The sequence below is a fragment of the Myotis yumanensis genome, unplaced genomic scaffold (assembly GCF_028538775.1).
Source record: "Myotis yumanensis isolate MYYU_CA2020_CCGP unplaced genomic scaffold, mMyoYum1.0.hap1 SCAF_12, whole genome shotgun sequence".
Classification (NCBI taxonomy): Eukaryota; Metazoa; Chordata; class Mammalia; order Chiroptera; family Vespertilionidae; genus Myotis; species Myotis yumanensis.
The window spans coordinates 16,156,230-16,300,408 of NW_027223763.1; the positions used below are offsets into that span (position 1 = coordinate 16,156,230).

At 40.9% G+C, this 144,179-nt stretch overlaps 14 protein-coding genes and 2 pseudogenes across 14 annotated transcripts; 14 read left to right on the forward strand and 2 right to left on the reverse strand.

Moving 5' to 3' along the window:
- The first annotated feature begins 250 nt into the window (after positions 1 to 250).
- On the forward strand, positions 251 to 1,228 carry LOC139020418 (olfactory receptor 1J4-like). The gene has a single exon (XM_070430057.1). It carries the CDS (start codon positions 251 to 253, stop codon positions 1,226 to 1,228), a length of 978 nt encoding a protein of 325 aa, XP_070286158.1.
- Positions 1,229 to 2,528: 1,300 nt separating this feature from the next.
- Positions 2,529 to 3,414, reverse strand: LOC139021006 (ADP-ribosylation factor 1 pseudogene; annotated as a pseudogene).
- Positions 3,415 to 16,871: 13,457 nt separating this feature from the next.
- Positions 16,872 to 17,858, forward strand: LOC139020419 (olfactory receptor 1J4-like). The gene has a single exon (XM_070430058.1). It carries the CDS (start codon positions 16,872 to 16,874, stop codon positions 17,856 to 17,858), a length of 987 nt encoding a protein of 328 aa, XP_070286159.1.
- Positions 17,859 to 24,567: 6,709 nt separating this feature from the next.
- LOC139020420 (olfactory receptor 1J4-like) lies at positions 24,568 to 25,545 on the forward strand. Its single transcript, XM_070430059.1, has one exon. The coding sequence runs from the start codon at positions 24,568 to 24,570 to the stop codon at positions 25,543 to 25,545; it is 978 nt and encodes a 325-aa protein (XP_070286160.1).
- Positions 25,546 to 26,830: 1,285 nt separating this feature from the next.
- On the reverse strand, positions 26,831 to 29,485 carry LOC139021009 (ADP-ribosylation factor 1 pseudogene; annotated as a pseudogene).
- A 6,809-nt stretch (positions 29,486 to 36,294) lies between these two features.
- On the forward strand, positions 36,295 to 37,281 carry LOC139021011 (olfactory receptor 1J4-like). The gene has a single exon (XM_070431147.1). It carries the CDS (start codon positions 36,295 to 36,297, stop codon positions 37,279 to 37,281), a length of 987 nt encoding a protein of 328 aa, XP_070287248.1.
- A 7,689-nt stretch (positions 37,282 to 44,970) lies between these two features.
- On the forward strand, positions 44,971 to 45,948 carry LOC139020421 (olfactory receptor 1J4-like). Its single transcript, XM_070430060.1, has one exon. It carries the CDS (start codon positions 44,971 to 44,973, stop codon positions 45,946 to 45,948), a length of 978 nt encoding a protein of 325 aa, XP_070286161.1.
- Positions 45,949 to 58,468: 12,520 nt separating this feature from the next.
- Positions 58,469 to 59,404, forward strand: LOC139020422 (olfactory receptor 1J4-like). The gene has a single exon (XM_070430061.1). The coding sequence runs from the start codon at positions 58,469 to 58,471 to the stop codon at positions 59,402 to 59,404; it is 936 nt and encodes a 311-aa protein (XP_070286162.1).
- Positions 59,405 to 67,541: 8,137 nt separating this feature from the next.
- Positions 67,542 to 68,477, forward strand: LOC139020423 (olfactory receptor 1J4-like). The gene has a single exon (XM_070430062.1). It carries the CDS (start codon positions 67,542 to 67,544, stop codon positions 68,475 to 68,477), a length of 936 nt encoding a protein of 311 aa, XP_070286163.1.
- Positions 68,478 to 76,734: 8,257 nt separating this feature from the next.
- LOC139020424 (olfactory receptor 1J4-like) lies at positions 76,735 to 79,370 on the forward strand. The gene is made up of 2 exons (XM_070430063.1): positions 76,735 to 76,790; positions 78,385 to 79,370. Exon 2 carries the CDS (start codon positions 78,435 to 78,437, stop codon positions 79,368 to 79,370), a length of 936 nt encoding a protein of 311 aa, XP_070286164.1. The 5' UTR covers positions 76,735 to 76,790; positions 78,385 to 78,434.
- A 9,036-nt stretch (positions 79,371 to 88,406) lies between these two features.
- LOC139020425 (olfactory receptor 1J4-like) lies at positions 88,407 to 89,339 on the forward strand. Its single transcript, XM_070430065.1, has one exon. It carries the CDS (start codon positions 88,407 to 88,409, stop codon positions 89,337 to 89,339), a length of 933 nt encoding a protein of 310 aa, XP_070286166.1.
- An 8,014-nt stretch (positions 89,340 to 97,353) lies between these two features.
- On the forward strand, positions 97,354 to 98,325 carry LOC139021014 (olfactory receptor 1J4-like). Its single transcript, XM_070431156.1, has one exon. The coding sequence runs from the start codon at positions 97,354 to 97,356 to the stop codon at positions 98,323 to 98,325; it is 972 nt and encodes a 323-aa protein (XP_070287257.1).
- An 11,014-nt stretch (positions 98,326 to 109,339) lies between these two features.
- On the forward strand, positions 109,340 to 110,272 carry LOC139020426 (olfactory receptor 1J4-like). The gene has a single exon (XM_070430066.1). The coding sequence runs from the start codon at positions 109,340 to 109,342 to the stop codon at positions 110,270 to 110,272; it is 933 nt and encodes a 310-aa protein (XP_070286167.1).
- An 8,154-nt stretch (positions 110,273 to 118,426) lies between these two features.
- Positions 118,427 to 119,362, forward strand: LOC139020427 (olfactory receptor 1J4-like). The gene has a single exon (XM_070430067.1). It carries the CDS (start codon positions 118,427 to 118,429, stop codon positions 119,360 to 119,362), a length of 936 nt encoding a protein of 311 aa, XP_070286168.1.
- A 7,605-nt stretch (positions 119,363 to 126,967) lies between these two features.
- On the forward strand, positions 126,968 to 127,945 carry LOC139020428 (olfactory receptor 1J4-like). Its single transcript, XM_070430068.1, has one exon. The coding sequence runs from the start codon at positions 126,968 to 126,970 to the stop codon at positions 127,943 to 127,945; it is 978 nt and encodes a 325-aa protein (XP_070286169.1).
- Positions 127,946 to 140,056: 12,111 nt separating this feature from the next.
- Positions 140,057 to 140,980, forward strand: LOC139020429 (olfactory receptor 1J4-like). The gene has a single exon (XM_070430069.1). The coding sequence runs from the start codon at positions 140,153 to 140,155 to the stop codon at positions 140,978 to 140,980; it is 828 nt and encodes a 275-aa protein (XP_070286170.1). The 5' UTR covers positions 140,057 to 140,152.
- Positions 140,981 to 144,179: the final 3,199 nt, after the last annotated feature.

Here is a 144,179-nt window from a genome sequence, read left to right on the forward strand (position 1 = left end):
TAAAACAGTGAACCCTCTCTTGCTTCTGTATGATGATGTCTGTTTACTACTTTGGGGTTCAATGTTTTCCTGGAGCCAGACTACAATGGAGGGAAGTTGTATACATTCACCGATATGAAAAATTAATATGAAAGTATTTAAAAATGGTTTTCCCACAGAATGACAGTATGGGATGTGATGGTCCTGGTCATCATGTTTAATTTTCTGAGATTCCCACATTTTCTTCATCCCCAGCAGACAGAAGAGCAGCATGAGACCTGAGAACCAGAGCAGCGTGTCCCAGTTCCTCCTCCTGGGGCTCCCCATCCCGCCAGGGCAGCAGGGCGTGTTCTTCACCCTGTTCCTGGGCATGTACCTGACCACGGTGCTGGGCAACCTGCTCATCATCCTGCTCATCAGGCTGGACTCTCGCCTGCACACGCCCATGTACTTCTTCCTCAGCCACTTGGCCTTCTCTGACATTTCTCTCTCCTCTGTTATTGTCCCTAAGATGCTCATGAACATGCAGACTCGGCAACAATCCATCTCCTATGTGGGATGCATTTCTCAGTTGTATTTTTTCATACTTTTTGCTGGTCTTGACAATTTTCTCCTGGCTGTGATGGCATATGACAGGTACGTGGCCATCTGTCACCCCCTGCACTACACCACCATCATGAGGGAGGGGCTGTGTATGCTACTTGTGATGGGCTCCTGGATTACTGCCTGTGGCAATTCCATGTTGAACACCCTCCTCTTGGGTCGACTATCCTTCTTTGCCAACAATACCATTCCCCACTTCTACTGTGACCTCGCTGCGCTCCTGAAGCTGAGCTGCTCTGATGTCTCCCTCAATAAGCTGATGATTTTCACTGAGGCAGGAATGCTTTTCTTTTTGTGTTTCGGTATTATTTTGGGCTCCTATATCCGTATAGGGACTATCATGCTGAGGGTCCCCTCCACTAAGAGACTCTTTAAAGCCTTTTCTACCTGTGGCTCCCATCTCTCCGTGGTGTCTTTATACTATGGTACATCTGCAGGTGTTTACTTTTCCTCCTCTTCATGGGGTTCCAAAGACATAATTGCTTCGGTCATGTATACGGTAGTTACTCCCATGCTGAACCCCTTCATCTACAGCCTGAGGAACAGAGATATAAAACAGGCCTTAGACATGTGTGTCAATAGGGTTAAGTTCTTTAAGCAGCAATCACTAAATCCTCCTGTTGCAGTCAGGAGCACAGTGAGATAGATCTCCTAAAATTATTGTATGGTTGACACCTCCATATAACTTTCCTAGAATATGCATTCTCTTGTCATGTATAACCATTGTTATATGTGCACTAGCTCATGTTTGCTAATTGTGTTAATAATTTTTTATTCCCAATTGATAATTTTTGCTTATTCATCATCTCTTATAAGATAATGCAAAATCCTATGCAAAACAAGTTACACAATCATAATTGCAGGTTTGTCTATTTCTGTTTTGAGATATGTCATTTTTTCGCTTATGCATTTTTAACATTTTTTATTACTAATCGTTTATTGAAAGCAGTAAGAGATTCCACGACACCAGATAAACCAGTTCTGAGGTTTTACCCGAGATAAATTTTAACAGCTCTAGTTTCTTCAGTGTTTATCAAAATACAAAAGAAATAAGTAGAGGTTGTTGTTTTTGATGTCAATCTGACCCTTGCAGGCTGAGAGAGTGAAAGCACATGTGGACGGGGGCTCTGAGGAGCTGGCTCTAAGATGACTGGTCACCTGTCTGCGTTCCTACTGGTGAGACCCAGATAATGTGGAGCAAGTGAGTGTGTGTGTAGGGACCAGGGGGGTCTCCTGTTCTGGCCAGAGTGGTCCCACCAAAGCACCTACACTGACCCACGCTGACTGAAGGGAAGGCTGGGGTCCTTCCAAGGGGTCTGTGTGGTGGCCGCACCCCCCCATCCCACCCCCATAGGCAGTGGGGTAAGCACAGGTAGAAGCATGAATTCTATGGGATGCCGATGACCGAGTGAGACAAAGCCAATCAGGGACCATAAGTGACCTTGCAGAATGTATTGTGGCTGGTTCTGCCCACTGCACATGCTCCAGATGGGAGACGGACCAAGGCAGATTGGACTCAAGCCGTTACTGCAGAACCTACACTAGGCACATTTCTCCCTTCTCCGTGTTAAAGTGTCTCCTTACCTTGTATTTATATTATAAAAAATGCACTGAGTTTGGGTTAAAAACCAACCACCAAAATGGATCTCAACACAGACTTAAAGCCCAGAGGAGGAGCGTTGAGGTGATCTCACAGCAACTCCTAGAGTCCCCACTTTGGGTGCCTAAAATCCCTTCTCAGTACTAAACAGTGGGTTGATTCTGTTGTTTTTATTTTATTTTTTTACAATAAGAAAAACTGAGTAATATTGCTTAGGAGTACAGAAACTGCCTCATTGGAAACAAGAACTATTTACATTAAATAAAAACCCGGTTGCAGGCTGCGTCTGCACATGTACAGCACGATGAAGCACAGTGGGACCGACCATGGAGACAGCTTCTGGCACTCACACCACAGGGGCACGTCTGCCACGTGAGAAGAAAGCAGGGTGAAGGAGCGAGTGCAGGGGAAGAGAGGAGTTCGGTTCACTCTGGTTTCGGAGCTGATTGGACAGCCAGTCCAGTCCCTCATAGAGCCCATCCCCACTGGTGGCACAGGTAGCCTGAATGGACCAGTTCCTGTAGCACAGAGAGTGGAGGCCCAGCTTGTCTGTGATCTCAGCTGCGTTCATGGCATTGGGGAGGTCCTGCTTGTTGAGCAGGACAGCAGCCCTGAGCTCATCCTCTGCCAGCATCCACATAAGCTTCTCTCGAACCTCGTACACATGCTCTTGGTCATTGCTGTCAACCACAAACATGAGACCTTGTGTGTTCTGGAGGTAGTGGTGCCACAGAGGCCGGATCTTGTCCTGGCCACCCACATCCCACACAGTGAAGCTGATGTTCTTCTTTTTTTTTTTTTTAAAGGGGAGAATGATGATTTTTTTATTTTTTAAAATATATTTTATTGATTTTTTACAGAGAGGAAGGGAGAGGGATAGAGAGTTAGAAACATCGATGAGAGAAACATCGATCAGCTGCCTCCTGCACACTCCTTACTGGGAACGTGCCCACAACCAAAGTACATGCCCTTGACTGGAATCCAACCTGAGATCCTTGAGTCCTCAGGCTGACGCTCTATCCACTGAGCCAAACCGGTTAGGGTGAAGCTGATGTTCTTATACTACACAGTCTCCACCTTGAATCCAATGATAAGGATGGTGGTCACGATCACACCCAGCTTCAGTTTGTACAGGGTGGTAGTCTTCCCCACAGAGTACAGCCCACCACGAGAATGCGCATTTCGTTTTTGCCAAAAAAGCCCTTGAAGAGGTTCACAAAGATATTCCTCATGCTGTAGACTGGAGGGAGAGACACTGGCCAGAGAAACCCTCGGCAGCCGTGGTGACGCTGCTACCCCAAGCCAGTCGTTGGTTTCGCTCCCACCCATTTTTAATGTTTTTATGTTATAGAACACTCACTTATTTAGCATTATGATCTGTGCCTGGTGATCTTTCTTTTTTTTTTGAACTGATTGTTTTTATGCTGGCTTTTGTTGGCTTCTGGCTAATTATGTTGGCCGACTGCAACCAGCCATGATAAGAATAATTACACTATGAAAATTGGTATGTGCTACAAAGCAAGGCTGTTAGAAAAAAGAGACTTTTTAGGAATGCATTTAAGAGCACACCACTAGTTTTATAATTAGGAAGAGTTTGTTGTAATGGGTCCCTACCTTAACACCTTATCTACTTCTGATATTAATATAAATACTTTATATCAATACTAGAGCCCGATGCATGAAATTCCTGCATGGGTAAGGTCCCTAGGCCTGGCCAGCAATCAGGGCCTATCAGGGCCTACCGGATGCTGGCCGGGGCCTTCCTTCATTCCGCGCCGCCCCCTAGTGGTCAGTGCACATCATAGTGAGTGATCAAACTCCAGGTCACCTGGTTGAATTCCCAAGGGGACACTTTGCAGATTAGCCATTTATATAGATAGATACATATACAGATATAGATAAGATAGAGCTATAGATACTAGTATAGAACAGTATAGTATAGTCAAGATGCAGCTTTCTTGTGGTTATTGTTTAAATGGTATTTCTTTTCCATCATTTTAAACTTTTCTTTGTCCTTATGGCTGTCAGGTGTGCATTGTTAAAAATGTAATGCTGGATATTGTTCATTTATGTAAAGCAATAATTATTATATTTCTGGATAATATTGTCTATGTACATCTGATTTAATCAGAATACATTTGCATTTATTGTTTCCTTATTACTATATTTGCTATTTGATTCATCTGTTTGAACTATATTCCTCTTGTCTTTCTCTGTTTCAAATAAATATATATATTCAATTCCATTTTCCCTCTATTAACTTAGTAATCTTACATTATTATTATTTTATAATTCTTTTCTCAGCTGTATGTAGGCATCACTTCTTACTTTCTATTTAGCCATTTGAGGTATACAATTTAGTGGCATTTAGGACACATATCACCAATATCTCATTTTATGACCATTAAAGAAAACTCTATAAAACATCAACTGAGTATTTTCAAATTGGAAAACTGAACAAAGATATCTATGAATAAATGTGGAGAAATATTAGAATACTAGAGGCTCAGTGGAGAAATATTAGAATACTAGAGGCCCAGTGCTCGAATTTATGCACAGATGGGGTCCCTTGGCCTGACTGGCTATCGGGGCTCATTGGGGCTATCACAACCAGTCCAGATTGGGACCAGCGGGGGCAGGGGCGAGGGACCATGGGAGGTTAGCAGGCCAGCCTAATTGGGGCTGATCAGGGCTGGCTGGCTTGGGGGAGGGACCATGGGATATTGGCCAGCCGGGACCGTGGGAGGTTGGCCGGCCACTGGACGTTGGCTGTGAGAGCGCACTGACCACAAGGGCGCAGCTCCTGCATTGAGCATCTGCCCCCTGGTGGTCAGTGCATGCCATAGCGACTGGTTGACTCGTTCTGGCCATAACGGTCGCTTAGGCTTTTATATATATAGATATTGCTAAATGAAAAAAAAACAATGTGTAAGAGTATTTATAGCATGTTACTTCTTATGTAAAAATGAAGGGGAATAAAATATACATGTGTTTTTCATTTGAGCAGAAAGATGCACAGGAATAATAAATTAGAAGCCCTAGCCAGTTTGGCTCAGTGAATAGAGCGTTGGCCTGAAGATTGAAGGGTCCCAGGTTCGATTCTGGTCAAGGGCACATGCCTGCATTGGGGGCTCGAACCCCAGTAGGAGGCGTGCAGGAGACAGCCAATCGATAATTCCCTCTCATCATTGATGTTTCTATCTCTCTCTCTCCCTCTCCTTTTTTCTCTAAAATCAAGCCAAGAGGTAATTCAAATCCAGAGGAAGGAATATGAAACACTAAAAATGTGAATATATAGATATAGGAATATGTGGTATGTATGTAATTATACATGTGTATGTATATACAAATACTTATATTTGTACTCTTACACAATTTCATTTTTCCTTTCTGAAGTTCCTTAAAATCCATATAACTTCTTAAAGCAAAATAAAAAATTGTATTATTGGCTTTAAAATAAATAGAAACTAATGAAATTGTTAGCCTACAGGAGATGGGACAGAAGAGATGAGAAGATGAGTAGAATTATTTGTGTAGTTTTGACTATGTTGTCTTTTGCAAAGAAAACATAAATATTAAAAGTGGTTAATAAAGCAAAATTGAATAAAACAAATCAAATGACCCTAACTACATTTCAAATTAACTCCAAAATTTGACTAAAATGGAAAATAAAGTAGGTACCCGAAGTCAGTATTGAACCCAGTATTTTGTCTATATGTCTCAATTAAAAATAAAATACTGAAGCCTGTGGGTGTGGCTTAGTGGTTGAGCATTGACCTATGAACCTGGAAGTCAAAGTTTAATTCACAGTCAGGGCACATACCTGGGTTGCAGGTTTGATCCCCAGTGTGGGGTGTGCAGGAAGTAGCTGGTTAATGATTCTCTCTCATCACTGATATTTCTATCTCTCTCTCACTCTTGCTTTCTCTCTGAAATCAATGATATATGTATCTATGTGTGTATATAAAAGAAAAAAGTTATCTTCATATAATATCAAATTATTTACAAATGATAACTCTTAATTACAAGATTAACATGGAGGCTTTTCTGTAGAGAACCTGGCAGACCACCTTAGCTCACCGATCAAGAATAAAAACACTAGAGATTTCATGATGGCTGCTGAGAAGTTGGAATCTGTGCTCACTTGCTACCAGCCCCCAACCAGATTTGCAGTTAAATTGCAGGGGAATCAACTTGAAAGACCAATTGAAGGATACTTGATGTGAAAAATTATAACTAAGGAGTATAGAAGAGGCCACATAGAGATTGTGAGAAGGGTAAAGACCTCTAAAGAGAGAACCCCTCACACAGGTGGGACTGTGGCTGAGAAGGTGAGGGATATGGCAGTTGTGAAGCTCACTCTCTCTAGGAGCAAGGGGGGTCAACCCCACACAGAGATCCCCAACCCTGGGCAACAGAGTCGGGAAGAGGAGCTCAAGTAGCATCTGGTGGGGGGTATTCTGTCCACCTGGGAGATTTGGACCGTATCAACCCAGGGAAATTGAACTCTTATTGTTATCAGACTGGCGTTCACACCAAATTCTGACTGCTAGAGAGGCCACACAGCCATACTCAGGTCATGTGGAGGGGTCTGCTCGCTACACCCAGAAGACAAAGGAGCCATTTATTTTCTTGAAAGCCTTTGGGTGAAGACCCAGACAGTGACTAAACTGTGGAGTGGGAAAGAGGAATAGGCTCCTCTACCTCCAGCACACAGTCTCTACCCCTCCGCCCACCTGTTGAGCTGATTGGCCTGCCTTATCTTGTTGCATTCAGCAGGACAGAGGAGTGGCCCCCTGGAATTTTCATCCTGTCCAGCTAGGTTTGAAGCTCAGTGGAGCTGGATTTTGGCCTGATTTGCAAGGTTAAGAGCCTAAATGGAGCTGAGAACAGCAATGCGGAGAGATCAGACGGCCACACAGGGCTGCTTTTCAGCTTTGTCCTGATTGGTTGGGCAGCATGGTGGTGCCAGGGATATGTTCAGACCTGGAATTTTCGACTGTGTCTCTTGGGGAGGCTTCTGTTTGGGAGACAGACAAGCAAATACTGGGCTCTGTGGCTACATTGTAGGCAGGCAAATCCAAGCTCCCCTGCAAGTTTAGCTTGCTTTTCCCTGAGAAGGAGAAGTGCCCATCACCCTCCTAAAGGTTGCAGGCACCACTCCCAACTGGACAGTGTTTGAATCATCCCTGCCCAGTCACAGACATTCCCGCTGGGAGGGGTTGGGGAGAGGGGACTGGTTCAAGTGAGCACGTTCAAAGTGTGAGACCCTTGGAGACTATTGTCTGGAATGGGGAGAAAGTGCTTAGCCTCCTCCTGATGGCTGGGCCAGCATCATCCTCAAGAAGAGACTCTTGATCTATCCCCCTGAGCCTAGGTTTGATGGCTAAGCTCCTGTAGAGGGGTTGGCTGTCTGTATGCAACCTGAACCTGCATTGAGTCCCTCTAGAGCAGCAGTTCTCAACCTGTGGGTCGCGACCCCTTTGGCGGTCGAATGACCGTTTCACAGGGTTCGCCTCAGACCATCCTGCATATCAGATATTAACATTACGATTCATAACAGTAGCAACATTGCAGTTATGAAGTAGCAACGGAAATAATTTTATGGTTGGGTCACAACATGAGGAACTGTATTTAAAGGGCCAGAAGGTTGAGAACCACTGCACTAGAGGGAGCTAGAGTTGAAGTCTCTGGGTTTGAAGCAGAGAATACAGTACTTTCCCCTCACATGATTGATCCCAAAGTAGGGTCCACACAAGCCCTATCTTGGCTAGCCTGAGTATACCCTACAGTCCCTCTTGAAAAGGCTCTGGAGGAAGACCAGGCAACCTCAGGGGGTAGTTGGAGTAGCTGACAGATGGAGGCAGACCATAGGGAGCCTTGGTCCTATCACAGAATGGTCCCCAGCTCTAACCAGAAAGAAGCTCACCCTTTACACAGATTGGCCACCCACCCACACACAGGTCCAGTATATGCAGACACAAACAGTGATCAGTTTGGTAGCTACAGAACGTTAGCCCCAGACTTGTTACACGCAATGTCTGACAGTGATCTGCACCTGAATGGCTCCCAAGTGGACCCAGAACTAACACAACCAGGGGTGGGCCTCAGACCACACAGAAGCTCGACCCTACTAGCAATACAAACTGCACACCCAAAGGGGGATCCTGATGCAACAGACCTTGCTGGGAACACACCACCTCTGGGGGTAGACCCTGCACTGTGTCTCATACAAGGTGATGGAAGTTAATCCTTATAGTCACTGAGCCTGAAGGGTTAACTGTACTAACCAACAGCAAACAAACCTCACCTACAACAGGGTGTGCACATAGCCCACAAGAGACATTACTTAGAGCACTCAGCTCAGGAAATCAAGCAATTGCACCACTGGGTCCCAAGATACACCTACAACGTAAGGCCACACCATGAAGAGGGCATCATCACAGTTCTATCTAATACACAGAAACAAGCACAAATAGACAACCAAAAAGGGGAGACAAAGAAACAGGGCTCAAATGAAAAAACAAAAACAAACAAACAAACAAACAAAAAAAAAACCATACACACACAGGAGGAATCTCCAGAAAAAGACCTAAATGAAATGGAGGCAATCAATTTATCAGATATAGAATTCAAAGTAAGGTTTCAATGGTTCTCAACTTAAAGAATTAAAAAGAGAACAAGAAAAGCCCAGAGTAAGTAGAAGGAAGGAAATAATAAACACCAGAGTAGAAATAAATGACAGAGCAACAAAAACAACAGCAACATAAAAACAAACAATACAAAAGATCGATAAAACAAGAGCTAGTTCTTTGAAAGGATAAACAAGATTGATAAACCTTTACCCAGACTCATCAAGAAACAAAGAGAGAGGACTCAAATAAACATAATCAGAAATGAAACAGGTGAAGTAACAACTGACCCCACAGAAATATAAAGGATTGTAAAAAAAAAAAAAATACTATGAACAATTCTATTCCAACAAACTGGGCAACCTTGATGAAATGGACATATTGCTAGTCTTTATTCCTTGTGTTTCTTTTATATGTAATCCCAGTTGGCTTCTCTGAGATAATTTAGAATCCTTGCAGGCAATAAACACACCCAAGGCTTCAAAATGAATGACTACAGTAATGGATTTGAACTTAGAAAATAAGAATACACAAGTCTATAATGATATAAATAAATACATAAATAAATATGGAATATGAGCAAGTTCTTTCTTATAGGAGAATACAACTAATAAATATATAAAAGATGATAGAATTGGAACAATCACTATTTGGCCACTACCTTTGTAATAATTTTCTCATATGAAAATCACCAATGGATGTTAAGTATAGGAGGTGAAATTTTAATAAGCAAAAATTTCATGGTTATGTAGTATCAAAATATGCACCTAAATGATACCTATTAATTATAAGGTTAAAATAGTAACTAAAAAAATGTCAACTTTATAGCAGAGAACCTGGCACATACTACCTTAGCTAACTATTCAAGGATAACTTTTTATGAGGCCAGCATTATCCTAATTTCAAAACCAGATAAAGACACAATAAAAAAAACAAAATTACAGGCCAATATCCCTGGTGAACACAGATGCTAAAATCCTCAACAAAATACTAGCAAATTGGATCCAGGAACATATTAAAAAATCATACACCATGATCAAGTGGGATTTATTCCAGGGATGCAAGGCTGGTATAATATTCGCAAATCAATAAATATTAGCACATAAACAAATTGAAAGACAAAAATCACATGATCATATCAATAGATGCAGAAAAAGCATTTGACAAACTCCAATACCCATTTTTTAATAAAAACTCAGCATGGTGAAGGCCTGGGGCAGAGAGCGGGGGGCAAACTAGAAGGGGCTCTTGGGGAAAAAAGTGGATATCTGTAATACTTTCAACAATAAAGATTAAAAAGAACTCAGCAAAGTGCGAATAGAGGGATCACACCTCAACATAATAAAGGCCATATGTGATCAACTTATAGCCAAAATTATACTCAATGGGCAAAAACTAAAACCATTTCCCCTAAGAACAGGAACAAGAGAGGGATGTCCACTTTCACCACTCTTATTCAACATAGTATTCGCATTTTAATAGCCACAGCAATCAGACAAGAAAAAAAAAATAAAAGGCATCCAACTTGGAAAGGAGGAAGAAATAAAAGGAAGCAAGAGCATACAATGGAGTAAAGACAGTCGTTTACATAAATGGTGCTAGAAAAATAGACAGATTCCTGCAAGATAAAAAATAAAAAATAAAGAACCACTAACTTACACCATACACAAGTAAACTCAAAATGGATAGAATCTACACTAATAAAAGAAAAACATGAAAATGGACCATACCTTTGCTATGCCTTAAGCCATGCCCACCAGCCAATCAGAGCGACTATATGCAAATTAACCCAACCAAGATGGCGGCCGGCAGCCACGGAGCTGTCGCAAGCAGGAGGCTTGGTTGCCCCAATGATGGAGGAAGCCAAGCTTCCTGCCTGCTGTGGCCGGCTCTGAGCTCCACTGAAGGGAACAAAGTTTCAATTATAGAAGCTAAATAAACCCCAGATACCTGCTTTCAGCCGGCTGTGGCCACAGAGATGGAGCGAGCAGGAGGTGTGGGTTGCCTTTGGCGATGGAGGAAGCCAAGCTTCCCTCCTGCCTGCCCTGGCCGACTCTGAGCTCCTCTCAAGGCTACAAAGTTTCAATTATAGAAGGTAAATAAATCCCAGAATAAAAAAAGAAAAAGAAAAAAAGGAGATGCTGGGAGCTTCCGTCGCCGGAGGGACTTGGCCAGCCTGAAAACGGCCCTGAGCCCCTCACTCAGACTGGCCAGGCACCCCAGTGGGGACCCCCCACCATAAAGGGGGTGTGACTAGCCTGAAAACAGCCAGAAGCCCCTCACCCAGGCTGGCCAAACCTTCATGGGGTGAGGGTCCCCACTGGGGGTGGGGGGGGGTTGACCAGCCTGCAAACAGCCATCAGCTTCTCATCCAGGCTAGCCAGGCACCCCAGTGGGGACCCCCACCCTGAAGGGGGTGTGACCAGCTGCAAACAGCCATCAGCCCCTCACCCAGGCTGGTCAGGCACCCCAGTGGGTACCCCCACACTGAAGGGGGTGTGACCAGCCTGCAAACACCCATCATCCTGTCACCCAGGCTGGCCAGGCACCCAAGCGGGACCCCACCCTTATCCGGGACACCCTTCAGGGCAAACCAGCCAGCCCCCACCAGTGCACCAGGCCTCTATCCTATATAATAAAAGAGTATTATGCAAATTGACCATAACAGGAGAACGACTGGGAATGACTGGTCACTATGACACACACTGACCACTGGGGGGCAGATGCTCAATGCAGGAGCTGTCCCCTGGTGGTCAGTAAACTCCCACAGGGGGAGCTCTGCTCAGCCACAAGCCAGGCTCAGCCTCTCCCACCTCCTTGGCAGCACTAGGGATGTCCGACTGCAGCTTAGGTCTGCTCCCTGCTAGTAAGTGGTCATCCCCCCAGGGCTGCTGGGCTGCCAGAGGGATGTCTAACTGCCAGCTTGGGCCCGATCCTCCAGGGAGCAGGCCTAAGCCAGCAGGTGGACATCCTCAGAGGGGTCCCAGACTGCAAGAGGGCATAGGCAGGGCTGAGGGACCCCCTAAGTGCACAAATTTTTGTGCACCAGGCCTCTAGTACTTAAATATAAGTCGTGAAACCATAAAAAACTAGAAGAAACCATAGGCAGCAAAATCTCAGATATCACTTGCAGCATTATGTTTGTAGAGACATCTACTAGGGCAAGAAAACAAAAGAGAAAAACAAATTAGACTACATCAAAATAAAAAGCTTTTAAAGAGCAAAAGAAACCATAAACATAATGAAAAGGCAGTCTACTGTATGGGAGAACATATTTGCCAATGATACATCTGATAAAGGATTAATATCCAAAAAATATAAGGAACTCATACAATTAAACAAAAGGAAGACAAACAATTCCATTAAAAATGGGTAAAGGACCTAAATAGACACTTTTCCAAAGGGGACACACAGATAGCCAAGAGACATATGAAGAAATGATCAAAGTCACTGATTATCAGAGAGATGAGATTCAAATTCAAACTACAATGAGGTATATCACCTTATACCTATCAGAATGGCTACCATCAACATATCAACAAGTGGCAAGTGCTGGTGAGGCTGTGGAGAATAGGAAACCCTAATACACTGCTGGTGGGAACGCAGATTGGTGTAGCCGTTATGGAAAACAACATGAAGTTTGCTCAAAAAATTAAATATGGAACTGCCATTTGACCCCGTGATTCCACTTCTAGGAATATATCCTAAGAAACCCAAAACACCAATCAGAAAGAATATATGCACCCCTATGTTCATAGCAGCGCATTTCACAATAGCTAAGATCCAGAAATAGCCCAAGTGCCCACCAGTAGATGAGTGGATAAAAAAACTGTGGTACATTACACCATGGAATACTATGCAGCAGTAAAATAGAAGGATCTTTTACTCTTTGAGACAGCATGAAGGGACCTGCAGAGTATTACACTAAGCAAAAAGCCAGTCAGAGAAAGACGAGTATCACATGATCTCACTTAAATATGGAATCTAATGAACAAAATAAGCTGATGCACAAAATAGATCCAGAGACATAGAAGCATGGAACATACTGTTGAATCTCAGATGGAAGGTAGGCATGGGTGGGTGGGTGGGAAGAGATCAATCAAAGAAATTGTATGCATATATGCATAATCAATGGACCCAGATATTAGTATGGTGACGTCTGGGGTAGGGAGTGGGGGCGGGCTAGAAGGGTTAATCGGGAAAAAGAGGGGACATATGTAATACTTTCAACAATAAAATTTTTATGAAAATTTGTTTAAAAACACTAGCCGTGGAAACTTTATCATATGCCTTCTGATAATATGCACTGTGGTATTTCAGCTATAAATCTAAGCCTGATATATACACACAAACATACATACATATATACATATAGACACAGAGAAGGTAAACATAGTAGAATGTTAACCATTGAGGAATTAGCTGAAGATTGACCAGGAATTCTTAATATCATTATTACAACTTTTCCATATATTTAAAATCATTTCAAAATAAAAAGTTGAAAAATCTTTTTTCCCAGCTGGAGCAATGCCCAAGAACAAAGCAGTCCAGGGCATGACTGGAATCAGGGACACTGTCCCCTAGGACTCCAGTCCCTCTGGCTCTTGGACACACAGCTCCCAAAGGGCAGTCAGAAATCAGCCACAAGCTTGGGGACTTGGTTGCAGCTTATCATTAGCAGTTAAGTGTCATCTGTGGACTCATTTCTCTGGAGCCAGATAAAGAAAATGAAAGTCTGTAGAAGTGCCAAGGCCCCAGATATTGCCTTTGTGTGTCTAGATGTTAGGTCTCCTGAAGAAAAGCTGAGGAGATGGGCGACAGTCTGGAGCAGAAGGTGTCTGAACTCACCAATGAGGAGCCCAGGTGAGAGGAACTGGAAATCTGCCCTTGGCTATGGACCTGCCTGTGTGCAACTGGGTTCATGTATGAGACTCTGAGTCCATGACCCTGTGTGTGCAAGTTTGTATATGCTTGTATATGTGCTGTTTGATAGTTGTGTGTGTATGTGCTATGAATCTGACTCACAGTCTCATTTTAGCATATGTAGATCAAGGTATCAGCCTCCTGGCGTGTGGTTAGGGACTCCTGATTCATGTCTGTGATAGTAAACACTGGCATCACAGCTGAGCATCGGGAGTGAGACTGTGGTCTCTGCTGCTGGACAAGGAGATGCCGAGCTCATAAGGAACCAAGGTCAGCTCAGACCTCTGCTCAGCAGTGTGTTGTGCACATGTGAGCTAAGCTGTGCCTGTGGGTGACGCTCTCGTGTATGAGAGCTGAAAGTTATGTTATTGTATTTTCTCTGTGTGCATGTGACCATGTGTGTGTGACCATATGCATGGGTGTTGGTGGTGGTTTAATGACTGTGCCTGTGACTGAATAGACTTAACTGCCCCATGCTGACTGCCCTCCCCCAGCAAGGGGAAGGTCAGATGGAGGGAAGCTCGTTAATATACACTCATTAATAGGAGAGTGTATACTCTTTGTTGTAGTGAGTGTGCATAAGTGTTGTGGTGTGTGTTTCTTGAAGGTTTTTGAATTGTTTGTGGTATTGTGTGATTTTGCTGAGTGTGTGTAGTGTTTGAGTTATGTATATGTGGTGAGTTGAGTGTTCACCAGGTGCATCATGAAGCAGGTGTGTTGATGTGCATTGTGAGTGTGTTTTATTGTATGTTGTGTATGTTCAACTGTGTGTTATTTATGACTTGTATGTATGCATATGAGTGTTTATGAGATGAACCATATATTGGCTATTCTTCTTTTAGGATGGAAATTTGGTCAGGGTGACTTACAATCTCAAAGCAGCAGTATTTGTGTGTGTGTGTGTGTGTGTGTGTGTGTGTGTGTGTGTGATCTGTATCCATGAGTCAAGTATTTGCTAAAGTGTCCACCTTCTGCGGCACCATTACCTAAGATACTCAAATTCTAAGCAACACCCTGTTTCTTGAAATAGATCTGCTATCATTTTTATGTACCTGAGTGTGACTGAGTTGCTCAGAAGTTTCCAACCTTTTCTTTATTTTTACTAAACATCCCAGGGAAACAAACAAACAAACAAACAAACCATAAACTCCAGGCATCATAATGTGTGAAGGTATTGGGCAGAATTACCATTAAATAGTGATGAGACCTTGGAGAAGTTATATAAACCACTGGTCTCACTTTCATGTCTATAAAATGGAGAATGACACTGCTGGGGTCCAACCCCAGCGGGTCCAGGGATCCCCAAAGGTGTGGACGGAGTCGGCGAAGAAGGAATGACACGGAGACGGCGTTCAGTTGATCAGCAGCCTAGCCAGGACCTCTAGCCAAGTTCTGGTCTGGATCTCCAACCAAGTTCTGGTGCCATGTTCTCTCGATAGGTTCTGTCTCTAGGTTCTGTCGTCAGGTTCTGTTGCAAGGTTCTCTGGCTAGGAACTGATCAGGATCTGATGTTTATTGTCTTGTTACATCCATATTTATACCAGCCGATTTTAATCCTGTCAATTTCTATTACAAAGGTTAGGGCGTTTTTTATCTCCATTCCAGGGAGTAAAGATTATGTAGCTTAACTACCCGCCTGGCACTTAATAAAGGGGTTGTATCCCCTCCCTAATCTCAGGGAAAGATCCCCACCTGGGGAAACAACCTTTCTCGGAGAGGTGACCTTGGTTAAAACACATGGCGCTAAAGAGAGCAAACATATTAAGAACAATATGCTATATTTGCCAGGTCCCTTGAAACATATGCTGTGAAGATGTTTCTTTCCTGCAGCGACTGTGTCAAGCAGCAAGGATGGACCGGCTCCCGGCAGACACTAGTTTTGTGAATCTTGCAGACGCTCTCAGTAACTAGTTATTGCATAAATAGACCTAATGTATTTGAGAATTCTTTATCAGTTGGAAAGCACATAAATATAAAGGACTAAAATTATCTAGTAATGGGAAAAAAATTTTTTTGACAACTCTGGGTCCTCACAGCTCTAAAATAATATATTGTGTTTGGCTCCTAAGCAAGAAAAGGGAAGTTTCCCTGTGTAACAGTTAAGAGCATGGGTTCTGATCACACAGACATATTAGATTGAACCCCATGAAGTAGATAACACTTGGTGATTTTTAATTTATAGAAAATGGTAATACATATATATCAAGTTATAAACATTACATAACACATATGTAATAGATACTACTAATATACACATGCGTATTTGTGCACCATTCTGTCCCTGCTGTACTGCTGTGTGCCTACAGAATTTGTGTCATTTATGTTTCTATTTCTTTAAAACTAAAATTGGTCAAAGAATACAAATCCTTAGAGCAGCTGTGAAGAGGTTTTAAAATCTGGGAATGTAAGGCTGATGTGTGGATTTAATTAGGAATTGTAGGTAAAGTCCTTAGCCTGGTACCCAAATGTTCAACTTAATGTTCAGCATTATTATGAAAGATACTTTGTGGACTATTGTGGTTTTGAAGATATTCTGGCCTCAAGTGGGTTTCAATGGCCACCCATTTCCAGAGTGTCCCTGAGTTTACAGCTGAGGGTCAATGGGAGCCGGCAGGTTCACAGGAGGTCTGACAATGCTCCAACAACGCCCACTCAGTATTGGAGTCTCACGTTACTTTTAGGCAGAAACAACCCACACCACTTTGCAGGGGCTCACCTTCCATTCCTGCCACAGTGAATCATTATGGTTTGGCTCTGGCCTGGTGTAGAAATGATCCCTTCATGCTCATCAAGATGTAAACTCATAGAGGTCGGCACCTTGCTTTTCTTGTTCACTGCTGCATTTCAGTCCTTAGTAGATGTTCTGAAACAGACATGATGTTAAAAGTAGTATTTGAATAAACAGCGAACCCCTCTTCTATGTGATAAAGTCTTATGACTACTTTGGGGTTCAATGTTTTTTTCGAGTCAGGTTGGAATAGAAGGAATATGCACACATCCACAGGTGTGAGAAATTAATATGAAAGTATTTAAAAATGAATGGTTTTCCCAATAATGACAGTATGAGATGAGATATTCTATTTATCCTTTCTAGGTCCTGAGACTCCCAACCCTTCTTCATCCCCAGCAGACAGATGAGCAGCATGAGGCCTGAGAACCAGAGCAGCGTGTCCCAGTTCCTCCTCCTGGGGCTGCCCATCCCGCCAGGGCAGCAGGGCGTATTCTTCATCCTGTTCCTGGGCATGTACCTGACCACAGTGCTGGGCAACCTGCTCATCATCCTGCTCATCAGGCTGGACTCTCGCCTGCACACGCCCATGTACTTCTTCCTCAGCCACTTGGCTTTCTCTGATGTCTGCTTTTCCTCTGTCACTGTCCCTAAGATGCTCACGAACATGCAGACTCAGCATCAATCCATCCCCTATGTGGGATGCATTTCTCAGTTGTATTTTTTCCTGCTTTTTTGTGGTCTTGATAATTTTCTTCTGGCTGTGATGGCATATGACAGGTATGTGGCCATCTGTCACCCTCTGCACTACACCACCATCATGAGGGAGGGGCTCTGTCTTCTGCTGGTGGCTGGCTCCTGGGTTGTCTCCTGTGGCAATGCTCTTTTGCACACCCTCCTCTTGGTCCGACTGTCTTTCTGTGGTGACAATACCATCACCCACTACTTTTGTGATCTCGCTGCACTCATGAAGCTGAGCTGTTCAGACACCTTCCTCAATGAACTGGTCATATTCACTGAGGGAGGAATGATTTTCTTTTCGTGTTTTGGTATTATTTTGGGCTCCTATATCCGTATAGGGACCATAATGCTGAGGGTCCCCTCCACTCAGAGACTCCTTAAAGCCTTTTCTACCTGTGGCTCCCATCTCTCTGTGGTGTCTTTATACTATGGGACAGCTGCAGGTGTTTACTTTTTCTCCTCATCATGGGGTTCCAAAGACATAATTGCTTCAATCATGTATACAGTAGTTACCACCATGCTGAACCCCTTCATCTACAGCCTGAGGAACAGAGATATCAAACAGGCCTTAAAGATGTGTGTCAATAGGGTTAAGTTCTTTAAGCAGCAATCACTAAATCCTCTGGTTGCAGTCAGGAGCACAGTGAGATAGAACTGCTAAAATTATTGTATGGTTGACACCTCTATATTACTTTCATAGTATATCCATCATGTTGTCATGTATAAGTGTTGTTATATGGTCACATTTGCTTCTAGGATTGTTAATAATTTTTTATTCATAATTGATAGTTTTTGCTTGTTCATCATCTCACAATATATTAGAGCAGTAGTTGGCAAACTGCGGCTCACAAGCCATATGTGGCTGTTTGGCCCCTTGAGTGTGGCTCTTCCACAAAATACCACATGCGGGCGTGCACATACAGTGCGATTGAACCTTGTAGCCTATGCGCAGAAGTCAGTATTTTGTGGAAGAGCCACACTCAAGGGGCCAAAGAGCCGCATGTGGGTCTCGAGCCGCAGTTTGCCGACCACTGTACTAGAAGCCTGGTGCACGAAATTCGTATATTCAGGCGGTGGGGGTCCCTCAGGTTGGCCTGCACCCTCTCGCACTCAGGGAGCCCTTCGGGGATATCCGACTGATGGCTTAGGCCTGTGGACAGTGGCCCTAAGCTGTCAGTCGGATATCCTTCGTGCTGCCACGAAGGTGGGACAGGCTCCCGCTACCACTGCTATGCTCTCCAGCAGTGAGCCCAGCTCAGGTCTTCTGGCTGTGCAGCGTTCCCCCTGTGGGAGTGCACTGACCACCAGGGGGCAACTCCTGTGTTAAGTGTCTGCCCCCTGGTCGTCAGTGCACCTCATAGCAACCTATTGTTCCACTGTTCAGTAGATTTGCATATTAGCCTTTTATTATATAGGACTAGAGGCCTAGTGCACGAAATTCATGCACAGTGTGTGTGTGTGTGTGTGTGTGTGTGTGTGTCCCTCAGCCCAGCCTGCACCCCTCCAACCTGGGACCCCTCGAGGGATGTCCAACTGTCCGTTTAGGCCCGAGCAGTCGGATATTGCTCTCACAATCCAGGACTGCTGGCTCCCAACTACTCGCCTGCCTGCCTGCCTGATTGCCCCTAACCGCTTTTGCCTGCCAGCCTGATCATCCCCTAATGACTCCCCTGCCAGCCTTATCAACGTCTAACTGCTCCCCTGCCAGCCCGATTGCCCCTAACTGCCCTTCCCTGCCAGGCTGGTCAACCTATCTGTCCTCTCTGCAGGTCTGGTCGCCCCCAACTGTCCTTCCCTGCTGGCCCGGTCACCCCTAACTGCCCTCCCTTGCCAACCTGGTCGCCCCCAACTGCCCTCCCCTGCAGGCCTGGTCACCCCTGACTGTCCTCCTCTGCAGGCCTGGTCACCCCCAACTGTGCTCGTCTGCTGGCCTGGTCACCCTTAACTTCCCTCCCTTGCCAGCCTGGTTGCCCCTAACTGCCCTCCCCTGCCAGCCCGATTGCACCTAACTGCTCTCTCCTGCCAGGCTGGTCGCCCCCCCACTGTCCTCCCCTGAAGGCCTGGTCGCCTCCAACTGCTCTCCTCTGTCAGCCCAGTCACCCCTAACTGCCCTCCCCTGCCAGCCTTGTCCCCCGCAACATCCCTCCCCTGCCAGCCATCTTTTGGTGGCCATCTTGTGTCCACATGGGGGTGGCCATCTTTGACCATATGGGGGCAGTCATCTTGTGTATTGGAGTGATGGTCATTTTGCATATTACCTGTTTATTATATAGGATATGCAAAATACCATGCAAACCTGTTACACAATCATAATTGTGGTTTGTCTCCATCTCTTATGAGATAACTGATTTTTTGATTATGCAGTTTTAAAAATTTTATGCTATCGAAGACTCACTTATTTAGCATCATGATCTGCTCCTGGTGATCTTTCTTTCTTTGTGTTTGAACTGATTTTTATATCCTGGCTTAAAGCTGATTGTGCACATCTCTTCCTAATTCACCATCAATGACATCATGTTGTCTGACTGCAATAGCCATGGTAAGAATAATTACACTATGAAAATTATGATCTGCAAAGCCTAGTTGGTAGAAAAAGAGAGGAATAGACTTTTTAAAAATGCATTTAAGATCAAACCACTTTGTTTATAATTAGGAAAAGTCTCTAGTAGTGGGTCCTACCTTAACACCTCATCTACTTCTGATAACTGTATAGATACTTTATATCCATAGATATAGATACAGATATAGATATAGATACCAGTATAGTATAGCTGGTCAAGATTCAGCTTTCTCACGGTTAGTGTATAAATGATATTTATTTTTCGTCACTTTAAACGTTTCTTTGTACTTATGTCTGTCAGGTGTGCATTATTTAAAATGTAATGCTGGTTTTTGCTTATTTTATGTAAGGCAACAATTATTATATATCTGGAGAATATTGCCTATAAACATCTAATCATAATATATTTGAATTTATATTTTCCATATTACTTTGTTTTTTATTTGCTACATCTGTTTCACAGATATCCTCTCTTGCATTCCTCCACTTGAATTAAATACATACTTTAAAATTCAATTTTCCCTCAATTAACTTATTAATCATACATTATTATTTTTATTGTTTTATAATTATTTTCTGTGCTGTATGCAGATATCACTTCTTACTTTCTTTTTAGCCATTTGAGGTATACAATTCAGTGGCATTTAGGGCACTCATCACCAATATCTCATTTTATGACCACTAAAGAACACTCTAGAGAACACCCATTGAGTATTTTGCAACTGTGAATCAAATAAAAGCAAAGATATCTATGAAGCAATGTGGAGAAATATGCAGATATATTGCTAAATGAAAAACAGCCATGTGTAAAAGAGCATGATAGCATGTTCCTCTTTATGCAACAATGAAGGGGAATAAAATACACATGTGTGTGCCCAGCTGAGCAGAAAGAAGCACAGGAAGAATAAATCAGAAACCGAGATTGTTTACCCACAGGAGGTGGGCACAAGAGATGGAGAGATGAGTCGGATTTTTTATGTAGTTTTGACTATGCTGTATTTTGCCACTAAAAAATAAATAGGAGAGGTGGTGAATAAAGCAAAAATAGATTAAAACAATACAAATGAACTGAAATTATATTTCAAATTAACTCCAAAATTAAATTAAAGAGGAAAATAAAATAAATAACCGAAGCAATTCTTGAACCCAGAGTTTTGTCTATATACTCCCACAATTAAAAATAATTTAAACAATGTTATAAGCTGTTGAGTATCATTAGCAGTGGTGTGAGTTCAAGATTCTGAAACAAGTCACCATATATCCAAAGACTCAGCAACTAAATAAACACGGAGGAAAAGGGTTTCACTCTCACTCTTGAGAAAAGGTGCTCTGCACATGGAAAAGGAGAGGCTGGGAAGGACTCTATGGTGTCAAACCAGAATTGGAGCTATCAATCAGAAATCATGGGTTTTAAAATGTATAAATAGATTGTAATTTATAGGTTTATATGAACATCTATACTGTTCCCTTTCCCCATTCTTTCTGTGCCACTCCTGACCCATCTCCTGTGGTAAAAATTTCCTTTAGTTTCTTAATTTCTGATTTTTTCTTCTGGTGTCTCTTTTATACATATTTTTCCAGTTGGCTTCCTGTGATCATTTAGTATTTTTGTAAGTAATGAAGACACCAAAAGTTTCAAAATAAATAACACTGGTAATGTATTATAAGTCAGAGAATAATAATCCATGTATCCATAATGATATTAATGAATAAATAAAGAAATGAGTGCAGAATAAGGATAAGTTCCTTCTTACAAAGGAATATCAACTTACACCTGCCAGAATGGTTCATATCAATAAATCAACAAACTACAACTGCTGGCAAGTATGTGGAGACAAGGAAACTCTAGGGAACTGTTGCTGGGAATGCAAACTAGTGCAGCCACTGTGGACAACAGTGTGGAGTTTCCTCAAAAATTTAAAAATGGAACTGCCTTTCGACCCAATGATCCCTCTTCTGGAAACATATTCTACGAATCCCAAAACACCAATCAGAAAGAATACATGCACCCCTATATTCATAGCAACACTATTCACATTTGTTAAGATCTTTAAAAAGCCCACATGCCTATCAGCAGATGAGTGGATAAAAAAGCTGTGGTACATTTACACAATGGAATACTACATGGCTGTATAAAAGAAGGAACTCTTACCCTTTGCAACAGCATAGATGGACCTGGAGAGTATTATGGTAACAAAATAAGCAAGTCAGAGAAAGACACATACCTTATGATCTCACTAATATGTGGAGTCTAATGAACAAACTGATGAACAAAATGGAATCAGAAGCATGGATACATAGAACAGAAAGGCAGAAACCAGAGGGGAGAAGGCTTGGGGTGACCAGATAAAGAAGCTGAAAGTATTAGCTAAAGAACATATTTGCGTACCTCATGGACATAAACAATAGTGTAATGAAGGCAAAAAAGAGGAGGAGAAGTGACAAGGGGCAAGTCTGCAATAATGTCAACATTAACATTTTATTCATAAAAAGAAAAAAGTATAACTAAAAAGGAAGAAGAAATGATAGAATTAGAAAACTCACCGTTAGACCACCATATTTGCCATGTGGGCATCAGCAATGGATGTGAAATATAGTGGGTGAGATTTTAATAAGAAAAATGTTAATGTTATAGTATCACAATAACTACCCAAATGATACCTATTAATTACAAATTTAAAAGAGTAACTTAAAAAATGGTAACATTATAGTGCAGACACCACCTTAACCAATTGATCAAAGATAAAAACTCTAGTAATTGGAAAAATTAATATCACAAGCCTTCTAATTATATGCACTGTGGTATATGCTGAAAACAAATGCTAAAAACAAAGCCTGAAACATATATGTATATATGCATACACACATGAAGGTAAACATCATAAAATATTAACCATTAGGGAATCTGCCTGAAGACTGTCCAGGTTTTCTTGAAACCATTTTCTCAACTTTTCTATATCTTTGAAATCATTTCATAATAAAAAGTTGAATAAAACTTTGTCCCAGCTGGAGCAATGTCCAAGGACAAAGCAGTCCAGGGCATGACTAGACTCAGGGACACTGTCCTCTAGGACTCCAGTCCCTCTGGCACTTGGACACTCAGCTCCCCAAAGGGCAGCCAGAAAATAGCCACAAGCTTGGGGACTTGGCTGCAGTCTCTCATTAGCAGTTAAGTGTCATCTGTGGACTCATTTCTCTGGAGCTGGTTAAGGAAAATGAAAGTCAGTAGAAGTACCAAGGCCCCATTGCTTCTGTGTGTCTGGATGTTAGATCTCCTGAAGAAAAGCTGAGGAGATGGGCGATAAACTGAAGCAGAAGGTGTCTGAACTCACCAATGATGAGCCCAGGTGAGGGGAGCTGGAAATCTGCACTTGGTGATGGATCTGCCTGTGTGCTAGCGGGTTCATGTATGAAACCCTGTGTCCATGACTGTGTGTGTGTATGTATTGTGTATGCTTGGGTATGTGTTGTCTTATAGTTGTGTGTGTGCCTGTGTGTTTGCTAGGTATCTGATCCACAGTCTTGGGTGTGCAGACAAGCAGACAAGTCACCTCCTGGCGTGTGGTTGGGGACTCCTGATTCATGTCTGTGGTCGTAACCACTGTCATCACAGCTGAGCATCGGGAGTGAGAATGTTGTCTCTGCAACTGGACAGGAAGATGCCGACCTCACAAGGAACCAAGGTCAGGTTCGAGAGGGCTCACACCTCTGCTCAGCAGCATGTGCTGGTACATGTGTGAGCTCTATTTATAGGGGACACACTCACGTGTGAGAACAGGAAGGTGTGTTGTTGGGTTTTCTCTGTCTGTTATCATGTGTGTGGCCACGGGCATGGGGTGTTGTTGCTGGGTTAATGATGTGCCTATGACTGAATAGGCTTAACTGCCCCATGCTGACCGCTTCCCCAGGAAGGAGATGGTAAGGAGGGTGTGTGCTGCTTGTTGTACTGAGTGTGGCTGGGTGTGTATGTGTGTTGCTGGTGTGTGTTTCTTGTGGGATATTTTAAAAATATTTTTTTATTGATTTTTTTACAGAGAAGAAGGGAGAGGGATAGAGAGTTAGAAACATCAATGAGAGAGAAACATTGATCAGCCGCCTCCTGCACACCCCCTACTGGGGATGTGCCCGCAACCAACGTACATGCCCTTGGCTGGAATCGAACCTGGGAACTTTCAGTCCACAAGCCAACGCCTATCCACTGAGCCAAACCGGTTAGGGCTCTTGTGGTATTTTTGAATTGTTTGTGGCCTTGTGAGTTTTGGTGAGGTAGGTGTATAGTGCAGAGTTATGTATATGTGGTGAGTTGAGTGTTTTCCAGGTGTGTCAGGAGTCACCTGTGTTGATGTGGATTGAGAGTGTGTTTGTGGGTGAGTGGTGCATCATTGTGTGTTGTGTATGTCTCACTTTGTGTTTTACTTGTGACTTGTATGTATGTATATGAGTATTTATTAGCTGAACCCACATTAACCATCCTTCCATTAGGATGGGAAAGTGGTCACCGGTGACTAGAATCCTCAAATCAGGTGTGTGTGTGTGTGCGCGCATGTGTGTATGTGTGTGTATCCCCTCATGCTTCTTTGTGATAATGTCTGCTTACTACTTTGGGGTTCAATGTTTTCCTGGAGCCAGACTACAATGGGGGGAAGTTTTATACATTCACAAATATGAGAAATTAATATGAACGTATTTAAAAATGGTTTTCCCAAAAAAATGACAGTATGAGATGTGATGATCCTGGTCATTATGTATAATTTCCTGAGACTCCCAACCCTTCTTCATCCCCAGCAGACAGAAGAGCATCATGAGGCCTGAGAACCAGAGCAGCGTGTCCCAGTTCCTCCTCCTGGGGCTCCCCATCCCACCAGGGCAGCAGGGCGTGTTCTTCACCCTCTTCCTGGGCATGTACCTGACCACGGTGCTGGGCAACCTGCTCATCATCCTGCTCATCAGGCTGGACTCTCGCCTGCACACGCCCATGTACTTCTTCCTCAGCCACTTGGCCTTCTCTGACATCTCTCTCTCCTCTGTTATTGTCCCTAAGATGCTCATGAACATGCAGACTCGGCAACAATCCATCTCCTATGTGGGATGCATTTCTCAGTTGTATTTCTTCATACTTTTTGCTGGTCTTGACAATTTTCTTCTGGCTGTGATGGCATATGACAGGTATGTGGCCATCTGTCACCCTCTACATTACACCACCATCATGAGGGAGGGGCTGTGTGTGCTGCTGGTGGCCAGCTCCTGGATTCTCTCCTGCGTCCATGATTTGTTGCACACCCTCCTCTTGGTTCAACTGTCCTTCTCTGCCGACAATACCATCCCCCACTTCTACTGTGATCTTGCAGCGCTCCTGAAGCTGAGCTGCTCTGATGTCTCCCTCAATAAGCTGATGATTTTCACTGAGGCAGGAATGCTTTTCTTCCTGCCTTTTGGTGTTATTTTGGGCTCTTATATCCGTATCGGGACTATCATGCTGAGGGTCCCCTCTGCTAAGAGACTCTTTAAAACCTTTTCTACCTGTGGCTCCCATCTCTCTGTGGTGTTTTTATACTATGGGACAGCTGCCGGTGTTAACTTTTTCTCCTCATCATGGGGTTCCAAAGACATAATTGCTTCTGTCATGTATACAGTAGTTACCCCCATGCTGAACCCCTTCATCTACAGCCTGAGGAACAGAGATATAAAACAGGCCTTAGAGATGTGTGTCAATAGGGTTAAATTCTTTAAGCAGCAATCACTAAATCCTCTTGTTGCAGTCAGGAGCATAGGGAGATAGATCTCCTAATATTATTGTATAGTCGACACCTCTATATAACTTTCCTAGAATATGTATTCTCTTCTCATGTATAAGCATTGTTATAAGTGCACTAGCTCATATTTGCTACTTGAGTTGTTAATAATTTTTCATTCCCAATTGATAATTTTTGCTTGTTCATCATATCTTATAAGATAATGCAAATCCTATGCAAAACAAGTTGCACAATCATAATTGCAGGTTTGCCTCTTTCTGTTTTGAGATATGTCATTTTTTTTACGTATGCATTTTTAACTTTTTTTTCCATGTATTGAAAGCAGCAAGAGGTTCCAGGACACCAGATGAACCAGTTCTGAGATTTTCCCTAAGATAGATTTTAACAGCTCTAGGTTCTTCAGTGTTTATAAAAATACAAAAGAAAAAAGTAGAGGTGGTTGTTTTTTATGAAAATCTGACCCTTGCAGGCTGAGGGAGTGAAAGTACATGTGGACAGGGGCTCTGAGGAGCTGGCTCTATATGACTGGTCACCTGTCTGCACTCCTACTGGTGAGACCCAGACAACCTGGTGCAAGTGAGTGTGTGTAGGGACTATGGTGGCTTCCTGTTCTGGCCTGAGTGGTCCCACCAAAGCACCTACACTGATCTATACTGACTGAAGGGAAGGCTGGGGCCCTCTAAGGGGTCTGTGTGGTGGCCGCACCCCCCATCCCACCCCCATAGGCAGTGGGGTAAGCACAGGTAGAAGCATGAATTCTATGGGATGCCGATGACCGAGCGAGACAAAGCCAATCAGGGACCATAAGTGACCTTGCAGAATGTATTGTGGCTGGTTCTGCCCACTGCACATGCTCCAGATGGGAGACAGACCAAGGCAGATTAGACTCAAGCCGTTACTGCAGAACCTACACTAGGCACATTTCTCCCTTCTCCGTGTTAAAGTGTCTCCTTACCTTGTATTTATATTATAAAAAATGCACTGAGGTTGGGTTAAAAACCAACCACCAAAATGGATCTCAACACAGATTTAAAGCCCAGAGGAGGAGTGTTGAGGTGATCTCACAACAACTCCTAGAGGCCCTGCCCTAGGTGCCCAAAATCCCTTCTCAGTATAAACAGTGGGTTGATTCTGTTATTTTTATTTTTTACAATAAGAAAATCTAAGTAATATTGCTTAGGAGTGCCAGAAACTGCCTCATTGGAAACAGAAACTATTTACATTAAATAAAAACCCAGTTGCAGGCTGCGTCTGCACATGTACCGCACGATGAAGCACAGTGGGACCGACCATGGAGACAGCTTCTGGCACTCACACCACAGGGGCACGTCTGCCACGTGAGAAGAAAGCAGGGTGAAGGAGGGAGTGAGGGGGAAGAGAGGAGTTCGGCTCACTCTGGTTTCGGAGCTGATTGGATAGCCAGTCCAGTCCCTCATAGAGCCCGTCCCCACTGGTGGCACAGGTAGCCTGAATGGACCAGTTCCTGTGGAGCAGAGGGGAGGCCCAGCTTGTCTGTGATCTCAGCTGCGTTCATGGCATTGGGGAGGTCCTGCTTGTTTGCAAACATGACCAGGACAGCATCCCTGAGCTCATCCTCTGCCAGCATCCACATAAGCTTCTCTCGTGCCTTGTTCACATGCTATCGGTCATTGGTGTCAACCACAAAGATGAGACCTTGACCTTGTGTGTTCTGGAGGTAGTGGCACCACAGAGGCCAGATATTGTTCTGGCCACTCATGTCCCACACAGTGAAGCTGATGTTCTTATACTCCACCGTCTCCACTTTGAATCCTATGGTGGGGATGGTGGTCATAATCTTACCCAGTTTCAGTTTGTACAGGATGGTGGTTTTCCCCGCAGCGTCCAGGCCCACCATGAGAATGCGCATTTCTTTTTTGCCAAAAAGGCCCTTGAAGAGGTTTGCAAAGATATTCCTCACGCTGTAGACTAGAGGGAGAGACACTGGCCAGAGAAACCCTCGGCAGCCGCCGTGCTTCTGTTACTCTGAGCCAGGCTTTGGTTTCGCTCCCACCCATTTTTAATGTTTTTATGTTGTAGAACACTCACTTATTTAGCATCATGATCTGTGTCTGGTGATCTTTCTTTTTTTTTTTAACTGATTTTTTTATGCTGGCTTTTGTTGGCTTCTGGCTAATTATGTTGGCCGACTGCAATCAGCCATGATAAGAATAAGTACACTATGAAAATTGGTATGTGCTACAAAGCAAGGCTGTTAGAAAAAGAGACTTTTTAGGAATGCATTTAAGAGCACACCACTAGTTTTATAATTAGGAAGAGTTTGTTGTAATGGGTCCCTACCTTAACACCTCATCTACTTCTGATATTAATATAAATACTTTATATCAATACTAGGGGCCCGGTGCATGAAATTTGTGCATGGGTAAGTTCCCTAGGCCTGGCCAGCAATCAGGGCTGATCGGGGCCTTCTGGCTGCTAGCCGGGTCCTTCCTTCATTCCACGTCGTCCCCTAGTGGTCAGCGCACATCATAGCGAGCAATCAAACTCCCCGTCACTTGGTCGAACTCTCGAGGGGACACTTTGCATATTAGCCTTTTATATAGAGAGATAGGTATAGATACATATACAGATATAGATAAGATAGAGATATAGATAGAGATATAGATACTAGTATAGTATAGTATAGTACAGTACAGTACAGTACAGTATAGTATAGTCAAGATGCAGCTTTCTTGTGGTTACAGTAGGTCTTCAGGTTACATCTGAGATCCATTCCTATGGCGCGATGTAATGTGGTTTTCGCCTTAAGTCAGAACCCACATACATAAGCACCTATGTCACTCACATGGAGCAGATACACAGCAGTAATATAGTGAAACAGAAAAAAAATTAAAAGAAAGATAACAATTCTTGACCTTTTCTTCTGGTAAATAAATAATAAGAAACATAAAGCCTATTATGCTCAATTAATATCTGACCAAGGAGGCAAGAGCATACAATGGAGTGAAGATAGTCTCTTCAGTGAATGGTTTTAGGAATATTGGACAGATGCATGCAAAAAACAATGAAATTAGATCACCAACTTACACCATACACGAAAAATAAACTCAAAATGGATAAAAGACTTAAATGTAAGACGTGAAACCATAAAAATCTTAGAACAAACAATAGGCAGCAAAATCTCAGATATCTCTCATAGTAAGAATGTGTTTCCTGATACACCTCCTAGGATAATGGAAACTAAGGAGAAATAAACAAATGAGAATACATCAAAATAAAAAGTTTCTGCACAGCAAAAGAAGCCATCAACAAAATAACAAGAGAACCTATTGCATGGGAGAACATATTTGCCAATGATACATCCGATAAGGGGTTAATATGCAGAATTTATAGGGAACTCATACAATTTAACAAAAGGAAGATAAACACTTGAATTTAAAAATAGGCAAAGGACCTAAATAGACACTTCTCCAAAGAGGACATACAGAAAGCCCAAAGGCATATGAAAAAAATGCTCAAGGTCACTAATCATCCGAGAGATGCAAATCAAAATGACAATTAGATACTATCTCACAGCTGTCAGAATGGCTATCATCAACAAATCAACAAATGACAAATGTTGGTGAGGATGTGGAGAAAATGGATCCTTCATACATTGCTGGTGGAAATGCAGACTGGTGCAGCCACTGTGGAAAACTGTATGGAGTTTCCTCAAAAAAATAAAAAAGGAATTATCATTTGACCCAGTAATCCAACTTCTAGGAATATATCCCAAGAAATAAGAAACACCAGTCAGAAAGGGTATATGCACCCCTATGTTCATAGCGCACAATTTACAATAGCTAAGATTTGGAAACAGCCTAAGTGCCCATCAGCAGATGAGTGGATTAGAAAGCTATGGTCCATCTACACAATGGAATACTACACTGCTCTAAAAAAGAAAGAACTCTTACCATTTGCAACAGCATGGATGGACCTGGAGAGCATTATGCTAAGCGAAATAAGAGTTTGTTGTAATGGGTCCCAAATAAGAGTTTGTTGTAATGGGTCCCTTTCTCCACCCAGTCAGAGAAAGACTAATATCACATGATCTCACTCATTTGTGGAATATAATGAACAACATAAACTGATGAACAAAAATAGATCCAAGACACAAAAGCATCAAACAGACTGTCATACCTCAGAGGGAAGGCAGGAGAATTGGAGTGGGTGGAAAAAGATCAACCAATGAAATTGTATGCATAACCCATGGACACAGACATTAGAGTGGTGAAGGCCTGGGGGGAGGTGGTGCAGGCGGGCTAAGAGAGGTCAATGGGGAAAAAAGGGGCCATATGTAATATTTAAACAATAAAGTTTTTTTAAAAGAAAGGAAAAAAAGAAATTGAGGAAAATACATATACCTTGCTCACGGATCTGAAAAATTAACATCATTAAAATGTCCATAGTACTCAAACCAATCTAGGACAAATATTCCAAAGTTATATGGAACCAAAATGTCCCCAAGAACCTCAGCATTCTTAAGAAAAAAGAACAAAGTTGGATGGATGCATCACAATACTTGATATCAAACTATACTTCCAGGCCATTATAATCAAAACAGCCTGTCATTGGCATAAGAACAGGAATACAGAATATATGGAACAGAACAGAGAACCGAGAAGTCAACTCATGGCTTTCTAGTCATTAGTATTTGACAAAGGAGAGAAGAGCATAGAATGGAGTAAAGACAATCTCTTCATGATTGGTGTCGGGAAAATTGGATGGATACATGCAAAAAAATGAACTAGACCACCAACTTACACCATACACAAGAATAAACTCAAAATGGGTAAAAGACTTAAATATAAGTCGCAAAACCATAAAAAATCCTAGAAATAAACACAGGCAATAAAATTTGACACGTTTCTTGTAGCAGTATTTTTGCTAATATATGTCCTAGGGCAATGGAAAGAAAGGAAAAAATAAACAATGGGACTACATGAAAATATAATGATTCTACACAGCAAAAGAAACCATCAACATAATGGAAAGGGAACCACTGTATGAGAGAACATATTTGCCACTGATACATCTGATAAGGGGTTAATTTCCCAAATATGTAAATAACATCTACAACTCAACACCAGGAAAACAAACAATCCAGTTAAAAAATGGGCGAAGGACCTAAATAGACACTTCTCCAAAGAGGACACACAGATGGCCAATAGACATATGAAAAAATGTTCAATATCACTAATCATCTGAGATATGCAAATTAAAACCACTGAGATGTCACCTCACACCTGCCAGCATGACATCATCAATAAATCAATAAATCAACAAACAGCAAGTGCTGGCAAGGATGTGGAGAAAAAGGAACCCTAGTACACTGTTAGTGGGAATGTAGACTGGTACAACCACTATGGAAAAGAGTTAAAGTTTCCTCCAAAAATAAAGATGGAACTGTCATTTGACCCCATGATCCCACTTCTCAGAATATATCCTAAGAAGTCTGAAACACCAACCAGAAACAATATATGCACCCCCATGGTCATAGCAGCATTATTTACAATAGCTAAGATCTGGAAACAACTCAAATGGCCATCAGTATGTAAATTGATAAAAAGTACAGTGGTGCATTTGCAGAATGGAATACTATACAGTGTAAAAAGAAGGGTCTCTTAACCTTTGAGACAGTATGGAGGGACTTGGAGAGTGTTATGCCAGTCAGAGAAAGACAAGTAACACATGATCTCACTTATACCTGGAATCTAATGAACAAAATAAACTGATGAACAAAAGAGACCCAGCATGCAATGGACTGATGTATTTCAGAGAAAAGGGGGTGGGAGGGGGGACAGGGAGAGATTAACCAAAGAACTAATATGCATATATGCATAACCATGGACACAGACAATAGAGCAGTGAAGGCATGGGGAGGGGGTGGCAGCGGGGCAGAGGGGAGTCAATGGGGAAAAAGGGGACATCTGTAATACTTTCAACAATAAAGATAAATTTTAAAAAATAAAAAGAAGTTACAAAATACTCATGAAGATATAAATTACAGCATAAGGAACATAGTCAATAATATTGTAATAACTGTGTGTTGCCCAGTAGGTACTGGAAATATCAGGATGAACACTTTGGAAAGTACATGATTGTCTAACCACTATGCTGTACATGTGAAACTAATACAAAATAATATTGTACGTAAACTATAATTTAATTTTTTAATTTAAAAAACGAGAAAAAGGAAAGTAAGTATAACATGATCTCATTCATATGTTGAATCTAATGAACAAGAAAAACTGATGAACAAAATAGATCCAGAGACATAGAAGCATGGAACAGACTGACAAATCTTAGCGGGAAGGCGGGGGAGCGGGGGTGGGAAGTGATTAACCGGGGACCTTATATGCATATATGCATAGCCCATGGACACAGACAGTAGTGTGGTGAAGGCATGGAAGGAGGGTTGTGGGACGGAGGGGGTCAATGTGAAAAAATACAAAGGAGACACGTGTAATGCTTCCAACTAATAGATACATTGAAAAAATAAAAACACCAAGATGTTTTGAGGTTTAAGTGACATATAATAAGTTTAATATATTGAAAGTATACAATTTGGATAGTTTTGACATATGTATACACCCATTAAGCTATGACTACAAGCTGTCAGGACCAGGAAGTTTCCCCAAGCGTACCTCCTGCTGCCTTTTTGCTCCTCACCTCTGTCACCCAGGGCAACCACTGATCTGTTTCTGTCACATCAACTAGTTTGCACCTTCTAGAAGCTTATCTAAATGGTTCATACAGAATATATTCTTTTATTGCTGTCTTCTTTCACCCAGCATAAGCATTTTGAGATTCATCTATGTTTAATATGTATCAATACATGGTACATTCTTTGAGCTCATTAGATCATGCTTTTTATTGGCAAGTAGTATTCCATTGTTTAGATGTACCACAGCTTTTTTGCCCATTCATATGTTGATGGACATTTGAGATTGTTCATAGTTGCAACCCTGATTTTTGTTGTACCCCAGCACTTTTTGCCATTCACTGACCATATTTTTAATTAAAATTTGTTTTCTGCTCCCCCTGCTTGAATGTGTGCTCTCCAAGAGGAATTTCTGTTTGTTTTATTCACTGCTGTGTCTCCAGAGTATATATCTTACTTTTGTGAGAACCTTAGTAATTATTTAAGAGAACGTGTCAATGAATGAACAAATGAATTCACTCAACATTACCCAGTGCCTATTTCAGCCATAGCTGATACTTAGTGTTACACAGACATTGACAATAATTCTAAACATTTATTAACCTTCCATTATGTGCTCATTTAATCATCCCTCAAACTCACCTGAAGAGTATTCTTATTATTATTATTTCCACTTTGAAGGACCCAAGTCTCAGAGATCTTTGATAAATCTCTCAAACATGCTCTCTTAGTAAGGGGACGGAGCCCAGAGTCTTTCCCCTAGAGCCTACAGATGCAATCCCATTGTCCCTGAACAAGGCACAGACCCTACCCTATAGGACCCCACACAGGATGGGGACACCAGTACATTTGAATGGGCTTTGTGTTGGAACAGAGGTCTGTATAGTGTTTTGCCAGCTTGCTGAAGCTCCGTACACTGCCTGGGCCATTCACTGCTGTGCAGAGGAGCTAAAATTGTGATGCAGAGGCCACGGGCAACTGAGAACCTCCTGCTTCCCATCCAGAGACTTGACCAGAGGCCCGAGATATGACTGACATTAAGAACCCTTTCTCCTGGGACTCCAGGTACAGCTCAGCTCCTCTGGCCCCTAAACATGTTCCATCCCAAGGGGCCTGGAGGAAGTTGGGCAGTTATCTCAATTGACTGCTGCTCTACTCAGGGACTTGGGGCTGTCTCCCTCTGGGGTCTCTTTCTGCTACTAACAGGGGATATTCTGCCTGGTGTTTTGAAGCTGGTGAACAAACATGAGAGTCTGTAAAGGTCCTAGGGCCATAAAGGTTTATTCCCCTTTCCTTTAATCCTGGGTCTCCTGCACAGGAACTGAGGATTCGGGAGACAGCACAGAGCACAAGGTATCAGAACTCACAGCCCTGGTATAGCTTAGAAGGGAACCAGAAATCTCCATAGTCGTGTGTGTGTGTGTGTGTGTGTGTGTGTGTGTTGTATGACTTTGTGTATGTGTGTCACTTACTCACACACTGAATGCCTCCACCGAGGACATGTATAAGTCAGAGAAGGCGGAAAGTTTCCACAGCGATGTCTGCCTTATTTTCCTTGTGTTTGTTGCCTGTGTGCTGCATGGAAGACCTTGTGCATCACTTGTGATTCGAATGTGTGACTGCCTGTGACTGCAATGTGTGTGGTGGAGGATGCTTGATAGTTACGTGTGTGCAACTGTGTTGCACACGTGTGAGTGTGTTTTGTGTGAGTTTTGCATAGATTTGTGTGACACGGACTCACACTCTGGCTGTATTTACTTAGCTTGAGTGTAAGCCAGGGAAGTCTGTAAGTCTCCCTTTGGCAAGGCTGTAGCTGTGATAGTGTGTGAGTGCTCTTGTGTGTAACAAACCCACACCATGACTTCCTTCACACAGAAGATATGTAGGATGGAGACTTAAAACCAAGATACTGAAAAAGGCCAAATAAACAAACAAACAAAAAAACCCATCTTACTTTCATACATTTGGACTCACCATAGCTACAGATTAGAACCCACACAGGCAGCTTAAAAAAAAGCCCATTTTGAAGATCTGTTGGGGGCCATTTTTTAGTGATTTGAATAATGTAGGAGCATCCCCGAAGCCCAGTATTTTTGAACTTCTTCTTCAACTTTGTTACATAGTTTAGAAACTAAATGCTCATATCTGAGGTCATATATGGCTACACTTAATTCTTGTCTTTTTCCCACTTAATAGCTTTGTGGTTGTACATGCTCAGCAGCCTCCACTGTCAAATGGGAATAATTACAATCACTATGGAATCTTTTCTGCAAGGTGCTTAAGTTCTAGCACATTGTAAGCACTTAGTAAATTGTAGTCTGTAGAGGCCATGACACCTGAATCTCCATTTCCTGAATGCTAGGATACAATACTTGGTACCTGACAGGAAAATTTGGCCCATCCAAAGACTCCCCTGGACCTCCAGGCAGCCGCTTCTCCTCTCTATTACTAAGTGTCTCCCAGCCACCTCTTTCACTCATGGTGCTGACAGAATCAAGGTACTATTTCTATATTGTTCCCTTTCCTTGAAATGGGTCTCTTCTAGGAGATGTTTGAGATCCTAGTTACTTACTGGGATTACTTAACCTTGTTACGCACACACACAACCATATTAATGCCAAGTTCTTCTCCCAAAAGTATGGGTATTTTGACATTCAACTTTAGCTTAACCTTTCTACCTCCCACAGGAAGAAATGGGTGAATTCTCTTCTCAGTGAAAAGATGATCAGAAAGCCTACCTTTGAGACCAGGCCCTGCTGGGCAGTATCTATGTGAAATTGTGTAAGCCATTTCACAACTCCTGTTAGTAGTGAGTAATAGAACAAAAATCTCTGTCTTCCCTACTTCGCAGACACAGAACAAACATTGGTGGATGGAATGAAACCAGAAGTACATGAAAATCATTTGCAAACTACTGGGCTGTAGGAATATGACCACTGTCTGAGCAAAAGGACTCCCTCAAATCCTGAGACCATATTGCTTAAGGTCCTGGCTCTTTTGTCTAATTAAAGAAAGGGATAAACAGAAGCGTTATAGGAGCAGAGATTCCAATAAATCTAAGAAACATGAGAGAATTGAGACTACAGCAGTTACTAACTGTGTGATCATGATAGTTCACATGATGAAGTTTTATAACAGCTATCTTCTGGGCCTATTTAAAATTTAATGAGACAATAATGCAGAAATGTATTGGTTTGACAGAGTGTTCACTAACTGTCAATTATTATAAATGTGAAGATCGGTACTAGAAATAGTGATGGTTAGTCAGGTAACTGTGAATCCTAATAGATACTTCCTATCCTTCAGGGTCCCCAGTCTCACCTGCCAGATCTCAGGTCTCAGGTATTTCCTGCCTATGGATCCTCATTTCTGAGCCAGCATGAAGCACCCGGGATAGATGGAGATAGATGCACTGAGGTAAGTTTATTTCTCGGCAAATAGATGGATGTGCATTTAGACTTGTTTCACCGGAAGATTTACCCAATGACAGGATATGCACTCCGAAATGCCTCTGGAGAGGGTGAGAGCTCAGATAAAAATAATGGGTATAATTTTGTGTTTATTTTATACAAGACACTGTTCCTAGATATTAATGTGTCTCGAATTGGAATCCTCTAGGAATGTGTGACATTGGTATCACCACCTACTGTAGCACAACATGAGGCGAAGACAATCACCCCCTCAATCCACCCAGAAAGTGGTGGGGCCAGACTTGCAGCACAAGGAATCTGGCTGCAGAGCTTCACGTTCACTCAGTCCTCTGTCAGGGGTGCCCAGAGGGTCAGGGGGCTGAGGAAAGAGGTCCTGTGTGTCCCATTTATTCATGCATTTCCAATTAGTAGCATGGTGCCAGGAACCTGTCTAATTAAAAAATTAAGAAGAATGAATTTGCTCTAGTTTCATTGAAAAAAACAATGTTGGGCATTGAGGGTATGTTGCTTGCTATGGCAGCTCTAGCTGATTATGTGTATGCAAGGATAGTATTTTTCTCCAGGAGAAAGTAGAAGACCCTACAGTGGTGGCCATAATCACACTTTGGAAGTATTTTACCTTTTTACACCGTCCTTTCATCCCCAGCAGACCCAAGAGGAACATGAGGCCTGAGAACCAGAGCAGCGTGTCCCAGTTCCTCCTCCTGGGGCTCCCCATCCCGCCAGGGCTGCAAGGCATGTTCTTCACCCTGTTCCTGGGCATGTACCTGACCACAGTGCTGGGCAACCTGCTCATCATCCTGCTCATCAGGCTGGACTCTCGCCTGCACACGCCCATGTACTTCTTCCTCAGCCACTTGGCCTTCTCTGACATTTCTCTCTCCTCTGTCACTGTCCCTAAGATGCTCATGAACATGCAGACTCGGCAACAATCCATCTCCTATGTGGGATGCATTTCTCAGTTGTATTTTTTCATACATTTTGCAGGTATTGACAATTTTCTCCTGGCTGTGATGGCATATGACAGGTATGTGGCCATCTGTCACCCTCTGCACTACACCACCATCATGAGGGAGGGGCTGTGTGTACTGCTGGTGGCTGGCTCCTGGATTCTCTCCTGTGGCAGTTCCCTGTTACACACCCTCCTATTGGCTCAACTGTCCTTCTGTGCAGACCATACCATCACCCACTTCTTCTGTGACCTCACTGCACTTCTGAAGCTGAGCTGTCCAGACACCTCCCTGAATAAGCTGGTCATATTCACTGAGGGTGGAATGCTTTTCTTTCTGCCTTTTGGTATTATTGTGGGCTCATATATCCATATAGGGACCATCATGCTAAGGGTGCCCTCCACTAAGAGACTCTTTAAAGCCTTTTCTACCTGTGGCTCCCATCTCTCTGTGGTGTCTTTATACTACGGGACAGTGGCAGGTGTTTACTTTTCCTCCTCATCATGGGATTCCAAAGACATTATTGCTTCAGTCATGTATACGGTAGTTACCCCCATGCTGAACCCCTTCATCTACAGCCTGAGGAACAGAGATATAAAACAGGCCTTAGACATGTGTGTCAATAGGGTTAAGTTCTTTAAGATGCAATCACTAAATCCTCTGGTTGCAGTCAAGAGCACAGGGAGATATATCTCCTAAAATTACTGTATGGCCGACACCTCCATATAACTTTCATAGAATATCCAGTTCTTGTCATGTATAAGTGTTGTTATATGTGCACTAGGTCACATTTTCTTCTAGGACTGTTAGTAATTTTTTATTCCTAATTGATAGGTTTTGCTTGTTCATCATCTCTTATTATATACTAGAGGCCCAGTGCACGAATTCATGCATGGGTGGGGCCCCTCGGCCTGACCAGCGATCAGGGCCAATCGGGGCCGTCTTGCCCAATCCTGATGGGGGCTGGCTGGCTGGGGGCACGGACCGTGGGAGGTTGGCCAGCTGTGGGAGCGCAGTGACCACCAGTGGGCAGCTTGTGCAGTGAGCCTCTACCCCCTGGTGGTCAGTGCGCATCATAGCTACTGCAGGTTGTCTGGTCGTAATGGTCACTTAGGCTTTTATATATAGACTACAGGTCCCGTGTATGGATTCGTGCACTGGTGGGGGCGTGGCCTGCGGGGATTGGCCACTGTGGGAGTGCTGCTCATCCTGGTCAGCTGAGCGACTGTGGACCTGCCCTCTGAGCAGCTGCTCCCGCTGTGGAAGCGCCGCTCATCCCGGTCAGCCAAGCGGCGCTCCCACTGTGGGAGCACACTGACCACCAGGGGGCAGCGCCTGCATTGAGCATCTGCCCCCTGGTGGTCAGCGTGCATCATAGTGACTGGTCGACTGGTTGTTCTGGTCATTCTGCCATTCGGTTCCTGGGCTTTTATTATATAGAATATGCAAAATCCTCTGCAAAACATGTTGCACAATCATAATTGTGGTTTTTTCTCTTTCTGTTTTGTGATAATTCATTTTTTGCTTATGCATTTTTAAAAATTTCATGTTATCGAAGAACCACTTATTTAGCATCATGATTTTCTCCTGGTGATCTTTCTTTTTTTATAACCTGATTTTTTTATGCTGACTTTTGTTGGCTTCAAGCTGCTTGTGTGCATCTCTTCTTAATTCACAATCATTGACATCATTTTTGTCTGACTGCAATCAGCCATGATAAGAATAATTACAGTATGAAAATTGTTATGTGCTACAAAGCCAGGCTGTTAGAAAAAGAGAGAAAGAGACTTTTAAAAAATGCATTTAAGATCATACCACTTCCATTTATAATTAGGAAAACTTTTCTAATAATAGGTCCTACCTTAATACCTCATTTACTTCCGATATTAGTATTGATACTTTATATCTATAGATATAGAGAGATATACAGATATAGATATAGGTAGAGATATAGGTACTAGTATAGTATAGCTGGTCAAGATGCAGCTTTCTCGTGGTAAGTGATTAAATGGTATTTGTTTTCTATCATTTTAAACTTTTCTTTGTTCTTCTGTGAGGTGTGCATTGTTAAAATGTAATGCTGGCTTTTGCTCATTTTATGCAAAGCAACTATTCTTATATTTCTGGAGAATTTTGTCTATTTTCATCTAATGTAATCATAATACATTTGAATTTATATTTTCCATATTACTCTGTTCTTTATTTGATACATCTGTTTTACATATATTCTCTCTTGTCGTCTTCTACTTTAATTAAATACATATTTTAAAATTCAATTATCTCTCTATTACCTTATTAATCATACATCATTACTATTGTTTTATTATTCTTTTCTGTGCTGTATGCAGAGATCACTTCTTACTTTCCTTTTAGCCATTTGAGGTATGCAATTCAGTGGCATTTAGGACACATATCACCAATCTCATTTTATGACTTGTAAAAAAAATTCTATAAAATATCTACTGAATATTTTTCAACTGTGAGAAAAATAAGAACAAAGATATCTATGAACCAACATGGAGAAATATTAGAATATATTGCTAAATGAAAAAAAGCGACGTATAAAAGAACATTTATAGCATGCTTCCTTTTATGTAAAAATGAAGGGGAGTGAAACATACATATACATGTGTCTGCCCATCTGAACAGAAAGAAGCACAGGAAGAATTAATCATAAACTGATTTGTATTCTCCAGTTGGCTTCTCTGAGATCATTTAGAATCTTTGTTTACCTACAGGAGGTGGGGTAGAAGAGATGGGGAGATGAGTAGAATTATTTGTATAGTTTTGACTATGCTGTATTTTGCCACTAAGAAAATAAATAGGAGAGGTGGTGAATAAAGCAAAATAGATTAAAACAATACAAATGAACTGAAATTATATTCGAATTAACATCGTAATTAGTCTAAAGGGGAAAATAAAATAAGTAACCTAAGCAATTCTTGATACCAGAATTTTGTCTATATACTCTCACAACTAAAAAAACACAGCTCTAAACAAAGTTTTAAGCTTTGGAGTGCCATTAACTGTGGTATGTGTTCAAGATTCTGTAACAGCTCACCATATATCCAAAGACTCAACAATTAAATAAACACGGAGGAAAAGGGAGTGACTCTCACTCTTGGGGAAAGGAGCTCTGTACATGGAAAAGGAGAGGCTGGGAAGGTCTCTGTGGTGTCAAACTAGAATTGGAGCTATCAATTCAAACTCATGGGTTTTAAAACATATAAATAGATTACAATTTATAGGTTATATATGAACACCTATACGGTTCCCTTTCCCCATTCTTTTGACCCCACTCATGACCCACCACCTGTGAGTAAACTTTCCTTTTGTTTCTTAGTTTCTATGTTTTTTCCTGATGCTGCCTTTATACATATTCTCTAGTTGGCTTCTCTGACATCATTTAGAATCCTTGTAAGCAATGAAGACACCGAAAGCTTCAAAATAAATAAGATTAGTAATGGATAATAACTCAGAGAATAATAATCCATGTATCCATAATGATATAAATGAATACATAAGAAAATGAGTATGGAATAAGGATAAGTTCCTTCTTATAAATGAATATCAACATACAACTGCCAGAATGGTTCATATCAATAAATCAACAAACCACACTGCCGGCAAGGATGTGGAGACAAGCAAACCCTAGGGCACTGTTGCTGGGAATGCAAACTGGTGCAGCCACTACGAACAATAGTGTGGAGTTTCCTCAAAAAATTAAAAATGGCCCTAGCTGGTTTGGCTCAGCGGATAGAGTATCGGCCTGCGGACTGAAGGGTCCCAGGTTCGATTCCGGTCAAGGGCATGTACTTGGGTTGCGGGCACATCCCCAGTAAGGGGCGTGCAAGAGGCAGCTGAATCGATGTTTCTCTCTCATCGATGTTTCTAACTCTCTATCCCTCTTCCTCTCCCTTCCTCTCTGTAAAAAATCAATAAAATATATTTTAAAAAAATTAAAAATGGAATTGCCTTTCGACCCAGTGATCCCTCTTCTGGAAATATATCCTACGAATCCCAAAACACCAATCAGAAAGAATATATGCACCCCTATGTTCATAGCAACACTATTCACATTTGTTAAGATCTGAAAACAGCCCACGTGCCCATCAGCAGTTGAGTCTAGCTGTGGTGCATTTACACAATGGAATACTATACGGGTGTATAAAAGAAGGAATTCTTACCCTTTGCAACAGCATAGATGGACCTGGAGAGTATTGTGCTAACAAAATAAGCAAGTCAGAGAAAGACAAATACCATATGATCTCACTAATATGTAGAGTCTAATTAACAAATAAACTGATGAACAAGATGGAATCAGAAGCATGGATACATAGGACAGAAAGGCAGAAACCAGAGGGGAGAAGGCGTGGGATGACTAGATAAAGAATTTGATAGTATTAGCTAAAGAACATATTTGCATACCTCATGGACATGTACAATAGTGTAATGAAGGCAAAAAAGGAGGGAGGAGAGGATGGTAGAGGTGGACAAAGAGGAAGACAAGGGGAATCTGCTTTAATGTCAACATTAAAATTTTTTTTCATAAAGAAAAGAATACAACTAATAAAGAAAAAAACGATAGAATTAGAAAAATCACCAGTATGTCACCATATATGCCATATAAGCATCAGGAGTAGATGTGAAATATAGTGGGTGAGATTTTAATAAGAAAAATGTTATGTTTATAGTATCAAAATAACTATCAAAAGGTACCTATTAATTACAAACTTAAAAGAGTAATTTTAAAATTTGGTAATATTTTAGTACAGAACCTGGTAGACACCAACCTTAGCCAATTGATCAAGGATAAAAACACTAGTAATTGGAAAAATTAATATCATAAGCTTTTTATTATATGCACTGTTGTATATATGCTGAAAATCAAAGCCTGAATTATATATATGTGTACATATATATATATATATATATATATATTTATATACATATATAACACATATATAAAATGTTAACCATTAGGGAATCTGGCAGAAGCCTGCCAGGAATTCTTAATATCATTTTCACAACTTTTACATATCTTTGAAATCATTTCAAAATAAAGAGTTGAAAAATCTTTTTTCCCAGCTGGAGCAACGCCCGAGAAGAAAGGTGGCCAGGGCATGACTGGAATCAGGGACACTGTCCCCTAGGACTCCAGTCCCTCTGGCTCTTGGACACACAGCTCCCCAAAGGGCAGTCAGAAATCAGCCACAAGCTTGGGGACTTGGTTGCAGTCTCTCATTAGCAGTTAAGTGCTATCTGTGGACTCATTTCTCTGGAGCCGGATAAGGAAAAGGAAAGTCTGTAGAAGTGCCAAGGCCACAGATATTGCCTCTGTGTGTCTGGATGTTAGGTCTCCTGAAGAAAAGCTGAGGAGATAGGCAACAGTCTGGAGCAGAAAGTGTCTGAACCCACGAATGATGAGCCCAGGTGAGAGGAGCTGGAAATCTGCACTTGGAAATGGATCTGCCTGTATGCAACTGGGTTCATGTATGAGACTCTGTGTCCATGACTGTGTGTGTGTCTGCATGTATTGTATATGTGTGTACATGCTATTTAATAGTTGCATGTGTGCGATTGTGTGTGTGAGTGTGCTATATATCTGACTCACAGCCTGGTTTTAATGCATGTAGAACAAGTTATCAGCCTCCTGGCGTGTGATTAGGGACTCCTGATTCATGCCTGTCAGCATAAACACTGGCATCACAGCTGAGCATCAAGAGTGAGACTATTGTCTCTGCTGCTGGACAAGAAGATGCCCTACCTCACCAGGACCAAGGGCAGCTCAGAGAGGGCTCACATCTCTGCTCAGCAGCGTGTACTGGTGCACATGGGAGCTGTGCTGTGAGTGACACACTCGTGTATGAGCGCTGGAAGGTCTATTGTTTGGTTTTCTGTGTGTGTATGTGACCATGTGTATGTGACCAGGTGCATGGGATGCTGTTGCTGGTTTAATGACTGCCTGTGACTGAACAGGCTTAACTGCACCAGGTAGACACCCGTCCCTGGAAGGGGATGGTCAGAAGGGTGGGCCTGCCTCTCAGTAATAGGAGGGTGTGTGCTACTTGTTGTGGTGAGTGTGTGGCTGGGTGTGCATATGTGTTGTGATGAGTGTTTCTGGTGAGATTTTGTATATATATAATCGATTTCAGAGAGGAAGGGAGAGGGAGAGAGACATAGAGACATAAATGATGAGAAAGAATCATTGATCAGCTGTCTCCTGTATGCACCCCCCCCCCCCTCCGCGGGTATCAAGCCCAAAACACTAGCATGTGTCCTGACTGGGAATCAAGCCATGACCTTCTGGTTCATAGGTCGATGCTCAACCACTGAACTATACTGGCCAAGCTCTTGTGCGATTTTGTAATTGTTTGTGGTCTTGTGTGCTTTTGGTGATGTGTGTACAGTGCCAAGTTATGTATACGCATTGAGTTGAGTGTTTAGGAGATGAGTCATGAGTCAGATGGTGTTAGTATATGTTTTTGAGTGAGTGATCCATCATTCTGTGTTGTATATGTCTCACTTAGTGTGTTACTTATGATTAGTATGTATGTAGACAGTGTTTTTGAGCTGAACCAAATATTGGCTATTCTTCATTTAGGATGGGAACGTGGTTGCAGGTGACTAGAATCCTCAAATCAGCACTGTGTTTGTGTGTGTGTGTGCGCGCGCGCGCATTTATGGATGTCAGAAATCAAGTATGTCCTTACCTTTCCTCCTTCTGGGGTACCATTAGCTGAGATATCCACACTCTAAGCAACTCCCGGTTTCTTGAAACAAATCTGCTCTTATTTCCATGTATCTAACTGTGACTGAGTCCCTGAGTTTTTGCAACCTCTTCTTTACTTTTATGAAATATCCCAGGAAAAAAATATGTCAGGACATCAGGCTGTGTGAAGTGATTGGGCAGAATCACCATCAAATAGCAGAGAGACATTGGGAAAGTTACTTAAATTTTTGGTCTTAGTTTCCACATCTATAAAATGGAAAGAACTTCACTTGTTTTGTGAATGGTACAGTGGTTCTCAGTAAACAGTTATTGTGTATATAATGTTAATATATTTGAGCAGTGGTTCTCAACCTGGGCTGCACATTAGAATCACCTGGAATGAGGCCCAGAAATCAGGATTTTAAAAAGATTCCCAGGTGATTCTAATGTGCAGCCGAGGTTGAGAACCACTGTATTTGAGGATTTATTGTCAGTTGGAAGGTATTATAAATATAAAGAAATGAAATTATCTAGTAAGAGGTTTCAGAATTTTGGACAACTTTGAGTCCTCACAGCTCCAAAGTAATACATTGTGCTTGGCTTCCCCAAGCAAGAGAAGGGAAGTTTCCATGTGTAACGGTTAAAAGCATGGGTTCTGATCACACAGATGTATTATATAGAACCCCATGAAGTGGCTAATACTTGGTGACTTTTATTATATAGAAAAGAATAATACATATAGCAAGTTATATACTTACATATTATATACATTATACATACAGATACACACACATGTGCCCTTCTATTTCTTATACATTGATGTGTGCCTACAAAATCTGTATAATTTATGGTTTTAATCCTTAAAAACTAAAATAGGTGAAAGAACACCTTTTCTTAGTGCAGGTGTGAGGAGGTTTTAAAATCTGGGAATGTAAGGTTGATGGGTGCATTTAATTAGGAAACGTAGGTGAGGTCCTTAGGCAAGTACCCAAATGTTCTCCTTAATGTTCAACCATATTATGAAAGATATTTTGTGGACTATTTTGGTTTCAGAGCTATTCTGGCACCAATTGGTTTTAAATGGCCACCCATTTGAGAGTGTCTGAGTTTACAGCTGTAGGCCTAAGGGACCCGAGGACTCACAGGCGGAGTGTGAAAATGCTCTGAGAACCCCAACTCACCCCTGGAGTCTCACATTACTTCAATGCACCAACAACTGATACCAGTTTCTGGGGCTCATCTTCTGTTTCTGCCACAGTGAATTATTATAGTTTGGCTCTGGGCTGGTGTAGAAATTATCTCTCCATGCTCATCAGGATCTAATCTCATAGGGCTGGGCTTCTTGCTTTTCTTGTTCACTGCTGCATCTCAGTTCTTAGTAGAGGTCCCGGCATAGACGTGATGTTAAAAGTAATGGTTGAATAAAACAGAGAACCCCTTCTTGCTACTGTGTGATGAGGTCTTGTTCACTACTTTGAGGTTCAGTGTTTTCCTGGAGCCAGACTGGGAGAGAGGGAAGATGCACACATCCAGAGGTGTGAGAAATAAATATGAAAGTATTTAAAAATGAATGGTTTTCCCAATAATGACAGTATGAGATGTGATGGTTCTGGTCTTCCTTTCTAGGTTCCTGAGATTCCCACACCTTCTTCATCCCCAGCAGACAGAAGAGCAGCATGAGGCCTGAGAACCAGAGCAGCGTGTCCCAGTTCCTCCTCCTGGGGCTGCCCATCCCGCCAGGGCAGCAGGGTGTGTTCTTCACCCTCTTCCTGGGCATGTACCTGACCACGGTGCTGGGTAACCTCCTCATCATCCTGCTCATCAGGCTGGATTCTCGCCTGCACACGCCCATGTACTTCTTCCTCAGCCACTTGGCCTTCTCTGACATGTCCTTCTCATCTGTCACTGTCCCTAAGATGCTCTTGAACATGCAGACTCGGCAACAATCCATCTCCTATGTGGGATGCATGTCTCAGTTGTATATTTTTATACTTTTTGGTGGTCTTGACAATTTCCTTCTTGCACTGATGGCATATGACCGGTATGTGGCCATCTGTCACCCTCTACACTACACCACCATCATGAGGGAGGAGCTGTGTGTGCTGCTGGTGGCTGGCTCCTGGATGGTTTCCTGTGGCAGTGCCCTGTTGCACACCCTCCTCTTGGTCAGATTATCTTTCTGTGCCAACAATACCATCACCCACTTCTTCTGTGACCTCATTGTGCTCCTTAAGCTGAGCTGTTCCGACATCTACCTCAATGAGCTGGTAATATTCACTGTGGGAGGAATGCTTACCTTCCTGCCATTGAGCATTATTTTAGGCTCATATATCTGTATAGGGAACATCATCCTGAGGGTGCCCTCCACTAAGGGACTCTTTAAAACCTTTTCTACCTGTGGCTCCCATCTCTCTGTGGTGTCTTTATACTATGGGACAGCTACAGGTGTTTACTTTTTCTCCTCATCATGGGATTCCAAAGACATAATTGCTTCAGTCCTGTATACAGTAGTTACGCCCATGCTGAACCCCTTCATCTACAGCCTGAGGAACAGAGATATAAAACAGGCCTTAGACATGTGTGTCAATAGGGTTAAGTTCTTTAAGAGGCAATCACTAAATCCTTTTGTTGCAGTCAGGAGCACAGTGAGGTAGATCTCCTAAAATTATTGTATGGTCGACATCTTCATATAATCTTAATAGAATGCGCATTCTTTTGTCATGTACAAGTGCTGTTAATATTCAACTTGGTCAAATTTGCTATTAGGTTGTTAATAATTCTTTATTCCCTTATTCATAATCCCTTATAAGATCTATGCAAAATCTTTTGTAAAACATGTTACACAATTATAATTGCGAATTTGTATTTTTATATTATGTTATTGAGGACTCACTGATTTACCATCATGATCAATTCCTGGTGAACTTTCTATTTTTTTCTGTTCAAACTGATTATTGTTTGCTGGTTCACATTGGCTTCAAGCTGATTGTGCACATCTCTCCAAATCACATTCAATGACATCATGTTGGTAGACTCCAATCACCCATGACAAGATAATTACACTATGAAAATTAGCATGTGATACAAAGCAAAACTTGTAAATATTTCTAAAATGCATTTAAATATCAGATATCAAGCTATATTACAAAGCCACTGTTCTCAAAACAGCCTAGTACTGGCACAAGAACAGACATTTAGACCAATGGAACAGAACAGAGAACCCAGAAATAGACTCAACCCATTATGCTCAATTAATATTTGGCAATAGCATACAATGGAGTCAAGACAGTCTCTTCAATAGATGGTGTTGGGAAAATTGGACAGATACATGCAAAAAAATGAAACTAGACCACCAACTTACACCATACACAAAAAATAAATGCAAAATGGACAAAAGACTTAAATGTAAGATGGGTAACCATAAAAATCTTAGAAGAATCCATAGGCAGCAAAATATCAGACATATCTCATAACAATATGTTTACTAACACAGCTCCTAGGACAGGGGTGGGCAAGCCTTGGCACACGTGTCAAACATGGCACACCAGTAACTATTGCTGGCATGCGAAACCCTCTCTTATAATCTTCCATTTACAATTTTTTTTCTTAATATCGATGTTTTTATTTCTCAGATAAATTCAGTGTAGGTGCATCTTAGATAAATAAATAATTTTACATAACAAGTTATCTTAAAGACCATAGAAATGGATTGACAAGAGAGGGGAAGAGCAATTTCTATGCCTCTGCCTTAACTCTCCCTGCCTTCCTAGATCTGACCAGTGTTTTGTTTTCATCTACATACGCTTGGGAATCTTTGTTCTCAGTGATGAATTTTGTTAAGTCTCGTAATAGGAGTAGCCTGATGGATGAAAGTAGTAGCTCATGCATATCTCTGAAGGTCACGAAACATAGACCTGATGTAAAATCTCTGTCATCAGTGATACAGCAGCAAAAGTCCCACTAATAATATCATACAAAGTCATAAAGTTTTCTGTTGGACTATCAGTGTACATGTATACTTTAAAAAATAAATGTATTTTTCATCATCATATACTGTGTTTTTGTCGCTCGAATGAATTTTATTATTTCTTCAAGGTTCTTCACATACGTACACCTTAAGAGATATTAAGTAGGCATAACATGTCCTCAAAAAATTAGGGTTGGCACGCAGAAGAATTTTGAGTCAGAGATTTTGCTGGTTTTGGCACGCATTCACAAAAAGGGTGCCCACCCCTGTCCTAGGACAATGGAAACTGAGGAAAAAATAAACAAATGGGACTACATCAAAATAAAAAGTTTCTGCACAGCAGAAGAAACCATCAACAAAACAAGAAGAGAGTCCACTGCATGGGAGAACATATTTGCCAATGTTATCACCGATAAGGGTTTAATCTCCAACATTTATAGGGAACTCATACAACCTAAAAGGAAGATAAACAATCCAATAGAAAATGGGCAAAGAACCTAAATAGACACTTCCTGAAAGTGGACATACAGAAGGCCAAGAGACATATGAAAACATGCTAAAAGTCACTAATTATCCAAGAGATGCAAAGCAAAACAACAATGAGGTACCATCTCACACCTGTCAGAATGGCTATCATCAACAAATCAACAAATGACAAGTGCTGGTGAGAATGCAGAAAAAAAAGGAACCCTTGTGCACTGCTGGTGGGAATGCAGACTAGTGCAGCCACTGTGGAGAACAGTATGGAGTTTCCTCAAAAAACTAAAAATGGAATTCCCATTTGACTCAGTAATCCCACTTCTAGGAATACATCCCAAGAAATCAGAAACACCAATCAGAGAGGATATATGCATCTCTATGTTCATAGCAGCACAATTCACCATAGCTAAGATTTGGAAACAGCCTAAGTGCCCATCAGCAGATGAGTGTATAAAAAACTACGGTAAATCGACACAATTGAATACTATGCTGCTATACAAACAAGGAACTCTTACCATTTGCAGCAACATGGATGGACCTGGAGAGCATTATGCTAAGCAAAATAGGCCAGTCGGAGAAAGATAAATATCACATGATCTCACTCATTTGTGGAATATAATGAACAACATAAACTGATGAATAAAAATAGATCCAGAGACATAGAAGCATCAAACAGACTGTCCAACCTCAGAGGGAAGGCAGGGGATGGGGTGGGGTAAGAGATCAACCAAAGGAATTGTATGGATGTATATATGCATGCCCAATGGACACAGACAGTAGGGGAGTGAGGGCATGTGCTGGGGGGCAGAAGTGGCCGGAGAGAGGTCAATGGGTGGAAAAAGGAGACATATATAATATTTTCAACAATAAAGAATTTAAATTAAAAAAGAATGCATTTAACAGCATACAACTAGCAATGGGTCCTACCTTAACACCTCGTCTAGTTCTGATATTAGTATAGATATAGTATAGCTAAAGCTATTGATATAGATAGATATACAATATAGATATATAATTACAGATAAAGATACAGGTAAAGATATAGATACTAGTATAGCATTGGTAGTAAAGATTCCCCTTACTCGTGGTTAGTGTTTACATGGTATTATTTCCATCACTCTAAACTTTGCTATGTCTTTATATCTGTGAGGTGTCCATCACTAACAGTGTAAAGTTGGATTTGCTCTTTTTTATGTAAAGCAAAAGTTATATTTGTGCAGAATATTATCTATTAATATCCAATATAATAATATTTCTAAATTTATATTTTTCATATTACCGATTTTTATTTGATACACCTGCTTCACATTTCTTTTTTCATTTTTATTTTATTTAAATTCTTTATTGTTTAAAGTATTACATAAGTCTCCTTTATTCCACATTGACCTCTCCTTTACTTCCCCCACCCCCCAGCACATGCCCTCACCTCCCCCACCCCCCGTCTGTGTCCATTGGTTATGCTCATATACATGCATACAAGTCCTTTGGTTGATCTCTTACTCCTTCACCCCCTGCCCCCCCCCCCATAGGTTGGACAGTTTGTTTGATGCTTCTATGACTCTGGTTCTATTTTTTTTCATCACTTTATGTTGTTAATTATATTCCACAAATGAGTGAGACCATGTGATATTTATCTTTCTCCGACTCGCTTATTTTGCTTAGCACAATGCTCTCCAATTCCATCCATGCTGTTGCAAATGGTAAAAATTCCTTTTTTTACAGCAGCATAGTATTCCATTGTGTAGATGTACCATGGTTTTCTAATCAACTCATTTGCTAATGGGCACTTAGGCTGTTTCCAAATCTGAGCTATGTTGAATTGTGCTGCTATGAGTATAGGGATGCATATATCCTTTCTGATTGGAGTTTCTGTATTGTCTCTTATCTTCCTCCCTTTAGATTAATCAAATATATATTCTTATTTCATTCCCCTTTGTTTACTTATTGGTCATATATTATTATTATTATTTTATAATTCTTTTACATGCTGTATGTAGAGATTACCTCTTACTTTCTCTTTAATTTTTAATTGTAGTTTAATATACAAAACATAAAATGTATCATATTAGCCATAGGAGGTATACAATTAGGTGGTATTTAGGACACTCAACACCAATATCTCATACTAGGACCCATAAAGAAAACTCTGTAGAACATCAATGCAATATAGTATTTTGCAACAGGGAGAAATATAAGAACAGAGATATTTATGAATCAATATGGGGAAATAGGATATATTGTTAAATTTTAAAAAGCAATGTGTAAAAGAGCATTTATAGCATGCTATATGTCATGTAAAAATGAAAGGGAAGTAAAATATTCATATATCTGCCCATTTAAACATAGAGATACACAGGAAGTAGTTAAGATCCAAAAACAGCCCAAGTGCCCATCAGCAGACGAGTGAATAAAAAACCCATCGTACATTTACACAATGGAATACTACTCAACAGAAAAAAAGAAAAATCTTTCCTTTTGAGACAGCATGGATGGACCTGGAAATTATTATGCTAAGTGAAACAAGCTAGTCAGAGAAAGACAGATGCCATATGATCTCACTTATGTGTGTAATCTAATGTTCAAAGTAATAAAAAATACACAAAATGGAACCAAATGCATAGATACATAGAGTAGACTGACAGCTGTCAGAGGGAGGGGTTCAGGAGGTCTAATAAAAAAATGGTGAAGGAATAAAGCAAGAAAAAATACATATCATATATAGACACAGAAAACAGTATGGTGAGTGCCAGAGGAAAAGGGGTTTTGGGGAGGAGGTGGAAGTGAACAAAGTGGGGATCAAAGGAGAGGGAAAGAGATATGATTTTGGGTGGTGAGTGCACGATGCAGTATGCAGGTGTTGTTTTATTTAGCTGTACACTTGACACCTGTATGGTTTTATTAAACAATGTCACCCCAAGAAATTAAATAAAAAAGAAACTAATGAGATAGTTTACCTACAGGAGGTTGGGCAGAAGAGATGGGGTGATTTACTTTGTAGTTTTGACTATGTTGCCTTTTGCCACTAAAAATAAATAGATGAGTTGGTGAATAAAGCAAAATAGAATAAAAGAATACAAGTGAAACTAAATATCATCCTAATATACACTGTAATTATACCAAAGAGGAAAATAAAATAAGTACCCTTAGTAATTCTTGAACCTGCAATTTGACGATATATTCTCACAATAAAAAACCAAACCTGGGCCCAGCTGGCGTGGCTCAGTGGTTAGTGTTGACCAATGAAACAGGAGGTCATAGGTTTGATTCCCGGTCAGGGCACATGCCCAAGTTGCGGTCTCCATCCCCAGTGTGGGGTGTGCAGGAGGCAGCCAATCAATGATTCTCTCTCTCCCTCTCCTTTCCTTTCTGAAATCAATAAAAGCAAACAAAGAAAAAATACCTGGAAACAAAGTTTTAAGCTGTATGTAGTGTGTCATTGACAGTGGTGTGAGTCAAGATTCTGAAACAACTCACCATATATCCAAAGACTCAGCAAATAATAAACATTGAGGAAAAGGGAGTCCCTCTCTCTCTAGGGAGCTATGTACATGGAAAAGGAGAGGCTGGAAAGAACTCTATGGTGCCAAACCAGATTTGGAGATATCAGTTAGAAATCATGGGCTTTAAAATGTATAGATTGCAAGTTATAGGTCACATATCAACATCTATGCTGTTTCCATCTCCCATTCTTCCTGTCCCACTCCTGATCCACCTGCTGTGGGTAAAGATGCCTTTAGCTTCTCAGTTTCTAGTTTCTGCTTCTTGTGTTTCTTTTATATATACTTTCTAGTAAGCTTGTCTGAGATCATTTAGAATCCTCATAGGCAATAAGCACAACTAAAGCTTCAAAACCAATAATAATGATGAAAGATTATAAACTAGAGAATAAGAATCTATGGGTCCATAATGACATAAATGAATTAATAAAAAACTAATGAGGGGGGGAAAGAGTAATTTCCTTCTTATAAGAGAATACAAGTAATAAATCTAGCAGAGATTTATTATGGAATTATAAATATCACGATTTGACAATAACACATTTGCAAGAATTTTCTCATATAAGAATCACCAATGGATGTCAAATACAGTGAGTTGAAATTTTAGTTAAGGAAATGTTATGTTTGTATAGTATCAAAATATCTACCCAAATGATATCTATTAATTCCAAGGTTAGAATAGTAACTTAAAAAAATAGTAACTTTCCAGTAGATAACCTGGCAGACATTACATTAGCCAATTATAGGTTAGGATGAAAGTATGGTTAGAGAGCTGGAAAGTGTGTTCTTTGGTTTTCTCTGTGTATATGTTACCATGAAAAATAACTTCATATAAAACCCTAATATGCAAATAGACCGAAGAGCAGAGCAACCAAACAACTGAACAACTGATCACTATGATATGCACTGACAACCAGGGATCGCACACGAAACATGGCAGGCATCAAGCAGGTGGCAGAGAATGGATGGTGGAGCAGGTGAGCAGGGGTGCCAGACCAAGGCAGGGCGCCGGTCCTTGTCATCAGGGTGAGCCTCTGGTGGTTACTGAAAATTCTTTGCTCCCACATACCAGGGTCCCGCCCAGCACTTGCACCTGCTGCAGGTGCCAGCCCAGCTCGCACCCACTGCCAGCACAGGAAGCACCACTCACACCTGCTGCTGGCGCCATCAGTGGGTGCCAGTGGCAGCTGCCAATCCCAATCGCCCCTGAGGGCTTCTCCACCTACCATTGCCCCTGAGGGGCGATTGGGGCAGCAGCCGCCGCTCACACTCATGACTGTGCTGGCCCTGCTTGCACCCGCTGCTGGTGCCGGCCCCAATTGCTCGGCATGGCATAGTCAGCGCATGGAGCAGTGGCTACAAGAGCAGGGCTGCCAGCACAGAGGGGACCCAGGGCCGCAGTGGGAGGGGCGGAGCGGGGAGCACAGAGGATGTGCCAAGACCTGCCCCTGTGCCCACCACAGCCTCGCAGCCCACAGTTCCTTTCAAGGTGCATGAATTCGCGTCCTGGGCCCCTAGTAATAAAATAATAATAAATAATAACATGTGAATAAACTGTGTTTTGCGTACTCACAACTGGAAACCTACTTTTTTCCAACCCAATATGGCATTTCACAATTTTTCACTAAGTTTAAAATCATATAAAATGTTTTTTTATTAAATCTTTATTGTTCAGATTATTACATTTGTTTCTCTTTTTCCCCCCCATAACTCCCCTCCACCCAGTTCCTACCCCTCCCCCCTCCCTCACTCCCCACCTACTGTCCTCATCCATAGGTGTACGATTTTTGTCCAGTCTCTTCCTGCATTCCCCTCACCCCTTCCCCCCCAAAGAATAGTCAGTCCGCTCCCTTTCTATGCCCCTGATTCTATTATAATCACCAGTTCATTCTGTTCATCAGACTACTCACATGATTTTCAGATTCACTTGTTGATAGATGCATATTTGTTGTTCAAAATTTGTACCTTTACCTTTTTCTTCTTCTTCCTCCTCTTAAAGGATACCTTTCAGCATTTCATATAATACTGGTTTGGTGGTGATGAACTCCTTTAGCTTTTTCTTATCTGTGAAGCTCTTTATCTGGCCTTCACTTCTGAATGATAGCTTTGCTGGGTAAAGTAATCTTGGTTGTAGGTTCTTGGCATTCATCACTTTGAATATTTCTTGCCACTCTCTTCTGGCCTGCATGGTTTCTGTTGAGAAATCAGCTGACAGTCGTATGGGTACTCCCTTGTAGGTAACTGACTTTTTTTCTCTTGCTGCTTTTAAGATTCTCTCTTTGTCTTTTGCTCTTGGCATTTTAATTATGATGTGTCTTGGTGTGGTCCTCTTTGGATTCCTTTTGTTTGAGGCTCTCTGCAATTTCTGGACTTGTAAGTTTATTTCTTTCACCAGGTAGGGGAAGTTTTCTGTCATTATTTCTTCAAATAGGTTTTCAATATCTTGCTCTCTCTCTCTTCTTCTGGCACCCCTATAATTCGGATGTTGGTACGCTTGAAGCTGTCCCAGAGGCTCCTTACACTATCTTTGTATTTTTTGGATTCTTTCTTCATTTTGCTTTTCTGGTTGGGCGTTTTTTGCTTCATCGTATTTCAAATCATTGACTTGATTCTTGCAATCCTCTAGTCTGCTGTTGGGAGTCTGTATAATATTCTTTATTTCAGTCAGTGTATGCTTAATTTCTAGCTGGTTCTTTATCACAACATCAAGGGTCTCATTAGATTCCTTGTAGATCTCATTAAGTTTATCGGCAGTTTCTAGAAAATTATTGAAAGACCTTAAAAGTGTTGTTTTGAATTCTATATCCAGTTTGCTTTCCTCCATTTCTGTCATCTGTGTCCTTTTTCTTTGTCTTTTATGCTTCCCTGTGTTGATACAGTGGTTTTCTGTGCTAAGTGTCCTCTAGGGCCCAGTGGTTCAGCCTCCCCAATTACCTGAGGAGGACACTCTTGGTGCACCCCTCTGTGGTCTTTGTGCACAGTCTTGTTGTAGTTAAGCCTTGATTGTTGTAGGTATCACTGGAAGGAATTGGCCTCCAGGCCAATTGGCTGTGAGAATCAGCTGTGTCTGCAGTGGGAGAACTTCTGTGCTGGAGACACCCCTCTCGGGCAAGACTTGCTTCACTGGGGCTTTGGTGTCACTGAGTCTGCCCCCTGAGTGTGTCCTTTATGTTTCCATGGAGCTTCAAGCTGGATGGTCCCACTCTGACCTCTGGGCTTCCTGGCTCCTGGATCTCTAGGGAGGTGCTAATCTAGCCTTTGCCTGAGGCTATCCAGCAAAAGCCTCCCTGCAGGGCTTGGGCGGGGAGGGTCCCACTGGATCAACAGGGCAGGGCTAGCAGTTATGGCTGCTCTCAGTCCTGCCCTCAGAGGCTTTGCTTCTCAGTGTCCCATTAATAGCTGCAAGCCCCTCGGAGAGAAAGCTGCCCTCGAGTTCCAACTGCTGCCAGACAGTCCTGCTTCTCCTGTATGAATCTGGGTCCCTAGAGACTCGCCCGGAACTGGAGCTCAGAGCCTGAGACTTCCTCCCAATTGAAAACGACAACCGTGCCCTAAGCCGCCAGCCTGCTCCGCATGCACCTCTGCACCTCAGTATTTTACGTCCGCACTGCGCCTCCTCTGAGTCTGGGTATGCTTTTCTTTTTCCTTCTAGTTGTAGAATTTCCACTCAGCCAGCCTTCCCGTGGTTCTGGGTGATGTCCCTTCTGTCTTTTAGTTGTATTTTTGAAGTAGTTGTGCGAGGCAGCAATCTCCGGTGTTTACCCATGCCGCCATCTTGGTTTCTCTCCTAAAAACATTTAAAATGTTAAGTTGAAAAATCCTTTGTCCCAGCTGGAATAATGCCCAAGAAGAAAGGCATCAGGGCATGACTGGAATCCGTGACTCTGTCCCCTAGGACTCCAGTCCCTCTCTCTCTTGGATACACGGCTCCCCAAAGGACAGTCAGAAATTAACCAGAAACCTGGGGACTTGGACTTTGTTTCAGTCTCTCATTAATAATTAAGTGTTATCATTGGACTCATTTCTCTGGAGCTGGTTAAGGAAAAGGAAAGTCAGTAGAAGTGTCAAGTCTCCAGATATTTCTTCTGTGTGTTTACATTTTATGTCTACTGTATAAAACCTGAGGAGATAGGCAACAGTCTGAAGCATAAGGTGTCTGAATTCACCAATGATGAGCCCAGGTGAGAGGAGTCGGAAATCTGCACTTGGTGATGGATCTGCCTGTGCTAGTGGGTTTGCGTATGAGACTCTGTGTCCATGAATCTGTGTCCGCATGTATTGTGTATGCTTGTGTACCTGGTATTTAATGTTTGCGTGTGTGTGTGTGTGTGTGTGTGTGTGTGTGTCTGTGTGCGCTATGTATCTGACTCAAAGTCCTATATTCATGCATGTAGAACAAGTTATCACTTCTTGGCGTGTGGTGAGGGACTCCTGATTCATGCCTGTCATCATAAACACTGGCCTCACAGCTGAGCATCGGGAGTGAGACTGTTGTCTCTGCTTCTGGACAAGGAGATGCCCGACCTCACCAGGAACCAAGGTCAGGTCAGAGAGGGCTCACACCTCTGCTCAGCAGCATGTACTGGTGCACATGGGAGCTGTGTTGTGGGTGACACACTCGTGTGTGAGAGCTGGAAGGGGTGTTGTTTGATTTTCTCTGTGTGTATATGACCATGTGTATGTGACCAGGTGATTGGGTGTTGTTGCTGGTTAATGACTGCCTGTGACTGAACAGGCTTAACTGCACCAGGTAGACACCCGTCCCTGGAAGGGGATGATCAGAAGGGTTGAAGCCTGCCTCTCAGTAACAGGAGGGTGTGTGCTATTTGTTGTGGTGAGTGTGTGGCTGGGTGTGCATATGTGTTGTGGTGAGTGTTTCTTATGACATATTTTACAAAAATATTTTTTATTGATTTCAGAGAGGAAGGGAGAGAGAGAGAGACATAGAAATATACGTCTCTATGTTTGTTGAGACAGAATCATTGATCTGCTGCCTACTTCACACACCCCACTAGGGATAGAACCCACACACTAGGCATGCACCCTGATCAGAATCGAACCGTGACATTCTGGTTGTTAGGTCGACACTTTACCACTGAGCAACAAGGACTGGGTTCTTGTAAGATTTTCTAATTGTTTATGGTCTTGTGTGCTTTTGGTGATGTGTGTACAGCGCTTGAGTTATGTATATGTGTGGTGAGTTGCGTGCCACCAGATGAGTCCACAATTCAGGTGTGTTAGTACTTTTGTGGGTGAGTGGTCCATCATTGTGTGTTGTGTATGTCTTACTTAGTGTGTTACTTATGATTTCTATGTGTGTAGACAAGTGTTTTTGAGCTGAACCACATACTGATTATTCTTCCCTGAGGACGGGAAAATGGTCACAGGTGATTGAAATCCTCAGCTTAACAGTGTGTGTGTGTGTGTGTGTGTGTGTGTGCTTATGGGTGTCAGAACTCAAGTATATCCTTACCTATCGCCCCTCTGGAACCATTAGCTGAGAAAGCCACAATCTAAGCAACACCCCGTTTCTTGAAACAAATCTGCTCTCCTTTCCATGTACCCGAGTGTGAGAGTCCCTCAGATTTTGCAACCTCTTCTTTACATTTTTTAAATGTTTTTTATCTCTTTTTTGTCTTTATTTTATATTTTACTGTCCTCCTCTTTACTTTTATTAAACATCCCAGAAAAATAACCTGCAGGCATCATGCTGTGTGCGGTTATTGGGCTGGTTCACCATCAAATAGCAGTGAGACCTTAAAAAAGTTATGTAAATTTTGGTCTTAGTTTCCCCATCTATAAATGAAAAGAATTACACTTTTACTGTGAATCTTACAGAGGCTCTCAGTAAACAGTTATTGTGCAAAATAAAGTTAATATATTTGAGAATTTACTGTCAGTTGGAAGGTATATAAATATAAAGGAATGCAATTATCTAGTAAGATGTTTCAGCATTTTGGACAACTTTGAGTCCTCACAGCTCTAATATAATACACTGTGCTGGCCTCCTCTAAGGAAGAAAAAGGATGTTTCCCTGTGTAATGGTTAAGGACGTGGGTTCTGATCACAAAGACACATTAGACCGAACCCCATGAAATAGCTAATACTTGGTGATTTTTATTATATAAATACTAGTGGCCCAGTGAATGGATTGTGCACCCAAGGCTGATGGTGGAATCACGGGTATCCCTCCTCTCTGGTTCTGGGGTGCGAAACCTGAGAAATGCAGCTGCCAAGTTACAGCAGCTCAGCAGCTCCTGCATAGAGCGTCTGCCCTCTGGTGGTCAGTGCGCGTCATATATACCGGCCATTCAAATGGTCGGATGGTCACTTAGCCTTTTATACATATACATGAGAATACAAGTTTTATACATTACATATTACATACATTATACATACAGATATACACACATATGTGTGTCCTTCTATTCCCTACTGCATTGCTGTGTGCCTAGAGAATGTGTATCATTTATGTTTCTATTAAAACCTAAAAAAGGTGAAAGAACACGAATTATTAGTGCAGCTGTGACAGGGTTTTAAAATCTGGGAATGTAAGTTTGAGGTGTGGATTTAATTAGGAAATGTAGGTAGATAACCTAGGCCAATATGCAAATGTTGTACTAAATGTTCAGCCATATTATGAAAGATAGTTTCTGCACTATTTTGCTTTTGGAGATGTTCTGGCATCAAGTGGTTTTAAATGGCCACCCATTTGGAAATGTCCCTGAGTTTACAGCTGTGGGTGAGTGAGACCCGGCTGATTCACAGGAGGAGTGTGAAAATGTTCCAAGGAGCCCAACTCAGCCTGGGAGTCTCACGTTATTTTAAGGCACTAACAATCGATACCAGTTTCTGGGGCTCATCTTCTGTTTCTGCCCCAGTGAATTATTAGGGTTTGGCTCTGGCCAGGTACAGAAATTATCTCAGTCTGTAGAAGAGGTCCTGACATAGACGTGATGTTAAAAGTAATGGTTGAATAAAACAGAACCCCTTCTTGCTACTGTGGGATGAGGTCTTGTTGACCACTTTGGGGGCTCAATGTTTTCCTGGACCAGACTGGGAAAGAGGGAAGATGCCTACATCCACAGGTGTGAGAAATTAATATGAAAGTATTTAAAAATGAATGGTTTTCCCAGAGAATGACAATATTAGATGTGATGGTTCTGGTCACCCTTCTTAGGTTCCTGAGATTCCCACACCATCTTCATCCCCAGCAGACAGAAGAGCAGCATGAGGCCTGAGAACCAGAGCAGCGTGTCCCAGTTCCTCCTCCTGGGGCTCCCCATCCCGCCAGGGCAGCAGGGCGTGTTCTTCACCCTGTTCCTGGGCATGTACCTGACCACAGTGCTGGGCAACCTGCTCATCATCCTGCTCATCAGGCTGGACTCTCGCCTGCACACGCCCATGTACTTCTTCCTCAGCCACTTGGCCTTCTCTGACCTTTCTCTCTCCTCTGTCACTGTCCCAAAGATGCTCATGAACATGCAGACTCAGCAAAAATCAATCTCCTATGTGGGATGTATTTCTCAGTTATATTTTTTCATACTTTTTGCTAGTCTTGACAATTTTCTTCTGGCTGTGATGGCATATGATAGGTATGTGGCCATCTGTCAGCCTCTGCACTACACCACCATCATGAGGGAGAGGCTGTGTGTGCTGCTGGTGGCTGGCTCCTGGATTCTCTCCTGTGTCCATGATTTGTTGCACACTCTCCTATTGGTCCGACTGTCCTTCGATGCTGATAATATCATCACCCACTTCTTCTGTGACCTCACTGCACTCCTGAAGCTGAGCTGCTCAGACATTTCCCTCAATGAGCTGGTCATCTTGACCGAGGGAGGAATGATTTTCTTCCTGCCTTTTTGTGTAATTTTGGGCTCTTATATCCACATAGGAACCATCATCCTGAGGGTGCCCTCCACTAAGAGACTCTATAAAGCCTTTTCTACCTGTGGCTCCCATCTCTCTGTGGTGTTTTTATACTATGGGACAGCTGCAGGTGTTTACTTTTTCTCCTCATCATGGGATTCCAAAAACATAATTGCTTCAGCCATGTATGCAGTAGTTACCCCCATGCTGAACCCCTTCATCTACAGCCTGAGGAACAGAGATATAAAACAGGCTTTAGAGATGTGTGTCAATAGGGTTAAGTTCTTTAAGTGGTAATCACTAAATCCTCCGGTTGCAGTCAGGAGCATAGGGAGATGGATCTCCTAAAATTATTGTATGGTCGACATCTCCATATAGCTTTAATAGAATATGCATTCCGTTGTCATGTACAAGTGCTGTTAATATTCAACTTGGTCAAATTTGCTATATGGGTTGTTAATAATTCTTTATTCCCTCGTTCATAATCTCTTATAAGTTGTTGCAAAATTTTTTGTAAAATATGTTATGCAGTTATAGTTGTGAGTTTGTATTTTTGGACTATGTTGTTGAGGACTCACTGATTTACCATCATGATCCATTCCTGATGAACTTTTTCTTTGAATTTTTTCTTTGATTATTGTTTCCTGTCTCACATTGGTTTCTAGCTGATTGTGCACATCTTTTCCAACTCACATTCAATAACATGATGTTGGTAGACTTCAGTCAGCCATGATAAGAATAATTACACTCTGTAAAGTAGCATGTGATACAAAGCAAGACTTTAAAAATTCATTTTTAAATGAATTTAACAGCACACATCTACCAATGGGTCCTACCTTAACACCTTGTCTACTTCTGATATTAGTACAGATATATTATAACTAAATCTATAGATATAGATACCTATATAGGTACAGATAGAGATATAGTTTGAGGTATAGATACTATCATAGCATTGGTAGTAAATATGTCCCTTACTCGTGCTTAGTGTTTACATGGTATTATTTCCATCACTTTAAGGTTTGCTATGTATTTATGTCAGTGATGTGTTCGTCACTAACACTGTAAAGTTGGATTTGTTCTTTTTATGTAAAGCAACAATTATTATATTTGTGGAGAATTTTATGTATTGATATCCTATATAATACAACCCTAATATGCAAATTGAACAAACGGTGGAACAACTGGAAGAACAACCGGTCGCTCTGACGCTCCCTGACCACCAGGGGACTGATGCTCAACACAGGAGCTGCCCCCAGCTGGTCAGTGTGCTCCCACAGGGCAAGTGCAACTCAGCCAGAATCCGGGCTCATGCCTGGTGAGTGCATGGTGGTGGCAGGAGTCTCTCCTGCCTTCACTGCAGGCAAGCAGTAAGGAGCAAGGGGTCCTGGACTTCGAGAGCCCGACTGCGAGAGGGATGTCTGACTTCTGGCTTAGGCCCCTGCCCTGGGGGGCTCAGGCTTACCTAGGGGGATTGGGCCTAAGCCGGCAGGCAGACATCTCCCAAGGGGTCCCAGACTGGGAGAGGGTGCAGGCAGGGCTGAGAGATCCCCCAGCCCCAGTGCACTGATTTTGTGCACCGGGCCTCTTGTCTAATATAATTCTAATATATCTAAATTTATATTTTGCATAGTACTGATTTTTATTTGATACACCTCCTTCACATTTATTGTCTCTTATCTTCCTCCCTTTTGATTAATCAAATATATATTTTTATTTCACTCCCCCTTATTTACATATTGATCTTTTATTATTATTATTATTATTTTATAATTCTTTTATGTGCTATACCAGTATATAGAGATTACCTCTTACCTACTCTTTAATTTTTAATTATAGTTTAATATACAAAACATAAAATTTTTCATGTTAGCCATTGGAGGTATACAATTGGGTGGCATTTAGGACACTCAACACTAATATCTCATACTAGGACCAATAAAGAAAACTCTATAGAACATCAATGAAATTTAGTATTTTGCAACTGGGGAAAATGTAAGAACACGGATATTTATGAATCAATATGGGGAAATAGGATATATTGTTAAATTTTTTCAAGCAATGTGTAAAAGAGCATTTATAGCATGCTATATGTCATGTAAAAATGAAGGGGAAGTAAAATATTCATATATATGCCCATTTAAACATAAAGAAACACGGGAAGTAGTTAAGATCTGGAGACAGCCCAAGTGCCCATCAGTAGGTGAGGAATAAAAAAAAACCATGGTACATTTACACAATGGAATACTACTTGGCTGAAAAAAAGGAAAATCTCCTTTTGAAACAGCATGGATGAGCCTGGAAATTATTATGCTAAGTTTAGTCAGAGAAAGAAAAATACCATATGACCTCACTTATGTGTGTATTCTAAAGGCCAAAATAATGAAAAAACAAAATAGAAACTGAAGCATAGATGCATAGAGTAGACTGACAGCTGTCAGAGGGGAGGTGTTAATGAGGGCTGGGCAAAAAAATGGTGAAGGAATAAAGCAAGAAAAAATAAATATCACATATAGACATGGAAGACAGTATGGTGAGTGCCAGAGGAAAAGGGGTTTTTGGGAGGAGGTGGAAGTGAATAAAGGGAGGATCAAAGGAGAGGGAGAGAGAAATAACTTTGGGTGGTGAGTGCACAATGCAGTATTCACGTGTTGTTTTATTTAGCTGTACACTTGACATGTGTATGGTTTTATTAAACAATGTCAATAAATGACCTTGTAATCTAGAGTAGACCAACAGTTGTCAGAGAGGAGGGGTTAGAATTATTTGTGTCCTTTTGACTATGTTGTCTTTTGCCACTAAAAATAAATAGAAGAGGCGGTGAAAAAAGCAATATAGAATAAAACAATATAAGTGAACCTAACTATAACCCTATTATACACTGTAAATTACACCAAAGAGGAAAACAAAATAAGTAATTCTTGAACCCAGAATTTTGACTATATACTCTCACAATAATAAAACAAACCTGACAACAAAGTTTAACACTGTACTTAGCGTGTCATTGACAGTGGTGTGAGTCAATATTTGAAACAACTCACCATGTATCCAAAGACTCAGCAAATAAGTAAACATTGAGGAAAAGGGGGTCCCTCTCTCTCTAGGGAGCTCTGTACATGGAAAAGGAGAGGCTGGAAAGAACTCTATGGGGTCAAACTCGAATTGGAGATATCAGTTAGAAATCATGGGCTTTAAAATGTATAAATAGATTGCAAGTTACAGGTCACATATCAACAGCTATGCTGTTTCCATCTCCCATTCTCCCTGTCCCACTCCTGACCCACCTGCGGTGGGTAAACATTCCTTTAGCTTCTTAGTTTCCAGGTTCTGCTTCTTGTGTTTCTTTCACATATATTTCCCAATAAGCTTTCTGAGATCATTTAGAATCCTTGTGGGCAAAATAAGCACAACTAAAGTTTCAAAATAAATATTAAATGATAAAAGATTATAACTCAGAGAATAAGAGTTATATTTGTGTAGATACATATGTAGCAGGACGTGATGTCTGTTTAAAGCTGAAAGGTCCGTTATCCGAGAGAAAAAATCTATAATGTCTTTAAGTAATGCCATAGGGACCATAGTGGATATTATACTTCAAATGGATATTTCTTCTTTCTGTTTATACATTTATTTAGCTTATATGACCATTCTTTCCAAACATTTTTAATTTTTGAGATGAAGACAAAAATATGGGCATGTCCTTCATCATACCCTCAGGATTGACTTCAATTGAGCCTCGGAGGTCAATTCAGAAACACTGCCAAATAATCACATAAATGAATAAATAAAAAACTAATGAAGAATGCAGACTGGTGCAGCCACTATGGGAGACAGTATGGAGTTTCCTCAAAAAGTTAAAAATGGAACTCCCATTTGACCCAGTGATCCCACCTCTAGGAATATATCACAAGAAATGAGAAACACCAATCAGAAAGGATATATGCACCCCTATGTTCATAGCACCACAATTTACCATAGCTAAGATCTGGAAACAGCCTAAGTGCCCATTAGCAGATGAATGGATTAGAAAACAGTGGTACATCTACACAATGGAATACTATGCTGCTTTAAAAAGGAAGGAATTCTTACCATTTGCAACAGCATGGATGGAACTGGAGAGCATTATGCTAAGTGAAATAAGCCAGTCAATGAAAGAAAAATACCACATGATCTCACTCATTTATGGGTAATAAGGACCATTATAAACTGATGAACAAAAACAGATACAGAGGCAGAGCAGCCTCAAACAGACTGTCAAACTACAGCTGGAAGGCTGGGGAGGGTTGGGTGGCAGGGGGTGGGTAAGAGATCAACCGAAGGACTTGTATGGATGCATATAAGCATAACCAATGGACATAAGACACTGGGGGCGGGGGGTTGGGGAGGCCAGGGGATTGTCAAGGGGGGAAAAAAGGAGACATATGTAATACTCTTTGTAATACTTTAAGCAATAAAAAGAACTAATGAGAGGGAAAAAGAGTAATTTTCTTCTTATAAGAGAATACAAGTAATAAATCTAGAAGAAATAATCTTGTATAATAAAAGTGTAGTATGCAAATTGTCCCCTCCACAGAGAGTTTGTCCTGCAGTTCAACCAGGGGGCAGGGCCAGTGGGGGGAAGAGAGGGAGGGCCTGGCAGGTGGTGGTGGCAGGTGATCAGGGGAAGGGAGAGAGGCCCCGGCCAGCAGCCGGCAGCTGCTAGAAACCCTACCAGTGCACACATTTCATGCACTGGGCCTCTACAACATTTGCAATAATTTTCTAATATAAGAATCACCAATGGATGTCAAATATAATGAGTTGAAATTTTAGTAAAGGAAAAGTTATGTTTGTATAGTATCAAAATACTTACCTAAATGATAACTATTTATTACAAGGTTAGAATAGTAACTTTAAAAAATAGTAACTTCCCAGTAGATAACCTGGCAGCCACTATATTAGAAAATTATAGGTTAGGGCAAAAGTATGCTTAGAGAGAGGGAGAGCGTGTTTGGTTTTCTCTTGTGTATGTTACTATGAAAAATAATACAATAGTAATAAATAATAACATGTGAATAAACACTGTGTTTTGCATACTCACAACTGGAAACCCACTTTTCTCCAAACCTATGTGGCATTTTACAATTTTTCTCTATGTTTAAAATTATTTAAAATGTTAAGTTGAAAAATCCTTTGTCCCAGCTGGAACAATGCCCAAGAAGAAAGGTGGCCAGGGCATGACTGGAATCAGGAACAATGTCCCCTAGGACTCCAGTCCCTCTGGCTCTTGGACACACGGCTCCCAAAGGGCAGTCAGAAATTAGCCACAGGCTTGGGGACTTTGTTGCAGTCTCTCATTAGTACTTAAATGTTATCATTGGACTATTTCTATGGATCTGGTTAAGGGAGAGGAAAGTCTGTATAAGTGCCAGGGCCCCAGATATTTCTTCTGTGTGTCTACATATTAGGTCGCCTGAAGAAAAGCTGAGGAGATAGGTGACAGTCTTATGCAGAAGGTGTCTGAACTCACCAATGATGAGCCCAGGTGAGAGGAGCTGGAAATCTGCACTTGGCCTTGGATCTGCCTGTGTGCTAGTGGGTTCATGTCTGAGACTGAGTCCATGAATTTGTGTGTGTGTCCGAATGTATTGTATATGCTTGTGTACCTGGATTTTAATAGCTGCATGTGTAAGTATGTATGTCTATATGAGGTATGTATCTGACTCAAAGTCCTGTTTTCATGCATGTAGAACAAGTTATCACTTCTTGGTGTTTGATGAGAGACTCCTGATTCATGACTGTCATCATAAACACTGGCATCACAGCTGAGCATCGGGAGGGAGACTGTTGTCTCTGCTTCTGGACAGGAAGACACCCGACTTCACCAGGAACCAAGGTCAGGTCAGAGAGGGCTCACACCTCTGCTCAGCAGCTTGTACTGGTGCACATGGGAGCTGTGCTGTGGGTGACACACTCATGTGTGAGAGCTGGAAGGGGTGTTGTTTGATTTTCTCTGTGTGTATGTGACCATGTGTATGTGACCAGGTGATTGGATGTTGTTGCTGGTTTAATGACTGCCTGTGACTGAATAGGCTTAACTGCACCAAGTAGACACCCTTCCCCTGGAAGGGGATGGTCAGAGGGGTGGAAGCCTGCCTCTCAGTAATAGGAGGGTGTGTGCTACTTGTTGTAGAGAGTGTGTGGCTGGGTGTGCATATGTGCTGTGGTCTGTGTTTCTCATGGGTTTACAAAAATAATTTTTATTGATTTCAGAGAGGAAGAGAGAGGGAGAGAAACATAGAAACATATGTCTCTATGTTTGATGAGACAGAATCATTGATCAGCTGCCTCCTGCACACCCCCCACTAGGAATTGAACCCAAGACCAGGCATGTACCCTGATCAGAATTGAACCCTGTCCTCCTGGTTGATAGGTCGTCATTCAACCACTGAGCAGCCCCAGCCAGGCTCATGTAAGATGCTCTAATAGTCGTCTTGTGTGCTTTTGGTGACGTGTGTATAGCGCTTGAGGTATATATATGTGGTGAGTTGAATGTTACCACATGAGTGTATGAGTCAGGTGTGGTAGTATGTTTGTGGGTGATGGTCCATCATTCTGTGTTGTGTATGTCTCACTTACTGTGTTACTTATGGTTTGCCTGTGTGTAGACAAGTGTTTTTGAGGTGAACCACATATTGACTATTCTTCCCTGAGGACGGGACTGTGGTCACAGGTGACTGGAATCCTCAGCTCAGCAGTGTGTGTGTGTGTGTGTGTGTGTGTGTGTGTGTGTGTGAGTGAGTGTGTATGGGTGTCAGAACTCAAGTATGTCCTTACCGGTCCTTTTCCTCTGGCACCATTAGCTGAGATAGTCACTCTCTAAGCAACTCCCAATTTCTTGAAACAAATCTGCTCTCCTTTCCACGTACCAGAGTGTGAGATTCCGTCAGATTTTGCAACTTATTCTTTACATTTTTTCTTTTTTAAATGTTTTTCTCTGTTTGTTTGTTTGTTTTTCTCATTTTTAAAAATTTTCCTTTTCTCCTCTTTACTTTTATTAAACATCCCAGGAAAATAACGTGCAGGCATCATGCTGTGTGAGGTTATTGGCTGATTCACCGTCAAATAGTGCAGAGACCTTGGGAAAGTTACTTAAATTTTGGTCTTAGTTTTCCTATCTATAAAATGAAAAGAATTACACTTCTATTGTGAATGTTACAGAGGCTCTTAGTAAACAGTTATTGTGTACATAAAGTTAATATATTTGAGAATTTATTGTCAGTAGGAAGGTATATAAATATAAAGGAATGAAATTATCATGTAAGGTGGTTCAGAATTTTGGACAACTTTGAGTCCTCACAGCTCTAATGTAATACATTTTGCTGGTCTCCCCTAAGCAAGAAAAAGGATGTTTCCGTGTGTAATAGTTAAGAGCATGGATTCTGATCACAAAGATACATTAGATGGAACCCCATGAAGTAGCTAATACTTGGTGATTTTTATTATATAAGAAATGGTAATACATATATCAAGTTTTACACATTACATATTACATATATTATACATACAGCTATGCACACGTGTGTGTGCCCTTCTATTCCCTACTGCATTGCTTTGTCCCTGGAGAATTTGTATCATTTATGTTTCTATTATTTAAAAACTAAAAAAGGTGAAAGAACACAAATTATTAGTGTAGCTGTGGTAAGATATTAAAATCTGGGAATGTAAGTTTGACGTGTGGATTTAATTGGGAAATGTAGGTAGGTCCTTAGGCCAATATGCAAATGTTGTACTAAATATTCAACCATATTATGAAAAATAGTTTGTGCACTATTTTTTGGTTTTTGAGCTATTATGGCATCAAGTATTTTTAAAAGGCCACCCATTTGAGAGTGTCCCTGAGTTTACAGCTGTGAGTGAGTGAAACCCGGCAGATTCACAGGAGGAGTGTGAAAATGCTCCAGGAAGCCCTTAATTCTCACTTTATTTTAAGGCACTAATAACTGATACCAGTTTCCGGGGCTCATTTTCTGTTTCTGCCACAATGAACTATCATGGTTTCGCTCTATACAGGTGTAGAAATGATCCCTCCATGCTCATGTAGATCTAATCTCATAGAAGTGGGCTCCTTGCTTTTCCTGTTCACTGCTGCAAATCAATCCTTAGAAGAGGTCCTGACACAAACTTGATGTTAAAAGTAATGGTTAAATAAAACAGAGAACCTCTTCTTGCTACTGTGTGACGAGGTCCTGTCGACTACTTAGGGGCTCAATGTGTTCCTGGAGCCAGACTGGGAGAGAAGGAAGAGGCATACATCCGCAGGTATGAGAAATTAATATGGAGGTACTTAAAATGAATGGTTTTCCCAGAGAATGACAATATTAGATGTGATGGTTCTGGTCACCCTTCTTAGGATCCTGATTTCCCACACCTTCTTCATCCCCAGCAGAGCAGCATGAGGCCCGAGAACCAGAGCAGCGTGTCCCACTTCCTCCTCCTGGGGCTCCCCATCCCGCCAGGGCAGCAGGGCGTGTTCTTCACCCTGTTCCTGGGCATGTACCTGACCACGGTGCTGGGCAACCTGCTCATCATCCTGCTCATCAGGCTGGACTCTCGCCTGCACACGCCCATGTACTTCTTCCTCAGCCACTTGGCCTTCTCTGACCTTTCTCTTTCCTCGGTTATTGTCCCTAAGATGCTCATGAACATGCAGACTCGGCAACAATCCATCTCCTATGTGGGATGCATTTCTCAAATGTATTTCTTCATACTTTTTGTTGGTCTTGACAATTTTCTTCTGGCTCTGATGGCATATGACAGGTATGTGGCCATCTGTCAACCCCTACACTACACCACCATCATGAGGGAGGGGCTGTGTGTGCTGCTGGTGGCTGGCTCCTGGATTCTCTCCTGTGTCCATGATTTGTTGCACACTCTCCTATTGGTCCGACTGTCCTTTGGTGCCAATAATATCATCTCCCACTTCTTCTGTGACTTGGCTGCTCTCCTGAAGCTGAGCTGCTCAGACATCTCCCTCAATGAGCTGGTCCTATTCACTGAGGGAGGAATGATTTTCTTCCTGCCTTTTTGTGTAATTTTGGGCTCTTATATCCGCATAGGAACCATCATCCTGAGGGTGCCCTCCACTAAGAGACTCTTTAAAGCCTTTTCTACCTGTGGCTCCCATCTCTCTGTGGTGTCTTTATACTATGGAACAGCTGCAGGTGTTTACTTTTCCTCCTCATCATGGGGTTCCAAAGACATAATTGCTTCAGTCATGTATACGGTAGTTACCCCCATGCTGAACCCCTTCATCTACAGCCTGAGGAACAGAGATATCAAACAGGCTTTAGAGATGTATGTCAATAGGGTTAAGTTCTTTAACTGGTAATCACAAAATACACTTGATGCTGTCAGAAGCACAGTGAGATAGATCTAAAATTATTGTATGATCAACATCTCCATATAACTTTAATAGAACATGAATTCTTTTGTCTGGTACAAGTGTTAATATGTCAACTAGGTCATATTTGCTACCTGGATTGTTAATAATTCATTATTCCTAATTGACATTTTTCATTTGTTTATCATCTCTTATAAGAAATATGAAAAACCCTATGCAGAACATGTTGCACATTTATAATTAGTGTATTTGCCTCTTTCTGTTTTGCTATATTTCATTTTTTACTTACGTATTTTTTTTATTTTGTGTTATACAAGATGCACTTATTTAGCATCATATTCTGCCTCAATGAACTTTATTTATTTATTTATTTATTTATTTATTTACTTTTGAACTAATTGCTTTATGACAGTTTTAGCTGGCTTCAAGCTGATTGTGCACATCTCTTCCCACAGCACAATCAATTACATCATGTTGGCAGACTGCAATCAGCCATGATGAGTAATTACATATGAAAATTGGTATGTGCTACAAAGCAAGGCTGTTAAAAATCTAGAGACTTTTCAAAAATGTTTTTAACAGCATACCACTTCATTTATAATTAGGAAAATTTTTCTAGTAATGGGTCCTACCTTAACACCTCATCTACTTATCATACGAGTTTAAGTACATATACAGATATAAATACAGATACAGATGTAGATACTAGAGTAGTATAGGTAATAAAGATGCCCATGACCTGGAATTGAACCCGCAACCATTCAGTGTGCAGGCTGAAGCTGTAACCACTTAGCAACACAAGCCAGGGCTATTCCCCATTCTTTCTGTCTCAGTCCTGATCTACATCCTATGAGTACACACACCCAAAGCTTCAAAATGAGTAACCATGGTAATGGATTATCACTCAGAGAATAAGAATTCATGAGTCCATAATAATATAAATTAATAAATAAAAAACCAATGACTAAGGAATGAGGGTAAGTGTTTTTGTATAGGAGAATACAACTAATAAACAAGAAAGATACGATAGAATTAAAAGAATCACCATATGGCCTCAACGTTTTCAATAATTTTGTCATATAAGAATTACCAATGGATGTTATCTATAGTGGGTGAAGTTTTAATAAGGAAAAAGTTATGCTTACATGATATCAAGATATCTACCCAAATGATACCCATTAATTATAAGGTAAAATATTAACTTGAAGAAAATTGTGACTTTTCTGTAGAGAACTTGGCAGACACCACCTTAGCCAACTGATCAAGGGTTAAAACACTAGAGATTTCAAGACATCTCCAGATTAGCTGAAAGCTGCACCTACTAGCTCCCAGCCCCAAACCAGATTTGCAACTAAATTGCAGAGCAATCAATTTGAAAAACAATACAAGCATAGCTAACATGAAAACTTACAACCAAAGAGTACAGTAGAAATCACGTGGGGGGGGTGGTAGGAGGGTGGAAGATGGTAAAAGGGAGAGCCTCCGCATAAATGTGTGGTTGTGCTGAAAAGCCAGAGGGATATCGCAGGCATAGAGCTCCCTCCCCCTAAAAGCATCAGGTCTCAACCCCACGCAGGGATCCCAACCCAGAGCAACAGAGACATGAGGAGAGGCCTGTGGAGCATCTGGTGTTGGGAATCAGTGGGGATTCTGTCCACTGGGGAGATTTGGACCACACTATTCCAGGGAGAGCAAAATAAAGACTTCCCAGTCTTTATTCATTACCACCAAACCAGCACTTCAATAAATGTTAAAGGGATTGCTTTAAGAAGAAGAAAATATATATTGTAGAGAGGCACATAAGTAAAAAAAAATGGCAAGAAACAAGTAGCTATCAATAATACCTTAAATGTAAATGTATTATTGGCTCCAATCCAAAGACATAGGGTATAGAGAGGGCGGTTGCATGGGAGGTAATCAACCAAAGACATTGTATACATATATGCATTACCCATGGACACAGGTAATAGGATAGTGAAGGACTGGAGCAGGGGGTGGGGGGAAGCTAGGGGGGTTTGGGGGAGGGCTGGACAGAGTCAATGGGGGAAAAAGTGGAATATATACAATACTTTCAACAATAAAGAAGTATTTAAAAATAAATAAAGATGTTGATAATCTTATGTTCAAAAAAGACAGAGGGTAGCTGGAAGGATAAGAAGACATGAGCCACATACATGCTGTCTACAAGAGACCCACCTCAGAACAAAGGATTCACACAGGTTGTAAGTGAAGTGATGGGAAAAAATAATCCATGCAATGGAAACAAACAAACAACCCGCTGGGGTAGCAATACTTATATCTGACAAAACAGACTTCAAAACAAAGGCCATAACAAGAGACAAAGAAGGTCACTACATATTTCTAAAGGGATTGATCCAACAAGGGGTTATAGTCCTTGTAAACATATATGCACCTAATGCAGGAGCAACTAACTATATAAACAAATTCTTGGTGGACTTTTAGGGAGAGATTGACAGTCATAGCAGGAGACCTTAACTGGATAGATTAAGATCTATCATCACTGGATAGATGTTTCAGACAAAAATCCAGAAGAAAAAAAGCGACCTTAAACAACAAACTAGATTGGATGGATTTAATTGATATTTACACAACATTTTACCCCAAAACAGCAGAATATACATTATTTTCCAGTACACAGGAAACATGTTCAAAGATAGACCACATGTGAGGACACAAAATAAGTCTTAATAATTCAAGATGATTGCAATCATATCAAGCATCTTCTCGGATAGCAATGGTGTGAAACTAAATATCAACCACAGTGATAAAAAAAGCCTCTCAAAAATATTCAAACACATGGAGGCCAAACAGCATGTTATTAAACAATGAATGGGTTACCAATGAGATCAAGGAAGAAATAAAAAGTCACCTGAAAACAAATGAAAATGAAAACACAAAACCCAAAATCTATGGGATATAGCAAAAGCAGTCCTGAGAGAGAAGTTCATAGCATTACTAGTCTACCTCAAGAATCAAGAATAACCTCAAATAAACAATTTAATCCTACATCTAAATGAACAACTATAAAAAAGAACACGAAATGAAGCCAAGAGTAAGTAGAAGGAAGGAAATAATAAATATCTGAGTGAAAATAAATGAGAGTAAAAAAATCAACACAGAAGATCAATGAAACCAAATGCTAGTTCTTTGAAGACATAAACTAGATTGGTGAACCATTAACCACACTCAGAGAGAGAGAGAGAGAGAGAGAGAGAGAGAGAGAGAGAGAGAGAGAGAGAGAGAACCCAAATAAATAAAATGAGAAATGAAAGAGAAATTAACTGACATCACAGAAACACAAAGGAGTATAAGAAAGGACTATGAAAAATTAAATGCCAACAAATTGGACAACCTAAGTGAAATGGACTAATTCTTAGACACATACACTCTTCCATAATTCAACCAAGAAGAATCAGAAAAACTGAATACACCAATAACAACTAATAAAATTAAATAAGTAATTTTAAAAACTCGAAACAAAAGTTCTTGACTGCATGGCTTCACAGGCAAACTTTACCAAACATTCAAAGAAGAACTAACACCTCTCCTCAACTATTTCAAAAAATACAAGAGAAAAAAAGACTTCCAAGCTCTTCTGATAAGGCCAGCATTATCTTAATTGCAAAACTATATAAAGCCACTAAAATAAAATAAAAAGTTATAGGCCAGTAACTCTGCTAAACATAGATTTTCACAAAATTTTACCAACTGGATCTAGCAATGCATTACAAAGACCATACACCATGATTAAATGGGATTTACTCCAGGGATGAAACATTGGTACAATATTTGAAAAATCAATATTGTGATACATGACCCAAACAAAATGAAAAATAGAAATCACATGATCGTATCTATAGATGCAGAAAAAGCATTCGATAAAACTCAGCACCCATTTATGATATAAACTCTCAGAAAAGTGGCAATAAGGGGATCATAGCTCAACATAAGTAAGGCCATGCGTGAAAAATGTACAGCCAACAAAATACTCAATAGGCAAAAATGATATTGTTTTCTTTAAGATCAGCAATAAAACAGGATATCTGCTTTCACCACTCTTTTTCAACATAGTACTGGAAGTCTTCGTTCAGACAAGAAGAAGAAATGAAAGGCATCAAAATAGGAAAGGAGGAAGCAAAACTGTTATTATTCGCAGGTGACATGACATTGTACATAGAAAACCTAAAAACTTCACCAGAAATCTACTAGAACTAATACATGAATTCAGCAAAGTAGCAGAATACAAAAATAATATCCAGAAATTGGTGGCATTTTTATACACCAATATAGAACTATCAAAAAGAGAATCTAAGAAAACTATACCATTAACTATTGCAACAAAAAAAATAAGATACTTAGGAACAAATTTAAACAAGGAGATAAAAGACCTGTACTCAGAAATCCATAGGACATTGAAGGAAGAAACTGAGAAAGACACAAATAAGTGCAAGCATACACTATGTTCATGGATTGGAATAATTAACATCATAAAATGTCTCTATTACCCAAAGCAATCTATAAATTCAACGCAATTCCTATTAAAATATCAATGACATATTCCACAGGTGTAGACAAATATTCCCAAAATTTATATGGAACAACAAAAAAAAAAGACTCCAAATATCCTCTGCAATCTGGAGAAAGAAGAACAAAGTTGGAGGTATCATAATTCTGGATATCAAATTATACTACAAGGTCATAGTATTCAAAGCAGCCTGTACTCGCATAAGAACAGGCATATAGACCAATGGAACAGAACAGAGAGTCCAAAAATTGACCCACGTCTTTATGGCCAATTAGTATTTAACAAAGGATGAAAGGGCGAGGGCTACGCCCTCCATCTTGCCTCAGGGTAAGGGCTACATCCTTTCTCCTCCCCTTACTCCAACCACCCCCCCCCCCCCCATAAAGCCCGTCTCTACGCGGGGGTTCCCTCTCTCAGCCACTTGGCCTGCCATTGTGTCGGCGAGTCTGGTGGATGGGGAGCTCAAGCTAGTTTGAAATACAGATTCTTATGCTTTTGCATCGGATTGGCTGGCTCCCTGATGTGGTTTCTTGGGAATCTTGAAATCTGGGCATAACAGGAGGCAAGAGCATACAATGGAGTAAAGACAGTCTTTTCAACAAATAGTGTTGGGAAAACTGGACAGGTACATGCAAAAAAATGAAAATGGACCACCAACTTACACAAGACACAAGAATAAACTCAAAATGGATAAAAGACTTAAATGTAAGTCCAAAACAACAAAAATCCTAGGAGAAAACATAGAAAATAAAATCTCACACATCTCTCGTAGCAAATTATTTGCTGATATATCTCCTAGGGCAAAAGGAACAAAGAAAAGAATAAATAAATGAGACTAAATCCAACTAAAAAGCTTCGGCACAGCAAAAGAAACCATCAACATAATGAAAGGGGAACCCACTGTATGGAAGAACATATTTGCCAATTATACATCTGATAAGGGTTTAATTTCCCAAATATATAAAGAACATCTACAACTCAACATGAACACAAACAATCAAGTTAGAAATTGAGCAAAAGACCTAAAAAGACACTTCTCCAAAGAGGACATACGGCCAATAGACATATGAAAAGATGCTCAACATCTTTAATTATCAGAGAGATGAAAATTAAAATGATAATGAGATATCACTTTACACCTGCAGGAATAGCTATCATTGATAAATCAGCAAACAAGTACTGGTGAGGATGTGTAGAAAAGGAAACCCTAGTTCACTAATTATGGGAATGCAGACTGGTGCAGCCACTGTGGAAAACAGTATGGAGTTTCCTCAAAAAATTAAAAAAGGAACTGCCTTTTGACCTAATGATCTCACTTATGGGAACATATCCTAAGAATTCCAAAACACCACCCTGAACAGTGTGGCTAAGGTGTTATGGCTTCCGCCGGTGGACCAAAGGGTGGTGGGTTCGATACCCTGTCAAGGGCATGTACCTGGGTTGCAGGATTGATCCCTGGCCCTGCTTGAGTCACATTCATGAGGCAACCATCAATGTGTCTCTCATTGATGTTTCTCTCTCTCTCTCTCTCTCTCTCTCTCTCTCTCTCTCTCTCTCTCTCTTTCTCTCTCCCCCTCCCTCCCATTCTACTCTATCTCAAATCACTGGAAAAATATCCTCTGGTAAGGATTAACAAAACAAAAAAAACAACAACACACAAATGAGTGGGGAATAAAGATGAGTTTCTTCTTATAGAACACAACTAATACAGAAATGATAGAATATGTAAAGAGCTTCCATTTGATTACCACATTTGCCGTAATTTTGTCATATAAGAATCATTAAAGTAAGTGGGTGAAATTTTAATAAGGAAAATGTTATGTTTATATAATACCAAAATATCTACATAAATTATTCCTTTTAATTACAAGGTTAAAATAGTAACTATAAAAAACTGTAAATTTACAGTAGATAAACTGGCAGATAAAACCATAGCCAATAAAGATAAATGAAAACACTAGTCATTGGAAAAATTAATAGCATATGCCTTCTAATAATATGCACCGTGGTATATCCACTGAGAATTAAAGCCTGAAACATACATACATACATACAAACAAAGGGTAAACACAGTAAAATGTTAACCATTATGGAATCTGAGCAACGCCTCTCAAGGAATTCTTGACATCATTTTTAAACTTTTCTGTATCTTTAAAATCATTTCAAAACAAAAAATGGACAGATCCTTTGCCCCAGCTGGAACACATCCAAGAAGAAAGGCGTCCAGGGCATGACTGGAATCAGGGACGCTGTCCCCTAGGACTCCAGTCCCTCTGGCTCTTGGACACACAGCTCCCAAAGGACGGTCAGAAATCAGCCACAAGCTTGGGGACTTGGTTGCAGTCTCTCATTAGCAGTTAAGTGTCATCTGTGGACTCATTTCTCTGGAGCTGATTAAGGGAAAGGAAAGTCTGTTGAAGTGCCAAGGCCCCAGATATAGCTTCTGTGTGTCTGATGTTAGGTCTCCTGAAGAAAAGCTGAGGAGATGGGCGATAATCTGGAGCAGAAAGTGTCTGAACTCACCAGTGAGCCCAGGTGAGAGGAGCTGGAAATCTGCACTTGGCTATGGACCTGCCTGTGTGCTAGTGGGTTCATGTTTGAGACTTGGTGTTCATGACTGTGTGTGTCAGCCTGTGTGTCTGTATGAATATACTATGTACACTTGTGTACGTGCTGTTTGATAGTTGTGTGTGTGTGTGCACTATGTATCTGACTCTTTTCCTGTGTCAGACTTAACCTGGGCCCTGTTTTAGTGCGTGTAGATACAGTCACCAGCCTCCTGACGTGTGATTAGGGACTCCTGATTCATGTCTGTGATAGTAAACACTGGCATCACAGCTGAGCATCGGGAGTGACACTGTTGTCTCTGCTGCTGGACAGGAAGATGTCCTACCTCACCAGGAATCAAGTTCAGCTCAGAGAGGGCTCAGACCTCTGCTCACAGCATGTGCTGGTGCACATGCTAGTTGTGTCTGTGGGTGACATGTGTGAGAGCAAAAAGGTATGTTGTTAGGTTTTCTCTGTATGTTACCATGTGTATGTGACCACGTGCACGGGGTGTTGGTGGTAGTTTAATGATGGTGCCTGTGACAGAATACGCTTAACTGCCCCATGCTGACTGCCCTCCCCAGGAAGGGGATGGGACAGAAGGGGGAAGCAAACCTCTCATTAATAGGAGGGTGTGCGCTGCTTAATGCAGTGAGTGTGCCTGGGTGGGCACATGTATTGTTGGTGTGTGTTTCCTGTGGTTTTTTGAATTATTTGTGCTTTTGTGTGTTTTTGGTGATGTATGTGTATAGTGCATGAGCTATGTATATGTGGGGATGAAGTCTTTGCCAGATGTGTCATGAGTCAGGTGTGTTGATGTGCATCGAGAGTGTTTGTGGGTCAGTGGTCCATCACTGAGTGGTGTGTATGTCTCGATTTGTGTGTTTATTATGACTTGTATGTATGTCTATGCGTGTTTATGAGCTGAGTCCCATATTGGCTATCCTTCCCTTAGGTTGGGAACATGATCACAGTTCATTGGAATTTTCAAATCGGCAGTGTGTGTGTGTGTGTGTGTGTGTGTGTGTGTGTGTGATTTGAATGTGTGTCTGGGGCTTCCAACTTGCCCCTATGACCTCAAATATTTCCTGCAGAGACCTTCTCCTGGGGCCCCATTGGCTGAGCTAAACAATCTCCAAAGAACCCCAGTGTCTGAAATGGATCTGCTGTGCTTCTCACATACCTGAGTGTGACTGTGTCACTCAGAGGTTGGTAACACTTTCACTTAATGTCCAGGCAAAGAAACATTAGGTGTCATGCTGTGTGAAGTCAGAGTGCGGGACTGCCACCCACTGGTGTGGAGAACACTGAGGAAGTCACTTACACTGAGTGGTCAGATTATTATGACCGGCCAGATTATTATGACCACCCCATCAGTACTTCATTGACACTTGCAAAATTACTGAATATTGAAAACTTCCTAAGCAAATACTCTCAAGGTTTTATTATTATTATTACTTGCATAACTAATTCACTTCATTGTACTGATGGGGTGCTCATAATAATATGGCCGGTCATAATAATCTGGCCACTCAGTGTAACTTAATGGCCTCTGTTTTCAATCTACAAAGTGAAAGAAAGGAATGACACTTGCCTCATAAAACACAGGTCCTCAACTAACATGTATTTGTAGCAAATGATAATGAATGTAAGGCTGTTTTGTTAATTGAAAAATAGGTCATTATAAATGAAGGGAACTCTCTAGGTAGGGATCTAAGAAAATTTTGAAGTGAAAATTTTGAAGTATTGTCAACCCTAAATTAGCAAAGGGTGTTCCCAATGAAGAGGGAAGTTTCATGGGGAGTGGATAAGAGCACAGGTTCTCATCATGCAGATATATTAGACTAAACTTCACAAAGTAGTCAATATTTGATCATTTTCCTCCTTTTCATTTATTCCTAAAGTGGACATACAATATATTAGGCTCAGGTGTGTACAGCATGGTGATTTACCAATTATATACCCATCACCACAATAAGTCTTATAACAGTCAAGTCACCATACAAAGTTATTACAATACTACCAATTCCATTAAAAAATATTTGGTACGTTTTAACCTACAAAAATGGTGTAAAACTTATATCCCTTATATTTCTATTTCCTAACAGAATTCTTCGTGCAGCTGTAAAAATTTTTAATCTGGGAATGTAAAGCTGATGTTATATTTACTTAGGAAACTAGAAAAAGCCTTTAACCTCGTGTTCAGCACAGTGTTTGTGCCACCAAAATGCTCAGTATTATTATGAAACATAGTTTGTGGACTATTTTGGAGATTTTCTGGCATCTAGTGGTTTCAATGGCCACCCATTTCTAGCTTGTCCCTGTGTTTACAGCTGAGGTTCAATGGGATAATGCTCCACAAATGCCCACCCAGCGCTTTAAATCAGGAAGAGCTGACAGTTTTTCAGCAGCTCGGCTTCTGGTTCTGCCAGGGTGAATTATTATGGTTTGGCTCTGGGCTGGTGTAGAAATTATCCCTCCATGCTCAACAAGACATAAACTCATAGAAGTGGGGACCTTGCTTCTCTTGTTCACTGCTGCTTCTCAGGCCTTAATAGAGGTCCTGTCACTGACTCCATGTTCAATAAATCCTGGTGAATGACAGTGAACACACTCTTGCTTCTTTATAATGAGGTCTTGTTGACTACATGGGGTTCCAATGTTTTCATGGAGTCAGACTGGAATAGAGGAAAGATGCATACATCCACATGTGAGAGAAATTAATATGAAAGTTTTAAAAAATGAATGGTTTGCCCAGAAAATGATGGTATGAGATGTGATGGTTCTGATCTTCCTTTGTAGGTTCCTGAGATTCCCAAGCCTTCTTCATCCCCAGCAGACAGAAGAGCAGCATGAGGCCTGAGAACCAGAGCAGCGTGTCCCAGTTCCTCCTCCTGGGGCTCCCCCTCCCACCAGGGCAGCAGGGCGTGTTCTTCACCCTGTTCCTGGGCATGTACCTGACCACGGTGCTGGGCAACCTGCTCATCATCCTGCTCATCAGGCTGGACTCTCGCCTGCACACGCCCATGTACTTCTTCCTCAGCCACTTGGCCTTCACTGATGTCTGCTTTTCCTCTGTCACTGTCCCTAAGATGCTCACGGACATTCAGACTCAGCAACCATCCATCCCCTATGTGGGGTGCATTTCTCAGTTGTATTTCTTCATACTTTTTGCCAGTGTTAACAATTTCCTTCTGGCAGGGATGGCATATGACAGGTACGTGGCCATCTGTCACCCTCTGCGCTATACCACCATCATGAGGAATGGGCTGTGTATGTTGTTTGTGTCTGGGTCTTATATGGTTGCCTGTGTCCATGCACTTTTTCATACCCTCCTCTTGGTCCGCCTGTCCTTCAGTGCCCACAATATCATCACCCACTTCTTCTGTGATCTCACTGTGCTGCTGAAGCTGAGCTGCTCAGACATCTCCCTCAATGAGCTGGTCCTATTCACTGAGGGAGCAATGATTTTCTTCCTGCTTTTGTGTGTTATTTTAGGCTCCTATATCCATATAGGGACCATCATCCTGAGGGTGCCCTCCACTAAGAGACTCTTTAAAGCCTTTTCCACTTGTGGCTCCCATCTCACTGTGGTGTCTTTATACTATGGGACAGCTGCAGGTGTTTACTTTTTCTCCTCATCATGGGGTTCTAAAGACATAATTGCTTCAGTCATGTACACGGTACTTACCCCCATGCTGAACCCCTTCATCTACAGCCTGAGGAACAGAGATATCAAACAAGCTTTGGAGGTGTGTGTAAATAGGGTTAAGCTCTTTAACTGGTAAACACTAAATCCTCTTGTTGCAGTCAGGAGCACAGTGAGACAGATCTTCTATAATTATTGTTCGGTCAACATCTCCATATAATCTTAGAATATGCATTCTGTTGTTATGTACAAGTGCTGTTAATATTCAACTTGGTCAAATTTGCTACTTGGGTTGCTAGTAATTCTTTACTACCTTGTTCATAATCTCTTATAAAACCTATGCAAAATTTTTTGTAAAATATCTTACACAATTATAATTGTGAGTTTGTATTTTTAGACTATGTTATTGAGGATTCACGGATTTACCACCATGATCCATTCCTGATGAACTTTTTTTTTAACTGATTATTGTTTGCTATCTCACATTGGCTTCAAGGTGATTGTGCACATCTCTTCCAACTCACATTCAATGACATCATGTTGGTAGACTTCAGTCAGCCATGATAAGAATAATTACACCATGAAAATTAGCATGTGCTACAAAGCAAGACTTTATAAATGCATTTTTAAAATGAATTTCACAGCACATATCTACCAATGGGTCCTACCTTAACACCTTGTCTACTTTTGATATTAGTACAGATATATTTCAACTAAATCTATAGTTATAGATACATATACAGGTACAGATAAAGATACACATTGAGATATAGATACTAGTACTGCAGCAGTAGTAAAGATGCCTTTTACTCGTTGTTAGTGTTTACATGGTATTATTCCCATCACTTTAAGATTCGCTATGTCTTTGTATCTGTGAGGTGTCCGTCACTAACAGTGTAAAGTTGGACTTTCTCTTTTTATGTAAAGCAACAATTATGATATTTGTGGAGAATTTTATGTACTGATATCCTATATAATAAACCCTAATATGCAAATTGATTGAACGCTGGAACAACTGGCAGAATGAACGGTTGCTATGATGCGCACTGACCACCAGGGGCCTGATGCTCAACACAGGAGCTGCCCCCTGGTGGTCAGTGTGTTCCCACAGGGCGAGCATGGGTGGCAAGTGCAGCAGCAGTGGCAGGAGCCTCTCCAGCCTCCGCTGCAAACAGGCAGTAAGGAGTGAGGGGTCCCAGATAGTGAGAGCTCAGACTGTGAGAGGGATGTCTGACTTCTGACAAAGTGGGGGGATTGGGCCTAAGCCAGTAGGCAGACATCCCTCAAGAGGTCCCAGACTGTAAGAGGGTGCAGGCAGGGCTGAGGGATTCCCCCACCTCAGTGCATGAATTTCATGCACCAGGCCTATAGTCTAATGTAATCATAATATATCTAAATTTATATTGTGCATATTACTGATTTTTATGTGATACACCTGTTTCACCTTTATTGTCTCTTATCTTACTCCCTTTTGATTAATCAAATATATGTTTTTCTTCCATTCCCCCTTACTTACATATTGATCATTTATTATTATGTTGTTGTTGTTGTAATTCTTTTATGTGCTATAGCAGTATATAGAGATACCTCTTACCTACTCTTTAATTTTTAATTATAGTTTAATATACAAAACATAAAATTTATCAGGTTAGCTATTGGAGGTATACAATTGGGTGGCATTTAGGACACTCAACACCAATATCTCATAGTAGGACCAGTAAAGAAAACTCTATGGAGCATCAATTAAGTTTAGTATTTTGCAACTGAGAAAAGTATAAGAACAGAGATATTTATGAATCAAATTGGAGAAATAGGATATATTATTAAATTTAAAAGCAATGTGTAAAAGAGCATTTATAGCATGCTATATGATGTGTGAAAATGAAGGGGAAGTAAAATATTCATATATATGCCCATTTAAACATAAAGAAACACAGGAAGTAGTTAAGATCTGGAAACAACCCACGTGCCCATCAGTAGATGAGGAATAAAAAAACCCATGGTACATTTACACAATGGAATACTACTCGGCTGAAAAAAAGGAAAATGTCCTTTTGAAACAGCATGGATGGGCCTGGAATTTATTATGCTAAATGAAATAAGCTAGTCAGAGAAAAACAAATACCATAGAATCTCATTTATATGTGTAATCTAATGGTCAAAATAATGAAAAACACAATAGAAACAGAAGCATAGATACATAGAGTAAACTGACAGCTGTCAGAGGGGAGGTGTTAATGAGCGCTGGGCAAAACAAATGGTGAAGGGATAAAGCAAGAAAAAATATATATCACATATAGACATGGAAAACAGTACGGTGAGTGCCAGAGGAAAAGGGGTTTTGGGGAGGAGGTGGAAGTGAACAAAGAGAGAATTAAAGGAGAGGGAAAGAGATAACTTTGGGTGGTGAGTGCACAATGCAGTATTCAGGTGTTGTTTTATTTAGCTGTACACTTGACATGTGTATGGTTTTATTAAACAATGTCAATAAATGACATTGTAATCTAGAGTAGACCGACAGCTGTCAGAGGGGAGGGGTTAGAATTATTTGTGTCCTTTGGACTATGTTGTCTTTTGCCACTAAAAATAAATAGATGAGTTGGTGAATAAAGCAAAATAGAATAAAACAATATAAGTGAACCTAACTATAATCCTATTATACATTATAATTACACCAAAGAGGAAAATAAAATAAGTACCCTAAAGAATTCTTGAACCCAGAATTTTGACTATATACTCTCACAATAGAGAAACAAACCTGAAAACAAAGTTTTAAGCTGTACTTAGTGTGTCACTGACAGTGGTGTGAGTCCAGATTCTGAAACAACTCACCATGTCGAAAGATTCAGCAAATAAGTAAACATTGAGGGAAAGGGAGTCTCTCTCTCTCTCTCTCTCTCTCTCTCTCTGTCTGTGTAGGGATCTATGTACATGAAAAAGGAGAGGCTGGAAAGAACTCTATGGTGTCAAACTAGATTTGGAGATATCAATTAGGAATCATGGGCTTTAAAATGTATAAATAGATTGCAATTTATAGGTCATATATCAACATCTATGCTGTTTCCATCTCCCATTCTTCCTGTCCCACTCCTGACCCATCCCTTTGTGGTTAAACATTACTTTAGCTTCTCAGTTTCTAGTTTCTGCTTCTTGTGTTTCTTTTATATATGTTTTCCAGTTGGCTTCTCTGAGATTATTTAGAATCCTCATAGGTAATAAGCACAAATAAAGTTTCAAAATGAATAATAAATGATAAATGATTATAACTCAGAGAATAAGATTCTATGAGTCCATAACATCCTATATAATAAAAGGTTAATATGCAAATTAACCCTAACAGCAGAACAACTGGTCGCTATGATGCACAATGACCACCAGGGGTTAGATGCTCAATGCAGGAGCTGCCCCCTGGTGGTCAGTGTGCCACCACAGGGGAGTTCCACTTAGCCACAAGCTGGGCTGATGGCTGGGAGAGCAGTGGTGGTGGCAGGAGTCTCTCCTGCCTCCTCGGCAGCTCTAAGGATGTCCAACTGCATCTTAGGCCCGCTCCCCTGCAGAGCAGGCCTAAGCCAGCATGTGGACATCACCGGAGGGCTCCCAGGCTGCCAGAGGGTGCAGGCGGGGCTAAAGGACCACCCCCCTCCCCCAGTGCATGAGTTTTTGTGCACCAGGCCTCTAGTAAATGAATAAAATTAGTAAAAAACTAATGAGTGTGGAAAAAGAGTAATTTTCTTCTTATAAGAGAGTACAAATAATAAATCTAGAAGAAATAATCCTATATAATAACAATTCAGTATGCAAATTGTCCCCTCGACCGAGTGTTTGTCCAGGAGTTCTACCGGGGGGAGGGCCAGCCAGGGGAAGGGAGGGCAGCCTTAGCCAGTGGTGGCAGCAGCAAGCAATGGGGAAGGGAGGGAGGCCCCAGCAGCAGGAGGCCACCAGGAGAAGGGAGGGAGGCCCCAGCAGCAGCAGGCCACCAGGAGAAGGGAGGGAGGCCCCGGCCGGTGGCAGTGGCAGTGGCAGCAAAAAGCTGGGGAAAAGGAGGGAGTACCAGGCCGGCAGCTGGCAGCTGCTAGGGACCCTACCAGTGCATGCATTTCATTCCCCGGGCCTCTAGTAGAATTACAATATCACAATTTGGCAACAACATTTGCAATAATTTTCTACATTAAGAATCACCAATGGATGTCAAATATAGTGAGTTGAAATTTTAGTAAAGGAAAAGTTATGTTTGTATAGTGTCAAAATATCTACCCAAATGATATCTATTAATTACAAGGTAAGAATAGTAACTTTAAAAAATAGTAACTACTCATACAACTTAACAAAAGGAAGATAAACAACCCAATCAAAAAATGGGCAACAGACCTAAATAGATACTTTTCGAAAGAAGACAGAAGAAAGGCCAAAAGACATATGAAAACATGCTCAAAGTCACTAATCATCTGGGAGATGCAAATCAAAACAACAATGAGGTACCATCTCACACCTGTCAGAATGGCTATCATCAACAAATCAACAAACGACAAGTGCTGGAGAAGATTTGGAGAAAAAGGAACCCTCCTGAACTGCCTGTAGAATGCAGACTGGTGCAGCCACTGTATGGGGGTTCCTCAAAAAACTAAAACTGGAACTCCCATTTGACCCAGTGATCCCACTTCTAGGAATATATCCCAAGAAACTAGAAACACCAATCAGAAAGGATATATGCACCCCTATGTTCATAGCAGCACAATTCACCATAGCTAATATTTGGAAACAGCCTTAGTGCCCATCAGTAGATGAGTGGATTAAAAAATTGTGGTACATCTACACAATGGAATACTATGCTGCGGTAAAAAAGGAGGCATTCTTACCATTTGCAACAGCATGGATGGACCTGGAGAGCATTATGCTAAGTAAAATAAGCCAGTCAGAGAAAGATAAATATCACATGATCTCACTCATTTGTGGAATATAATGAACAACATAAACTGATGAACAAAAACAGATCCAGAGACAGAGAAGCATCGATCAGACAGTCAAACCTCACAGGGAAGGAAGGGAAGGGTGGGGGTAAAGGGGAGAGATCAACCAAAAGATTTATATGCTAGCATATAGGCCTAACCAATGGACAGACAACAGGGGGATGAGGGCATGAGTGGGGGGTGGGGATGGGGGTAATGTGGGGATAAGGAAACATATGTAATAACTTAATCAATAAAATATAAAAATGAAACAAAATAATAAAAATAAAATAAAAAATAGTAACTATCCAGTAGATAACCTGGAAGACATTACATTAGCAAATTATAGGTTAGGGCAAAAGTATGTTTAGAGAGATGGAGAATGTGGTTGGTTTTCTCTGTGTGTATGTTACCATGAAAAGTAATACAATAATAATAAATAATAATATGTAAATAAACTCTATGTTTTGCGTACTCACAACTGGAAACCTACTTTTTTCCAACCCTATATGACATTTTACAATTTTTCTCTATGTTTAAAATAATTTAAAATGTTAAGTTGAAAAATCTTTTGTTCCAGCTGGAATAATGCCCAAGAAGAAAGGCGTCAGGGCATGACTGGAATCAGGGACAATGTCCCCTAGGACTCCCGTCCCTCGGGCTCTTGGACACACGGCTCCCCAATGGACAGTCAGAAATTAGCCAGAAACTTGTGGACTTGGACTTTGTTGCAGTCTCTCATTAATAATTAAGTGTTATCATTGGACTCAATTCCCTGGAGCTGGTTAAGGAAAAGGAAAGTCTATAGAAGTGCCAAGGGCTCAGATATAGCTTCTGTGTGTCTACATATTAGGTCTCCTGAAGAAAAGCTGAGATGGGCAACAGACTGGGGCAGAAGGTGTCTGAAATCACCAATGATGAGCCCAGATGAGAGGAACAATACAATAATTCCACTTGCCAATGGATCTGCCTGTGTGCTAGTGAGTTCATGTGTGAGACTCTGTGTCCATGAATTTGTGTGTGTGTCCGCATGTATTGTATATGCTTGTGTACCTGGTATTTAATAGTTGTATGTGTAAGTGTGTGTGTCTGAGTATGCTATATATCTGACTCAAAGTCCTGTTTTCATGCATGTAGAACAAGTTGTCACTTCTTGGCGTGTGGTGAGGGACTCCTGATTCATGCTTGTCATCATAAACACTGGCATCACAGCTGAGCATCGGGAGGGAGACTGTTGCCTCTGCTTCTGGACAAGAAGACGCCCGACCTCACCAGGAACCAAGGTCAGGTCAGAGAGGGCTCACACCTCTGCTCAGCAGCATGTACTGGTGCACATGGGTGTGTGAGAGCTGGAAGGAGTGTTGTTTGATTTTCTCTGTGTGTATGTGCCCATGTGTGTGTGACCAGGTGATTGGATGCTGTTGCTGGTTTAATGACTGCCTGTGACTGAATAGGCTTAACTGCACCAGGTAGATACCCGTCCCTGGAAGGGGATGGTCAGAGGGGTGGAAGCCTGCCTCTCAGTAATAGGAGAGTGTGCGCTACTTGTTGTAGAGAGTGTGTGTCTGGGTGTGCATATGTGCTGTGGTGTGTGATTCTCCTGGGATTGTTTACAAAAATATTTTTTTTGATTTCAGAGAAGAAGGGAGAGGGAGAGAAACATAGAAACATATGTCTCTATGTTTGATGAGACAGAATCATTGATCAGCTGCCTCCTGCACACATCCCACTAGGGATTGAACCAAAAGATCAGGCATGTACCCTGTTCAGAATCGAACCATGTGGTTAATAAAGGCCATTATAAACTGATGAACAGAAATACAGAGGCAGAGCAGCATCGAACAGACAGCCAAACTACAGCGGGAAGGCTGGGGAGGGTTGGGAGAGGGGGCAGGAGGGGGGTTAAGAGATCAATGGAAGGACTTGCATGCATGCATATAAGCATAACCAATTGACATAAGACACTGGGGGGTAGGGGAGGGGGGGAATGTCAACGAAAGGGGGGAAAGGAGACATATGTAATACTCTTTGTAATACTTTAAGCAATAAAACAAAATTTTTTTTAAAAAAAGAATCGAACCATGACCTCCTGTTTGATAGTCAACACTTAACCACGGAGAAATACCAGCTGGGCTCTTGTAAGATTTTCTAATTGTTTGTGGTCTTGTGTGCTTTTGGTGATGTGTGTACAGCGCTTGAGTTATGTATATGTGGTGAGTTGAGTATTACCAGATGAGTACATGAGTCAGATATGTTATTATTTTTGTGGGTGAGTGGTCCATCATTGTGTGTTGTGCATGTCTCACTTAGTGTGTTACTTATGATTTGTATGTATGTAGACAAGTGTTTTTTAACAGAACCACATATTGACTATTCTTCCCTGAGGACGGGAACGTGGTCACAGGTGACTGGAATCCTCAGCTCAGCAATGTATGTGTGTGTGTGTGTGTGTGTGTGTGTGTGTGTTTTATGTGTGTCAGAACTCAAGTATGTCCTTACCTGTTCTCCTTCTCTGGCACCATTAGCTGAGATAGCCACACTCTAAGCAATTCCCTGTTTCTTGAAATAAATATGCTCTCATTTCCATTTACCAGAGTGTGAGAGTTCCTCAGATTTTGAAACTTATTCTTCACACTTCCTTTTCATTTTTAAAAGTTTTTATCGGGGGTTTTGGTCATTTTTAAAATTTCCTTTTCCTCCTCTTTACTTTTATTAAAAGTCCCAGGAAAATAACCTCTAGGCATCATGCTGTGTGAGGTTATTGGGCAAAATCACCATCAAATAGCGGTGAGACCTTGGGAAAGTTACGTAAATTTTGATCTTATATTGTGAATCTTACAGAGGCTCTCAGTAAACAGTTACTGTGCAAAATAAAGTTAATATATTTGAGAATTTATTGTCAGTTGGAAGGTATATAACTATAAAGGAATGAAATTATCTAGTAAGATGTTTCAGAATTTTGGACAACTTTGAGTCCTCACAGATCTAATGTAATACTTTGTGCTTGGTCCCCTAAGCAAGAAAATGGATGTTTTCCTGTGTAATAGTTAAGAACGTGGGTTCTGATCTCAAATACTAGTATATATTAGACAGAACCCCATGAAGTAGCTAAAACTTGGTGATTTTTATTATATAAAAACTAGTGGCCAGTGCACAGATTGTGCATCCACAGCCGAAGGTGGAATCATGTGGCCCTGTGGAATCACACGGCTCCCTACTCTCTGGTTCCAGGGTGTGTCACCCAAGAACTGCTGCTGCCAAGTCACCACAGCTTGGCAGCTCCTGCATGGTCATTGAGAGTCATATATATCGGCTGGTCAGATGGTCGGGCTGTCACTTAGCATTTTATATATATAGATGATAATACAAGTTTTATACATTACATACTACATACATTATACATACAGATGAACACACATGTGTGTGTCCTTCTATTCCCTACTGCATCTCGGTGTGTCTGGAGAATGTGTATCATTTATGTTTCTATTTCTTAAAAACTAAAAAAGGTGAAAGAACATGAATTATTAGTGCAGCTGTAATGGGATTCTAAAATCTGGGAATGTAAGTTTGACATGTGAATTTAATTAGGAAATGTAGGTAGGTCCTTAGGCCAATGTGCAAATGTTGTACTAAATGTTCAACCATTTTATGAAAGATAGTTTCTGCACTATTTTGGTTTTGGAGCTGTTCTGGCATCAAGTGGTTTTGAATGGCCACCCATTTGACAGTCTCCCTGAGTTTACAGCTGTGGGTGAGTGAGAGCCGGCAGATTCACAGGAAGAGTGTGAAAATGTTCCAAGAAGCCCAACTCAGTCCTGTAGTCTCACATTATTTTAAGGCACTAACAACTGATACCAGTTTCTGGGGCTCATCTTCTTTTTTTTCCACAGTGAATTTTTAGGATTTTGCTCTGGCCTGTTACAGAAATTATCTCAATCCTTAGAAGAGGTCCCAACACAGACTTGATGTTAAAAGCAATGACTGAATAAAACAAAGAACTCCTTCTTGCTACTACTTGCTGACCACTTTGGGGGCTCAATGTTTTCCTGGAGCCAGACTGGGAGAGAGGGAAGATGTATACATCCACAGGTGTGATAAATAAAAACGAAAGTATTAAAAATGAATGGTTTTCCCAGAGAATGACAGCATGAGATGTGATGGCTCTGGTCACCCTTCTTAGGTTCCTGATTTCCCACACCGTCTTCATCCCCAGCAGACAGAAGAGCAGCATGAGGCCTGAGAACCAGAGCAGCGTGTCCCACTTCCTCCTCCTGGGGCTCCCCATCCCGCCAGGGCAGCAGGGCGTGTTCTTCACCCTGTTCCTGGGCATGTACCTGACCACGGTGCTGGGCAACCTGCTCATCATCCTGCTCATCAGGCTGGACTCTCGCCTGCACACGCCCATGTACTTCTTCCTCAGCCACTTGGCCTTCTCTGACATTTCTCTTTCCTCTGTTATTGTCCCTAAGATGCTCATCAACATGCAGACTCAGCAACAATCCATCACCTACATGGGGTGCATTTCTCAGTTGTATTTTTACATTTTTTTTGTTGGTCTTGACAATTATCTTCTGGCTGTGATGGCATATGACAGGTACGTGGCCATCTGTCACCCTCTACACTACACCACCATCATGAGGGAGGGGCTGTGTGTGCTGCTGGTGGCTGGCTCCTGGGTTCTCTCCTGTGCCCATGATTTGTTGCACACTCTCCTATTGGTCCGACTGTCCTTTGGTGCCAATAATATCATCTCCCACTTCTTGTGTGACCTTGCTGCTCTCCTAAAGCTGAGCTGCTCAGACATCTCCCTCAATGAGCTGGTCATCTTGACCGAGGGAGGAATGATTTTCTTCCTGCCTTTTGGTGTAATTTTGAGCTCTTATATCCGTATAGGGACCATCATCCTGAGGGTGCCCTCCACTAAGAGACTCTTTAAAGCCTTTTCTACCTGTGGCTCCCATCTCTCCGTGGTGTTTTTATACTATGGGACAGCTGCAAGTGTTTACTTTTCCTCCTCATCATGGGGTTCCAAAGACATAATTGCTTCAGTCATGTATACGGTAGTTACCCCCATGCTGAACCCCTTCATCTACAGCCTTAGGAATAGAGATATAAATCAGGCCTTACAAATGTGTGTCAATAGGGTTAAGTTCTTTAACTGATAATCACTAAATCCTCTTGTTGCAGTCAGGAGCACAGTGAGACAGATCTTCTATAATTATTGTAAGGTCGACATCTTCATATAATCTTTGAATATGCATTCTCTTGTTATGTACAAGTGCAGCTAATATTCAACTTGGTCAAATTTGCTACTTGGGTTGTTAATAATTCTTTATTCCCTTGTTCATAATCTCTTATAAAACCTATGCAAAATTTTTTGTAAAATATGTTACACAATTATAATTGTGAGTTTGTATTTTTAGACTATGTTATTGAAGACTCACTGATTTACCATCGTGATCCATTCCTGATGAACTTTTTAAAAAAACTGATTATTGTTTGCTATCTCCCATTGGCTTCAAGCTGATTGAGCACATCTCTTCCAACTCACATTCAATGACATCATGTTGGTAGACTTCAGTCAGTCATGAGAAGAATAATTACACTATGAAAATTAGCATGTGCTACAAAGCAAGACTTTATAATGCATTTTTAAAATGAAGTTAATAGCACACATCTAGCAATGGGTCCTACCTTAATACCTCCTCTACTTCTGATATTAGTACATATATATTATAACTAAATTTATAGATATGTATATATACACATACAGGTACAGATAAAAATACAGATAGAGATATAGATACAAGTATAGCATTGGTAGTAAAGATGCCCCTTACTCATGGTTAGTGTTTACATGGTATTATTTCTAACACTTTAACATTTGCTAGGTCTTTAGATCTGTGAGGTGTCCATCACTAACCATGTGAAGTTGGATTTGCTCTTTTTATGTAAGGCAACGATTATTATATTTGTGGAGAATTTTATCTATTGATATCCTATATAATAAAACCCTAATATGCAAAAGCCAAACAGTGGAACAACCGGCTGAATGACTAGTTGCTATGATGGGCACTGACCACCAGGGGCCTGACGCTCAATGCATGAGCTGCCCCAAGGTGTTCAGTGCGCTCCCACATGGAAAGTGCTGCTCAGCCAGAGCCGGACTCAAGGTTGGCGAGTGAAGCAAAGGGATCACGCCTAAGTCAGCGGCTGTCATCCCCCAATGGGTCCTGGAATGCGAAAGGCTGCAGGCTATGCTGAGGGACCATCCCCCTCGCGCAAGAATTTTGTGCACTGGGCCTCTAGTCTAATATAATCATAATATATCTAAATTTATATTTTGCATATTACTGATTTTATTTGATATACCTGCTTTACAGTTATTGTCTCTTATCTTCCTCCCCTTTGATTAATCAAATATATATTTTTATTCAATTCTTCCTTATTTACATATTGATCATTTATTATTATGTTTTTGTTGTAATTCTTTTTTATGCTATAGAGATTACCTCTTACTTATTCTTTAATTTTTAATTATAGTTTAATATACAAAACAAAATTTATCATGTTAGCCATTGGAGGTATACAATTGGGTGGCATTTAGGACACTCAACACAAATATCTCATACTAGGACCCGTAAAGAAAACTCTATGGAGCATCAATGAAATTTAGTATTTTGCTACTGGGAGAAATACATGAACAGAGATATTTATGAATCAATATGAAGAAATAGGATATACTGTTAAATTTTAAAAAGCAATGTGCCTAGCTGGCTTGGCTCAGTGGAAAGAGTGTCAGCCTGCGGACTGAAGGGTTGCAGGTTTGCTTCCGGCCAAGGGCATATGCTTGGGTTGCGGGCTCAATCTCCAGTAGGGGGTGTTCAGGAGGCAGCCAATCAATGATTCTCTCTCATCATTGATGCTTCTATCTCTCTCTCCTTCTCCCTTCCTCTCTGAAATCAATAAAGAAATATATTGTAAAGTAAATAACTAAAAAGCAATGTGTAAAAGAGCATTTCTACCATGCTACATGTCATGTAAAAATGAAGGGGAAGTAAAATATTCATATATATGTCCATTTAAACATAATGACACACAGGAAGTAGTTAACATCTGGAAACAGCCCACGTGCCCATCAGTAGATTAGGAATGAAAAAACCTAAGGGACATTTATACAGTGGAATACTACTTGGCCAAAAAAAGGGAAAACTTTCTTTTGAGACAGCATGGATGGACCTGGAAATTATTATGCTAAGTGAAAAATGCTAGTCAGAGAAAGACAAATACCATAGAATCTCACTTATATGTGTAATCTACTTGTCAAAATAATGAAAAAACAAAATAGAAACAGAAGCATAGATACATAGAGTAAACTGACAGCTGTCAAAGGGGGGGTGTTAAGGAGGGCAGGGCGAAAATATGGTGAAGGAAGAAGGCAAAATATATATTATATATCACATATAGACATGAAAAGCTGTAGGGTGAGTGCCAGAGGAAAAGGGGTTTTGGGAGGAGGTGGTAGTGAACAAAGGGAGGATCAAAGGAGAGGGAAAGAGATATGAGTTTGGGTGGTAAGTGCACAATGCAGTATGCAGGTGTTGTTTTATTTAGCTGTACACTTGACACCTGTATGGTTTTATTAAACAACTAGAGGCCCAGCAAGCGATTGAAATTGCGCAAGGAGGTGCCCCACCTTCCTCCTCCTGTTTCCAGCTGCACGAGGAGGCGCCCAGCGGGGCACTGGGTCCCAGAGGTGCTCCATGCACCTCATGGTGACCAGTCGTTTGGTCGTTTTGGTCGTGACACCTCTTGGCCTTTTATTATTATGATGTCAGTAAATGACATTGCAATCTAAAGTAGACTGACAGCTGTCAGAGGGGAGGGGTTAGAATTATTTGTGTCCTTTTGTCTATGTTGTCTTTTGCCACTAAAAATAAATAGAAGAGGTGGTTAATAAAGCAAAATAGAATAAAACAGTATAAGTGAACCTAATTATAATTCTATTATATACTGTAATTACACCAAAGAGGAAAATAAAATAAGTACCCTAAGTAATTATTGAACTCAGAATTATGACTATATACTCTCACAATAAAAAAACAAACCTGACAACAAAGTTTTAAGCTGTACTTAGTGTGTCATTGACAGCGGAGTGAGTCAAGATTTGAAAAAACTCATCATGTATCCAAAGACTCAGCAAATAAGTAAACATTGAGGAAAAGGGAGTCCCTCTCTCTCTAGGGAGCTCTGTACATGGAAAAGGAGAGGCTGGAAAGAACTCTATGGGGTCAAACTCGAATTGGAGATATCACTTAGAAATCATGGGCTTTAAAATGTATAAATAGATTGCAAGTTATAGGTCATATATCAACATCTATGCTGTTTCCATCGCCCATTCTTCCTGTCCCACTCGTGACACACTTGCTCTGGGCAAACATTCCTTTAGCTTCTTCGGTTCCAGTTTCTGATTCTTGTGTTTTTTTTACATATATTTCCCAGTAAGCTTGTCTGAGATCATTTAGAATCCTTGTAGGTAAAATAAATGCAACTAAAGTTTCAAAATGAATATTAAATGATAAAAGATTATAACTCAGAGAATAAGAATCTGTGAGTCCATAATGACATAAATGAATAAATAAAAAGCTAATGAGAGGGGGAAAGAGTAATTTTCTTCTAATAAGAGAATACAAGTAATAAATCTAGAATAATGGAATTATAAATAGCATAATTTGGCAACAACATTTGCAATAATTTTCTCATATAAGAATCACCAATGGATTTCAAATATAGTGAGTTGAAATTTTAGTAAAGGAAATGATATGTTTTTACAATATCAAAATATCTACCTAAGTGATACCTATTAATTACAAGTTTAAAATAGTATCTTAAAAAAAAATAGTAACTTTCCAAAAAAAAAAAATACTTACTTTCCAATAGAAAACCTGGCAGATACTACATTAGCCAATTATAGGTTAGGGCAAAAGTATGTTTAGAGAGCTGAAAAGTGTGTTGTTTGGTTTTCTCTCTGTGTATGCTACCATGAAAAATCCTATATAATAAAGAGGTAATATGCAAATTGACCATCACTCCAACACACAAGATGGCCACCCCCATGTGGTCAAAGATGGTCGCCCCCATGTGAACACAAAATGGCTGCCACAAGATGGCTGGCAGGGGAGGGAATTTGGGGGGGGGGGGGTACCAGGCCTGCGAGGGAGGGCAGTTGGGGGCAATCAGGCCTGCAGGGAAGGCTGTTAGGGGTGACTGTGCCAGCAGGAAAGGGCAGTTGGGGGCGACCAGGCCGGCAGGGGAAGATAGTTAGGGGTAATCGGGACAGCAGGGGAGCAGTTAGGCATCAATTAGGCTGGCAGGGGAGTGGTTAGGGGGTGATCAGGATGGCAGGCAGAAGCGGTTAGGGGCAATCAGGCAGGCAGGCAGGTGAGCGGTTGGAGGCCAGCAGTCCTGGATTGTGAAAGGGATGTCTCAGATTGGAGAGTGTGCACGCTGGGCTGAGGGAAATACACATATACCCCTTGTGCATGAATTTTATGCACCGGGCCTCTACTAATACAATTATAATAAATAATAATATGTGAATAAACTCCGTGTTTTGCATACTCAGAACTGGAAACCTACTGTTTTCCAACCCTATATGGAATTTTACAATATTACTCTATGTTTAAAATAATTTAAAATATTAATTTGAAAAAATATTAAGTTGAAAATCCTTTTTCTCAGCTGGAATGATGCCCAAGAAGAAAGGTGTCCAGGGCATGACTGGAATCAGGGACAATGTCCCCTAGGATTCCAGTCCCTCTGGCTCTTGGACACACAGCTCCCCATAAGACAGTCAGAAATTAGCCAGAAACCTGTGGACTTAGACTTTGTTGCAGTCTCTCATTAATAACTAAGTGTTATCATTGAACTCATTTCTCTAGAGCTGGTTAAGGACAAGAAAAGTCTGTAGAAGTGCCAAGGCCCCAGATATTTCTTCTTTGTGTCTGGTTAGTAGGTCTTTGAAGAAAACCTGTTAATGGACAACAGTCTGGAGCAGAAGGTGTCTGAACTCACCAATGATGAGCCCAGGTGAGAGGAGTTGAAAATGTGCCCTTGTCGATGAATCTGCCTGTGTGCTAGTGGGCTCATGTATGAGAATCTGTGTCCATGATTCTGTGTGTGTGTCTGCATGTATTGTGTATATTTATGTATGTGGTATTTAATAGTTGAATGTTAAGTGTGTGTGTGTGTGTGTGTGTGTGTGTGTATACTATGTACCTGATTCAAAACCCTGTTTTTTTTTTGTGTTTTTTTTTAATATATTTTATTGATTTTTTACAGAGAGGAAGGGAGAGAGATAGAGAGTTAGAAACATCGATGAGAGAGAAACATCGATCAGCTGCCTCCTACACATCTCCCACTGGGGATGTGCCCGCAACCCAGGTACATGCCCTTGACCGGAATCGAACCTGGGACCCTTCAGTCCGCAGGCCGACGCTCTATCCACTGAGCCAAACCGGTTTCGGCTCAAAACCCTGTTTTAATGCATGTAGAACAAGTTATCATTGCTTGGCGTGTAGTGAGGGACAACAGATTCATGCCTGTCATCATAAACACTGGCATCACAGCTGAGCATCGGGAGTGAGACTATTGTCTCTGCTTCTGGACAAGGAGATGCCCGACCTCACCAGGTACCAAGGTCAGGTCAGAGAGGGCTCACACCTGTGCTCAGCAGCGTGTTCTGGTGCACATGGGAGCTTTGCTGTGGGTGACACACTCGTGTGTGGTAGCTGGAAGGGATGTTGTTTGATTTTCTCTGTTTGTATGTGACCATGTGTATGTGACCAGATGATTGGATGTTGTTGCTGGTTTAATGACTGCCTGTGACTGAATAGGCTTACCTACACCAAGTAGGCTCCCATCCCTTGGAAGGGAATGGTCAGAAGTGTGGAAGCCTGCCTCTCAGTAATAGGAGGATGGTTCTGGTCATCCTTTCTAGGTACTTGTAGTGAGTGTATGGCTGGGTGAGGCTATGTGTTTTGGTGTTTGTTTCTTGGGACAACTTTTACAAAAATATCTTTTTATTGATTTCAGAGAGGAAGGGAGAGGGACATAGAAACATCAATGATGAGAATCATTGACCAGCTGCCTCCTGCACACCCCCCAGAAGATTGAGTGCATAGACCAGGCATGTGCCCTGATCAGAATGGAACTGTGACCTCCTGGTTGATAGGTTGATGCTCAACAAGTGAGTCACATCGGCTGGGCTCCTGTAAAATTTTCTAATTGTTTCTGGTCTTGTGTGCTTTTGGTGATGTGTGTACAGAACTTGAGTTATGTATATGTGGTGAGTTGAGTGTTCGCCAGATGAGTCATGCGTCAGGTGTGTTAGTACTTTTGTGTGTGAGTGGTCCATCATTGTGTGTTGTGTATGTCTCACTTAGTATATCACTTAAGATTTGTATGCATATAAACAAGTATTTTTGAGCTGAACCACATAATGGCTATTCTTCCCTGATAACCAGAACGTGGTCACAGGTGACTGGAATCCTCAACACAGCAGTGTGTGTGTGTGTGTGTGTGTGTGTGTGTATGGGTGTACGGGTGTCAGAAATCAAGTATGTCCATACCTGTCCTTCCTCTGGGGCACCATTAGCTGAGATAGCCACACTCTAAGCAATTCCAGGTTTTTTGAAACAAATCTGCCCTCATTTCCATGGACCAGAGTGTGAGAGTCCCTCAGATTCTGCAACTTCTTCTTTACATTTTCTTTTCTATTTTTTAAGTTTTTTATGGGTTTTACTGGTCATTTTCTTTATTTTTCTTTCCTCTTCTTTACTTTTATTAAATGTCCCAGGAAAATAACCTCCAGGCATCAGGCTGTGTGAAGTTATTGGGAAGAATCAACATAAAATGGTGGAGAGACCTTGGGAAAGTTACTTAAATTTTGGTCTTAGTTTTCCCATCTATAAAATGAAAGGAATTACACTTCTACTGTGAATCTTACAGAAGCTCTCAGTAAATAGTTATTGTTCAAAAATACAGTTAATATATTTGAGAATTATTGTCAGTCGGAAGGTATATAAATATAAAGGAATGAATTTATCATGTAAGAGCTTTCAGAATTTTGGAAAAATTTGAGTCCTCACAGCTCTAATATGCTTGGCTCCCCTGAGCAAGAAAAAGGAAGTTTCTGTGTGTAATGGTTAAGAGCATGGGTTCTGATCATACAGATACACTAGGTGGAACCCCGTGAAGTAGCTAACACTTGGTGATTTTTATTATATGAAAATGATAATGCATATATCAAGTTTTATACATTACACATTACATACATTATACATACAGACATACACACGTGTCCTTCTATTCCCTACTGCATTGCTGTGTGCCTGGAGAATGTGTATCATTTATGTTTCTATTTCTTAAAAAGTGAAAAAGGTTGAAAGAACACAAATTCTTAGTGCAGCTGTGACAAGGTTTTAAAATCTGGGAATGTAAGGTTGACATGAGAATTTCATTAGGAAATTTAGGTAGGTCCTTAGGACAATACCCAAATGTTGTACTAAATGTTCAACCATTTTATGAAAGATAGTATGTGGATTACTTTGGTTTTGGAGCTGTTCTGGCAGCAAGTGGTTTTAAATGGCCACCCATTTGAGCGTGTCCCTGAATTTACAGCGGTGGGTAAATGAGACCCGGCAGATTCACAGGAGGAGTGTGAAAATGCTCCAAGAACCCCAACTCAGCCCAGGAGTCTCATGTTATTTTAAGACACTAACAACTGATACCAGTTTCCGAGGCTCATCTTCTGTTTCTGCCACAGTGAATTAATAGGGTTTGGCTCTGGCCTGGTACAAAAATTATCTCAGTCCTTAGAAGAGGTCCCAACACAGACTTGATGTTAAAAGTAATGGTTGAATAAAACAAACAACCCCTTCTTGCTACTGTGTGATGAGGTCTTGTTGATTACTTTGGGGTTGAATGTTTTCCTGGAGCCAAACTGGGAGAGAGGGAAGATGCACACATCCCGGGGTGTGAGAAATAAATATGAAAGTATTTAAAAATGAATGGTTTTCCCAATAATGACAGTATGAGCTGTGATGGTTCTGGTCGTCCTTTCTAGGTTCTTGAGATTCCCACACCTTCTTCATCCCCAGCAGACAGAAGAGCAGCATGAGGCCTGAGAACCAGAGCAGCGTGTCCCAGTTCCTCCTCCTGGGGCTCCCCATCCCGCCAGGGCAGCAGGGCGTGTTCTTCACCCTGTTCCTGGGCATGTACCTGACCACGGTGCTGGGCAACCTGCTCATCATCCTGCTCATCAGGCTGGACTCTCGCCTGCACACGCCCATGTACTTCTTCCTCAGCCACTTGGCCTTCTCTGACATCTCTCTCTCCTCTGTCACTGTCCCTAAGATGCTCATCAACATGCAGACTCGGCAACAATCCATCTCCTATGTGGGATGCATTTCTCAGTTGTATTTTTTCATACTTTTTATTGGTCTTGACAATTTTCTCCTGGCTGTGATGGCATATGACAGGTACGTGGCCATCTGTCACCCCCTGCACTACACCACCATCATGAGGGAGAGGCTGTGTGTGCTGCTGGTGGTTGGTGCCTGGATTCTCTCCTGTGTCCATGATTTGTTGCACACTCTCCTATTGGTCCGACTGTCCTTTGGTGCCAATAATATCATCACCCACTACTTCTGTGACCTGCTTGCACTCCTGAAACTGAGCTGCTCAGACATTTCCCTCAATGAGCTGGTCCTATTCACCGAGGCAGGAATGATTGTCTTCCTGCCTTTTGGTGTTATTCTGGGCTCCTATATCTGTATAGGGACCATCATCCTTAGGGTGCCCTCCACTAAGAGACTCTATAAAGCCTTTTCTACCTGTGGTTCCCATCTCTCTGTGGTGTTTTTATACTATGGGACAGCTGCAGGTGTTTACTTTTTCTCCTCATCATGGGGTTCCAAAGACATAATTGCTTCGGTCATGTATACAGTAGTTACCCCCATGCTGAACCCCTTCATCTACAGCCTGAGGAACAGAGATATCAAACAGGCCTTAGAGGTGTGTGTCAATAGGGTTAAGTTCTTTAACTGGCAATCACTAAATTCCCTTTTACTGTCAGGAGCACAGTGATATAGATCTGCTAAAATTATTGTATGGTTAACATTTGCATGTACCATTTATAGAACATGCCTTCTGTTTTCTTGTACAAATTTGTTATTATGTCAACTAAGTCATGTTTGATACTTGGATTGTTAATAATTCTTTATTCCTAATTGATGTTGTTCATTTTTTCATTATCTTTTACAAGACATATGCAAAAATCTTATGCAGAACATGTTGCACAATTATAATTTGTGAATTTGTTTTTGTTTGCGATATGTCATTTTTTGCTTATGTATTTTTTATTGTATGTTAGACAAGACTCACTTATTTAGCATCATAATCCGCCTCTGGTGAACTTTATTTATTTTGAATTAATTCCTTTATGCCTGGTTTAGTTGGCTTCAAGCTGATTGTGCACATCCCACCACACAATCAATGACATCATGTTGGCAGATTGCAATCAGCCATGATAAGAGTAATTACATATGATCAACCAAAGGACTTGTATGCATGCATATAAGCCAAACCAATGGACACAGACAACAGGGGGATGAGAGCATATGAAAATTAGTATGTGCTACAAAGCATGGCTGTTAGAAATATAGAGACTTTAAAAATGCATTTAAGAGCATAACATTTTGTATATAATTAGGAAAATGTTTCCAGTAATGGTCCTACCTTACCACCTCATCTACTTCTCAAACGAGTATAGGTACATATACAAATATAAAAACAGATACAGATGTAGATACTAGTGTGGTATTATAGTAATAAAGATGGCTTTTATCTGGAATCGAACCCACAACCATTCAGTGTGCAGACTGAAGCTGTAACCCATGAGCAACAGCAGCCAGGGCTATTCCCCATTCTTTCTGTCTCAGTCCTGACCTACATCCTATGAGTACACACACGCAAAGTTTCAGAATGAGTAACAATGGTAATGGATTATCACTCAGAGAATAAGAACGCATGAGTCCATAATGATATAAATGAATAAATAAAAAACAAATGACTTGGGAATAAGGGAAAGATTTTTCTTATAGGAGACTACAACTAATAAACAAGGAAGGTATGATAGAATGCGAAGATTTACCATTTGGCCTCAACGTTTTCAATAATTTTGTCATATAAGAATTACCAATGGATGTTAACTATAGTGGGTGAAGTTTTGATTTAAAAAAAGTTATGCTTATATAATATCAACATATCTATCCAAATGATACCTATTAATTACAAGGTTAAAATAGTAACTTGAAGAAAATTGTGACTTTTCTGTAGAGAACTTGGCAGACAACACCTTAGCCAACCGATTAAAGATAAAAAACACCAGATATTTCAAGGTATCTGTAGATTTGCTGAAAGCTGCACCTACTAGCTCTCAGCCCCAAACCAGATTTGCAACTAAATTGCAGAGCAATCAATTTGGAAAATAATTCAAGGATAGCGAATGTGAAAAATTATAACCAAAGAGTACAGTAGAAATCACACGGGGGTTGGAGGTAGGAGGGTGGAGATGATAAAAGGGAGAGCCTCCTCATAAATGTGTGGTTGTGCTGAAAAGCCAGAGGGATATCGCAGGCATGGAGCTCCCTCCCCCTAGAAGCATCAGGTCTCAACCCCACGCAGGGATCCCAACCCAGAGCAACAGAGACGTGAGGAGGAGCCTGTGTAGCATCTGGTGTTTGGAATCAGTGGGGATTCTGTCCATCCAGGAGCTTCAGACCACACTATCTCAGGGAAGGAAAATAAAGACTTCCCCAGTCTTTATCCATTACCACCAAACCAGCATTGCAAGAAATGTTAAAGGAACTGCTTTAAGAAGAAGAAAATACATATTGTAGAGAGGAACATAGGTAAAAGGGAAAAAAAGGCAAAAAAACAAGTAGCTGTCAATAATACCTTAAATGTAAATGGATTATTTGCTCCAATCAAAAGACATAGGGTATGGGGAGGGTGGTTGGGTGGGAGATAATCAACCAACGACATTGTATGCTATATGCACGAACCATGTACACAGATAAAAGGGTGGTGAAGGCCTGAGTGGGGCGGGGGGGGGGGGGGGTGGGCAGGCTAGAGGGAGTCAATGGGGGAAGGAAAGGGGACATATGTAATACTTTCAACAATAAAGAATTACTTAAAAATAAATAAAGATGTCAACACATCTTATGCTCCAAAAAAAAAAAAAAAGATATAGGATAGCCGAATGGATAAGAAAACATGAGCCATATATATGCTGTCTACCTCAGAACAAAAGATTCACACAGGCTGTAAGTGAAGTGATGGAGAAAAATACTCCGTACAAATGGAAACAAAACAAAAAAACAAACAAAAAACCCCCGCTAGGGTAGCCATACGTATATTTGACAAAATACACTTCAAAACAAAGATCACAACAAGAGAAAAAGAAGGTCAATACATAATACTAAAGGGACTGATCCAACAAGGGGTTATAACCCTTGTAAACATATATGGATCTAATATAGGAGCAACTAACTATATAAAGAAATTATTGGTCGACTTTCAGGGAAAGATTGATAGCAACAAAGTCATAGTAGGGGATCTTAACACCCTGCTGTCATCAATGGACAGATGTTTCAGACAAAAAATCCAGAAGAAAAAAAAGTGATCTTAAACAACAAACAAGATTGGATGGATTTAACTGATATTTACACAACATGTTACCCCAAAACAGCGGAATATACATTATTTTCCAGTACACATGAAACATTCTCAAAGATACACCACATGTGAGGACGCAAAATAAATCTTAATAATTCAAGGTGATTGCAATCATATCAAGCATCTTCTCAGATAACAATGGTATAAAACTAAAAATCAACCACAGTGAAAAAAAATTCTCAAAAACATTCAAACACATGGAAGCCAAACAGCATGTTATTAAACAATGAATAAGTTACCAATGAGGTCAAGGAAGAAATAAAAAATTCCCTGAAAACAAACAAAAATGAGAACCCAAAACCCAAAATCTATGGGATATAGTGAAAGCAGTCCTGAGAGAGAAGTTCATAGCATTATTGGACTACCTCAAGAGCAAGAATAATCTCAAATAAACAATCTAATCCTACACCTAAATCAACAACAACAACAACAACAACAACAAATGAAGCCATGAGTTAGTAGAAGGAAGGAAATAATAAATATCTGATTGAAAATAAATGAGAAAGAGACTAAAAAAATAAACACAGAAGATCAATAAAACCAGAAGCTGGTTCTTTGAAGACATAAACTAGATTGATGAACCATTAACCACACTCATTAAAAAAGAAAGAGAAGACCCAAATAAATAAAAAGAAATGAGAGAGAAGTTAACAACTGACATCACAGAAACACGAAGGAGTGTAAGAAAGGACTATGAAAAATTAAATACCAACAAGTTGGACAACCTAACTAAAATGGACAAATTCCTAGAAACATACAATCTTCCAAAATTCAATCAGAAAGAATTCAAAAAACGGAATACACCAATAACAACTAATAAAATTTTAAAAGTAATTTAAAAAACTCCAAACAAAAGTTCTTGACTGCATGGCTTCACAGGCAAATTTTACCAAACATTCAAAGAAGAACTAACTTCCAGCTCTTCTGATGAGGCCAGCATTATCTTAATTACAAAACTATATAAAGCCACTAAAATAAAATAAAAATTATAGGCCAGTATCTCTGGTAAATGTAGATCCTAAAATCCTCACAAAATTTTACCAACTGGATGCAGCAACGCATTACAAAGACCATACACCACGATTAAATGGGATTAACTCCAGGGAAGAAACATTGGTGCAATATTTGAAAATCAATAATGTGATTCATCACCCAACCAAAATGAAAAATAAAAATCACATGATCATATCTATAGATGCAGAAAAAGCATTCAATAAAATCCAGCACCCATTTATGATATAAACTCTCAGCAAAGTGGCAATAAAGGAATCATACCTCAAGATAAGTAAAGCCATACATGAAAAATGCACAGCCAACAAAATACTCAATAGGCAAAAATGAAATGTGGCCCTGAACGGTTTGGCTCGGTGGATAGAGCGTCGGCCTGCAGACCAAGGGGTCCCAGGTTTGATTCCGGTCAAGGGCATGTACCTTGGTTGCGGGCACATCCCCAGTAGGGGGTGTGCAGGAGGCAGCTGATCGATGTTTCTCTCTCATCAATGTTTCTGAATCTCTATCCCTCTCCCTTCCTCTCTGTAAAAAAATCAATAAAATATATATTTTTTAAATGATATGTGTTTTCTTTAAGATCAGGAATAAAACAGGAATGTCTACTTTCACCACGCTTTTTCAGCATAGTAGTGGAAGTCCCAGTTCAGACAAAAAGAAGAAATAAAAGGCATCAAAATTGGAAAGGAGGAAGCAAAATTGTTATTATTTGCAGGTGACATGACACTGTACATAGAAAACCTAAAAACTTCACCAGAAATCTACTAGAACTAATACATGAATTCAGCAAAGTAGCAGAATACAAAAATAACACGCAGAAATTGGTGGCATTTTTATACACCAATATAGAAGTATCAAAAAGAGAATCTAAGAAAACTATCCGATTTACTATTGCAACAACAACAAAAAATAAGGTACTTGGGAACAAATTTAAACAAGGAGGTACAGACCTGTACTTGGGAAACTAGAGGACATTGAAGGAAGAAATTGAGAAAGGTACAAATAAATGCAAGCATACTTATGGATTGGAATAATTAACATCATTAAAATGTCCTTATTACCCAAAGCGATCTATAAATTCAATGCAATTCCTATTAAAATACCAATGACATATTCCACAGGTGTAGACAAATATTCCCAAAATTTATATGGAACCAAAAAAAAAGACTCCAAATATCCTCTGCAATCTGGAGAAAGAAGAACAAAGTTGGAGGTATCATAATTCTGGATATCAAATTATACTACAAGGCCATAGTATTCAAAGCAGCCTGTACTCACATAAGAACAGGCATATAGATCAATGGAACAGAACAGAGTCCAAAAATTGACCCACATCTTTATGGCTAATTAGTATTTAACAAAGGAGGTAAGAGCATACAATGGAGTAAAGACAGTCTTTTCAACAAATAGTGTTGGGAAAACTGGACAGGTACATGCAAAAGATGAAAATAGACCACCAACTTACACCAGACACAAGAATAAACTCAAAATGGATAAAAGACTTAAATGTAAGTGCAAAACAACAAAAATCCTAGGAGAAAACATAGACAATAAAATCTCACACATCGCGCGTAGCAAATTTTTTGCTGATAGATCTCCTAGGGCAGTGGTCGGCAAACTCATTAGTCAACAAAGCCAAATATCAACAGTACAACGATCAAAATTTCTTTTGAGAGCCAAATTTTTTAAACTTAAACTATATAGGTAGGTAGATTGTTATTAACTTAATTAGATTACTCCTAAGGCTTAGGAAGAGCCACACTGAAGGGGCCAAAGAGCCGCATGTGGCTCGAGAGCTGCAGTTTGCCGACCACTGTCCTAGGGCAAAAGGAACAAAGAAAAGAATAAACAAATGAGACTAAATCAAACTAAAAAGCTGCAGCACAGCAAAAGAAACCATCAACATAATAAAAAGGGAACCCACTGTATGGGAGAACATATTTGCCAATGATACATCTGATAAGGGGTTAATTTCCCAAATATATAAAGAACATCTACAACTCAACATGAACACAAACAAGTTAAAAGTTTAGCAAAGGACCTGAAAAGACACTTCTCCAAAGAGGACATACGGCCAATAGACATATGAAAAATGCTCAACATCTTTAATGATCAGAGAGATGAAAATTAAAATGATAATGAGATATCACTTTACACCTGCCAGAACAGCTACCATTGATAAATCAGCAAACAAGTACTGGTGAGGATGTGTAGATAGGAAATTCTAGTTCACTATTTATGGGAATGCAGACTGGTGCAGCCACTGTAGAAAACAGTATGGAGTTTCCTTTAAAAAAGGCACTGCCTTTTGACCTAATGATCCCACTTATGGGAATATATCCTAAGAATTCCAAAACACCAATCAGAAATAATATATGCAGCCCTGGACAGTGTGGCTAAGTCATTAGAGCTTCACCTGGTGGGCCAAAGGGTGGTGGGTTTGATACCCAGTCAAGGGCATGTACCAAGGTCGCAGGATTGATCACTGACCCTGCTTGGGGCACATTCATGAGGCAACCATCAATGTGTCTCTCATTGATGTCTGTGTCTCTCTCTCTCTCTCTCTCTCTCTCTCCCTCCCTCCCTCCCTCCCTCCCTCCCTCCTTCCCTCCCCTCTCTCCCTTCCATTCTACTCTATCTCAAATCACTGGAAAAATATCCCCTGGTAAGGATTACCAAAACAAAAACAAACAAACAGAAAGAAAACCACATAAATGAGTGGGGAATAAAGACAAGTTCCTTCTTATAGAATACAACTAATACAAGAAATGATAGAATTTGTAAAGAGTTACTATTTGACTACCACATTTGCAGTAATTTTGTCATATAAGAATCATTAAAGTGAGTGGGTGAACTTTTAATAAGAAAATGTTATCCTATATAATAAAAGCCGAGGTGGCATCACGTGATGTCGTCACAAGATGGCCACCACAAGATGGCCACCATAAGATGTTGTCACAAGATGGCCACTACAAGATGGTCACCACAAGATGGCCGGCAGGGGAGGGCAGTTGTGGGCAGTCAAGCCGGCAGGGGAGCAGTTAGGCATCAATCAGGCCGGCAGGGGAGTGGTTAGGTGGCGATCATGCTGGCAGACAGATGTGGTTAGGGGCAATCAGGCAGGCAGGCAGGCAAGCAGTTAGGAGCCAGCAGTCCCAGATTGTGAGAAGGATGTCCGACTACCGGCAGTCGGACATCCCCCAAGGGGTCCCAGATTGGAGCAGGTGCAGGCTGGACTGAGGGACATTCGCCCACCCTGTGCACAAATTTTGTGCACTGGACCTCTAGTGTTTATATAATACCAAAATATCTACATAAATTATACCTTTTAATTACAAGGTTAAAATAGTAACTATAAAAAACTGTAACTTTACAGTAGATAAACTGGCAGATAAAACCATAGCCAATGAAGATAAATGAAAACACTACTCATTGAAAAAATTAATAGCATATGTCTTCTAACAATATGCACTGTGGTATATCTACTGAGAACTAAAGCCTGAAACATACATACATATATACATACATACATACAAATGGTAAACATAGTAAAATGTTAACCGTTATGGAATCTGAGCAACGCCTGTCAAGGAATTCTTAATATCATTTTTCTAACTTTCCTATATCTTTAAAATCATTTCAAAACAAAAAGTGGAAAAATCCTTTGTCCCAGCTGGAATAATGTCCAAGAAGAAAGCCGTCGGGACATGACTGGAATCAGGGACACTGTCCCCTAGGACTCCAGTCCTTATGGCTTCTGGACACACAGATCCCCAGAGGGCAGTCAGAAATTAGCCACAAGCTTGGGGACTTGGTTGTCATCTCTCATTAGCAGTTAAGTTTTATCTTTGGACTCATTTCTCTGGAGCTGGTTAAGGAAAATAAAAATCTGTAGCAGTGGCAAGTCTCCAGATATTGCCTCTGTGTGTCTGGATATTAGGTCTCCTGAAGAAAACCTGAGGAGATGGACAACAGTCTGGAGCAGAAGGCGTCTGAACTCACCAATGACGAACCCAGGTGAGAGGAGCTCTTGGTGATGGATCTGCCTGTGTGCTAGTGGGTTCATGTATGAGACTCTGTGCCCATGACTGTGTGTGTGTGTATTGTGTATGCTTGCATACATGCTATTTAATAGCTGTGTGTGTGTGTGTGTGTGTGTGTGCTATGTTTGCGAACCACAGTCCTGTTTTAGCACATGTAGTGCAAGTTATCACCTCCAGGAAGGTGATTAAGGGACTCCTGATTCATGTCTGTCATCATAAACACTGGCATCACAGCTGAGCATTGGGAGTGAGATTGTTGTCTCTACTGCTGGACAGGAAGATGCCCACCTCACCGGATATCAAGGTCAGGTCAAAGAGGGCTCAGACCTCTGCTCAGCAGTGTGGGCTGCTATACCAGATAGCTGTGTCTGTGGGTGACACACTTGTGTGTAAGAGCATGAAGGTGTGCTGTTGGGTTTTCTCTGTGTCTGTGACCATATGTGTGTGACCACGTGCATGGGGTATTGGGGTGTTTTAAGGACAATGCCTGTGACTAAAGAGGCTTAACTGTTCCATGCTGACTGCCCTCCCCCAGGAAAGGGATGGTCAGAAGAGGGGAAGTATGTCTGATTATTGGGAGCATGTGTGCTGCTTACTGTAGTGAGTGTGGCTGGGTGAGCATCTGTGTTATTGGTGTGTGTTTCTTGTGAGATTTTTGAATTGTTTGTGGGCCTGTGTGTTTTTGGTGAGTGTGTGTAGTGTTTGAGTTATGTATATATGGTGAGTTGAGTCTTTACCAGGTTGTCATGAGTCAGGTTGTCATGAGTCAGGTGTGTTAGTATGTTTGTGGGTGAATGGTACATCAGTGAGTGTTGTGCATGTCTCACTTAGTATGTTACTTATTACTTGTATGTATGTATATGGGCGTTCATGTGTTAAACCACAGATAGGATATCCTTCCCTTAAAATGGGGATGTGAGCATTGGTGATTAAAATCCTCAAATCAGGTGTGTGTGTGTGTGTGTGTGTGTGTGTGTGTGTGTGATGTGCATCTCCATATGTGATCTGCATTCACGACCTCAAGAATTTCCTTAAATGTCCTCCTTCTGGGGCACCATTAGCTGAGTTAACCACACTCTAAGCCTTTCCTTGCTTCTTGAAACAAAGCTGCTTTCATTTCCATGTACCCGAGTGACTGAGTTGCTCAGAATCTTGCAACTCTTCTTTACTTTATTAAACATGAAAGCAAATAAACTCCAGGCATCCTGATGTGTGAAGTTATACAGAAGAATCACCATCATACAGCAGTGAGACCTTGGGAAAGTTACATGAATTTCTTTTAATCCTCAACAGAGGATATTTTTCCATTGATCTTAGAGAGGGTAAAAGAGAAAGGGAAAGACAGAGAGATATATCAATGTGAGAGAAACATCAATTGGTTGCCTCCTGCATTAGCCCTGACCAGGGCCTGGGCCAGGAAGGAGCCTGAAATCAAAGTACCTGCCCTTGACCAGAATCGAAGTCGGGACCCTTCAGTCTGCAGGCCAACACTCTATCCAATAGGGCAAGTTACATAAATTTTTGGCCTCAGTTTCCACATCTATAAAATGGAAAGAACTGCACTTGTTTCTGTGAATCTTACAGAGCCTCTCAGTAAATATTTATTGTATAAATAAAGCTAATGTATTTGAGAATTTATTATCAGTTGGAAAGAAATATGAAGAAACGAAATTATCTAGGAAGAGGACTAAGAATTTTGGACAACTTTTGGTCCTCACAGCTCTAAAATAATACATTGTTCTTGACTCCCTTAAGCAAGAAAAGGGAAGTTTCCATGTGTAATGGTTAAGAGCATGGGTCTGATCACAGATATATTAGATGGAACCCCAAGAAGTAGCTAATACTTGGAAATTTTTCATATAGAGAAAATGATAATACATATGCATCAATTTATATACATTATATATCACATATTTTTACATACAGATATACACACAAGTGTACTAGTATATGTGCCCTTCTGTCCCCTAATGTATAGTGAGACTACAGAATATGTGCCGTTTATGTTTCTATTTCTTAAAAGCTAAAATAGATGAAAGAACACAAATTCTTAGTACAGCTGTGAAGGGGTAAAATCTGGGAATGTCCCTGGCTGTGTTGGCTCAGTGGTTGAGCATTGACCTATGAACCACGAGGTCACAGTTTAATTCCCTGTGAGGTCACATGCCTGGTTTGTGGGTATGAACCCCAGTTGGGGGGGAGGGGCATGGAGGAGGCATGCGATCAATGATTCTCTCTCATCATTGATGTTTCTATCTTTCTCTCCCTCTCCCTTAATCCATGAAATTAATAAAAATGTATTTTTTATAAAAATCTAAGAATGTGAAACTGATGAGTGGATTTAATTAGAAAAGGTGGGTGAGGTCCCTAGCCAACTACCCAAATGTTCACCAAAAATCTCAGCATGATTATAAAATATAGTTTGTGGACTATTCTGTTTTGGAGCTATTCTGACATACAGTGGCTTTCAATGGCACCCATTTCTAGACTGTCCCTGGGTTTACATTAGCTGTGGGTTAATGACACTGGGCAGGTTCACAGGAGGAGTGTGATAATATTCCAACAACGCCCACTCAGCACTGGAGTCTCATGTACTTTCAGGCAGAAACAACTGACACCACTTTGCAGAGGCTCATCTTCAGTTTCTGTCACAGTGAAATAATATGGTTTGGCTCTGGGCTGGTGTAGAAAAGATCCCTCCATGCTCATCAAGATGTAAACTCATAGAAGTGGGGACCTTGCTTTCTTGTTCACTGCTGCATCTCAGTCCTTAGAAGAGGTCCCAACACAGAATTGATGTTAAAAGTAATGGTTGAGCCGAAACCGGTTTGGCTCAGTGGATAGAGCGTTGGCCTGCAGACTGAAGGGTCCCAGGTTCGATTCTGGTCGGGGGCATGTGCCTTGGTTGTGAGCACATTCCCAGTGGGAGATGTGCAGAGGCAGCTGATTGATGTGTCTCTCTCATCAGTGTTTCTGGGGAGATGTCTCTCTCCCTTCCTCTCTGTAAAAAATCAATGAAATATGTTTTTTTTTTTTAAAAGTAATGGTTGAATAAATCAAACAACCCCTTCTTGCTACTGTGTGATGAGGTCTTGTTAACTACAACATGGAGGATCAAAGTTTTCAAGGATCCAGACTGCAATACTGGTAGAGGGAAGATGTATACACCCACAGGTGTGTGGAATTAATATGAAAGTATATTAAGGTGGTTTTCCTAGAGAATGACAGTATGAGATGTGATGGTCTGTTCATCCTTTCTAGGTTCCTGAGATTTCCACACCTTCTTGATCCCCAGCAGACACAAGAGCAGCATGAGGCCTGAGAACCAGAGCAGCATGTTCCAGTTCCTCCTCCTGGGGCTCCCCATCCCGCCAGGGCAGCAGGACGTGTTCTTCACCCTGTTCCTGGGCATGTACCTGACCACGGTGCTGGGCAACCTGCTCATCATCCTGCTCATCAGGCTGGACTCTCGCCTGCACACGCCCATGTACTTCTTCCTCAGCCACTTGGCTCTCACTGACGTCTCCTTCTCCTCTGTCACTGTCCCTAAGATGCTCATCAACATGCAGGCTCAGCAACAATCCATCTCCTATGAGGGATGCATTTCTCAGTTGTATTTTTTCATAGTTTTTGGTTGTCTTGACAATTTCCTTTTGGCTGTGATGGCATATGACAGGTACGTGGCCATCTGTCACCCTCTGCACTATTCCACAATCATGAGTCAGGCGCTGTGCACGTTGCTGGTGGCTGGCTCCTGGATGGCTGCCTGTGTCCATGCTCTTTTTCATACCCTCCTCTTGGTCCCACTGTCCTTTTGTACTGACAATACCATCACCCACTTCTTCTGTGAGCTCACTGTGCTCCTGAAGCTGAGCTGCTCAGACATCTCCCTCAATAATCTGGTCATCTTCACCGAGGGAGGAATGCTTTACTTCCTGCCATTGAGCATTGTTTTGGGCTCATACATACGTATAGGAACTATCATCCTGAGGGTGCCCTCCACTAAGAGACTCTCAAAAGCCTTTTCTACCTGTGGCTCCCATTTCTTTGTGGTGTCTTTATACTATGGCACACTTGCTGGTGTTTACTTTTTCTCCTCATCATGGGGTTCCAAGGACATAATTGCTTCTGTCATGTATGCAGTAGTTACCCCCATGCTGAACCCCTTCATCTACAGCCTGAGGAACAGAGATATAAAACAGGCCCTAGAGATGTGTATGCATAGGTTTAACTGTTTAAAGTGACAATCACTAAATCCTCTTGTTGCAGTCAGGAGCACAGGGAAATAGATCTAAAATTATTGTTAGTCAACATCTCCATATAACATTAATAGAATATACATTCTGTTGTCAATATGTCAACTAGGTCACATTTGCTGCTTGGATTGTTAATAATTCATTATTATTTTTCGTTTGTCCATCGTCTCTTATAAAATATATGCAAATTACACTTCAGAATTATATCTGTGGATTTGCTTTTTCTTTGTCCTTTGAGATATGTCATTTTTGTTTTTGTATTTTTTATACTATGTTATTGAAGACACACTGATTTTGTGACATGATTCCCTCCTGGGGAAATCTTTTTTTCTTCAAGTAATTTTTTTACTGTGTTAAAATACACAATATAAAGTTGCATTATAACCATTTTTCAGTGTGCAGTTCAACAGCATTAGGTAAACCCACATTGTTGTGTTGCTTGTGCATTTTAAAGCTCTGTCATTAGGTACCTATATATTTAGGATCCTCATATCTTCTTGTGTTTTTTTCCAATTGAATTCATTGGGGTACCATCTATCAATCTATATAAAAGCCTAAGTGTCCATTTGACCATTTGACCAGAAGCTATGATGCACACTGACCACCAGGGGGCAGACACTCAATGCACAGGCATGGAAACATGGAACAGACTGATGAATCTCAGAGGGAAAGGGGGAGGGGGAGGGCAGGAAGAGATTAACCAAAGATCTTATATGTATACTAGAGGCCCGATGCACGAGATTCGTGCACTCATTGGGGATGGGGGGAGGCCCTCAGCCCAGCCTGCACTCTCTCGCAGTCCGGGGCCCTCGGGGATGTCTGACTGACAGCATAGGCCCACACCAGGGAGCGGGTCTACGTCATCAGTCAAACATTCTTAGGGCTGCCTCAGAGGCTGCTGCACTCACCAGCCGTGAGCCCAGCTTCTGGCTGAGCGACATTCCCCCTGTGGGAGTGCACTGACCACCAGGGGGCAGCTCCTGCATTGAGTGTCTGCCCCCTGGTGGTTAGTGTGCATCATAGCAACCGGTCGTTCTGCCGTTTGGTGGATTTGCATATTAGTCTTTTATTATATAGGACTAGAGGCCCAGTGCACGGATTCATGTACCAGTGGGGTCCTTTGGCCTGGCCTGCAGGGATTGGGCCAAAACTGGCTCTCCAAACATCCCCTGAGGGGTCCCAGATTACAAGAGGGCGCAGGCCAGGCCAAGGGACCCCACCAGTGCACGAATCTGTGCACAGGGCCTCTAGAAAATATATATAAAAGCCTAAGTGATTGGCCAACCTGCTGACTGGCCAACCAACCAACCGGCCAACTGGTTGACCGGCCAACTGTCCAGTAGCTATGATGTGCACTGACCACCAGGGGGCAGATGCTCAATGCAGGAGCAGAAACCACAGGTATGGAAACATGGAACAGACTGATGAATAGCAGAGGGAAGGGGGCAGGGAAGAGACTAACCAAAGATCTTATATGCATACTAGAGGCCCGGTACATGGATAGGGTGGGGTCCCTCAGCCTGGTCTGTGCCCTCTTGCAATTCGGGACCCCTTTGGGGATGTCAGACTGCTGGTTTCAGCCTGATCCCCGCAGGCCAGGCTGAGAGACTCCACCGTTGCATGAATACATGTACTGGACCTCTAGTTGGTTAATAGAATTATATAGATTTCAGGTGTACATTTCTATACTACATCATCTATATATTATATTGTGTGTTCACCACCCAAATTCAGGTCTCCTTCCATCACCATTTATCTTCCCTTTACCTTCTTCTACCTCCCCCCTTTCTTCTGCTAATAAGCATACTGTTGTCTCTGTCTATGAATTGTGGGTTTTTGTTTTTTTTGCTTAATCCCTTCAATTTTTTTCACCCAGCCCCCTAACATGCTTCCCCTCTAACAGCTGTCAGTCTGTTTTCTGTATCTCTGAGTGTGCTTGTATTCTGTTCATTACGTCAACATATATGTGAAATAATATGATATTTGTCTTTCTATAACTGGCTTATTTCACTTTGCATAATAATCACAAGTTTCATCCATGCTGTTGCAAAAGGTAATATTTTTTTATTTTATATGGCCAAGAAGTTTTCCTTTATATAAATGTTCCATGGCTTCCTTTCTCTTTCTATTGAATTTATTAGAGTGACACTAGTTAATAAAATTATACTGGTTTCAGATGCACAATTCCACAACATCTGTACACTCTATTGTGTGTTCACCAACACAAGTCTCCTTCCATCACAATTTATCACTCTTATATCCTCTTCCATTTCCCCCCATGCAGCCTGCCCCCTAGCAATCACCATACTATTGTCAGTGTATACTAGGTTTTCTTTTTTGCTGAAATAAGCAAATCAGAGAAAAATTTGTACCACAGCCTTTTTATCCACTCCATTTTTAATTTTTTAAAGAAACTCCATACTGTTTTTCACAGTGGTTGCACCAATCTGCATTCCCACTAATGGTGCACAAGGGTTCCTTTTCTCCACATCCTTGCCAACATTTCTTTGTTGATTCATTCAGGATAGCCATTCTGGTAGGTGTGAAGTGATATCTCATTATGGTTTTCATTTGCATTTCTCTGATGATTAGTGACATTTAGCGCATTTTCATATTTCTATAAGTTATTTACATCTTCTCTTTTCAGAGTGTCTAAGCAGGTCTTGTTCCCATTTTTTTTTAAAAATATATTTTATTGATTTTTTACAGAGAAGAAGGGAGAGGGATAGAGAGCCAGAAACATCGATGAGAGAGATCGATCAGCTGCCTCCTGCACGCCCCCCAGTGGGGATGTGCCCGCAACCAAGGTACATGCCCTTGACCGGAATCGAACCCGGGACCCCTGAGTCCGCAGGCCGACGCTCTATCCACTGAGCCAAACCGGTTCGGCATTGTTCCCATTTTTTAATTGGATTTTTTTTTGTTTTTTGGTGTTGAATTATATAAGTTCTTTAGACATTTTGGGTATTAACCCCTTATCAATATATAATTGGTGAATATGTTCTCTCATTCAGTGGGTTGTCTTTTCATTTTGCTGATGGTTTCCTTTGCTGTGCAAAAACCTTTTATTGGATATAATCCCATCGTTTATTTCCCCCCCACCTCCCTTGTGGAGATATATCAGAAAATACAGTGCTACAAGAAATCTCTGAGACTTTACTGTCTATGTTTTCTTCTAAAATTTTTATGGTTTTGATTTTTGAGTCATGTGATACTTATCTTTCTCTGACTGGCTTATTTCTCTTAGCATAATACTCTCCAGGTCCATCCATGCTGTTGCAAATGGTAAGAGTTCTTTCTTTTTTACAGCTGTGTAGTATTCCATTGTGTAGATGTACCACATTTTTTTAATCCACTCATCTGCTGATGGGCACTTAAGCTGTTTCCAAATCTTAGCTATATGAGGATATATTGGCAATGGGGGAAAGCAATGTGCAAAAGTACACTTATAGCATGCTACTTTCTATGTAAAAATGAAGGGGAAATAAAATATACATGTGTCTTCCCATTTGAGCAAAAAGAAACACAGGCAGAATTAACCAGAAACTAATAAGATTGTTTACCTACAAGAGGTGTTGCAGAAAAGATAGGCGATGAGTAGAATTATTTGTATTGTTTGACCATGCTGTCTTTTCTCACTAAAAATAAATAGGAGAGGTGGTAAACAAAACAAAGAATCCTAACTATATTTCACATTAACACCATAATTAGATTAAAGGGGAAAATAAAGTAAGTAACCTAAGTAATTCTTGAAGCCAGAATTATGTCTATATATTCTCAAGAACAGGCATATAGATCAATGGATCAGAACAGAGAACTCAGAAATTGAATTGACCCATGCCATTACCCTCAATTAATATTTGATAGAGGAGGCAAGAGCATACAATGGAGTCAAGAGAGTCTCTTCAACAAATGGTGGGGAAACTGGACAGGTACATGCAAAAAAAATGAAACTATACCACCAACTTTCATCATAGACAAGAATAAATTCAAAATGAATACAAGAATTAAATGTCAGCCATGAAACCATAAAAAATCTTATAAGAAAATATAGGCAGCAAAATCTCAGACATCTCTCATAGCAATATGTTTACTGATACATCTCCTAGGACAAAGGAAACTAAGGAGCCAACAAACAAATGGGACTACATGAAAATAACAAGCTTCTGCACAGCAAAAGAAACCATCAACTAAATAAAAAGGAAGCTCACTACATGGAAGAACATATTTGCCAATGATACATCTGATAAGGGATTAATTTCTAAAATATATAAGGAACTCATAAAACTTAACAAAAGGAAGACAAACAATCCAATCAAAAAATGGGCAAAGGACATAAATGGACATTTCTCCAAAGTGGCCAAGAGACATATGAAAAAATGATATTAATAAATTAATATGAATGAAAAATAAGAGTAAGATCCTTCTCATAGGAGAATACAACTAATAAACATAAAAGAAATGATAGAATTAGAAAAATCACCATTTGGCCACCACATTTCCAATAATTTTGTCATATAAGAATCATCAATGGCCGAAACCAGTTTGGCTCAGTGGATAGAGCGTCGGCCTGCGGACTGAAAGGTCCCGGGTTCGATTCCGGTCAGGTGCATGTACCTGGGTTGCGGGCACATCCCCAGTGGGAGATGTGCAGGAGGCGGCTGATCAATGTTTCTCTCTCATTGATGTTTATAACTCTCTATCTCTCTCCCTTCCTCTCTGTGGAATATCAATAAAGTATATTTTTAAAAAAAAGAATCATCAATGAATGTTAAATGTAGTCAATGCAATTTTAAGAAACATATATGTTTATATTATTTCAGAATATGTATCCAAATGAAACCTATTAATAACCAGGTTAAAATAGTAACTTTAAAAAATGATAACTTTACAGTAAAAAACCTGGCACACACCACCTTAGCCAACTGACAAGGGTAAAACACTAGTAATTGGAAAAATTAATACCATATAACTTCTAATAATATGCTATACGGTATATTTGCTGAAAATCTTAGCTTGAAATATACATACATATAAACATATGGTGAACATAACAAAACGTTAACCATTGGGAATCTGCTTGAAGACTTCCAAATTCTTGATATCATTTTTACAACTTTCTATATCTTTAAAATAACTTCAAAATAAAAATTGGAAAACTCCATTCTCCAGATGGAACAATGCCCAAGAAGAAAGGTGGCCAGGGCATAACTGGAATCAGGGACACTGTCCCCTAGGACTCCAGTCCCTGTGGCTCTTGGACACTCAGCTCCCCAAAGGGCAGTCAGAAATTAGCCACAAGCTTGGGGACTTGGTTGCAGTCTCTCATTAGTAGTTAAGTGCTATCTTTGGACTCATTTCTCTGGAGCTGGTTAAGGAAAAGGAAAGTCTGTAGAAGTGCCAAGGTAACAGATATTGCCTCTGTGTGTCTGGATACTAGGTCTCCTGAAGAAAACCTGAGGAGATGGGCGACGGTCTGGAGCAGAAGGTGTCTGAACTCACCAATGACAAACCTAGGTGAGAGGAGCTGGAAATCTGCCCTTGGTGATGGATCTGCCTGTGCTAGTGGGTTCATGTGTGAGACTTGGTGTCCATGACTGTGTGTGTCAGTTTGTGTGTCTGTCTGAATATACTATGTACACTTGTGTATGTGCTGTTTGATAGTTGTGTGTGTGCGTGCAGTATGTATCTGACTCTTTTCCTGAGTCAGACTTAACCTGGGCCCTGTTTTAGTGCGTGTAGATCTAGTCACCAGCCTCCTGGCGTGTGATTAGGGACTAGTGATTCATGTCTGTGATAGTAAACACTGGCATCACAGCTGAGCATCGGGAGTGAGACTGCGGTCTCTGCTGCTGGACAGGAAGATGCCCTACCTCACCGGGAACCAAGGTCAGCTCAGAGAGGGCTCAGACCTCTGCTCAGCAGTGTGTGCTGGTGCACATGCTAGTTCTGTCTGTGGATGACATGTGTGAGAGCAAAAAGGTTTTTCCTTGGGTTTTCTCTTACCATGTGTATGTGACCACGTGCATGGGGTGTTGGTGGTAGTTTAATGATGGTGCCTGTGACAGAATACGCTTAACTGCCCCATGCTGACTGCCCTCCCCAGGAAGGGGATGGGACAGAATGGGGGAAGCATACCTCTCATTAATAGGAGGGTGTGCGCTGCTTAATGCAGTGAGTGTGGCTGGGTGGGCACATGTATTGTTGGTGTGTGTTTCCTGTGGTATTTTTGAATTGTTTGTGCTTTTGTGTGTTTTTGGTGATGTATGTGAATAGTGCATGAGCTATGTATATGTGGGGATGAAGTCTTTGCCAGGTGTATCATGAGCCAGGTGTGTTGATGTGCATTGAGAATGTTTGTGGGTGAGTGGTCCATCACTGAGTGGTGTGTATGTCTCGATTTGTGTGTTTATTATGACTTGTATGTATGTCTATGCATGTTTATGAGCTGAGCCCCATATTGGCTATCCTTCCCTTAGGATGGGAACATGATCACAGTTCATTGGAATTTTCAAATCGGCAGTGTGTGTGTGTGTGTGTGTGTGTGTGTGTGTGATTTGAATGTGTGTCTGGGGCTTCCAACTTGCCCCTATGACCTCAAATATTTCCTGCAGAGACCTTCTCCTGGGGCCCCATTGGCTGAGCTAAACAATCTCCAAAGAACCCCGGTGTCTGAAATGGATCTGCTGTGCTTCTCACATACCTGAGTGTGACTGTGTCACTCAGAGGTTGGTAACACTTTCACTTAATGTCCAGGCAAAGAATCATTAGGTGTCATGCTGTGTGAAGTCAGAGTGCGGGACCAGCACCCATTGGTGTGGTGAACCTTGAGAAAGTCACTTAACTCACTGGCCTCTGTTTTCAATCTACAAAGTGAAAGAAAGACATAACAATTGCCTCATAAAACGCAGGTCCTCAACTAACATGTATTTGTGAGCAAATTATAATGAATGTAAGGGTGTTTTGTTAATTGAAAAACAGACCATTATAAATGAAGGGAACTCTCTAGGTAGGGATCTAAGAAAATGTGAAGTATTGTCAACCCTAAATTAGCAAAGAGTGTTCCCAATGAAGAGGGAAGTTTCATGGGGAGTGGGTAAGAGCACAGGTTCTCATCATGCAGACATATTAGACTAAACTTCACAAAGTAGTCAATATTTGATCATTTTCCTCCTTTTCATTTATTCCTAAAGTGGACATACAATATATTAGGTTCAGGTGTGTACAGCATGGTGATTTACCAATTATATACCCATCACCACAATAAGTCTTGTATCAGTCAAGTCACCATACAAAGTTATTACAATACTACTAACTCCATTAAAGAATATTTGGTACTTTTTGACCTACAAAAATGGTGTAAAACTTGTATCCCTTATATTTCCATTTCCTAACAGAATTCCTCGTGCAGCTGTAAAGATTTTTAATCTGGGAATGTAAAGCTGATGTTAGATTTACTTAGGAAACTTGATAAAGCCTTTAACCTCATGTTCAGCACAGTGTTTATGCCACCACAATGCTCAGTATTATTATAAAAAATAGTTTGTGGACTATTTTGGAGATTTTCTGGCATCTAGTGGTTTCAATGGCCACCGATTTCTAGCTTTTCCCTGTGTTTACAGCTGAGGTTCAATGGGATAATGCTCCACAAATGCCCATTCAGCACTTTAAAGCAGAAAGAACAGACAATTTTCAGGGGCTCGCCTTCCAGTTCTGCCAGGGTGAATTATTATGGTTCGCTGTGGCTTGGTGTAGAAATTATCCCTCCATGCTCATCAAGACCTAACTCATAGAAGTGGGGAAGTTGCTTCTCTTGTTCACTGCTGCATCTCAGGCCTTAATGGAGGTCCCGACACCGACTCCATGTTCAATAAATCCTGGTGAATGACACAGTGAACACACTCTTGCTTCTTTGTAATGAGGTCTTGTTGACTAATTGGGGTTCCAATGCTTGCCTAGAGCCAGACTGGAAGAGAAGAAAGATGCATATATCCACAAGTGTGAGAAATTAATATGAAAGTTTTACAAAATGAATGGTTTGCCCAGAAAAATGATGGTATGAGATGTGGTGGTTCTGATCTTCCTTTCTAGGTTCCTGAGAATCCCCACACCTTCTTCATCCCCAGCAGACAGAAGAGCAGCATGAGGCCTGAGAACCAGAGCAGCGTGTCCCAGTTCCTCCTCCTGGGGCTCCCCATCCCGCCAGGGCAGCAGGGCGTATTCTTCACCCTCTTCCTGGGCATGTACCTGACCACGGTGCTGGGCAACCTGCTCATCATCCTGCTCATCAGGCTGGACTCTCGCCTGCACACGCCCATGTACTTCTTCCTCAGCCACTTGGCCTTCTCTGACATTTCTCTCTCCTCTGTCACTGTCCCTAAGATGCTCATGGACATTCAGACTCGGCAACAATCCATCCCCTATGTGGGGTGCATTTCTCAGTTGTATTTCTTCATACTTTTTGCTAGTGTTGACAATTTCCTTTTGGCTGTGATGGCATATGACAGGTATGTGGCCATCTGTCACCCTCTGCGCTATACCACCATCATGAGGAATGGGCTGTGCGTATTCCTGGTGGCTGGGTCTTATATGGCTGCCTGTGTCCATGGACTTTTTCATACCCTCCTCTTGGTCCGCCTGTCCTTCGGTGCCCACAATATCATCACCCACTTCTTCTGTGATCTCACTGTGCTGCTGAAGCTGAGCTGCTCTGACATCTCACTCAATGAGCTGGTCCTATTCACCGAGGGAGGAATGATTTTCTTCCTGCTTTTATGTGTTATTTTAGGCTCATATATCTGTATAGGAACCATCATCCTGAGGGTGCCCTCCACTACGAGACTCTTTAAAGCCTTTTCCACCTGTGGCTCTCATCTCTCTGTGGTGTTTTTATACTATGGGACAGCTACAGGTGTTTACTTTTTATCCTCATCATGGGGTTTCAAAGACATAATTGCTTCAGTCATGTATACAGTAGTTACCCCCATGCTGAACCCCTTCATCTACAGCCTGAGGAACAGAGATATAAAACAGGCCTTAGAGATGTGTGTCAATAGGGTTAAGCTCTTTAACTGGTAATCAGAAGGCCTCTGGTTTCAGGCAGGTGCACAGTGAGACAGATATTCTATAATTATTGTTCGGTCAACATCTCCATATAATCTTAGAATATGCATTCTGTTGTTATGTACAAGTGCTGTTCATATTCAACTTGTCAAATTTGCTACTTGGGTTGTTAATAATTCTTTATTCTCTTGTTCATAATCTCTTATAAGACCTATATAAAATTTTTTGTAAAATATGTTACACAAGTATAATTGTGAATTTGTATTTTTATTCTATGTTATTGAGAATTCACTGATTTACCATCATGATCCATTCCTGATGAACTTTTTCTTTGAACTGATTATTGTTTTCTGTCTCACATTGGCTTCAAGCTCATTGTGCTCATCTCTTCCAACTCACATTCAATGTCATCATGTTGGTAGACGTCAATCAGCCATGATAAGAATAATTACACTATGAAAATTAGCATGTGCTCCCAAGCAAGACTTTATAAATGCATTTTTTAAATGAATTTAATAGCACACATCTAGCAATGGGTCTTACCTTAACCCTCCTCTACTTCTGATATTAGTACAGATATATTATAACTAAATCTATAAATATATATACATATACATATACAGGTACAGATAAAGATACAGATAGAGATATAGATACTAGTACATCAGTGGTAGTAAAGATGCCCCTTACTCATTGTTAGTATTTGCATGGTATTATTCCCATCACTTTAAGGTTTGCTATGTCTTTATATCTGTGAGGTGTCCATCACTAACAGTGTCAGGTTGGATTTGCTCTTTTTATGAAACACAACAATTATGATATTTGGGGAGAATTTTATCTATTGATATCATATATAATAAAACCCTAATATGAAAATCGATCGAACAGTGTAACAACCAGCGGAACGAACGGTCACTATGACGCGCACTGACCACCAGGGGCCTGATGCTCAACACAGGAGCTGCCCCCTGGTGGTTAGTGCACTCCCACAGGGCAAGCACCGCTCAGGCAGAAGCCAGCTCATGGCTGGCGAGTGCAGCGGTAGTGGCAGGAGCCTCTCCAACCTCCACTGCAGGCAGGCAGTAAGGAGAGAGGGGACCTGGACTGTGAGAGCCTGGACTGCGAGAGGGATGTCTGACTTCGGGCTTAGGCCCAATCCCTAAGGGGGATCGGGACTATGCCAGTCAGCAGACATCTCCCAAGGGGTCACGGACTGTGAGAGGGTGCAGGCAAGGCTGAGGGATCCCCCACGCCTCAGTGCATGAATTTCACACACCAGGCCTCTAGTATAATATAATTGTAATATATCTAAATTTATATTTTGCATATTACTGATTTTTATGTGATACACCTGCTTCACATTTGTCTCTTATCTTCTTCCCTTTTGATTAATCAAATATATATTTTTATTCCATTCCCCTTATTTACATATTGATCATATATTATTATTATTATTATGTTGTTGTTGTAATTCTTTTATGTGCTATACCAGTATATAGAGATTACCTCTTATCTACTCTTTAATTTTTAATTATAGTTTAGTATACAAAACATAAAATTTATCATGATAGCCATTGGAAGTATACAATTGGGTGGAATTTAGGACACTCAACACTAATATCTCACACTAGGACCAGTAAAGAAAACTCTATAGAACATCAATTAAATTTAGAATTTTGCAACTGGGAAAAAATATAAGAACAGAGATATTTATGAATCGGTATGGATAAATAGGATATATTGTTAAATTTTAAAAAGCAATGTGTAAAAGCATTTATAGCATGCTATATGTCATGTAAAAATGAAGGGGAAGTAAAATATTCATATATATTTAAACATAAAGAAACACAGGAAGTAGTTAAGATCTGGAAACAGCCCAAGTGCCCATCAGTAGATGAGGAATTAAAAAAAAAACCATGGTACATTTACACAATGGAATACTACTTGGCTAAAAAAAAAGGAAAATCTCCGTTTGAAACAGCATGGATGGACCTGGAAATTATTATGCTAAGTTTAGTCAGAGAAAGATGAATACCATATGACGTCACTTATGTGTGTATTCTAAAGGTCAAAATAATGAAAAAACAAAATAGAAACTGAAGCATAGATACATAGAGTAGACTTACAGTGGTCAGAGGGGAGGTGTTAATGAGAGCTGGGCGAAAAAATGGTGAAGGAATAAAGCAAGAAAAAATAAATATCACATATAGACATGGAAGACAGTATGGTGAGTGCCAGAGGAAAAGGGGTTTTGGGAGGAGGTGAAAGTGAACAAAGGGAGGATCAAAGGAGAGGGAAAGAGATATGAGTTTGGGTGGTAAGTGCACAATGCAGTATGCAGGTGTTGTTTTATTTAGCTGTAAACTTGACATCTGTATGGTTTTATTCAACAATGTCAATAAATGACATTGTAATCTAGAGTAGGCCGACAGCTGTCACAGGGGAGGGGTTAGAATTATCTGTGTCCTTTTGACTATGTTGTCTTTTGCCACTAAAAATAAATAGAAGAGGTGGTGAATAAAGCAAAATAGATTAAAACAAGATAAGTGAACCTAATTATAATCCTATTATATACTGTAATTACAATTAAGAAAAAATAAAATAAGTACCCTAGGTAATTCTTGAACCCAGAATTTTGACTCTATACTCTCACAATAAATAAACAAACCTGACAACAAAGTTTTAATCTGTACTTAGTCTGTCACTGACAGTGGTGTGAGTCAAGATTCTGAAACAATTCGCATGTATCCAAGGACTCAGCAAATAAGTAAAAATTTAGGGAAAGGGACTCTCTCTCTCTCTCTCTCTGTCTGGCAAGAGCAGAGGCTGGCAAGAACTCTATGGTGTCAAACTAGAATTAAAGATATCAACTAGAAATCATGGGCTTTAAAATGTATAAATAGATTGCAATTTATAGGTCATATATCAACTTCTATACTGTTTCCATCTCCCATTCTTCCTGTTCCACTCCTGACCCATCCCCTTGTGGTTAAACATAGCTTCTCAGTTTCTAGTTTCTGCTTCTTGTGTTTCTTTTATATATATTTCCCAGTGGCTTCTCTGAGATCATTTAGAATCCTTGTATGCAATAAGCACAAATAAAGTTTCAAAATGAATAATAAATTATTATAACTCAGAGAATAAGGATCTATGAGTCCATAATGACATCTTATATAATTAAAGGGTAATATGTAAATTAAGCCTAACGGCAGAATGACCAATCGCTATGATGAGCAATGACCACCTGGGGTCAGACGCTCAATGCAGGAGCTGCCCCCTGGTGGTCAGTGTGCTTCCACAGGGGGAGCTCCACTTAGCCACAAGCTGAGCTGATGGCTGCAAGAGCATTGGTGGTGGCAGGAGCCTCTCCTGCCTCCTCAGCAGCACTAAGGATGTCTGACTGCAGCTTAGGCCTGCTCCCCTAAGCTGGCAGGTGGACAACCTCGAGGGCTCCCAGGCTGCGAGAGGGTGCAGGGTGGGCTAAGGAACCCCCTTGCCCCCGCCCGAGTGCACTAATTTTTGTAGACCAGGCTTCTAGTAAATGAATAAATAAAAAACTAATGAGTGTGGAAAAAGAGTAATTTTCTTTTTATAAGAGAGTACAAATAAAAAATCTAGAAGAAATTATCCTATATTAAAAAAGGCATAGTATGCAAATTGTCCCCTTGACCAAGCATTTGTACAGGAGTTTGACCAGGAGGTGGGGCAGCTGGAGGAAGGGAGGGAAGCCCTGGCCAGTGGTGGCAGCAGCAAGCAATGGGGAAGGGAGGGAGGCCCCAGCAGCAGCAGGCCACCAGGGGAAGGCAGGGAGGCCCACGCTGGTGGCAGTGGCAGCAAGCAGCTGAGGAAAAGGAGGGAGTACCAGGTCAGCAGCTGACAGCCGCTAGGGACCCTACCAGTGAACGCATTTCATGCACTGGGCCTCTAGTGGAATTATAATATCACAATTTGACAACAACATTTGCAATAATTTTCTACTATAAGAATCACCAATGGATGTCAAATATAGTGAGTTGAAATTTTAGTAAAGGAAATGTTATGTTTGTGTAGTATCAAAATATCTACTCAAATGATGTCTATTAATGACAAAGTTAGGATAGTAACTTAAAAAAAATAGTAACTATCCAGTAGATAACCTGGCAGACACGACATTACCAATTATAGGTTAGGGCAAGTATGTTTAGAGAGATGGAGAGTGTGTTTGGTTTTCACTCTGTGTATGTTACCATGAAAATAATATAATAATAATAAATAATAATATGTGAATAAACTCTGTTTTGCGTGCTCACAACTGGAAACCTACTTTTTTCCAACCCTATATGGCATTTTATAATTTTTCTCTATGCTTAAAATAATTTAAAATGTTAAGTTGAAAAATACTTTGTCCCAGTTGGAATAATGCCCAAGAAGAAATACGTCAGGGCATGACTGGAATCAGGGACACTGTCCCCTAGGTCTCCCGTCCCTTGGGCTCTTGGACACACGGCTCCCCAGTGGGCAGTCAGAAATTAGCCAGAACCTTGTGGACTTGGACTTTGTTGCAGTCTCTCATTAATAATTGTAATCATTGGACTCATTTCTCTAGAGCTGGTTAAGGAAAGGGAAAGTGTGTAGAAGTGTCAAGTCTCCAGATATTTCTTCTGTGTGTCTACATATTAGGTCTCCTGAAGAAAAGCTGAGGAGATGGGCGACAGTCTGGAGCAAAGATGTCTGAACTCACCAATGAGGAGCCCAGGTGAGAGGAGCTGGAAATCTGCACTTGCCAATGGATCTGCCTGTGTGCTAGTGGGTTCATGTCTGAGACTGAGTCCATGAATTTGTGTGTGTGTCCGAATGTATTGTATATGCTTGTGTACCTGGATTTTAATAGCTGCATGTGTAAGTATGTATGTCTATATGAGGTATGTATCTGACTCAAAGTCCTGTTTTCATGCATGTAGAACAAGTTATCACTTCTTGGTGTTTGATGAGAGACTCCTGATTCATGACTGTCATCATAAACACTGGCATCACAGCTGAGCATCGGGAGTTAGACTTGTCTCTGCTTCTGGACAGGAAGACACCCAACTTCACCAGGAACCAAGGTCAGGTCAGAGAGGGCTCACACCTCTGCTCAGCAGCTTGTACTGGTGCACATGGGAGCTGTGCTGTGGGTGACACACTCGTGTGTGAGAGCTGGAAGGGATGTTGTTTGATTTTCTCTGTGTGTATGTGGCCATGTGTATGTGACCAGGTGATTGGATGTTGTTGCTGGTTTAATGACTGCCTGTGACTGAATAGGCTTAACTGCACCAAGCAGACACCCGTCCCTGGAAGGGGATGGTCAGAAGGGTTGAAGCCTGCCTCTCAGTAATAGGAGGGTGTGTGCTACTTGTGGTAGAGAGTGTGTGGCTGGGTGTGCATATGTGCTGTGGTCTGTGTTTCTCATGGGTTTACAAAAATATTTTTTATTGATTTCAGAGAGGAAGGGAGAGGGAGAGAAACATAGAAACATATGTCTCTATGTTTGATGAGACAGAATCATTGATCAGCTGCCTCCTGCACACCCCCCACTAGGAATTGAACCCAAGACCAGGCATGTACCCTGATCAGAATTGAACCCTGTCCTCCTGGTTGATAGGTCGTCATTCAACCACTGAGCAGCCCCAGCCAGGCTCATGTAAGATGCTCTAATAGTCGTCTTGTGTGCTTTTGGTGACGTGTGTATAGCGCTTGAGGTATATATATGCGGTGAGTTGAATGTTACCACATGAGTGCATGAGTCAGGTGTGTTAGTATGTTTGTGGGTGATGGTCCATCATTCTGTATTGTGTATATCTCACTTACTGTGTTACTTATGGTTTGCCTGTGTGTAGACAAGTGTTTTTGAGGTGAACCACATATTGACTATTCTTCCCTGAGGACGGGAATGTGGTCACAGGTGACTGGAATCCTCAGCTCAGCAGTGTGTGTGTGTGTGTGTGTGTGTGTGTGTGTGTGTGTGTTTATGGGTGTCAGAACTCAAGTATGTCCTTACTGGTCCTTTTCCTCTGGCACCATTAGCTGAGAAAGCCACACTCTAAGCAACTCCCGATTTCTTGAAACAAATCTGCTCTCCTTTCCACGTACCAGAGTGTGAGAGCCCCTCAGATTTTGAAACCTTTTCTTTACATTTTTTTTTTTAAATATTTTTCTCTGAATTTTTGGTCATTTTTTAAATTTTCCTTTCTTCCTCTTTACTTTTACTAAACGTCCCAGGAAAATAACCTGCAGACATCAGGCTGTGTGAGGCTATTGGGCAGGATCACCATCAAATAGCGCAGAGACCTTGGGAAAGTTACTTAACTTTTGGTCTTACTTTGCCCATCTGTAAATGAAAAGAATTACACTTCTATTGTGAAACTTACAGAGGCTCTCAGTAAACATTATTTTGCAAAATAAAATTAATATATTTGAGAATTTGTCAATTGGAAGGTATATATATATATAAAATTGTCTAGTGAGAGGTTTCAGAATTTTGGACAACTTTGAGACCTCACAGTTCTAACAGAATACATTGTGCTGGCCTCCCTAAGAAGAAAAAGAATGCTTCCCTGTGTAATAGTTAAGAATGGGGGTTTTGACCACAAATATATATTAGACGAAACACCATGAAGTAGCTAATACTTGATGATTTTTATTATATAAAAATGATAATACACATATCAAGTTTTATACATGTTACCTACATTATACATACAGATATACACACATGTGTGTGTCCTTCCATTCCCTACTTCATTGCTGTGTGCCTGGAAAATTTGTATCATTTATGTTTCTATTTCTTAAAAACTAAAAAAGGTGAAAGAACACAAATTCTTAGTGCAGCTGTAATATGGTTTTAAAATCTGGGAATGTAAGTTTGACCTGTGGATTTAGTTAGGAAATGTAGGTAGGTCCTTAGGCCAATATGCAAATGTTGTACTAAATGTTCAAACATATTATGGAAGGTAGTTTGTGCACTATTTCGGTTTTGGAGCTGTTCTGCCCTCAAGTGGTTTTAAATGGCCACCATTTGAGAGTGTCCCTGAGTTTATAGTTGTGGGTCAGTGAGACCTGGCAGATTCACAGGAGGAGTGTGAAAATGCTCCAAGAAGCCCAAATCAGCCCTGGATTCTCACATGGTTTTAAGGCACTAACAACTGATGCCAGTTTCTGGGGCTCATCTTCTTTTTCTACCACAGTGAATTATTATGGTTTGGCTCTGGGCTGGTGTAGAAATGGTCCCTCCATGCTCATGAATATATAATCTCACAGAAGTGCGCATCTTGCTTTTCTTGTTCACTGCTGCATTTCGGTCCTTAGAAGAGGTCCTGACACAGACTTGATGTTAAAAGTCATGGTTGAATAAAATAGAGAACCTCTTCGTGCCACTGTGTGACAAAGTCTTATTGACCACTTTAGGGGTTCAGTGTTTTCCTGGAGCCAGACTGGGAGAGGGAAGATGTATACATCCACAGGTATGTGGAATTGATATGAAAGTTTTACAAAATGAATGGTTTGTCCAGAAAATTATAGCATGAGATGTGCTGATTCTGATCATCCTTCTTAGGTTCCTGAGATTCCCACTCCTTCTTCCTTTCCAGCAGACAGATCAGCAGCATGAGACCTGAGAACCAGAGCAGCGTGTCCCAGTTCCTCCTCCTGGGGCTCCCCATCCCGCCAGGGCAGCAGGGCGTGTTCTTCACCCTGTTCCTGGGCATGTACCTGACCACGGTGCTGGGCAACCTGCTCATCATCCTGCTCATCAGGCTGGACTCTCGCCTGCACACGCCCATGTACTTCTTCCTCAGCCACTTGGCCTTCTCTGACCTTTCTCTTTCCTCTGTTATTGTCCCAAAGATGCTCATCAACATGCAGACTCGGCAACAATCCATCTCCTATGTGGGGTGCATTTCTCAGTTGTATTTTTTCATACATTTTGCTGGTCTTGACAATTTTCTTCTGGCTGTGATGGCATATGACAGATACGTGGCCATCTGTCACCCCCTACACTACACCACCATCATGAGGGAGGGGCTGTGTGTGCTGCTGGTGGCTGGCTCCTGGATTCTCTCCTGTGTCCATGATTTGTTGCACACTCTCCTATTGGTCCGACTGTCCTTTGGTGCCAATAATATCATCTCCCACTTCTTCTGTGACCTTGCTGCTCTCCTGAAGCTGAGCTGCTCAGACATCTCCCTCAATGAGCTGGTCATCTTGACCGAGGGAGGAATGATTTTCTTCCTGCCTTTTGGTGTTATTTTGGGCTCTTATATCCGCATAGGGACCATCATCCTGAGGGTGCCCTCCACTACGAGACTCTTTAAAGCCTTTTCTACCTGTGGCTCCCATCTCTCTGTGGTGTTTTTATACTATGGGACAGCTTCAGGTGTTTATTTTTTCTCCTCATCATGGGGTTCCAAGGACATAATTGCTTCTGTCATGTATACAGTAGTTACCCCCATGCTGAACCCCTTCATCTACAGCCTGAGGAACAGAGATATCAAACAGGCTTTAGAGATGTATGTCAATAGGGTTAAGTTCTTTAACTGGAAGTCACAAAATCCACTTGTTGTTGTCAGGAACACAGTGAGATAGATCTAAAATTATTGTATGATCAACATCTCCATATAACTTTAATAGAACATGCATTCTGTTGTCTGGTACAAGTGTTGTTAATATGTCAACTAGATCATGTTTGCTACCTGGATTGTTTATAATTCATTATTCCTAATTTACATTTTTCATTTGTTCATCATCTCTTATAAGCCAAATCTTATGCAGAATATTTTGCGCATTTATAATTTGTGAATTTGTCTCTTTCTGTTTTGCTGTATGTCTTTTTTTGATTACATATTTTTTTATTTTATGTTATACAAGACTCACTTATTTAGCATCATATTCTGCCACTAGTGAACTTTATTTATTTATCTATTTACTCATCTATTTATTTATTTTTGAACTAATTGCTCTATTCTGGGTTTAGTTGGCTTCAAGCTGATTGTACACATCTCTTCCCACTGCACAATCAATTACATCATGTAGCCAGACTGCAATCAGCCATGATGAGTAATTACATATGAAAATTGTTATGTGCTACAAAGCAAGACTGATAGAAATCTAGAGACCTTTAAAAAATACATTTAACAGCATACCACTTCATTTATAATTAGGAAAATTTTTCTAGTAATGGGTCCAACCTTAACACCTTATCTACTTCTCGATGAGTATAGGTACATATACAGATATACATACAGACCCAGATGTAGACACTAGTGTAGTATAGGTAATAAAGAAGCCCATGACCTGGAATCGAACTTACAACCATTAAGTGTGCCGGCTGAAGCTGTAACCACTTAGCAACACCGGCCAGGGCTATTCCCCATTCTTTCTGTCTCAGTCCTGACCTACATCCTATGAGTACACACACCCAAAGCTTCAAAATGAGTAACAATGGAAATGGATTATCACTCAGAGAATAAGAACCCTGAGTCCACCATGATATAAATAAATAAATACATACATACATACATACATACAAACAAATGACTGGGAAATAAGGGTAATTTTTTTATAGAAAAATACAACTAATAAACAAGAAAGATATGATAGAATTAGAAGAATCACCACTTGGCCTCAAAGTTTTCAATAATTTTGTCATATAAGAATTACCAGTGGATGTTAACTATAGTGGGTGAAGTTTTAATAAGGAAAAAGTTATGCTTACATAATATCAAGATATCTACCCAAATGATACCTATTAATTACAAGGTTAAAATAGTAACTTGAAGAAAATTGCGACTTTTCTGTAGAGAACTTGGCAGACACCACCTTAGCCAACAGATCAAGGATTAAAACACTAGAGACTTCAAGATATCTGCAGATTAGCTGAAAGCTGCACCTATTAGCTCCCAGCCCCAAACCAGATTTGCAATTAAATTGCAGAGCAATCAATTTGAAAAACAACTCATGGATAGCTAACATGAAAACTTATAATCAAAGGGTACAGTAGAAATCACACGAGGGTTGGAGCTAGGAGGGTGGAGACGATAAAAGGGAGAGCCTCCTCATAAATGTGTGGTTGTGCTGAAAAGCCAGCGGGATATCACAGGCATGGAGCTCCCTCCCCCTACAGTGGTCGGCAAACTCATTAGTCAACAGAGCCAAATATCGACAGTACAGCGACTGAAATTTCTTTTGAGAGCCAAATTTTTTAAACTTAAACTATATAGGTAGGTACGTTGTTATTAACTTAATTAGGGTACTCCTAAGGCTTAGGAAGAGCCACACTCAAGGGGCCAAAGAACCGCATGTGGCTCGGGAGCTGCAGTTTGATGGCCACGGCTAGAAGCATCAGGTCTCATGCCCATGCAGGGATCCCAACCCAGAGCAACAGAGAAGTGAGGAGGAGCCTGCATAGCATCTGGTGTTTGGAATCAGTGGGGATTCTGTCCACTGGGGAGATTTGGACCACACTATTCCAGGGAAACCAAAATAAAGACTTCCCAGTCTTTATTCATTACCACCAAACCAGCACTGCAAGAAATGTTAAAGGAACTGCTTTAAGAAGAAGAAAATACATATTGTAGAGAGGAACATAGGTAAAAGAAAAAAATGGCAAGAAACAAGTAGCTGTCAATAATACCTTAAATGTAAATGGATTATTGGCTCCAATCAAAAGACATGGTATGGGGAGGGTGGTTGGGTGGGAGGTAATCAACCAAGGACATTGTGTGCATATATGCATAACCCATGAACACAGGTAATAAGGTTGTGAAGGCCTGGAGCCGAGGGATGGGGGGGCAGCCAAGGCAGGCCGGGGGGAGGGCTGGAGGGAGTCAATGGGGTAAGCAGGGGGCCATATATAATACTTTCAACAATAAAGAAGTATTTAAAAATAAATAAAGATGTTAACACATCTTATGTTCCAAAAAAGACATAGGGTAGCTGAATGGATAAGAAAACATGAGCCATATATATGATGTCTACAAGAGACCCACCTCAGAGCAAAAGATTTACACAGGCTGTAAGTGAAGTGATAGGAAAAAAAATAATCCATGCAATGGAAACAAACAAACAAACAAAAAACCCGCTGGGGTAGCAATACTTATATCTGAACAAAAGAGACTTCAAAACAAAGGCCATAACAAGAGACAAAGAATGTCACTACATAATACTAAAGGGATTGATCCAACAAGGGGTTATAATCCTTGTAAACATATCTGCACCTAATGTAGGAGCAACTAACTACATAAGGAAATTCTTGGTGGACTTTCAGGGAGAGAGTGACAGCAACAAAGTCATAGTAGGGGATCTTAACACCCTGCTGTCATCACTGGATAGATGTTTCAGACAAAAAATCCAGAAAAAAAAATGCAACCTTAAACAACAAACTGGATTTACTTGATATTTACACAACATTTTACCCCAAAGCAGCAGAATATACATTATTTTCCAGTACACATGAAACATTCTCAAAGATATACCACATGTGAGGACATAAATAAGTTTTGATAATTCAAGATGATTGAATCATATCAAGCATCTTCTAAGATAACAATGGTATAAAACTAGAAATCAACCACAGTATTAAAAAAAACTCTCAAAAATATTCAAACAATTGGAGGCCAAACAGCATGTTATTAAACAATGAATGGGTTATCAATGAGATCAAGGAATAAATTAAAAAGTCACCTGAAAACAAATGAAAATGAAAACACAAAACCCAAAACCTATTGGATATAGCGAAAGCAGTCCTGAGAGAGAAGTTCATAGCATTTCTGGTCTACCTCAAGAAGCAAGAATAATCTCAATTAAACTATCTAATTCTACATCTAAATGAACAACAACAAAAAAGAACAACAGGGAGAAACCAAGATGGCGGCATAGGTAAACACCTGAAATTGATGCCTCGTACAACCACTTCAAAACTACAACTAAAAGACAAAACGGACATCATCCAGAACCACAGGAAGGCTGGCTGAGTGGAAATTCTACAATTAGAAGGAAAGAGAAAAGCACACTGAGACTCAGAGGAGGTGTGGAAGTAAGGTACAGAGGTGCGCGCGGAAAGGCCCAACTGAGGACAGTTGTCTTTTTCCATCAGGAGGGAGACACAAGCTCCTGACTGCTCTGAACTCCAGTTCCGGGCGAGACTCTGGGGACCCAGACTCATATGGGGAGAAACTGGACTGTCTGGCATTGGGCAGAACTTGAGGGTGGCTTTCTCTCAGAGGTGCTTGCAGCAATTACCATGGGACACTGAGACCTGGGGCTTCTTAGGGCAGGGCTGAGGATCAGCCATAGCTGTTTGCTTCGCCCTGTTGATTCCTAAGACCCCACCCCACCCAAGCTGTGCATAGAGGCTTTTGCATATGAATGGCCTGGCCCTTTGCAATCTAAAATTACCTAACAAATTGCATCTGGGTCAGAGAGACCTAGAACATCCAAAAGAAGGCCCAAGGCACCACAGCTGCTTGCATTGCTTCACAGCTGGGCCTCATCTGGGCACCTCCAAATCCCAAACAAAGAAGAAGAATCTGCAGATCTCTCCATAGCTCCTGCTTGGTAGCCTCAGGCAGAGGCTAAATTAGCACCTCCTTAGAGATCCAAGGGCCAGTGTACCCAGTGGTCAGAGTGGGACCATCCAGATTATAACTCCTCAGATCCATAAGGGACACACTCAGGGGGCAGACTCAGTGAGCACCAAAGCCCCACTGAAGCAAGTCTTGCCCCATAAGGGTGTCTCCAAGCACAGAAGTTCTCCCACCATAGACACAGCTGATTCTCACAGCCAATTGGCCTGGAGGTCAATTCCTCCCAGTGATACCAACTACAATCAAGGCTTAACTACAACAAGACTGTGCACACAGGCCACAAAGGGGTGCACCAAGAGTGTCCACCTCAGGTAATTGAGGAGGCTGAGCCACTGGGCCCTATAGGACACCCAGCACACAAAGCCACTCTATCAACACAGGGAAGCAGCCAAAATGTGGTCAGAGGCCCATCTGCGGCCGCGGTAACAAAGCAAGCATTCTGCCAGGCCACTCACGCTGCCCGCTCTCAGTGGCTGCTCCCCCCCCCCGTCGACTGGGGACTCCAGCAGGGCTGAGAGGACTGGGCGCCAACATCTTGTGCTTATGGGCACCGCCATATTTGTGATGGAATGACAGTTAATTTGCATATTACCCTTTTATTAGATAGGATTGGTGAACCATTAAACACACTCATTTAAAAAAAGAGAAAGAGGACCCAAATAAATAAAATAAGAAATGAAAGAGAAGTTAACAACTGACATCACAAAAACATGAAGGAGTGAAAGGACTATGAAAAATTAAATGCCAACAAATTGGACAACCTAACTGAAATGGACAAATTCCTAGAAACATACAATCTTCCAAAATTCAACCAGGAAGAATCAGAAAAACTAAGTACACCAATAACAACTAATAAAATTTAAAAAGTAATTTTAAAAACGACAAACAAAAGTTCTTGACTGCATGGCTTCACAGGCAAATTTTACCAAACATTCAAAGAAGAACTGACTTCCAAGCTTTTCTGATGATGCCAGCATTATCTTAATTACAAAACTATATAAAGCCACTAAAATAAAATAAAAAGTTATAGGCCAGTGTCTCTGGAAAACGTAGATGCTAAAATCCTCACAAAATTTTACCAATTGGATCCAGCAATGCATTACAAAGACCATACACCATGATTAAATGGGATTTACTCCAGGGAAGAAACATTGGTGCAATATTTGAAAATCAATAATGTGATACATCACCCAACCAAAATGAACAATAAAAATCACATGATCATATCTATAGATGCAGAAAAGGCATTCAATAAAATCCAGCACCCATTTATGATATACCAGGGGTCCTCAAACTTTTTAAATAGGGGGCCAGTTCACTGTCCTTCAGACCGTTGGAGGGCCAGACAATATTTTTTAAAAAAAACTATGAACAAATTTCTATGCACACTGCACATATCTTATTTTGAAGTAAAAAAAACAAAACGGGAACAAATACAATATTTGTATTTGCACGTGGCCCATGGGCCGTAGTTTGAGGACCCCTGATATAAACTATCAGCAAAGTAGCAATAAAGGGATCATACCTCAAGATAAGTAAGGCCATACATGAAAAATGCACAGCCAACAAAATATTCAATAGGCAAAAATGATATGTGTTTTCTTTAAGATCAGGAATAAAAAAGGGATGTCTACTTTCACCACTCTTTTTCAACATAGTACTGGAAGTCCAAGTTCAGACAAGAAGAAGAAATAAAAGGCATCAAAATTGGAAAGGAGGAAGCAAAATTGTCATTATTTGCAGGTGACATGACATTGTACATAGAAAACCTAAAAACTTCAACAGAAATCTACTAGAACTAATACATGATTTCAGCAAAGTATCAGAATACAAAAATAATATCCAGAAATTGGTGGCATTTTTATACACCAATATAGAACTATTCGAAAGAGAATCTAAGAAAACTATCCCATTTACTATTGCTACAAAAAAAAATAAGGTACTTGGGAACAAATTTAAACAAGGAGGTAAAAGACATGTGCTCAGAAAACTATAGGACAGTGAAGAAAGAAACTGAGAAAGACATAAAATAAGGGAAAGCCTACACTATGTTCATAGATTGGAATAATTAACATTATTAAAATGTCCCTATTAGCTAAAGCAATCAATAAATTCTACGCAATTCCTATGAAAATACCAATGACATATTCTACAGGTGTGGACAAATATTCCCAAAATGTATATGGAACCAAAAAAAGATCCGAATATCCTCTGCAATCTGGAGAAAGAAGAACAAAGTTGGAGGTATCATAGTTCTGGATATCAAATTATACTACAAGGCCATAGTATTCAAAGCAGCCTGTACTCGCATAAGAACAGGCATATAGATCAATGGAACAGAACAGAGTCCAAAAAATGACCCACATTTTTATGGTCAATTAGTATTTAACAAAGGAGGCAAGAGCATACAATGGAGTAAAGACAATCTCTTCAACAAATAGTGTTGGGAAAACTGGACAGATACATGCAAAAAAATGAAAATAGACCACCAACTTACACCAGACACAAGAACAAATTCAAAATGGATAAAAGACTTAAATGTAAGTCCAAAACCATAAAAATCCTAAAAGAAAACATAGACAGTCCTAACCGGTTTGGCTCAGTGGATAGAGCGTCGGCCTGCAGACTCAAGGGTCCCAGGTTCGATTCTGGTCAAGGGCATGTACTTTGGTTTCAGGCACATATCCAGTAGGGAGTGTGCAGGAGGCAGCTGATCGATGTTTCTCTCTCATCAATGTTTCTAACTCTCTATCCCTCTCCCTTCCTCTCTGTAAAAAAATCAATAAAATATATTTTAAAAAAAGAAAACATAGACAATAAAATCTCACACATCGCTCGTAGCAAATTATTTGTTGATATATCTCCTAGAGCAAAAGGAACAAAGAAAAGAATAAACAAATGAGACTAAATCAAACTAAAAAGCTGCAGCACAGCAAAAGAAGCCATCAACATAATGAAAAGGGAACCCACTGTATGGGAGAACATATTTGCCAATGATACATCTGATAAGGGGTTAATTTCCAAAATATATAAAGAACTTCTACAACTCAACACCATGAACACAAACAATCAGTTAAAAATTGAGCAAAGGACCTGAAAAGACAGTTCTCTAAAGAAGACATACATATGGTCAATAGACATATGAAAAGATGCTCAATATCTTTAATTATCAGAGAGATGAAAATTAAAATGATAATGAGATATCACTTTACACCTGCCAGAATAGCTATCATTGATAAATCAGCAAAGAAGTACTGGTGAGGATGTGTAGAAAGGAAACCCTAGTTCACTATTTATGGGAATGCAGACTGGTGCAGCCACTGTGGAAAACAGTATGGCGTTTCCTCAAAAAATTAAAAAAGGAACTGCCTTTTGACCTAGTGATCACACTTATGGGAATATATCCCAAGAATTCAAAAACACCAATCAGAAATAATATATGCATCCCTGGACAGTGTGGCTAAGTCATCAGAACTTCGGCCGGTGGATCAAAGGGTGGTGGGTTTGATACCCCGTCAAGGGCATGTATCAGGGTTACAGGATTGATCCCTGGACCCGCTTGGAGCACGTTCAGGAGGCAACCATCAATGTGTCATTGATGTTTCTCTCTCTCTCTTTCCCTCTCCCCCTGCCTCCTTTTCTCCCTCCCTCCATTCTACTGTATCTCAACTCACTGGGAAAAGATCCTCTGGTAAGGATTAACAAAAAACAAAAAAATACAAATGAGTGGGCAATAAAGGTAAGTTCTTATATAATACAACTAAAATAAGAAATTATAGAATTCATAAAAATCCACTATTTGACTACCACATTTGCAGTAATTTGTCATATAAGAATCATTAAGGTGAGTGGGTGAACTTTTAATGAGGAAAATGTTATGTTTATATAATATCAAAATATTTACATAAACTATACCTTTTAATTACAAGTTAAAATAGTAACTATAAAAAACTAACTTTATAGTAGATAACCTGGTAGATAAAACCATAGCTAATGAAGATAAATAAAAACACTAGTCAATGGAAAAATTAATAGCATACGCCTTATAGTAATATGCACTGTGGTATATCCACTGAGAATTAAAGCCTGAAACATACATACATACAAACAAACAAATGGTAAACATAGTAAAATGTTAACCATTATGGAATCTGAGCAACGCCTCTCAAGGAATTCTTTATATCCTTTTTTAACTTTTCTGTATCTTTAAAGTCATTTCCAAATAAAAAATGGAAATATTCTTTGTCCCAGCTGGAACAATGTCCAAGAAGAAAGGCGTCCAGGATATGACTGGAATCAGGGACACTGGAGTCCCTCTGGATCTTGGACACACAGCTCCCAAAGGGCAGTCAGAAATCAGCCACAAGCCTGGGGACTTGGTTGCCGTCTCTCATTAGCAGTTAAGTGTCATTGTGGACTCATTTCTCTGGAGCTGGTTAAGGAAAATGAAAGTCAGTAGAAGTGCAAAGGCCCCAGATATTGCTTCTGTGTGTCTGGACATTAGGTCTCCTGAAGAAAACCTGAGGAGATGGGCGACAGTCTGGAGCAGAAGGTGTCTGAGCTCACCAATGAGGAGCCCAGGTGAGAGGAGCTGGAAATCTGCCCTGGGTGATTGATCTGCCTGTGTGCTAGCGGGTTCATGTATGAGACTCAGTGTCCATGACTGTGTTTCTGCATATATTGTGTATGCTTGTATACATGCTATTTAATAGTTTGTGTGTGTGTGTGTGTGTGTGCACTATGTATATGAACCACAGTCCTATTTTAGCACATGCAGTACAAGTTATCACCACCAGGCGTGTGATTAGGGACTCCTGATTCATGTCATGTCTGTGATCATAATATTGTCTCTGCTGCTGGACAGGAAGATGTTCACCTCACCAGATACCAAGGTCAGGTCAGAGAGGGCTCAGACCTCTGCTCAGCAATGTGGGCTGCTACATCAGGTAGCTGTGTCTGTGGGTGACACACTCGTGTGTGAGAGCACGAAGGTGTGCTGTTGGGTTTTCTCTGTGTATGTGACCATGTGTGTGTGACCACGTGCATGGGGTATTGGGGTGTTTTAAGGACAATGCCTGTGACTAAAGAGGCTTAACTGTTCCATGTTGACTGCCCTCCCACCGGAAAGGGATGGTCAGAAGCGGGGAAGTATGTCTCTGATTAATAGGAGCATATGTGCTGCTTGCTATAGTGAGTGTGGCAGGGTGAGCATCTGTGTTATTGGTGTGTGTTTCTTGTGAGATTTTTGAATTGTTTGTGGTCTTGTGTGTTTTTGGTGAGTGTGTATAGTGTTTGAGTTATGTATATGTGGTGAGGTGAGTCTTTACCAGGTTGTCATGAATCAGGTGCGTTAGTGTGTTTGTGGGTGAATGATACATCAGTGAGTGTTGTGCATATCTCACTTAGTATGTTACTTATGACTTATATGCATGTATATGGGTGTTCATGTGCTGAATCATGGATAGGCTATACTTCCCTTAGGATGGAGATATGGGCATTGGTGACTGGAATCCTCACATCAGCTGTGTGTGTGTGTGTGTGTGTGTGTGTGTGTGTGTGTGTGTGGTGGGTGTCCGTTTCTGTATGTGATCTGCATTCAGGATCTCAAGAATTTCCTTAAGTGTCCTCCTACTGGGGCACCCTTAGCTGAGATAACCACACTCAAAGCTTCTCCTTGCTTCTTTTTAAAAAATATATATATATTTTTTATTTATTTCAGGGAGATAGAGGGAGAGAGAGATTGAAACATCAATGATAAGAATCACTGATCAGCTGCCACCTGCACGTTCCCTACTGGGGATCAAGTCCACAACCCAAGCATGTTCCCTTGACCAGAATTGAACCTGTGACCCTTCAGTGCCCAGGGCAACATTCTATCCACTGAGCCAAACCAGCCAGGGCTCTCCTTGATTCTTGAAACAAATCTGTTCTCATTTCCATGTACCCGAGTGACTGATCATAATTATACAACCTTTTCTTTACTTGATTAAACATCAAGGCAAAATAAACTCTAGGTATCATGCTGTGTGAGGTTATAGGGCAGAATCACCACCATATAGCAGTGAAACCTTGGGAAAGTTACATAAACTCTTTTTAATCCTCACTGGAGGATATTTTTCCATTGATTTTAGAGAGAGTGAAAGAGAGATGGAAAGATAGAAATATCGATATGAGAGAAACATATCAATTGGTTGCCTCCTGCATGCACCCCAATCAGGGCCTGGACTGGGAAGGAGCCTGCAACCAAGGTACCTGCCCTTGACCAGTATCGAACCTGGGACCCTTCAGTCTGCAGGCCAACACTCTATCACTGAGCCAAACCAGCTAGGGCAAGTTACATAAATTTTTGGCCTCAGTTTTCTTGTTTCTGTGAATCTTACAGAGCCTCTCAGTAAATATTTATTGTATAAATAAAGTTAATGTATTTGAGAATTTACTACCAGCTGGAAAGAATATAAATATGAAGAAATGAAATTATCTAGGTAGAGGACTAAGAATTTTGGGCATCTTTTGGTCCTCACAGCTCTAAAATAACACATTGTTCTTGCCTCCCTTAAGCAAGAAAAGGGAAGTTTCCATGTGTAATGGTTAAGAGCAGGGGTCTGATCACAAAGATATATTAGACGAAACCCAAAGAAGTAGCTAATACCTGGAATTTTTTAATATATAGAAAATGATAATACATATATATATCGTTATAACATTATGTCACATATATTTAGATACAGATATGCACACAAGAGTATATGTGCCCTTCTGTCCCCTAAGGTATAGTGTGACTACAGAATCTGTGCCACTTATTTTTCTATTTCTTAAAAGCTAAAATAGGTGAAAGAACATAAAATTCTTAGTACAGCTGTGAAAAAGTTATAAAATCTGGGAATGTGCCTGGCTGTGTTGGCTCAGTGGTTGAACATTGATCTATGAACCATGAACCATGAGGTCACAGTTTAACTCTCTGTGAGAGCACATGCCTGGTTTGTGGGTTTGATCCTTAGTTGGGGGTGGGGTGGGGTGGAGGAGGCACCTGATCAATGATTCTCTCTCATCATTGATGTTTTTATCTCTCTCCTCTCCCTTAATCCATGAAATCAATAAAAATATATATTTTTTTAAATCTGAGAATGTGCCCTAACTGGTTTGGCTCAGTGGATAGAGCGTCAGCCTGCAGACTGAAAGGTCCCAGGTTCGATTCGGTCAAGAGCATGTACCTTGGTTGTGGGCACATCCCTAATAGGGGGTGTGCAGGAGGCAGCTGATCAATGTTTCTCTCTCATCGATGTTTCTAACTCTCTATCCTTCTCCCTTCCTCTCTGTAAAAAAATCAATAAAAAATATATTTTAAAAAAATCTGAGAATGTAAGACTGGTGAGTGGTTTTAATTAGAAAAGGTAGGTGAGGTCCCTAGCCGAATACCCAAATGCTCACCAAAATGCTCAGCATTATTATGAAATACAGTTTGTGGACTATTCTGTTTTGGAGGTATTCTGGCATCCAGTGGCTTTCAATGGCCACCCATTTCTAGACTGTGCCTGGGTATACTTAAGCTGTGGGTAAATGGGACCAGGCAGGTTCACAGGAGGAGTATGATAATATTCCAACAACGCCCACTCAGCAACGGGGTCTCACGTTACTTTCAGGCAGAACAACTGATACCACTTCGCAGGGGCTCACCTTCTATTCCTGCCACAGTGAAGTATTATGGTTTGGCTCTGGGCTGGTGTAGAAATGAGCCCTCCATGCTCATCAAGATCTAATCTCATAGAAGTGGGCACCTTGCTTTTCTTGTTCACTGCTGCACTACAGTCCTTAGTAGAGGTCCTGACAAAGAATTGATGCTAAAAGTAATGGTTGAATAAAACAGCAAACCCCCTCTAGCTTCTGTGTGATGAGGTCTTGTTAACTACAACATGGGGGACCAAAGTTTCCCTTGATCCAGACTGCAATAGAGGGAAGATGTAAACACCCACAGGTGTGTGGGATTAATATGAAAGTATTTTAAGGTGGTTTTCATAGAGAATGACAGTATGAGATGTGATGGTCCTGGCCATTCTTTCGAGGCTACTCAAATTCCCACACCTTCTTCATCCCCAGCAGACAGAAGAGCAGCACGAGGCCTGAGAACCAGAGCAGCGTGTCCCAGTTCCTCCTCCTGGGGCTCCCCATCCCGCCAGGGCAGCAGGACGTGTTCTTCACCCTGTTCCTGGGCATGTACCTGACCACGGTGCTGGGCAACCTGCTCATCATCCTGCTCATCAGGCTGGACTCTCACCTGCACACGCCCATGTACTTCTTCCTCAGCCACTTGGCCTTCTCTGACATTTCTCTCTCCTCTGTCACTGTCCCTAAGATGCTCATAAACATGCAGACTTGGCAACAATCCATCCCCTATGTGGGATGCATTTCTCAGTTGTATTTTTTCATACTTTTTGGTTCTCTTGACAACTTCCTTTTGGCTGTGATGGCATATGACAGGTTCGTGGCCATCTGTCACCCTCTGCACTATTCCACAATCATGAGTCAGGCGCTGTGCACGTTGCTGGTGGCTGGCTCCTGGATGGCTGCCTGTGTCCATGCTCTTTTTCATACCCTCCTCTTGGTCCCACTGTCCTTCTGTGCTGACAATACCATCACCCACTTCTTCTGTGACCTCACTGTGCTCCTGAAGCTGAGCTGCTCAGACATCTCCCTCAATAATCTGGTCATCTTCACCGAGGGAGGAATGCTTTACTTCCTGCCATTGAGCATTGTTTTGGGCTCATACATACGTATAGGAACTATCATCCTGAGGGTGCCCTCCACTAAGAGACTCTCTAAAGCCTTTTCTACCTGTGGCTCCCATCTCTTTGTGGTGTCTTTATACTACGGGACACTTGCTGGTGTTTACTTTTTCTCCTCATCATGGGATTCCAAGGACATAATTGCTTCTGTCATGTATACAGTAGTTACTCCCATGCTGAACCCCTTCATCTACAGCCTGAGGAGCAGAGATATAAAACAGGCCCTAAAGATGTGTATGAATAGAGTAACTTTTTAAAGTGGCAATCACTAGATTCTCTTGTTGCAGTCAGGAGCACAGGGAAATATATCTAAAATTATTTATGGTTGACATTTTCATATAACATTAATAGAATATACATTCTGTTGTCATGTAATATGTTGTTAACATGTCAGCTAGGTCATATTTGCCACTTGGATTGTTAAGAATTCATTATTGTTTCTCGCTTGTCCATCTTCTAAGATACTAGAGGCCTGGTGCATGAAAATTTGCGCACTATGGTGGGGGTCCCTTATCCCGATCTTCACCCTCTCACAGTCCGGGATTCCTCAGGGGATGTCCACCTGCTGGCTTAGGCCTGCTCCCACGGGGGTGGGGGCGGGGTAGTGGGCCTAAGCTCTCAGTCAGACATCCCTCTGGCAGCCCGGGAGCCCTCAGGGAATGTTCGACTAACAGCTTAGGCCCGCACCCCAAGGGGTGGACCTAAGCCAGCAGTTGGACATCCCTCTTGCAGTCCGGGACCCCTTGCTCCTTACAGCCCACCTGCTCGCTGCTCCTTAGTGCTGCTGCAGAGGCAAGAGTGGCTCTCGCCACTACCGCAGTGCTCGCCATCTGTGAGCTTCTGGCTCAGCAGTACTCCCCCTGTGGAAGTGCACTAACCACCAGGGGTCAGCTCCTGTGTTCAGCGTCTTCCCCCTGGTGGTCAGGGCACATTATAGCGACTGGTCATTCTGGTCGTTCCAATATAAGGGTCGCTTAGGTTTTTATTATATAGATTGTGTGTTCACCACTCAAATTCAGGTCTCCTCTGTCACCATTTATCTTCCCTTTACCTTCTTCTACTCCCCCTCCCCCTTTCTTCTGGTAATAACCATACTGTTGTCTCTGTCAATGAATTGTGGGATTTTTTTTGTTTAATGCCTTCAACTTGTTCACCCAGCCCCCCAACACCCTTTCCTTCTAACAGCTATCAGTCTGTTTTCTGTATCTATGAGTGTGCTTGTATTCTGTTCATTAAAGACAATATATATGTGAAATAATATGATATTTGTCTTTCTATAACTGGCTTATTTTGCTTTGCATAATAATCACAAGTTCCATCCATGCTGTTGCAAAAGGTAAGATTTTCTTATTTTTTATGGCCAAGCAGTATTCCTTTGTATAAATGTTCCATGGCTTCCTTTCCCTTCCTATTGAATTGATTGGAGTGACACTGGTTAACAAAGTTATACTGGTTTCAGATGCACAATTCCACAATACATCATCTGTACACTCTATTATGTGTTCACAAACACAAGTCTCTTTCCATCACCATCTATCACTCCTATATCCTCTTCCATTTTCCCCCATGCAGCCTGCCCCCTAGCAATCACCATACTATTGTCAGTGTCTACTGGGTTTTCTTTTTTGCTGAAATAAGCAACTCAGAGAAAAATTTGTACCACAGCATTTTTATCCACTCATCAACTGCTGGGCACTTAGGCTACTTCCAAATCTTGGCTATTGTAAATAGTGCTGCAATGTACATTGGAGTGCATATATTATTTCAAATCAGTGATTCAGGTTTCTTTGGATATATTCCCAGAAGTAAATCACTGAGTCAAAAGTAAGTTCCATTTTTAATTTATTGAAGAAACTCCATACTGTTTTTCACAGTGGTTGCACCAATCTGCATTCCCACTAATAGTGCACAAGGGTTCCTTTTCTCCATATCTTGCCAGCATTTCTTTGTTGTTCATTGATGATAGCCATTCTGGTAGGTGTGAGGTGGTCTCTCATTATAGTTTTCATTTGCATTTTGCTGATGATTGGTGACATTTAGCATCTTTTCAAATTTCTATAAGTCATGTACATGTTCTCTTTGCAAAGTGTCTAAGCAGGTCCTGTTTCCATTTTTTAATTGGATTTTTTGTGTTTTTTGGGGTTGAGTTACATGAATTCTTTAGACATTTTGGGTATTAACCCTTTATCAATATATCATTGGTGAATATGTTATCTCATCCAGTGGGTTGTCTTTTCATTTTTCTGATGGTTTCCTTTGCGGTGCAAAAACCTTTTATTGGATGTAGTCCCATTGTTTATTTTTTCCCCTCCCTTGTGGAGATATATCAGAAAATACAGTGTTACAAGAAATCTCTGAGACTTTACTGCCAATATTTTCTCCTAAAATTTTTATGGTTTTGAGTCTTACATTTAAGTCTTTAATCCATTTTGAATTTATTATTGTGTATTGTGTAAGTAGGTGGTTTAATTTCATTCTTTTGAACATATCTGTCCAATTTTTCCAACACCACTTATCGAATAAACTGTCTTTACCCCATTGTATGTTCTTACCTACTTTGTTGAATATTAATTGAACATATAGGAGTAAGTTTATTTCTGGACTCTCTATTCTGTACCACGGATTTATATGTCTGTTTTTATGCCAGTACCATGCTGTTTGCATTACTATGACCTTGTAGTATAGTTTGATATTAGGTAGTGTGATTCCTGAAACTGTGCTCTTCTTTCTCAAGTTTGCTATGGCTATTCAGGGTCTTTTGTGGTTCCATATTAATTTTTGAAATATTGTTTCAGTTCTGTGAAATAGGCTATTCGTACCTAGGTAAGAATTTCATTGAATCTACACATTGTTTTAGGTACAATGTACATTTTAATGATGGTAATTCCTCCTATCCATAAACACAGTACATGCTTGCACATATTTGTATCTCCAATTTCTTTCTTCAGTGTCTTATAATTTCCTAGTACAGGTCTTTTACACCATTGTTTAAATTTATTCCTATGTAATTTTTTTAAAAAAATAACATACATGTTAAAGATAACATATATATAATCTTTATTGTTGAAAGTATTACAAATGTCCCCATTTTCTCCCATTGACTTCTCCCATCCTGCCCCTTCCCGCTACCCCTGGCCTTCACCACTCTATAGTCTCTGTCCATAGGTTATGCATATACAAATATGAGTTCATTTGTTGATCTCTTCCTCTCCAACCCTACCATAACTTCCCTCTGAGGTTTGATAGTCTGTTCGATGTTTCTATGTCCCTGGGTCTATTTTTGTTTATCAGTTTACATTGTTCATTAGATTCCACATATGAGTGAGGTCATGTGATACTTATCTTTCTCCCACTGGCTTATTTCGCTTAGCATAATGCTCTCCAGGTCCATCCATGCTGTTGCAAATGGTAAGAGTTCCTTCTGTTTTACAGCAGCATAGTATTCCATTGTGTAGA

Coding starts and splice junctions, on each gene's coding strand:
- LOC139020418 (XM_070430057.1), top strand. CDS start 251: ATGAGACCTGAGAACCAGAGCAGCGTGTCCCAGTTCCTCCTCCTGGGG.
- LOC139020419 (XM_070430058.1), top strand. CDS start 16,872: ATGAGCAGCATGAGGCCTGAGAACCAGAGCAGCGTGTCCCAGTTCCTC.
- LOC139020420 (XM_070430059.1), top strand. CDS start 24,568: ATGAGGCCTGAGAACCAGAGCAGCGTGTCCCAGTTCCTCCTCCTGGGG.
- LOC139021011 (XM_070431147.1), top strand. CDS start 36,295: ATGAGGCCTGAGAACCAGAGCAGCGTGTCCCAGTTCCTCCTCCTGGGG.
- LOC139020421 (XM_070430060.1), top strand. CDS start 44,971: ATGAGGCCTGAGAACCAGAGCAGCGTGTCCCAGTTCCTCCTCCTGGGG.
- LOC139020422 (XM_070430061.1), top strand. CDS start 58,469: ATGAGGCCTGAGAACCAGAGCAGCGTGTCCCAGTTCCTCCTCCTGGGG.
- LOC139020423 (XM_070430062.1), top strand. CDS start 67,542: ATGAGGCCCGAGAACCAGAGCAGCGTGTCCCACTTCCTCCTCCTGGGG.
- LOC139020424 (XM_070430063.1), top strand. CDS start 78,435: ATGAGGCCTGAGAACCAGAGCAGCGTGTCCCAGTTCCTCCTCCTGGGG.
- LOC139020425 (XM_070430065.1), top strand. CDS start 88,407: ATGAGGCCTGAGAACCAGAGCAGCGTGTCCCACTTCCTCCTCCTGGGG.
- LOC139021014 (XM_070431156.1), top strand. CDS start 97,354: ATGAGGCCTGAGAACCAGAGCAGCGTGTCCCAGTTCCTCCTCCTGGGG.
- LOC139020426 (XM_070430066.1), top strand. CDS start 109,340: ATGAGGCCTGAGAACCAGAGCAGCATGTTCCAGTTCCTCCTCCTGGGG.
- LOC139020427 (XM_070430067.1), top strand. CDS start 118,427: ATGAGGCCTGAGAACCAGAGCAGCGTGTCCCAGTTCCTCCTCCTGGGG.
- LOC139020428 (XM_070430068.1), top strand. CDS start 126,968: ATGAGACCTGAGAACCAGAGCAGCGTGTCCCAGTTCCTCCTCCTGGGG.
- LOC139020429 (XM_070430069.1), top strand. CDS start 140,153: ATGTACCTGACCACGGTGCTGGGCAACCTGCTCATCATCCTGCTCATC.